At 38.7% G+C, this 121,896-nt stretch overlaps 3 protein-coding genes and 1 long non-coding RNA gene across 7 annotated transcripts; 2 read left to right on the top strand and 2 right to left on the bottom strand.

Moving 5' to 3' along the window:
* The first annotated feature begins 34,053 nt into the window (after positions 1-34,053).
* Positions 34,054-40,511, top strand: nkx2-5 (NK2 homeobox 5). Its single transcript, NM_001123419.1, is given in 3 exon segments — positions 34,054-34,411; positions 38,529-39,712; positions 40,134-40,511. Coding segments are annotated over 2 exon segments (903 nt in total). The 5' UTR covers positions 34,054-34,116; the 3' UTR covers positions 39,137-39,712; positions 40,134-40,511.
* Positions 40,512-74,804: 34,293 nt separating this feature from the next.
* bnip1 (BCL2/adenovirus E1B 19kDa interacting protein 1) lies at positions 74,805-82,900 on the bottom strand. 2 transcript variants are annotated; one of them, XM_031898091.1, is made up of 6 exons: positions 82,441-82,707; positions 81,431-81,523; positions 79,934-80,025; positions 79,084-79,185; positions 78,512-78,630; positions 74,805-77,119 (listed from the first exon to the last, which is right to left on the bottom strand). In XM_031898091.1, exons 1-6 carry the CDS (start codon positions 82,468-82,470, stop codon positions 76,926-76,928), a joined length of 630 nt encoding a protein of 209 aa, XP_031753951.1. In that variant the 5' UTR covers positions 82,471-82,707; the 3' UTR covers positions 74,805-76,925.
* A 1,657-nt stretch (positions 82,901-84,557) lies between these two features.
* LOC116409719 lies at positions 84,558-90,665 on the top strand. The gene is made up of 2 exons (XR_004221955.1): positions 84,558-84,983; positions 85,360-90,665. It is a non-coding gene; the product is annotated as an uncharacterized LOC116409719 (long non-coding RNA).
* A 3,187-nt stretch (positions 90,666-93,852) lies between these two features.
* crebrf (CREB3 regulatory factor) lies at positions 93,853-121,644 on the bottom strand. Of its 3 annotated transcripts, none has more exons than XM_002936709.5 (9): positions 121,464-121,642; positions 112,274-112,469; positions 110,067-110,192; positions 108,256-109,360; positions 101,689-101,883; positions 100,491-100,680; positions 98,419-98,492; positions 97,304-97,426; positions 93,853-96,899 (listed from the first exon to the last, which is right to left on the bottom strand). In XM_002936709.5, exons 2-9 carry the CDS (start codon positions 112,385-112,387, stop codon positions 96,784-96,786), a joined length of 2,043 nt encoding a protein of 680 aa, XP_002936755.1. In that variant the 5' UTR covers positions 112,388-112,469; positions 121,464-121,642; the 3' UTR covers positions 93,853-96,783. The 3 variants fall into 3 exon arrangements, with proteins under 3 accessions (XP_002936755.1, XP_012815254.1, XP_012815257.1); XM_012959800.3 differs by lacking the exon at positions 121,464-121,642 and adding an exon at positions 118,432-118,666; XM_012959803.3 differs by lacking the exons at positions 93,853-96,899; positions 97,304-97,426; positions 98,419-98,492; positions 100,491-100,680; positions 101,689-101,883 and having other exon boundaries at positions 108,248-109,360; positions 121,464-121,644.
* Positions 121,645-121,896: the final 252 nt, after the last annotated feature.

Genomic DNA, 121,896 nt, shown 5'->3' on the forward strand with positions numbered 1-121,896 from the left:
TACGGCAGGCAGGCCAAGCAACGACAGCAGTAAGGGAGTTATTCACTTCTAGTGGGGTGACAACTTACTTTTTCTCATTAATATAGAAAGTTATATCCTGAGCCTTGCATAGAACTACCCTGCAGTTTTCAAAAGAAGCGAAGTGAAGAAGAAATAAAAGATTAGGAGACTTTGGCACAGAGTAAACAATTAAATCAGCAAATTGTGGTGAGAATTAGACAAGGTGATGTTATACTTTTCCTTTAACCCAGACTTAATACAGGCACATTTCTGTTCAAATACTTATCAGTTTGTAGAAGTGAATAACTGCAAGGCTTGACACAAACAGGTCATAAATAATTATAACTGAAAAGACACGTCGGACAAGATTTAATACAATGCTGCAGTTTTATGGGTTGTACTATACATCATTTTCTTATTATTATGTATAGTCCTTACAGCACACAAAGAGACAGTCCCATACAGACAGCACCATGTTCTTCCTATGTCCCCACAGCAGCAGCTCTAAACGCAGAAAGGCCAGGAAGGGGCTGGCACATATAGGACTCATAATTGTCAAACTTTTGGTCAGGTTATGGGCACCTGCTGCAAACATTTTAGAGAATAAAAATTAATTTCACCCTTAATGAAAACTCATGAGTCATCCTGGCATGGCATATAAATCTCAAATTTATAAGAATCATGGCATTAAACATCTACAACAAAACAGTGGCATACAATTAATATAGTACACAAACTCCTGTAGTTGAAGGTTCATATAAATACTGGAGCACTGACCTATGGTATTGTCAATAGAGGCATTGACTTCACAGTGCAGCTAATCACTACATAATATAAATAATAATCACATAATAAAATAAGAGCCTTATTGGGCCATCAGCAATGACTGCATGGTGGACCCCCACCCCTGTCTTTTCCCTCCTTCCAAAGCTGGAACTGATGTATCTCATAAATAGGTCCAGACCCAGAGACTGTGAAACCTCTGTGTGTGCCCTAGCATAAATGAAATAAAAGGAGCAAAGTTATCAAGGTCTCTGTAATAGAAACTAATTGCCCTGCTTAAGGCAAATGCAAGCCATTATCAACTGGAAACATAAAGCAACTGCTATAATTTCCCCAATTAGCTCTACCTTGGTTATGCCTTGTACACTTTTATCAGATATACTACTGGTTATTTTATAGGAAAATAACAGCAGGAGCTGAGCTTTGGCAAGGCACTAACAAGCCTTAATAAAACCATTTATAAGGATGGCCATTTGCAATTAGGAATACTATTAGGAATAAAAATTGGATTTGTAATGTATCCAGTAAAAGAGACACTTTTTCTTTACAAGACATAGACATATAATCACAATTTTAGTTCCAATAAAGTAACTTCAAGTTGCAGATTTACATCCGCCTGGATTAAACTACTCCGCTGACATATTCCTCAGTGACATATAACACATTTCCTGACAACCCAGTAGTATTGCAAACGTGATTCAGGCGCAATTAACCGTTTAGTTACAATAAAGGCAATAATAAGAATCCGGAATGGTAACTTCCTATAAGCAGCAGAATATATCACTGACGGTTTAATCGATTTTTTCCTTTCTAGATATATAGATGACTTTTTTGTGAACGAAATTTGTTTCACAACTAACCACCTTGTGTTCTGGCAGTCCTGCTGAAGTGGCTAATGATTCTGAATTCTATCTTTTATTTATTAACTGTTTCTTTTAGCATGTTTTCCGTATTATTATTTTCGGCATTTTTTATTCGTACCCGATTTATTTCAGTACTGAAAACAATTTATTATAAAATTAAAATTCGAAATGTAATTTCGTTTGGTAACCATGTAGCAAAAGATTAATGTGAGCTGCGCAAAAGTAATTCATTTAAGAACATGCCAGTGTTTTGAATTTTGTTTTAATGGATATTGGACAGCTTTCTATTTAATATGTTTTCGTCTTAGTTTACTCCTAAACCGAGAATAGTTCCTTATTTTTCGTTATTAATCATTTACTGAAACGAATATATCAAATATTCCAGAATTAATTTAGCCCGTTTTCGATTAAACTATAATTTGTAGACGGTTAAATGCTGCAGTTAATGGTATTTAGTATTACATGAAATCGGAACCAAACTAAATAAACGGCGTTTAGTGATTACTTTTTTAAAAAGAACTGTATTATATTACTATTAGATTTTATGTTTTTGATACATTGAGAAAAGTGAAAATCTGAAAGTGTGGAACAACTGGATGATATAAATGTTACTTGTACGCTGCACCCTGCCTCCCTATATATTGCCTTTCTGATAGCCGAGCGATCTGATTTAAGCAGGCAGCTCCTGCGCAGGCGGAATGCACATAACAAGTGCTAATGCTATTGCGACTAGAGCGCTAATGATAGTGATCAATGGGCTATAGGAAGCGTGGCACAATTTTATTTCTGTATGGGTTAGAGGCGTTACTGTTGTATATTTCTAAGAGCCAGCCAGACACCCACTTCAGATGATGGTAGTTTGAAGAGCTTTATGTCAGACAAGGCTTTTGCCTCCAAAATATTCTATGTGTGTGTATATGTATGTCACTGTGTGTGTGTGTGTGTGTGTGTGTAGTAGAGAATTTTTAGTGTGTACATATACTGAGGTGTGAGAGAGAGAATGTCACTGTGTGTGTGGGGGGGGAGGGAATATGTCAGTGTATATTTATACTGTGTGGTTGTCAGTACACACATAGGTATATATTTATATACACATATATGTGTGTGTGAGAGCGCATATAGGGTATATACTGTATGTATGTGTATATAATATATATATATATATGGTATATATTGTATTGTATGTGTGTGAGTTTGTGCTTGATATGTGTGTGAGATACAGTGTATATCATTGTATAGGAGGGTGGGTACACATTCCAGTGTGCGTTTGTGTAGGTATGTACTGTGTATATGTCTGTGTGTGACTGAGCCTGTGACATTACTTCATGGATTCTTTGTTTCCAGGTTCATATTTAGTGTGACATAGGGATTTGCTTGACATGTATAACTATGAAAATGTCCTCCTACATTCCACAATATAAGAACATTAGAAGTCACCTACAAGTTCTTCTATGACCTTCACTGAAGCACTTAACCAGCACCTCATATCTTTATATGATCATAAGACTCCTTGGTGATTTCTAAAATAGTATATTATATAACAAGGTATTTCGGTGGGTAGCACTTCTTCCTTGCAGTGCTGGGGTCCTGAATTCAGTCCCAGCCGGGGCACTTGGTTTGGGTCATAGGTTCTATCTAGCTGCAAGCAGTTTATATGTTCTTCCTGTACCTGTGTGGGTTTCCTCTGGGTTCTCTAGTTTCCTCCCACACCAAGTTAACTGGCTATTGACTAAATTGACCATAGTGTGTGTGAATTTTCAGGGACCTCTGGGGCAAGGACTGATGTGAATGATATATAATCTCCGTAAAGTGCCAAGGAAATGTGTCAGAGCTATATAAATAACAGGAAAAAAATAATAGGGGGGTACATTATTCACTATGCATTGTGTATTTGTGTGTGTACAAGTTATGTGCATTGAACTCATGGAAACAGAAAGCTGAATTCCTGTCCTGCAGTCAGGATGTGCTTGTTCCCCTTTAAGAGATCTGACGCTAGCTTAGAGGTATTAGTTTTCCTATAATGTGGAAAGAGAAGCTGCAGCTCAGGAAGAAGTCTGAATAGGGAGTCACTTCATCAAAGGAGTCCCAGCTCATTAGGAGCTGCTATGTTTGTATATACAGTAGGTGTTGTGCTTGTTGTCTCCTGCAGGCCCGGCCATTAGCTAAATTATCCTTGAGAAAGGGTGTTAATACCATGGGAGGTTCAAGTGGCATTTGGAGTGAAACAAAAAGAATAGGGAAAAAAGTAGCAAGAGAGTATGAATCTGGGTTGAACTACAACTTACAGAATTCAATAAGAAAGGGGAAAGCTGGGAACTGTAGTTCATATGTTACTGAAGAATAAAATAAATATATTTTTAGGCTATTATTAGGTTATTCATACTTCAAAAGGCCACTATACCATATTTTTTAAATTTCCCCTATAAAACTGTCTAATGGGAACATTAAACTTTATTTAACTGTATTTAATTTTTAATATAAGAGAAGTATCCTAACTTTTCTTTATTTTTAATTCTACAGTTTTGTTCTGCAGTAGTCATTGTCCTATTTACCCTACTAACCAGGCAGAGGGGTGAACGTCAGACTAGAAGATGAATAGGAAGAGAAAAGGTAGAATTAAAAGGCAAATAGCTATAAAAACTTGTTACTTGCTCAACAAACCAAATAGCCGACTGCCTCATTGGAGACCAGTCTTTTCTATAAATGATCATATTTCCAGACTGCAGTGTTTGGGGACCATGCAGAACAGGGTTCAAATGCAAAAAAACAGGTCCATTGCCCTGAATTTTAGCAGAACTGTGTTCCCCTCCATAAATACAGCCTTCATGGGGCCCGCGACAAATCTCCCTGTTCGCGGGCGACTAATCTCCCTGAATTGCCATCCCACCGGCGACAATGTAAGTCGACGGTGGGATGGCACATGCTGCGCAGGCGATTTTGACAAATTGGCGAAGTTGCCTCGCGAGGCATTTTCAGTGATTTGCCAAAATCGCGCCGCCACATGTGCCATCCCACCGGCGACTTACATTGTCGCCAGTGGGATGGCAACTGATGGCAACTCAGGGAGATTAGTCGCCGGCGGACAGGGAGATTTGTCGCGGGCGACTAATCTCCCCGTGTGCCAGAGCCCTTATGCAACTTCTATGCCTCTTACCCCTATATGTAATAAAAGGCACTACGTTTGCCCAGGAGCAGTACAAATAGCAACCAATAAGATTGTTTGCTTTTAAGCAGGTGACCAGTAAATGCTTCCTACTGATTGGTTGCTATGGGTTGTTGCTCCTGGGCAAACGTAGTGCCTTTTATTACATAATCCCTTTAGTGCTCTAGCCAAATATCGGTCCATTTGTTAGCTACAGGACAATATCTGCAACTGCCTGTAACTGCAAGGATATTTTTAATTTAAAAAATAGGTACAATGCCTTTAAGACCGCAGTGAAATAAAAGCCAGTATCTAAAGATGTGCAAAGGACCCCTACCCATATTATTAGTATGCCGAGTAACTAAATGAATAGTATGGTACACATGGGATGCATTATTAATTTCTTACAGTACTGTGTGCACCTTGTTGGACTAAAAATGTCACATGACCACATCTACTAAATCAAAAAAGGGAAAATACATATAGACAACAACAAGAGATCCTCTGCACTCACCCATTATAAATATATAAAGTACATTAAGACATTCTGTGCCTTTTGCTTAAAGGGGAGGGCATTTCTCGGTAGCTTAATACACAGAATGTCTTAATGTTCTTTATATAATGATAATGGGTGAGTGCAGAGGATTTCTTGTTGTTGTCCACATCTAATAAATACCATTATGCCATGTCCCACAAGTGGTGTGAGAAACCAATGTCAATGGCAACCTTATAATGCCCTAGAGAGTTTGCCTGCCCTGTTTGTAATGAGTTTTGTATTTATTTTTGTATGAAGTTGGCGTGCAAAGAGAAGTGTCATCATCCTCCTAAACATTCTTGGTGTGTCACCAGGGGGCTTAGCTGTGAGCATCCATGTCAGGGAAGGTAGCCTCATGGCTATATGGAGTGGAATCAGCAGTGCTGACTGTAGGCACACGCCTCTGTGTTTGCGCAATGCTGCTGATCACTCAAGAGAGGTGTCCATCTGTTACATTATCTCCATATACTGTATAATGCATAAGATGGACACAAGCTCTGGACCCCTGTAAGAACTCCCCAGCACCCACCTACTTCAGTACTTTATGATCTCCTTAACCTTTCCACCATCCAGCGCAACATTCTTTTATATACACTGTGTAAAACGTGTGTGCAGACATGGGTGATGTGTGAGGACCAATCAGTCAATGACGGTCAATGACCCCCCAGTGTCCCTCTGTGGACTTTTAAGACTTGAGCCAGATAAAATGGTGTAACCTACTGTGCCTCCAAAGTCAAATCTTTTTAAGACCCCCAAAACCTTTATAAGATGTTTTGTTCAACATGCATGTACTGATACTGTATGTTATGTAAAGCCCATATGTGGGCCTGAGAGTTGTCTGTCTCAATGCGTGTGGCCCAGCCAGGCACTGGACTTCTGTAATACTATCACAAATAAAATCAGTCAAAGTGTAAAATTACTAACATCCACATTTTCATGGCTTGTGACGAAGTGTTGCTTGAGAGTGTGTCGGGGCCAGTGCTGCAGAGTTAGGTTTAGGGAATCCATACATATTTTCTGGTATTTCTTCTTGACTGTCCATAACTAGATAAATAGTTCCACATAGGACTTGCTAAGGGCGAATCCCATTTATAAAATGCAGAGAAGAGTGTATGCTTGCATCTCAGCTAATTGGTTCCTTCATAAAATAAGTATACCCCCTTGTCTTTTTTGAGATGCTTTATTTAAAGGTTACTGCTTTTCAAGTCAAGCAAGCATTCTGCAGTTTTTCTGATAATCTGGTCTTTAGACAGCCATTTAAATGGAGAAGGTAACATCAATATAGCTGCTCTAAATAATTAAAAGCAAAATATGCAAATGAACAAGGATGCCTGTGCTGTTGGTTTTTGATTGACAGTCAGCAGGCCAGCCAATAGGATTAGTCCAATTTGTCCATAAACATTTTCAAATGCCACTCTATGGCCACTTTATAATATGACTAAAATTATAGATGGGATTATCCACAGTGGGGACAATGCAGTCACATCGAGGCTCTAAAGCATTTTTGGGAAGGTTATTGAGTTTACAAAAGGGCTGAGAGGGTTGAGGTCTGAAATACAAATTGCACACTGACTTCTTTCAATCTGGACCCACCCATACAAACATGATGTAAAAATGGCAACTCTGGACAGAATACTGCTGCTTTTTTCTATGGGTTTCTCCAACTGGTATGGAATCCAGAACATTGGTCATGTGCACAGACCTTTTGTATTTTATGGTCAGTTTCAGGCTGATACTGTATCATGTATATGATCTCAGGTGATTTCACAAAAGTTGTTTAGTCGAAGGGTAACACTAGAACAACCAATTACCCATTTTGGCCAATGGATGCAGCCATTGGTCATCCAGAACTGCTCAGGCTCGTACCCAGCTAATCAGTGCCATATCTAGAAGTAAACGACTCCAAAACAAATTCTATTTACAGCTCCCTAATTTCCATATCCCCTTGGCCTGCTATATCTATTTCCCCACCACCCCAGCACTAATATATAACTGATTGTCACTTTGTTTTCATTAAAATGTTAATTCCCCCAAACTGCTGGCTTTCCATTAAAGCAGAAGTAAATTGTAGGGAGTGGAAAGTGTGGGCTGAGAGAGGTTTGGGAAGGAATAGAAGAATGCACAAGCAGCACTATGTGACTCTAATGCATGTGGCGTCTCCTCTTGGAAGGGACAGTGCCACAGACGGGAGATAAAATACCAGTGCAGATCTCACTCTGTCACACTGATAAGTGATAAACTCGCACTACAAAACAGGATGGGGGGAAGGGGAGGAAGAGACCAATTTACAAACGACCTCCACTTTTTTTTTTTTTGTTAAACTGTGCATGAAATTATGCAGAAAATAATTGAGTTGGGCATAGATGCTAGTTTTCAAGATGGGGAGGGGAGTTGTATATCAGGCTGTGTCACTTTATCTCTCCGTGCATGGGGATCAGAGTCTGCTCGCTCAGTCTATCTGCAGGGACTAGTTTCTATTTTAGACACCACTGTCAGACTTTGCTGAGGAAATGTCAAATGTGAAATACTACTACTGGGCCTTGCTAGTATTTCCATCCCTGTGTACAGCTCCTGTGGAACATTATATATTTTTGTAAGGTACAGAGGTACATGTGAGAAAACATAGGCTGTCACAGACCCCTGGGCCAAAGAGACGGATGTACAAGTGGATATTTATGGTATGGCCAGCTTTCTATTGTTCCCTTCGTTCAGGCCAACAATCATACATTCAGGACAGCAGGTGCATCTTTTTTATCTGCTAATGTACAATTCACTGGCCAATATGGGGCACTGGCAGACAAAATTTTTAAACCTGCCCAAATGTTGAACTAAGTAATACCCATGGTACACAGGAACATCTGGCTAGCATACATATACTGTAAATCATAAGAAACATCTCATACAATTTTATTGGTATGTGTAACATAATATATTGGGGTTCAGTTAATACCAGTATGCTTCCTCACTATAAGCAAAACATGGACATGGACCATTTCCTAAGCAAAATGTCAGTGTCTGGACAGCTGCCTTCATTGGTATCTGATCATGCTTAGCCATAGGAAAAACTGCAGTTAAGTTATATACTACTATGGAGCGTAAAGGCAGGGCCGTCACAATGCAGAGAAGCTTTGCAAGGACAAGCTCCACTAACCACCAGTGTATTAAAAAAACTTATGGTAAATTCCACTGCCCCCAATGAACTGACTGACTTATTAGCACACTGATTATTCCTTGTAACTATTTATATGAACTGATTATTATAGAGTAATATCAGCTGTTTAAATTGGCATCTATTTACTAAATTATATCAGTGTCTTCAACATGTCCTTTCCACTAGTGGGAATGACTGGTTATTGGGCCCCACAGCAACATCATTGGGCTCCTACGTTTACACAATTTATGCAACAAAAAACTCAATTTACTTTCAAAGAAACTTGCGTACCTTATTTATAAATTCCACTGATCCCCCAATTAAACTACTGACTTATTAGCACTTCCATTATTTTGACTATTTTTTAGGAACTACTACTGACTAGTTATTGGACCCCACAGCAATATCATTGGGCACCTAAACTTTATATTTACTTTACAGTTTACTTAATAAGCAGAGGCAGGTAGGTGGGAAGAGATTCAACTCCACTGACCCCCTATTAACTGGATGACTTTATTACTAATCAATGGAGCTCTTTATATAAACTGGTTATTATAGAGTAAAATCAGCTGTTTATATTGCATACACAAGGGGCGTGGACAAATTTTTGTACTACACACTTGTGTTCATGGGGGGCTTCCCATATAAATAACATTAAGGCTATGGCTCAAGTGACCCTTGCATCTAAAGTTCTTGAGCTGTACAAACTTGGTACCTAAGAGCTACACACACAAATATATCAGCGTGGTTGTGTTGCATCAATGCTTTCTGCACAGTGACTTGAAGTGTGTTTGTGTGATTTAATTATTCAGTGATGTTTTTAGGGGTTCTACCAGCAAATGACTAACTTGGCCTGTTGCTTACTGGCTGATTGGAATTATTGGCAACACTGAAGAGCGATGTGTTTCTCACAGCTACACACCTTTTAGAGTAATATTCAGAAATAATAGTGCTGATGGGGCAAGCCTTAGCTACTTAATACTTACATTCAAAATCTTTTCATAGGCCCTCAATGCAATAAGCCCACATATGAAGTGTTTGGTTTAGCCGCCACTGCTGTTAGTGTTCCTGCACCTCAACACAATGGGCAATGCTATACCAAGTATACCAAGAAAACTACTTAGATATGCCCAGCTCATTTATTTATAATCAATAACCTATAGCAGCCAAAAACATTTACTTGCAGTTAATCACTAACTGGTTGCTGTGGATTTTAGCCGTGGTGAAAAATTTGCCCATTATTAGTAAATGAGCCCAATGACATCCTAACCAAACCTACAGCGAAACTACTGTTAGTACAGGGATTAAGCTGGCAACTTTTTATCAGGACCTTCCAGCATTAGTAAAGTCATCTTGTCCCAGTTGGGCTAGACAATGTTATGAAGAAGTAAACCAACTCTTTCCTATCCGAGGCAGTACATTAAATATTTCTGTTCTTTTTCCTGTTTGTAAAATGCTAACCAACTGTAAGAGAATTCTGGGTGGGCTGTTGTCTCTGTTGGGGGCCCCTCACTCACCCTAACTACCAACTTCCATTATCACTGTAGATCACACAAGGTCAACTCAAAAGCCAAATAAATGCAAGCATAGTTATGGCTTTGTTTAGAACAATGTATATTTATTTATATGGCCCTTACAAAACAGACCATTGCAGACAGAAGGTCTCTTATTTACAAAGACACATATCCATCCAGATACAGAAGGGAAATCATAACAAATAATGTACATTCAAACACATTCATATAAAGCTGGAGATAGGCACAGACACAAACACTCATACTGTACATATATAGTCATATAGGGAGTCCTTGGTCAGCATTAAAAATGTTAAAGATGATTATCCTATTTCCATCAGTCCCTGCCCTAGAGGAGCTTACAGCCTAAGGTCCCTATTGCACACACACACCCACACACACACCAGAAGGGAAATGGCTAAGAGGATGAATACAGTGGTTGTAATAAACAGAAGTTGCCTATAGATTTGGAAATATATTAAAGACCTCAGGTGACATTAATGCCTTGTAATTGGTCACTGACTCTCTGGGTCTTATCCATGGCTTGCTTTTATCCATATTAGTTTCCCGTCTTTACTTTCCCACTGCTGATCTGAGTAATAAGGACGTGTGCTGTTGTGACAAAGTAAATTTAATATATCTCTTATATCTCGTTTCCACCCCTCCTCCATACCCCTCATGTCTCCATGTGTCCTAATAATGGGCAGCCTGCTGCAGGGTGACACTGAATGCTGATAGGGACCGGAGGCCCGACAGGGGATATTTAAAAGGCAGACTTTTTATCTCCCTTGGAAAATGTTGTGTGGACAGACAAGGATCAGGCTTGCGCTGCATTTCAAAAACTCAAATCTTTGGTTCCACTTTTAAACACAGCACCGCAGACCGTGCTCTTATCTGCTCCATTTCAAGTGGGATCTATCACAGCATTTTCCTCAACTACTTTTCCAAGTTAATTAATTGTGTTTTTTTAATGTCACTTGAAAAAAAATGTAAAAGAATATATTTGTTATATTTTTTACCAAAATCCACCAAAAATACTAAACTTGGTTTGCAGTAAACAAAAAAAGCCAGGAAACAAGCGATTATAAAGTTCATTCTGCCATTCAAATATGCTTCTCAAAGAGTCTCCATATGAGAACAGTCATCTTTATTTGAGTGCTGCTTCCTTATCAACTTCAGTCTTTTTCAGATATGAAAGAATTATTAACCAATTTATTGCATACAGTGTAAACACCAGTATTCTTTCCCCAGAAAGAAATGAGACAACTGTAACAAAAATGGCCCAACAGTTTTGTGCTTTATTTGGTCTTATATGGGCAATACATAAATGCAAAATAAGCAGTAATATATTTGTCAGTCTTTACTATCCCAGTGGAAATAGGCCAGGTTGGTTCAATATGAACATTCAAGCAGGCCTGGTCTTGGATTCAAAATAGGCTCTGGCACTTACACAGAGGCCCAAACAGCCTCTCACCAGCCCAAAAAAAGTGTCTATGGCATCTTACAGCAGCCCCTCTGGCATTTGCCAGAATCCACATATTGCCAGTCCAGGCCTGCCCTCAAGTGAGTGGCCAATTTGAACAGAGTCCACTGCAGGTCATTTTGTCCAAAGAGGGGAACGTGTGTCTTTGTCAATGAGCCATGTTGCAGTTTCCCCTGAGATTGAAGGATCAGCTGTACTGATGCTTTTAGAGGTCAACACATGTATAGATAATAAAGCAGCCTAGCCAAAGATTGACCAAATTCTACAAACTATTGGTGCATATGTGGAGGTCTAAAGGCTTTAGGATCCATTCAAAATCACCTCATGAAAAGAACCAAAGCACCAAAAATGGTCTATAGCAGGACCTTTTTCCCATCTATTTGAAGGGAAACATAATTTCAAGACAGACAGGTGGGTCTTTCTCAAGAATTCTGACGTCTGCATTCCTGAGCAATATCTGTCTAACGCACTAGTGGGTTTCCAATTCAAGTGAATCAGAGAAGAAAACAACACAATTCACCCCAAAAGGACAAAAACCTGTGTGCCATGGGCCTAAAATTTAAGGTTTTTTAAACTGAACCAAAAAAGGTAAGATATTGTGCAATGATAATACATGTGTGATATAAGCATATAACAGTGACTCAACTTTTACCTTACCACTGTGATAAACCACTTGCTTGTAATTCCAAGACAAGTTTAGAAAGAGCTCTAAAGTCCACTGTAGTGTACCTAACACAAAACACTCCGCTCCACTTCACTTACACTAGTTATAATGGATCTCCAGTCTCCTTGGTTGGGCTCAAGCTGCTCATTATAATCCATCCCCTATCTCAGGGTCACCAAACCCTCTTCAATACACTTAATTCCATCTCTGCTCTAGAGCTCCAACAAGCATTTACTTTGTGTAGCCTCTTTTGCACAGTCACCACATTGGAATATTCTTGTTGCTCACTGAGGACATCCCAAGACACTTATAGCACTGTAACCCTTTCTACATGGAGTTCGGGGTAGTTATATCCTCCTTCCTAACATAGGACCATTAAATACAGTATCAATTGTGACAAAAAAAGAAAACAAAGGATATAGATGCGTGTAGTGAGTGACTAGAGTTATAAAAGTCATTTTTGGCCCCTACACTTTGAAATAAGGCATCTTCAAATTAACAGCGTGAATGAATGTCACTTTTTAGTAGCTGCATATGTACAATAACAGACTTGACTGTATATCATCTACTTGTTAACTTTTACTGTCCATGGATAAAAGATCATCAATATACTCTTCTCTAATATTTTCTTTTGCTAGAAATGTTGCAGAATAACACTGAGTAGTTTTATATTAGATATCTACGGCCAGGAACACATGGGCAATGCTGAAAGAGGAGTAATTCACAAAGAAGCAGAGCTGAACAGTATTTAGAAGAATACATGGTGGGTGTAGATGGAGGGGACAAACGAACTCTGGTAACTGGTAATATCCAAGTTAAGCTGGCCATACACACACCGATGATATTGTACGAAAACCTCATTTCGTACGATATGCAGTGCGTGTATGGCGACTCAGTGAGGTGACCGAGGTGATCGCAGCAGGCTGCAGATATCGGTCGACTTGCCAATCAGGCGGGTTAAAATATTTTGATCGGGCACCATTGAAGGCGCATGAGCAAAATATAGCTTTCAGGGCTGAATTGGCAGAAGGAGGTAGAAATCCTATTGTTTCCACCTCCATATCTGACGATTCAGCCCTGAACTTCTGTGAAGGGTGGGAACAATATTTTGCACAAAAGATCGAAAATCGTTCTTTAGACTTGGATATAACCAGTTACCAGAGTTCATTTGTGCAATCAGATGCAAATTCACAGCACCAACATATGCATTAATACTGTACATAAAGATACATGACAAGTGATGTACAAGCTAACAATACAGTAGGGTACAGTCCACAAGGGTAAAGAAATATAATTATTTACCTAGCCTTTGGCTAGTTACGGAGTTCTTTGTTGTGGCTTTTCCCCAGGGATAAATGAGGGTTGTACGGGAAAACTGCAGATTTGCTGCCACTTACTGCACTAGGGGGCACAGCCCAGCATATTCATGAGTTGTTGAATGTACTGCCCCTGGCCTCAACAAGCTTTATACCCATACCTTTCTTAAGGCTTATCATATTAAGTTAATGAGTAAATGCTGCCATCTTGGCTACTTCTCTTGTCCTAAACCATTACCATATTGGAACATTTACTGTTCTCAATATAAAGCCCCTTCTACAGACCATACAAAATTATTGCCTATTGTTTTAATCTTGAAAAAATGTAAAGTTTTTGATATTTTGTGAGCTAAACAGGGCAAACAGGGAAACTAAAGCTACACCATGTTTGGCAATTCAAAGTAATTTGATTACCAGTGTATAACCCCCTCCCTTCCCCTTTTATTGTGACTGTTTTGTTAGCAAGAGACTATTATATAGGAGGATTATCTATAAACTAGTAATCAAATAATCTACATCACAAGGGCCAAACATGGAGCCTTGGTTCCCACATAGACTAGTGGCACACAGAGAGATTAGTAGTCTGTGATAAATCTTCACTATTGCAGGCAGCTTCCCACCAGCAAGAATGTGAATCGCTGGTGGAATGGCATACACATCACTTTGGTTTTCCAAAGCCACCCAAAGTTTCCCCGTGTGCAACCAGTCTTAGGACACTGGCACACCAGGAGATTATCTCCGCTGCCACCATCGGCTAATCTTAATGCAAAAGGTTTTCCACCAGCAATAAAGAAAACCACTGGTGGAAAAACATACGCAGTTGCTTTGTGACAATACTAAGGTTGACTTTAGGAAAATGAAGCGCTGGTGTGCCAGTACCATTAAACTTAAGAATTAACAAAATCTACAGATTTTTGGTAATTAATCCTTATTGGAGGCAAACCAATCCTATTGGTTTTAATTATTGTTCAAATGATTTTTCATTAAATTTAAAGTATACCCTAGGTCCCAAGCATTCTGCAAAATTGGTCCAATATCTGTACTTTAGTTTCATTTTATTCATATAATATGAAAATATTTTATTAAAAAAAAGTCATTTTCATTGCTATACTTTCAACAGTACCCACATGTCTGAGTGCGAAAATGATCTCTGTCCATAACTAATGTGCAATTTAACCCTGGACTTCACCGTGACGCAATTATAGGATTCATAATTGAACAGGAAAACAGATGCCATGATCACTAAGATGGCTCATAATTATCCAGTTTAATGTTTCTCTTGTGTGAAAATGTGTTGGGATAGATGGTGGATATATGTTTTAAAAGATGAGATTAAGGCACAAGCAGCTGTGCCAATCAGGCTAAATATATCATTATTTTGTGTGCAAATTGTGTGCACATTGTGCCATGCTCCAAATGGGGGAGCCTTGGGATGCCCAATTTATACCTACACAGAGGCACACTGGGGGAATTTGATATATACACAAGCAACCTGGCATGACTTTAGATTTGTTTGTTTCTGTCTTCCTGCAAAGAGCTGGGCTCTCTAAATACTAAAAATGAATACTTGCTGGGGTGTTTTGTGTTTTATTGATAGCAGTCAAGTGAAGCATTTTTTGGACAGTGAAATTATTTTAATTGTTTCATTGAATAGCTCTGTGAAGGAAAGGCCCAGTTGTACAGGTACAATATATCAGAAGAGCCTTTCATCAATTCAATTACACTGAAATTTAGCTTGCCTTACTGAGTGTTTCTCATTAAGCAGAAGCAGCAAAACCTGAAAGATGTCAGATTCCCACTCCTCTCCAAACCTCCCCAATTTATTGCTGTACATAAGGACACATTTATTTTATAAAATCAGCAAAAACATTGCTTTCTGACGATTTGATTTGTGCAACTTGCAAACTGTAAATTTTTAGATCAACTTCAATTATGATAAACACTATAATAATGATAGAGAATTGATACTGCAGGCACAGGATTTATTATCCCAAATGCTAGGGACCAAGGGTTTTTTGTATAACTTGGATCACCATGTTGCTATAGGATTGGGCTTAGCTCTAAAAAGAACTGCATACAGCTGAATAGAATATCTCATACAGCCTTCCCACAACTCCCTTCCCACGACTCCCTTCCCACTGAACGTAAAGTAAAGTAACAAATCAGCAAAGCAGTAATGCTAATGAAAGCAAAGTTCCTATGGGCTACTCAATTTTGTGAAACCTTTTGGTGTTTCTTGAATTACTTCTGTGAAAAGATATGTAATGCTAGAAACCAGTTGTGATATTTATGCAACTATTTAGTCAAAGCATCAGCAGCATATTTGCATGTATCAAGATATCCTTTTTGATAGAGCATTGTGGAAACACTAGGGGGCCATTTACTAACTGTCAGGTTTTTTTTTCTGATTCAGATTTTTAGAGATGCACTATGCAACAAAACAGCTAAAAATATAAATCCGACAATTCACCAGCTAAAACTTGCCGAGATCATGTAGAAGTCATGTAGCCTTCCCTGGAGGATCCTTCTTTTGCTTCGAAAGTTTAGAGGTTTCAGGTTTTCGACATTTGTTTTTTATGCAACAATTTGAAAAGTCTCAGTTTTCATGCGACAAGTTGAAAAATTCTGACTTTTTCAGTTGAGACATTTTAGTAAATTGAATAAATTTGTGGAAAAGAGTTTATTTAAATTTTACAACTAAAAAAATTAGAAATATTAGGGTTTTAGTAAATCTGCCTCCATGTATTGTGAACAATTTTCTCTTTAATATAGATTCTAAAATTAGTGGTAATTTGAGATTTGTTTAATAATTTGATTGAATACAATTTTATTATATATTTTGATAAGGATTTCAATAGAATTTCTTAAATTCAAAAAAATAATCTTAAATTAGTGGTTTAACTTTAAATTCACTTTAAAAGGGAAATGTAATAAAAAAAAGCAATTGATATGTAAAATTGCATTTTGGTGAATGTTTAGCGCTGCTCGCAATGTAATACTGTTCACTAAACATTTATTATATTGCTTTTCATTAAAAAGTTTTATACACTTTGCAGTCACTATCTTACTGATGCATGAAAGGCAAAGGGATTTTATATAAGTATGTTATGTAAAAGTATATGTATGTATGTATGTATAGCTTTATTTATAAAGCGCCACAAGGGTACGCAGCGCTGTACAATCTTACAAAATACAAAATTACTCACAGGGAGGACAAGTGATAAATATATATAAATGCACAGGGAATAAGTGCCATGAGGTATGAGACACAGTAGGAAGGAGGTCCCTGCTCCGTAGAGCTTACAATCTAAGTGTATAAGTATGTTATAGAATGTCCTTTTCCTATTTCTACCAACTTTGCTACTGGCCTTTACTATGTTTATTTTTTTTTTATAGTTTTTTTAGTTATTTGCCTTCTTTTTTTTGCAAAAAAAGAATTAGAATAGCAATATCTACACTGGCATACTTTTTCTATGTTTCCTTGGTGGCTAAAGTTCATACTACATAATATACAGGAATGGCATCCCCATACCTATATTGCCTGGGGATAGACAGACTCAGATTTAAGCAAGACAATCTAATTTGGCTTATTTAATGTCTAAATAATTTTTAGCAGACTTAAGGTATGGAGACCCAAATAATGGAAAGATCCCTAATCCAGAACACCCCAGGTTCTGAGCGTGCTAGATAATACATCCTATACCTGTTCTTTTTGTCTAAAGCACAATAACTACCTTTTAGCAATTCCAGTCCAAAAACTCCTTTGTAGGAGTGATTATAACTATATATATATGTATGTATGTATAAATATATATATATTTAAAATTCTATAAAAAACTATTTCTTATAATTCTCATGTACTCAATCAATTTATGGTAGATTTAAACAAGATATGTCTATAGGTCCAATTATGGATTTTCCAGAAAAAATCATAGACCTGTTTAGGTTTATTCTGCACTTATAGAATGTCCTACTTCTATCCTTTGTTCTTCATTTTTTATTTTTGTTGTTGATTACTTGCCTTTCTCTTTCCAGCTTTCAAATAGGGGTCACTGACCCAAGCAACCAAACAACTGGTTCTCTGTGAGGCTACAATTTTATTTTGATTGATACTTTTTATTCCTTATCTTTCTATTCAGTCCCTCTCTTTTCATATTCCTATCTCTTGTGCAAACCACTGCCTGGTTGCTAAGGTAAACAAGACCATAGCAACTAGATAGCTGCTGAAATTTCAAACTAAAGAGCTGCTGATCAAAAAGCTGAATAACTTAAAATCCACAAAAAAATAAAAAATTAAGACCAATTGCAAATCAGAATTTCAATACCTATGTCAAACTAAAAGTTAATTTAACTGTAAACAACCCATTTACGGCATTGTTTCCAAACCAAAAAAATGGAATATGAATAGGAGGGGGACTGAATAGAAAGATAAGGAATAAAAAGTAACAATTACAATAAAATTGTAAGCTGACAAAGCAGTAGTTATTTTGGCTGCTGGGGTAAGTGACCCACATTTGAAAGCTGGAAAGATGTAGAAGACAAAGGCAAACAATTCAAAAACTATAAAATATGTATTTAAAAAAATGAAGACCAAATGCAAAGTTGCTAAAAATAGAATATTCTATAACATACTAAAAGTAAACTTAAAGGTGAACCACCCCTTTACCGGAATTTTCATTGAAATGGCTCAATTGTCACCCAAAAATTATTAGTATTATTAGTACATTTTCACCTTTGCAACTATATCATGCACATTGCACTGAAGCTGGTAAGTTAGCTGTGAGAGCCAAAATCAAAAGTCAGTTTAATGTGGCCACGAAATTCAAAAGTGTTTGCTTCAGAGTTATTTTGTGCATATTTTTGTATTAATATCAGACATTGATAGCATTTCTACTAATACTTTATTGGACTGACATAAGAGGACTTCTCATGATACTTGTGGGATGGTGGGTGCTTTGGTCACAGAGGGGCATTTTCTAGATTTTCTAGACCACACAAGACTCCCCTCACAAAGTCATATTAGACAAGCTGTAACAAGTGTAAAACTGACAGCTGCAAAAAATTCCTCTGCTTCTGAAAATCAAAATGTGCTAGTATAAATAGACATTGAGAAACGCGATGATGGTTATAAAGAGTTAGCACAATTAAGTCACTGCATGACACTATGCGCAATGCTTATTTATACCAATGAACGACATGCACATTCACAAGCACTAACACATGACGTTTTCTAATAATATGACTTCACAAAAGTGGCTGCAATAGTCAGGTTGATAAAGGTGATTATCTTTATATAGAACTACTAATAGTATACAGAACCCTTCATGCAGGTATTTTGATAGTGCCCTTGCACTTCGGAGCTTACAATTTAGAGCTTACAAGTTTTGTGCCTGAGGGGTACAGTGATTAAGTGACAAGGCCTGAAGGAAATGATACAGAAGCTACCACTAGCCATCAAGCCACATCCTAGTCTTTTCTCCAGTTACTGCCATAGCCAGGTCTGTATTGGGATTCAAAATAGGCCCTGGAATTTTAAGTGCACTGAGGCCCAAGTAGCCGCCCACCAGCCCACTAAATAGTGACTGTCTATGGCATATTACTGCAGATTAAAGGTCCCCATACACGGGCCGACTATAGCTGCCGATATCGGTCCCTTGGACCGATTCGGCAGCTAATCGGCCCGTGTATGGGGAGAGCAGAGCGGCCTGGCCGACCGATATCTGGCCTGAAATTGGCCAGATCTCGATCGGCCAGGTTAGAAAATCCGGTCGCATCGGGGACCGCATCGGCTTGTTGATGCGGTCCCCGATCCGACTGCCCCATTGCCGCCCACATAATCCGATCGTTTGGCCCCAGGGCCAAACGATCGGATTATTTTTTTTTTTACCTAAATGCTCCCCGATATCGCCCACCCGTAGGTGGGGATATCAGGGGAAGATCCGCTCGCTTGGCGACATCTGCTCGTGTACGGCCACCTTAAAGTGAATAAAAAAAAATGCTCCCCGATATTGCCCATCCGTAGGTGGGGATATCGGGGGAAGATCCGCTCGCTTGGCGACATCTGCTCGTGTATGGCCACCTTAAAGTAAAAAAAAATAAATAATCCGATCGTTTGGCCCTGGGGCCAAACGATCGGATTATGTGGGCGGCAATGGGGCAGTCGGATCGGGGACCGCATCAACGAGCCGATGCGGTCCCCGATCCGACCGGATTTTCTAACCTGGCCGATCGAGATCTGGCCAATTTCAGGCCAGATATCGGTCGGCCAGGCCGCTCTGCTCTCCCCATACACGGGCCGATTAGCTGCCGAATCGGTCCAAGGGACCGATATCGGCAACTATAGTCGGCCCGTGTATGGGGACCTTAACAGTCTGTGCCTGCCAATGGCACACAGAGCAATATGGATGAAAGTGTTTTATTTGGGAATCAAGGGGCACTGAGATTACATGCAATTTTCTTATGATGTAGAGTTGAAAATTGTGTAAAAATCACTCATGATGTCTTTGGGAGACAATTCCCCTAGGAAACAATTAATAGTTATTTTGGGCATTTCAAAACAATGAGTTTAGTATAAAAACATGGCAAGCATAAATACAACAATACTGTATCTATTATATATTAAGATTGTTTTTTAATAAATTGTTGAAACAGGCGCCTTGTAACAAACCTGATGTAATAAGAAAATAAACCTGGACATACTCAAAGCTCTTAACCTACACTGTATATTGTCATCTGTTGATCCTGCGCAGTGAAAAAACAAGAAATATTTTAGGTGCCCTCACTTTGTTTTGTTCATAGTCCTTTAACAATAAACTGCACTGTTGTTAAAAAGTAGGGTAATTTTTAACCAATAGAATAATCGATTTGAATTTTTAAATCAGCTGTAAGCTCTGTGGTGCTCCATGATAAGTTTTTTTCTATTAGTGCAGGTAATATAAAGTGCTTAAGGACGCAGACATTCTTGTCTATAGCATGAAGCTTTGAGTGCAAAGCTGTGCCTCGACTTTTCTCCTGCTTTTATCTGTACTGACAGGCACAGTGTCAGCCTGTGGAAAGACACAAGGAGAAGTATTGGGGCTTAAATGTATCGTTTGGGGTTTTCATACCAAAATCTGCTCTTTATATCTGCACACTGGCCAAGACCATGCCTGTCAGCGCATGGACACGCAGGAGCAGATGGAGGCTCTCTACCTGTTCCCTGCTTGCAGAAAAAAGGCAAGCGCAAAAAAGTCAAGGCACAGCTCTGTGCGCCATTAGCCTAAGACATCTTGGCAAAATCTTGGTAAAGAATCTGGTATATAGAAGAAACACTTACAAACTGTGCACACATGTTCATGCAGTAAACTGACCAAAGATTATTTACCAATAAACAAAGGTAAGTGTTCCAAATATATGCCATAAGCTTTTATACTGGATAGATTACCCAAGTATGGCACTTAGGGGGTCTAAAATACAATTGCCATTTACTTTCAGATTCAATCTAGTCTGCTGCTAAAGCTTGGCACACACAAAGAAATGCAATGTGACCCTGCCCAAACTTGAGTCAGGGATTTATTTACCTTGAACAGCCTCTTTCTGCATCTTTTGTTCCCCAACTACTCATAAACAGGTACCCTCTATGACTTGAGACTGCCTGCATTTAACTACATGTTACACTGTTATGGAAATTCAGATCCTGGAGGTCATTTGAGGTGGAAAGGTGAAGTTTATTTGACACAGGCTCAATGGATTCTGTCCCAGGATACAGTCAGAATGGGAGAAAGCAAAGACAAGGAGGGATTTTTATACCCTCTTACAAGAGCATACAAAAGCACATTGTACCAAAACTCTGTAACTGTAGGACTGTACAAGCAAGACTTCGAGAAGGAACAGGAGTTACCTTGGAGGAGCACTTGCAGGTGTGGCTCCACAGCAGTAAAACAGTACCTGGTAACTCATAAGAACTGCTCTGAAGCTTTAGGCCAATGTACAGGCAGCGTATAACCACAGATTCATGCTACCGCAGGCAGCTGACTGCTTGTAAATGCCTTTCCACCAGCAACATTTTAGAGCAGCTAGTCGCCTACTGTAACAAAGATCAATCATGGGCAACTAACTCACATTTGACTTATTCACACTGGTGCCGGAATGAAGAGTTAACATTAAAATGCTTCAGGAAATCATTCATGGGCAACTTGAAAATGTATTGAAACTGCACTTACCACTCAAGGGGGGGGCATGAATTTGTGGGTATGCCTGTACAGATTCCACCATTACAATATGTACACTAACAGAGATGGTGAAGAGGGCAGGTAAAGTTCAAATTAAAATGGAGGAGCAAAATGGCAATATTTTGTTTTGGCTGATTATTTTGAGTGGCAGGTCTACTCATATAAAGGATGAGTTTCGGATATAAAAGGCATGACTTTTTTGATCAGAACCCTCTTTGCCTTTTGTATCTGTTATTGGTTATTGAATGCAGTTTGTATGTTTAATATATACACCCATTTATTGCACGGAATATGTTGACATTTAATAAAGGTATGTTAAAGGATAAGAAAGGGGCCTAAAATCTGGCTTTTGTACTGAGCATGCTAACCCGGCCTTGGATCTTCAGCAAAGACCAGGGCCACTATAAGGCACCTAGCAGCCATGGAAAAGACTTAAATGGTGGGCCCCAGCTCTATGAAATTTGTGATACAGCAACCCTCGAGCACATGAAATTCAATATAGTAAGGCAGGCAGCGAAGAAATGGTAGGCATTATCCCCAGGTGTGCTGCCCTGGACCAACAGCCCTGGGAGCAGATAAATGACAAAATAGTGAGGCAACAAGAAAAATATATGGCTATGGGTGGATATATATATATATATATATAGATTTATATATATAGAAATATATCTATCACTATCTATTAACAGTTCTTAAAAATCTAGAGTTGCTTTGCCATTTGAGTCTAATTGGGAACCCCACAACAACACCTCTAAATCAGATAGTCCAGGCTAAACTGCCTATGTAGGCTACTAAGGATCAAGTTTTATTTCCATGAAATTAAGCTTGCATTAAACTTTTGTTTTCATAATAGTTCCCCTTGATCTTTAAGGTGACTTCTGTTTTAAAGTAAAGGGTTAATCTGGAGGACCTGATTAATCATCAAAATATTACATTTCAGGCAACCCCTCTATTACAGTGGTCCCCAACATTTTTTGCACCATGGACTGGTTTCAAGCAAGACAATTTTTCCGAGGACTGGGTTGGGGGGGCACAACTAGTGCATAGTATATAATTTGATTATTACATATATAATGTAAGTGTAATTATTACATTTTATATTATGCACTTTATTTTTATTGTTATTAATATTATTACGTGATAAAATATAATACAGCTCACCATAATACAAAATCAGTGGGAGACCTGAGCTTGTTTCCCTGCAGCGAGATGGGCCCAGGTTTAGCACAGGCGGCCCGGTTCAGCACAGCCCGGTGGTTGCGGACCCCAGCTCTATTAGACCAGTCCCACAATGGCCCTTCCATCAGTCAGTTGATCTGGTTCTCACCCCAAAGGTCAGCATTCCCACTGTAGTGATCCAATCGTTTGGCCTGAGGAGCATATGCTGTGCATGTATGATGGGATATGAGGAAACCAATATCCGCAAAGGCCTTGGACATCAGTTGTCTCGTCAATCAAGTGGGACAGATCATTTTGATCAGACACCCGAGCAAAGGCAAGTGTTAAGCACTAATCATCAGATGGGGGTAGAATTCTTTTGTTTCTACCTGCATATCTGACGACTCAGCTATGAACGTTTGTGGAGGGTACAAATGATCTTTTCTGCGACCAATAGTTGCAGGAAAGATCATAATTGTAATGTGTATGGCCACCATTAGAAGCAAAGTCACACATTTGTTTTCTTAGGGGCCCAATGACCAAATATTGAACCACAAAGTTAAGCTCAAACTTCCACTGACATTAACGAAAGAGAACTAAACCCTACAGATAAATCTATTTCGGTCCTTGGTTTTCCTCTTCCAGGACAAGTTTCCGACCTAAAGACAGGCATTAGCACTGCAGACAGCTTCTCTCATTAAGCTGTATTTGTGCTTTCAGGATAATACACAAGTGGGGGATACCCGATCCTTTCTTACACGTATTCTCTATTCTCTTGGAACAATGGAGTCCTGGAGAATGTATCAGGATTTGCTTGTTTCCACAAGAGATAAAGACAAGAATAGAAGGGACATATCATTCTGTCTGAGTGTGGAGCAATGGAGTATCTGGGAGCTGCTGTATCAGTCTCCCGAGGGAAATACAGCCCTTGGAATTTCTTTAGGTAACAGTCTAAGTGCCAAATAGTTATTTCCTTATTACATGATTAGAATATGTATTTATTTTCCAGGAAGAAATCATTGCCTTTTTATCCTTTCTATGTATGCTGATAGATAAAGATAGGCCCTGGCATTTCAAGTACACAGAGGCCCAAACAGTCCCCCACCAGCCCAATAAATAGTGACTGTCTATGGCATCTTACACCAGCACCTCTGGCATTTGCCAGAAACCACAAACTGTCAGTCTGGGGTGGAGCCAGTCACAAACAGCCACATCCACTGGTTTGGTGAGGCCAACCAGGTCTCCACCACATTTGGCTATCCAGGGGATATCAAGCAATAAACAAGAATATAGATAAGGTTGGTATGGCAAGCAAATTGAACAATAGTGGCATTATTAAACTTTATGAGCTATTTGCCAAGCAGACACTAACTTGCATCTATGTTGGTGCATCACACTCAAGCTGCAATGGTCGCAACTTAGCAGGTACCCACAATTACACTGTAATCATGCATTGTGGGTAAAATATGGTGATATGTGCCTGAAAATTAGCCTTTGCACCTTGAGACACATTTAAAAATGGGGGTTAGGCTGATGTCACATGGCATTTTTACACCATCTTTTTAAAAACCTTCTTTTGTGGATTAATTACACCAACACTGCATTTACATTGAAATTCATTTGGATCAGCCAAATGACAGACACATTTCCAGTGGGTGTAAAAACACCAAAAAAATGCAGGGGCTGGAGGGTAAAGACACACAGAGCTACTTAGTAGCTGCTACTTGTCATGGCTACTAAGACTGAAGGCCCACAGAGTAAGTTAGACGCCCACGATAGATGTCTGCAACTGCCAGCAACTAACCACTCCAGAGATCTATCTTTGGCAACTAACTCACTCCGTAGGCCATCAGCCTTAATGCCAGAAAATACCCTGCCATAGACAATACTGAGAATTGCCTCTGCTAAAACACACGTAGAGACGATTATTAGTAAATAATCAGCATTGTCTATTTTTGTAGCCATAACAAGTAGTTGCTACTAGTAGCTCTGTGTGTCTTCATTTTAACTTATTATGAGTATTGACTGCAATGCAAAAGCAGTGGTAGCTACCACACATGGCTAGAATACACTGTGTTACCAACATAACACCAGCAATTCACAGGAGAACTGTGCCATTATGGGGAGCAAAACCTCATCATTAGTGGTGCCCTGTGTCATTACATGTATGTGATTATAGCGTAATGACCCAGTGCATCATGAGGAACAAGAAGTTACCGATAATCACAAAAAAATCAGATTGAATCTGCTTGTGTTTATGCATTAGCATAATTATGCTGCTGAGAGGATTAGCCTTAAGCTGCCATACACGCACCGATAATAACCTCGTTTCGTACGATATTCGGTGCATGTATGGCAAGTCGGCGAGACAGATATCGCAGGAGGCTGCTGATATCGGTCGACTCGCCGATCGGGTGGGTTAAAAGATTTTGATCGGGCGCCATAGAAGGCGCCTGAGCAAAATCTGCCTTCAGAGCTGAATCGACAGAAGGAGGTAGAAATCCTATTGTTTCTACCTCCTTATCTGCCTGTTTCAGCCCTGAACGTTAGTGGCCGATTGGAACGATCTTTCGTGCGACCGATGCGACGTGTGTGGCCACCATTAGGATCCTGATGCAGCTGCTACACAGTGCTAAATAGAGGACACTGTCTCAGACCAGTGGGCCGCTCTTTATTTTTCATCCTTTCCTATTATCTCTAGTTTTGTTTCTATTTTCCTTGCCTTTCTATCTGTTCTTTTTACTTTTTCTCATCAACTGTTTTGTACAAGAAGATACAGTATGGCCAAATGGCTGGATAGCAAAGGGCACTGATTCCTGGGTCTGCCTAGAGTTTTCCTGGTACCCTGGTGGGCCAGTTTGATAATGCTGCTGATCCAATGGTAGTTCTGCCACTGATGCAATTGAACTAGTTTGACAAGAACATGTAGAATGAGTATTCAGGGGCACAGTGGGTAACACTGGGTTTATTTACAGCAAGGGCAACTATGTGGGTTCTATGATTAGTGACTTGTAAAGGGTTATAAAGGGTGCAGCAGTCATACTCACCTAATCCTTTTTTACACTGTACCTGGAATACAATACAGTTCTGTGTAATGTCACAGTAGGCCAAGCATTTTGGAGCTTTACTCTATTTCCATTCCTGGTCAGTTGTGCATTGGTTTGGGTATCACCAAGCAGACAGAAAAATCTTTCAGTGCAGTATGACTGCCCCAGCAAAGCTTTGGCTTCAGCCATATAAGGCTTTTCTTTGGAGACAAATAAAGCACAAAGCAAGGATGCATTTTTCAGATGATGGCCCCACAAGAGCATGTGCTGCCATTTTAAGCTCTCAGTCACCTCTTCTCTCTGTGTTTCTTTAAACAGTACAATATCCAAGGTCACAAAGTATAACTTACCAACCCACAGCCTTAACACTGGGGAACATACTGCAGTCTCAGTGGCCCCTGCCATTGCACTGAAAAATATCACAAAATATAAAAAGTTTCCCAACAGTACAGGAGGATGGGATTCCATAGTACAATCATAACTAGAATTTTCCCTTCAAAGTGGCTACCCTGAATCAGTGGGATTTCCGGGGAATTCTGGCAGGTCCAGGTTGACAATCTGTGGGTTCTGGCAAATGCCAGAGGGGCTGCTGTAAGATACCATAGACAGTCACTATTTATTGGGCTGGTTGGGGCAGTTTGGGCCTCTGTGTACTTAGAATGCCAGGATCTATTTTGACTCCCAGTCCAGACCTGAATAGAAGGAGTTTTGTTCCACAGAGACAAGGTGGAGAATCCTGCTCATCTAGCAGTCAGGAGCACCCTGGGTCTGCTGCCACCTATGCCATCCCCCCCCCATCCCTAACCCTGTGTTTACCTCCAGCTGGCGGGCCAGAGCAAGTGGGTGCATTCACAATTGCTATGCCTATACTAATAAAGTGAATTTGCGGTTAAAAAGCAGAAATTATTTCCTTAAACTTGCTACAAGCTGCCATTGTAAAGTGCTGCCCATTGTAAAAACTTTAAAAAAATGTACGTATTTGTACCTTTGAACAATTTCCATTGGGCATTGCTCTTTTGGCAACATTGTGACTGTAACTTTGTAGCAGGAATGGGTGCAGTTGTTTTCAGTTAAGGTGCCTACAGATGAAATCTATTTCTGAAAGCAACAACTTTGCATCCATTTTGCTGCTGTTGGTATCAGAGATTTCAATCTAAAATTAGCTTGGTGCTAAAACTATTGTCCTCTGGACAAAAATCAATGCATAATATATAGTAAAGTAGTGTTGTGGTGATCTAAGAAAGGTGGAGAATAAGTGCTGTACAGAGAATGGTGTGAGAGGCTGATCAGTGGGGGGAAGAGAGACTAAAATACCATGATACAAACAGTTGCTGTACACTGCTTTGCACTACAGTTAGGGGCCCATTTACTAAACAATTTTAAGACAAATTTGTATTTTTTCCAAATTATAGAACATCTCAGAATGTATTGCAAGATTTCTGTAAAATTCCACTAGTTTTTTATAGTTTTTGGTAAATTTCCACGAAAAAATTGTATTTTTCACAAAGAATATGAACATTTCAGAATTCGTTAACGCTTTGGCTTCAAAGCCAAAACTCTTTTCGTGGCGTTTACGAACTTTTCATGACTTTCAGAGCGTAATTGCAAAACTTTCGTATGAACGAAAAAAGCATTGTCGAGACATTAATCGTAGTTACTTCGAATTTATACCATATGGAGTTTCAAGGCCAGTAAAAAATGCATTTTAGTAAATGTGCCCCCTACTGTTGTTACACTTTATGACTATTCAGTGTGATGCAAGGAGGCTGTGCAGTGTGGCACAGGGAGACCGGCCAATGTAGTGTGAGGAAACTGATCAGAATGGTATGAGGTGGCTAATTACTGAGGTGTAAAGATGCCAGTGAATGTGGAGTACACATTAGTAGGAAGAATAATGAGTGGGGTGTATAGAGTCCGTGGGCAGTGTGGGGCGAGGTGATCAGTGGGGCTTAGGTGTGATGTACAGTAATAGATCAATACTGGTGCTGAATGGCCCAAGTACACCAAAGGGCAACAGTTGCTCATTTTTTTTAAGTTAACATTGACATTTATAAAAAATGAGAAAATAACATCCTATTTACTAACAAAAAAGATCCCATCTGTCATTATCTGTGTTAGAATACTAGTAGCACAATTGTTATTACCACCAAAATGTAGAATGACTGGTGCCCACAATACATCAGAGTATACTGAGTACCAAAATATACACAATTAAGCAGAATCATATTGGACAGGGGGCATTATTATTACACATGCATATATAATAAAATTGCTTATGTGTTTGTGCTCACATGATCTCTGCTACTCCTATTATTAAAATGCAGGTTTTCGTTATAATGCACCATCTGACCAAACATATTTCTTTGGTGTTGATATCACTTAAAAGCCAGCATTTTTGCTTAAATGTGTATAAGTGGTGCAATTACACTAATTATTGTTATTATTATAGGCTCAAGCAACAACACCCAAAACTTTCAGTAGTAATTATTTTAAGTTGCCCACACACATACCTACAGATAGAAATATGTGGAAAAGGTCATTTTACTGTTATACATTTACTATAACAAATGTGTTATCAACATGAGATTTAAATATGAGGTGACCTGCAATGCATTATGGGAACCTAAAGTTAAAAGACAAAACATGTTTTTATCAAAAAGGGGTTAATGGTTACATACCAATGCACAGATAAATGTAAATATACTGTATACTCATAAGGGTGCGCAATTATAGCTGCCTCCCTTTTAAAGGGGAGCTCTACTTTTAAGATAACTTTTAGTATGTTATAGACATGCCAAATCATAACAACTTTTCAGTTGGTCTTCATTATTTATTTTTATAGTTTTTTTGTTTTTTTTATTACTTGCCTTGTTCTTCTTTTTCCAACTTTCAAATGGGGGTCACTGAACCCCGCAGGCAAAAACTATTGTTCAGTGAGGCTACAGTTTTATTATTATTATTATTATTGTAACTTTTTATTACTTATTTTTCTATTCAGGCCCTCTCCTATTCATATACCAGTCTCTCATTCAAACCACTCCCTGGTTACTAAGGTAATTTGAACCCTAGCAACCAGATAACTGCTGAATTTCCTTACTGGAGAGCTTCCGAAATAATAAATAAAAAAAAAATGAAGACCAATTACAAATTGTTTTAGAATATTATTCTCTTCGTCATACTAAAAGTTAACTCAAAGGTAAAAAAAAAAAGGTAAAAAAAATATTAATTAAAACCAATTTTTCTATGTAATAACAGGTGTGACCTGCCTTTAGATTTAGATGTCAACATAACCTGAAAAGACAAGTTTTTGGCTTAGTGAAAAGAGTACAAATAACACTTTTGAAGGTAATCTCCACCCAAAGATACTAACACCTAAAAACTGAGAGTTTTTATCCTAGAGATATTTAGATGCTAAACAAGCAGCAAAAGGGGATTTTGGCCTGGCTGTCAGGCAGCTGAATGAGTTTATTATGCTGCCATTAGTGGGAGAGTGCAGGGAGCTGACTAAATAAGTGTAGTAATAAGTGTAGCTGCCAGTAGTAGCGGCAGAAGTTGCAGGGAGTAAGTGGGCTGGGCAGGAATGAGGGGTCTGTATGGCAGCTCCCTATGTCTCCCCGGCCCAGGGAGGAAGCCTGACTCCCAGCGGATCATGTCAGGGAGACACAGAGCAGGCCCCTCACTGTTTGCTTTTTCACCCATTATTGCCCTAGCGCAGCTCCTCTGTTGATATAGCAAATCCGAAAAAGTGGCAATGTTCATTTGTCAGGGGCTCAGCCTGGGACCCCCACCCGGGGGGAATCTATATACACAAGGCAAAGCTCTCAGACGAGCCCCTCCATTTGTTTCCCAGTACAGTACTGAGAGGGACGCGTTGTTGAAGATAAAATCGCGGATAAAGCTGCCTGTCTCCATCGTGCGTCTGTGATTGCATTAATGACATTCCAAATCGCAGGGAAGCTTATCTTTGCCTTTATCCCTCTACCTGTAAGTGCAGCCTCATAGATAATCAGATAAATAGTCTGCTTCCTCTGCTCGGCCGGGGTCACACCAGGCTGCAGCCTGCGACTATTATTTATTCCCTATTAGCTGACTTCTTATATTAACCCCCTCACTCCGGGCTTACTGTGTTGCGTACAGTTATTTATGCGCGACTTCCTGGCTACAATCGCTGCAGCGCTCTGCTACTGGCAACGGCAGCGATATTATTACTATGAATTACATCTGCGTCAGCTAGGAGCAACTGCAGCCATTTAGCCTGTACATAATAACGCTCATTCCAGCACACTGTAAGGAGATGATCTATATAGAAATCTATATTTTAGTCATCTTTAGTCAGACGGGGTCTATTATTTATCTATTATTGAGTACTTATTTGTATATTATGTATAATATGTTTAATATGTGCTTACTGGTGTTATTCATTGGCTACGGTAATGTTTTCCGTTCATTTTTATATATGGAGAATGATAGCGGACGAGTTGTGACAGATATACACAGTGTAAAGGTGTGACTATATTATTGAAACAAATGTTATCATTTTAGTTATTTAGTAATTTGTTTTTATGTCTATGTTATTCTTTAGAGATCTTTCCAGCCCAATGGGAGAATGTCGCAGTAAAAGTAACAATTCGAAGTAAATGTACACACGGACTAGGTAGCGAATAATACAGACGCCTGGATTCTTTTCCTTCCATTTTTCTTTCGAGAATGATCTCTTTATTATATATATAAATTTTTTTTTATTTTTTTTTTAGGTTGATAAATGGTAATTTAGTCAAGGTTATGATGTAAATGATCAGTGTATGTAATGTATCCTTATAAATGATTGTATGATATTTATTATATTATAATTTTGTTATAATGAAAATGTGAATAAACTAAAACAGATGTGATTTTTCCTTTTTCCTTTTCGTTTCCATTTTTTTTCTTTAACACACACACAGGTTTAAAATGTGTCTATAGAAAATGAATATTTAAACAGAACAAATCTTGCTGATAAAGATATATATGTTTGTAGATAAGTAGGTTAGTACATTGAAACAAGTATTATACTCAGTGGGCAAGTGTGGGAATGGTGGGGATATAAAGCATAATAAATCAGTTTTCTGTATTGTAATATCGGTATTACTTTCTTAGTTCGATTTGTTGGTAGGACTGTGACAATTAACTGTAAGCATAATAGATTAAGTTTGTTTCCTATGAAAAGTATCCGATAATGATGTCTTTATTTTAGAATTAATAATGTTATAATGACTTTTCCATAGTTGGGTGCATTTACACAGATCTGCACGGTATTTCAGAGATGTCCCTTGATCACAGAGCTTACAGTTTATCTGGAGGAGGTTTGGGGATAGGGCAATTAGGCTGGTGTGAATTACCCCAGGTCAGTCCCTCACAAGTGCAGACTATATGGCTGTGTCAATAGAAATGCTGGATATATTAGAGAGCAATTTGTCAAATCTTTCCTCTGTGCATTGCAGCACGTCAGTCAAGGTCACCTCCAGTGAAGGGTCTTTTGCTAATACTTTTATTGGGATTATGGGCACAGGGTTGTTGGGCCATAAAACCAAAAGATTTTGAAATAATTGAACAACCGTTACACAAATAAAGGGATTATCAATGAATTAGCAGCCTACATGGATTTTAAGGCAGGAGTTTGCAGGTAGAGAAGTGCGAAGCCTCCTCCCCATTAAATAACCATATTTCAGGCGTCTGTCCGCACCAGTCTTTTAAAGTGTCAGCTTTAGCCATGACAGGGAACCTGACTGACTAAGAGTTACCACAGGGCATTATCAGCCATTTTAGCCAAGAATTTTAATTGAAACGGATGTTGCCACTTTACAGGATGGCCAGCCTGAGATAAAACCCAGTTTGTAGGCTGCTATATCCAAACCCTCTAGAAAAGGGGCCTGCGGGACTACTGACTGGTGAGGGGACTGCTGTGGGGGGAATGGAATAGGCTCCTGGAGCATTTTATAGAAGCTGGGACTGGCTGTGCAAGGAATGGGTAGAAAGGAATATGCCAGAAAGAGGGACTATGGGTCTGAATGAGGGGGCGAGTGCAGGAGCGGGTAAGCTGCTACTCCTTAATAATAGAAATGAAATTGGCTTTTACCCATTAATTCTAAAATTGGTTCTGTTCAGATAAATGTAAGGTCCAATTGTAAGCCCTGGCGCACAGTTTTATTCTTTCTTAGTATCATTTTAACTTTAGCGCTAATCAGCCCGGATACAGATGCAAGAAAAAACTCGCTATGCCGCAAATCCGAAGCGCCTCCAGAAAGTGACACCCAGTGTATGGTGGCAATTGGCAAACTGGCTTTTGTCTCCAGAGCTTTCTGATACCCTTCCAGCACAAACCAGGTCTATTCCATTCCAATTCTACCATCAACTCTACCATCAATGGGTTGGCACTTATCTTGTCTTCATGGGCCATCTTGCCCTCAGATCCTTGCTTTATTCCTGTGTATATTCCATGTATATTCAGCAGGTGGAGGATTCCCTGCCAGCCAGGTGTAGTTGTGTTACAGTAAGATTCCCTGCCAGCCAGGTGTAGTTGTGTTACAGTCAGATTCCCTGCCAGCCAGGTGTAGTTGTGTTACAGTCAGATTCCCTGCCAGCCAGGTGTAGTTGTGTTACAGTCAGATTCCCTGCCAGCCAGGTGTAGTTGTGTTACAGTCAGATTCCCTGCCAGCCAGGTGTAGTTGTGTTACAGTCAGATTCCCTGCCAGCCAGGTGTAGTTGTGTTACAGTCAGATTCCCTGCCAGCCAGGTGTAGTTGTGTTACAGTCAGATTCCCTGCCAGCCAGGTGTAGTTGTGTTACAGTCAGATTCCCTGCACAGCCATCCAGTAAATATGCTGGGGCCAATAGCGGTCTCTGCAGACTCATGTAGCGGATCAATTGCTGTTAATATCATTATAATCATGTAATTGTTCTTTTAAAACACGACAATATTATTATAATGATAGTAGAATAGGATCTGAATTTATTGTAGGAGTTGTTTCCCTGTAGAGTTGAGCTCCAGAGAACAGGTTAACCTTGCTCAAATAACTTGTTACAGTTAAAGTAAAACATAATCGAAACAAAGGAAGAGAAAGACAATCACATATGGTCAGTAAACTTCCCTACAATTTACAATAGTTTATGCATTTCAGCCGGACTTTATGAATCTCATCAAAAAAAGATCTCCGCCCAAAATCTGTGTTTTGCATTTTAGACGACAATACAGTTTAGGCAACTTTCAAATATGCAAACTAAAAAACCCATTATATCAAACGTTATTTGTAAATACAGTTGTTACTGAAATCTATCCAACCACTAATATTCTCTGCGCTACTGGCTCTGAATCCTGAAACGATGCAGCAGAAGCCAGCTAATTAAATACCTGGTGTAGAACCCACTTCTGCTACATTTTCAGGACTAAAAGTGCAGAAAGGAAAATACAAATACTGCTTTTAACTATTCTTTCTATAGAAATGGTATTACTCGCCAACACAAACTGCGACTTGTTGATATTTAATTGTTTGCGACTCCATCGCTACTGCAACCTGGAGCAACCTGTTTCCCAATATTATGCTCGGAAAAACTAGTATTTTGGTGATATTCAGTCGTCCTGCGGCTCAGCCTGGAATGCTCTCTCGCCAATGAATGGAAAAATCAAAACGTAAAACGCCTTCTATTCTATTTAACGGGCAATGACTGTAAATGTCCTTATTTTCTCCAATGATGCAGTGTATCCTGTATAACTTCTGATCAGCGCTCATTACGCCTATTATTTGGGTTCGGCTAAATGAAAGCCAAATCAGAGCAAATGTTTACATTTTCTCATTCAAGAGGCAAAATGAAGCTGTAAACATAAGTTTAAAAAAAAAGTGAATATGAGCTGGATTTCTGCTGAAAGAAAATATTTAGTGGAAGTTAAAATAACAAAGTGCATAATAGTAGTTGCTTTAAATCAGCTGCTGTTTTTCCCTGCTATGTCTATATTAGGTGACACCGTTGTGGGGATTTCTGCGTCACAAGTGTAGCTTTAGCCAATAGGGAGAGGGAACTGCGCCTGGGGAACTGACTAACCCCTCCTCACTAACCTTATGGAGAGGGATCTATAACCATCCCCTGCACTTTCTGGGAGAAGGCTAAACGCTGGAATGAGATGGCTCTTCTTTGAAAAGCCCTGGGATCCAATCTGTCTCTCTATAAGTCTGGGGAGGTTACATGACTTTGTTTGGGGGGTTTACCTGGTGCCACCATGTTTGCCAGCCCTGTGACTTCCACTCCATTCTCTGTAAAGGACATTTTGAACTTGGAGCAACACCAGAGTGGACTGTCTCCAATGGACATCACTTCCAGGCTGGAGAACTCGTCCTGCATGCTATCCACCTTTAAACAGGAGCCCTACCCAGGGACCCCATGCCTCTCTGAACTCACTGAGGAACTTGCCCAGAGAGACTCCTCTAAGGGCCCCTCACCTTTTCCCGGATCGTTCTTTGTTAAGAATTATTTGGAAATGGACTCCTCTAAAGACCCCAAAGATGACAAGAAAGGTAAAACTGAAATGTTGGTTTCTAGCCAAGAGTGATCCACCAGAAACATAGGAATTATGGGGCAATGACAAGGGAGGGAGACTAAAATGAAAGATTGTTTCCAGTTTGTGCGATTTTGAATAGGTTTTTGATTTCCTAAATATTATTTGCAACCTGAGATGGATAGGGTTAAGCCCAGATTCCCTGCAGTTCAGGGATATGAAAGCATTTATGTCACAAGGAGGAGAGCTCAAAGAGAAAGTACAATTTTTGGTCAATATCCTTAGACAGTTCTGCCTCCATTATGGAGATTTCTCCTGTGTTTATCTTTGCAAAACCGCAGGAATCCATAAACTCGCTCATTTTTAACCCCTTGCTTCCCATTGCATTCCAGCCACATACAGTGCAATGCAAATTGCCTTTCTGGATAAAATCTTGGCAGCTAAGTGCTGGCCATTGGCTGATATTTACTCTAGCAGTGCCATTGTTCCTTTATCTTATCTAAGATCCATTTATTAGCAACAATAATGAATCCTCATTGCATCCTTCTGTCTAAGAGGCTCTTATCTTAATTTCTGTTGACAAACTGCAAGGATTTCTGGGTTATTTCTGAAATACTTTTGCTACAGTAAGGAAAGAGGCAGGTACAGTGCATTAGTGAAACTAATAAGAATCTGCCTTAAATCCTGGGCTAGATACAAGGAATGTGGGCAAATTAATAGGCTAGTGTAAATATATTCTTATTTAGAAAACTATTATTGAAAAATAAAGATATAGGGAGAAACAAAAAAAAAAATAGGAAGAAAGAAAGGAAAAGAGATTAAAGCTTTTACACTGGAAGTCAGCAAAATTCACTGTACTTGCCCATATATTATTTGAAAGTAAAATCGGGCAAAATAATCAAATTAAAATAGAAAGTAAAATCTGGCTTTAGTGCAGAGGTAAAAGCCACATTAAACAAGACCAACAAAACAAAGTTCCCAATGATCCCTTCTTCTAGAAAATGTACAATTAAAACCACAAGAAATCATCACGCATAGTTCCTACATTATGTATTTATAATTAAAATGAATGTGCTTTTTAAAATATATAAATTTAAAAATATATTACGTTTGTTCTATTTATGCACACATGTATATATATATATATATTATAGTTATGATGGTATTTGCTGGGATCTGTATATCTGCTTACATCTGTATTTGTGCCTGTTTTACTCATTTGTAACAGTGTTTCCCAGTAAGAAAAAACAATGCTAATGGCAGGGGCAGGCATTTCTTGTATTTTTATTATTTATCACAAGTTCTCACTCCCAGCAGTCTCAGAAATATAGTAAATCACTAGGCACTTTAATAAAGGTGAAGCAGTAACTTTCCACATCCTTTCCCCAAAATGCCCCATATATTTTTTTTTCATTTTTTTTTTTGTGTGTAACATTTCTTTTTCTGAAGTATTAAAAGGAAGGGAGAGACAGAGCCTGTTTTACTTTATCTTATTAGTTCTTTTACATTTAGAATTAATTAGACTAGTGATATATATTAATTAATAGATTACAGTTTCTATTTTATACTATAATATACAGAATTAACAGATATAGGAGTAAAAGTCCTTAAAAACAAGGTAGCAAAAACTATTATTCAACTAAAAATACTGGCTTTATTTATGTTTATAGTTTACACTGGGAGATACAATTGCTAATGCCTAAACACATAATGGGTATCATAATATATAACTGAAATATGAACTTTATGAAAGAAAGTGAAAATGTGTAGTCATTTTACATTGCACAAAACATAGTTATATATAAATAGATATACTGTATATGTATGTATGTGTGCTATGATGGCAATAAAATACATTTAACAAGTCTAAACTGGCATCATTGCTTTGGATAGTATCACTTGAAATGCTAGTTCTATAGCTTGACAAATAAAGAGATACTATAATAATAAAAACACCAATGCTGGGCTTCACTAAAATGAGACATTTGAGATCATTACTTGATATTAATGTTTCTTAAAAATTAGATAATATCAGTGAATTTACTAAGAAATAATACCCATAATGCTTTTTCTCATTCTCAGTGGCAATTATGATTATTATTTGCCTTTTGTAATTTACAGTACCAGCGGTGCATTGTGGGTAAAACAAAGCATCATGGGTGCCAAACCATAAAACTAAAAAAAATGCTATGCACATATGCATATATAAAAATTTAGTTGAGTGTGTTTGTTTGCAATGATGTCTACATCCCAAATACTATTTCAGTTCTGATTTAATATTTAAAAAAAAAAAATTTTGGTCCCGATTTTATGTTCCTTAAAAAGGAAATAAACTTCTCTTTAAGAAATACTGACTCCTTGAAAGCATCAATGCCATATGTCCATTCCAGTGGTAATAACCCCTATAATGAAATACAGTTATGGGACCTGTTATCCAAAATGCTTGGGACCTTGGGGTTTCCTGTAATTTGGATGACCATACTTTGTTTAGTAAAAAATCATTTAAACATTAATAAACCCAATAGGATTGTTTTGCCTCCAATAAGGATTAATTATATCTTAATTGGGATCAAGTACATGTACTGTTTTATTATTAGAGAGAAAGAAAATAATTTTTAAAAATGTAAATTACTTGATTAAAGTGTACTCTATGAGAGATGGCCTTCCCGTAATATCTGGATAATGAGTTTCCGGCTAAAGCATCTCATACCTGTACTGAATTAAAATGACCTATACCCACACTGTATTGTGGGCACCAAAACAGAACGTTAAAAATGTAATTTTATTTAAATGGACATTAGTAGTCTCATACATCCATAAAGATATATATGAGCATCTGTTCAATGATCTCCCCTATTAATAAAATGCAGCTTTTCTTTATAACACGTGGGCCCAGATTTCCCAAATACTGGAAAGAATTGCCACTTGTTTATTAATGAAAACTGGGAGAAACACTCGGGCTGTTCTGATCAGGCATCAGATTGTTGTGTTAACGGCTCTGATTCCAAAGTATCAAAGAATTGAGAAAAACAGGGTTTTAAAATATATTAACACCAAAATATAATGTCAGGTCATGTCTAGTGCTATATAGGGAAAGTGTAAGCTACTTTTGCATGTGTGTGTATAGGTGTTTCTGTATGTGTAAGGGGTTCATATGTGTATTGAATTTACCCGCCAAATTAAATCACAGTTATAACAGGAATTATTAGCACTGGATATAAAAGGAAAATATGGCCTGAACACATTTGTGTATAGTTCCTTAGAGAATACCTAGTTATTATCTAATTTTTAAGGAATGGTAAAATTATTGTTATTCTGAATGCTGTTTTACTTAAAAAATGTTTTTAAATTCTGAGTGCTAATGATATCACTATGTAGCATTTTATCTAATCTAGCTATATTAACATCAAAAAAGATTCTGTGAATTGTACGTTACTAACGTAGAGATTAGTATTGACAGTCCTGCTTGACGGAAAAGCAGTAAACCGCACCACTCATTAGGGAATCAGTTCCAGTTATTCCAGAAATAACACTACTGCAGTTTTACCTTCCTTTGCATTGTTAAAGTTAGAAAAGGTTTACTGAGTGATCATAGTTCATACTAGGCTTTACTGAATCTGGACCTAAGCATGTTATAGATGGTAGCAGTATATAAGAAGATTACATGCGGTGTTCATTCAAGGATCTATCCATCTATCTATCTATCTATCTATCTATCTATCTATCTATCTATCTATCTAGCATCTATCTATCTATCTATCTATCTATCTATCTATCTATCTATCTATCTATCTATCTATCTATCTATCTATCTATCATCTATATCTATCTATCTATCTATCTATCTATCTATCTATCTATTTCTTATTCTAACAGTTAGTTGTATGGGATCAGTTTAAACATGGCCACCTTTTCTGAAGCTGTTCTGACAACCAAATCACTCATGGTAGTGCCTATAAATATAGTGGCAAAAAACTGAAAAAAATGCAACTTATTTTCTATGAGCAAAATGAAATGAAAGAGTGGAAAAATCAAGTGGGAAAAACACTTATGATCAAACATTATATATTTTAGGTTGGGTGAAAACATTATGTGATGCTATTACTGATTGTTCATTATCATTTCAATTCCCCCAGATATCTGCCCCCTGCAAAAAACATTGGAACATGACAAGAGAGAAGCTGAAGACCCAGAAAGACCAAGGCAAAGGAAGAGAAGGAAGCCCCGGGTTCTATTCTCCCAAGCCCAGGTGTATGAGCTAGAGAGAAGGTTCAAGCAGCAGAAGTATCTGTCAGCCCCAGAGAGGGACCATTTAGCCAATGTCCTGAAGCTCACCTCCACACAGGTGAAAATTTGGTTCCAAAACAGAAGGTACAAATGCAAACGGCAGAGGCAAGATCAGACTCTGGAGATGGTCGGGCTACCACCGCCAAGAAGGATAGCTGTACCAGTTCTGGTGAGAGATGGGAAGCCTTGCTTGGGAGAGTCTTCACCTTACAATTCCCCTTATAATGTCAGTATCAACCCATACAGTTACAACACTTACCCTGCCTACTCCAACTACAGTAACCCTGCTTGTAGCGGAAGTTATAATTGCAGTTACTCTTCCATGCCTAGCATGCAGCCCACATCAGCTGGTAATAACTTTATGAATTTCAGCGTGGGGGACTTGAACACAGTGCAGACTCCAATCCAACAGGCTAGTGGTGTATCTGCACTTCATCATGGCATACGGGCTTGGTAGACTGTGGCCTAGAACCTTTATCAGAGCACTCAACAAAAAGGTGGCATTGACTGCAAGGACTGGAAATGGGTTGCAGGGATTTGTGGGGAGCAAAAATGTTCTGCACTCAATCAGTGCTAGATGTGTGGCCCATTAGAGCTACAGTTGGGTGTGTGTGGATAATATGCAACATGCCACGCTCAGATATCTGCTGAAGCACTGATGCAATATTCAGACACTTCTAATCCAGTTATTTCATGTAGTGTTCAGTTTTAGCAGCACCAAGGTATTTACAGGTTATCCAAGTGTGTGTGTCTATGTATTAATCCCTTTGCTGCAGGATCCCAGAGTCGCCCTGAAGATACAAAGCAGCATGCTAAAGACAATGGTTTGAATATTAAACTTATACGGAAAACTGTAAAGCCTCCAAATTCAATGGTATTTGCAAAATTAGACAGAAAATACATCTCATGTGCAGCCGGGAAATATTCATACTGATTTATTACTTATTAATGAAAGTGGAAACAAATGTGTTCTCATTGTTGCAGCCCACTCATTGCTATGTTTGTAGATAGCCCTACCCCAGACTGTGTTTCCTTAAAGGAACAGTAACACCAAAAAATAAAAGTGTCTAAAAGTAACTAAAATATAATGTGCTGCTGCCCTGCACTGGTAAAAGTTGTGTGTTTACTTCAGAAAGTCTACTATAATTTATATAAATAAGCTACTATGTAGCCATGGAGGCAGCCATTCAAAGGAGAAAAGGCACAGGCGCATAGCAGATAACAGATAAAACACTATTGTATTCTACAGAGCTTATCTGTTATCTGCTTTGTAACCTGTGCCTTTTCTCCTTTTTTCCAGCTTTAATGGCTGCCCCCAGGGCTGCACAGCAGCTTATTATATAAATTATAGTAGTGTTACTGTAGCAAATACACCAGTTTTACCAGTGCAGGGCAACAGTGCATTATATTTTTATTACTTTAAAGCTCTTTCATTTTTTGGTGTTACTGTTCCTTTAACCCCATAACTACCCAATAATTATACTTTTTTGTCACCCGAAAACTTTTAGAAAAAGCAATGCCAAATTATTATTATTATTTTTTAATTTAAAAGCTGTACATGTACAGCTCCTGGAAAACAGTTTTATTTATTAAGTTCAACAGATATGAAATATCCCTGCATCTGAGGTACGTGCCTTATACAGCAGGCTGAGAAACTATACCCACAGAGTAAAGCGGACTTGGACATTTTGTACTATATTGTGTAACTTTAAAAGGCATGTAAAGCTCAACAAACTGTGTTGTTTTTTTCCTTCTTTGTTGTTTTGTTTTTATGCAACCAAAATGTTGTCAGACTACAGATCTAAGATAAATGTAATAAATCTGCTCACCAAGTTTGTTGAATATGATTTACCCAATGTACAAAATGAGCTGCAAAATGCACAGTGTAGGGATGGACCAGACTGAACAATGGTAAAAGCTAATGTATTATTAGAGTCAATTGAGGAATGCTTTGGAGCAAGTGATTGGTTAGAGCAGTGATCCCCAACCAGTGGTTCGTGAGCAACATGTTGCTCACCAACCCTTTGGAAGTTGCTCCCGGTAGCATCAAAAGTAGGTGCTTATTTTTACATTTCTGGCTGGGAGGCAAGTGGGGATTGCATAAAACCCAGTGTAAAGCCAAACAGAGCCTTCTATAGGCTGCCAGTCCACATAGTGGCTACCAAATAGCCATTTATAGCTCTAATTTTCACCCCCATAGGAACTTTTTCTATGCTTGTGTTGCTCCCCAACACTTTTCCCATTTGAATGTGGCTCACGGGTATAAAAGGTTGGGGATCCCTGGGTTAGAGTGTAGCAAAACTTGCACCATGAGCCTTATCTGCCGTCATAATTAATCATATTTTAATTTAGAGTGAAAGGTAATGCAGGGAGATTTTTTTGAAGTTGTCACTGTATTGCACGTCAGATCAATTTACCTTGTTTGCATATGCTAACTAGTGAATTAGGCCGGCTAAAACTGGTGTATGTCTATCAAGATTAAGTACAAGAATTCATTTCATACTAATTGTCACCAGCACTGATTAAGAACTTAATGTGACTTGGGGACTCCTGCTAATTTAGATACATGGTAGAAGATTCCATCTTCTGATGATCCATATGTATTTATAGGGGTTGTTCACCTTCGAGTAAACTTTTAGTATGTTATAGAATGAGCAATTCTTAGCAACTTTTCAACTGGTCTTCATTTGTTTTAGTTTTAAAATGATTTGCCTTCTTCTGCTGATTCTTCCCAGCTTTTAAATGGGGGACACTGACCCAGCAGACCATAAACTGTTTCTCCATGAGGCTACAATTGTATTGTTCATTTACATAGTAACATAGTAAGTTAGGTTGAAAAAAGACATACGTCCATCAAGTTCAACCATAATGCCTATATATAACCTTCCTAACTGCTGCTTCCTAACTGATCCAGAGGAAGGCAAAAACCCCATCTGAAGCTTCTCTAATTTGCCGCAGAGGGGGAAAAAATTCCTTCCCAACTCCAAGATGGCAATCAGACCATCGGATAATACTTATCTTTCTATTCAGCCCCTCTCCTATCCAAACCCTTGCAACCAGATAGCTGCTGAAAATTCCAAGCTAAAGAGCAGCTGAACAAAAAGCTAAATTATTACAAAATAACAAATGAGTCCCTGAAGTCCCTGGGGTGTCAGTCCCATAGACCTGGGTCCTATGCTGTCAGTATGTACAGACAATAAGAGCTGACAGTCTTCTTTGTAAAGCACAGCATGTCAGTTACTTTGATTTTATGAACTTCTTTTGGGGGAGCAATGTATTTTGAGTTGAAACACATTCGGGACATTGTAATTGAATTGCATTGGGGATTGTGTGTACTGGCTATTTTTTTTATAATAATGGCACATTATCAATTTCACCAATAATGTTAGCTACCTTTTGGCATAAAAGTAGCCTAATACTGGCCCTTCATACTGTATTTTACCAACTGTGGATCATGAGCGATATGACTTTATCTGTGGAAAATTATTATTGCACTTCATTGGCTGTAAAGTGCAGTCCTACAAAAACCTATTGAGATAGGGCTGCATCATCCTTTCCCATTGAGATTTACAAACTTGCACAAAAGATACCTGGTCATTTTTTGCCAGATATTGATTAAGCAGGCAGTCAGGGGCCCAGTATATTGGTCCATCTCTGTCCGCCTAGCCTTAGATTTTGGTTTTTAGAACCCAAGATTTGTTGAACTAACTGCCTGTCTCCTCTCAGTTATTCTCTTCCATAGAAGGGAGTTTGAAGGCTTATTGGGGACCTTCTTTTAACAGAATGCAGACCCATTTTTGTATCCTGACCAATTGGTTTTGCTAAAAGTTTGGAGGACCCTAAAAAATGATTTTGCTCTGGGGCACAGGGTGACTTCCTGTTCAGCCCCTGAATCCCTGCCATATTACATATGTAATGGAAATTATATTTTTACTGCATAAAATAATTTTTGGCAGAGATTCATGTAATAAAAAGTTCTATTTTATTGTATTGCCAAGATACACAGACCTGAGGGCTTCAAAAATTGTAAATTGCAATGCATTTATTAGGGAATATAAAATAAACATAATGGTTTTCCAAACCCTGCATACATTTGTTTTGGCTCTTAAAATAAGTCACGTATCCACATACACAAACTATTTGGAAAACTAAGGCTATAGTTGCAATTAGCGTAACCTGAGTTTGTACTTAAGAAGTATAAATGCAAGTAGCTGCTCATATAGGGCTTGTGCTCTCGGCAGGTTTCCTTCTGACTCAACATCTCAGGAAGTCCAAGCAGTAGGATCACAGTTGCATCTATTCACTCTATGGCAGCTGAAGCTGAGTAATTGCTTCTGATACTGCCCTGGAGAGGGATACAACCAGTATGGACAATTTGTGGGTTCGTCTAAAAATGAGCTAGATCTTATCAGAAACTGCACTTAACCCATTGCACTTGTGGTCGTAATAACTCCCAATTCACTAAACTTTTTTGCTCCCCAACCCCTTGGATGTTGCTCCCAGTGGCCTCAAAGCAGGTGCTTATTTTTGAATTCCTGACTTGGAGGCAAGTCAGTCCATATTGGACATATAGTTCATGTAGGCTGCCAATCCATATAGAGGCATCTCAGGAAGAATTAATTATGCTTGCTTTGCTCCGCATCTCTTTTTATAACTGGTGGGTAAACAAGGTTGGTAACCTCCGATGTAGAGCATATTTATATTAATGTATGCCAGGGGCAAATATACTGTACTGTGCAATATTAAAGGGGCATTGTGCAAAACAAGTACAAGTATGTATTAAGAAATATATGTATATATACATATGCACACAGTTAAAGGATGGATTTTTGCTTCTAAGTTCCCTACTGGAGCCTTTAGATATAATTTAACCAGAGGCATTTCTGAATTTCTGAAGCTGCTGTCTCCACAGAAGGGCTATGGCAACTCCCATCCTTGCTGATAAGCAGGATTGGACTGAATCACCTGGTTTGTACCAGCAATAATTTCCATATGCCTTTTCTTATACCCATCATAGGTCTACATGACAGCTATTATGTTTAGAGCTATTATATAAAAGTGTTGTGAGAGTGGGACCTCAATGCCAGGCTCCCTGGTGGGCCCCTGATATAATGACATTGGCAGATAAATACCGCTGTCTTGCGGCTATGCTGGTGCCATTTTCCAAAAATAAGGTAGATATCTCTTCCCACCATGAACTGGCTAAATATAAATTCTCCCAATCTCACATTATCTCCCTGTTACTGACAGGCGCAAATCCATTCACAGAAAGAAGGTTCACAGCAAATCCCTGTAAATCTGTCACTGAATCCAATCAATTATGTGTATTTGCTTGGAAACAGTCAAATAATATGTTTGTATAAATACATGACAAATACATGTAAAAAGCATTTTTTCCACAAGTAACGAAAATGTTATTTTAAGCAACTTTCTAAAATTCATTAATGAAACATGTTCAGTGGTTTTAAAGTCACTTGTGAATTTAATTGTTATTAGGAGGAGAAGTTGTTTATCCCTCTCTGTTCCCTTGCTGTGACTACTGAAACAATGTATTAGGACAGAATTCTCCTCCAGGTATTCTTTGCTATATTTTTATTTCAGAAACAGAAGGGCAGACAATATAAGCAGCTGAACAAATGCTGCTTTTAATAGCAATTACATTTACAAACAACTTTAAAACTAATGAATAAATGAATATTGGAAAGTTATAATTACATTTTCTTCCATTTCTTCTTCTTGGGGACCTGTGTACAAGTGTTATGGCCAGAACTAGCATTGCCAATTACTCACTAAAAATAATGTTTGATGCCAGTGTGGCACTGGGGTCTGCTATAGGCAGTGCATTTCCTATTCATATAAAGTAATCTTCCATCTTCCATGTTCTCCTTCTGAGCAAAGAGACATCAAATGGCTGAAGGTGATCTCCAAGAGGTTTTTGGTTATGCATTCTGGGTATAAATGGCCATGGTTGAGGGTGCCATATAATTACCTGGATTTGGTTGCCAGGAGGTCTATAGTCTATAGGACTCTCCAGATTGATAAGTTCTAGAGAGCTCTAACAATGGTGATTTTTATTTATTTTTGAATGAGGATATTCCCTGTATTAAGGCAATGAGACTCATTTAGTGCATTCCTTTTCTTCAAATACACATTCATATATGTAAAAAACCAGAATCACCCAATAATGAAAGGACTTGTGTTCATATAAAACACATATATTACAAACTGTGTGTTTGCTCTAACATAGTTATAGAAATAAGCTGTTATGTAGATATGGGGCAGTTATTCACATTGCAATATGACTACAGGGTACATTTACATCAACATTTAGTAGTTAACTAGAGACAAATGGGGTTAAATATGTGTCTCTTTATAGAACTATAGAACAAAAACCTCTGTCATGTAATATAGGGCAAAAAAGCTTTAAATGTAATTTGTATTTAATTTATAGCATTAGTTGTTCTTTAAATGGGAGCTGCCGTGCTGCATTCCTCAGCTTATCAGTGTTCCATAGACCTCAGCAAAATGGAATGGTATAGGACTGTGGACATAAATGTATGGCGCTCTAACTATCTACATCAGATACATCAGCTGAGGCAAGTAATATCGCTGGCTCCACCATAACGTATTAAACAGCAATTATGTAAGAGAAGTTTTCTGTGCACACAGCGGACACATTAGTGTTTGTTTAAATAAAAATGTGAAATAAACCATTTAAGTAGCCATTCATTGCTAACATTAAAAAGCAAAATAGTTCTATCCTGCTGGCTTCTCTTTATGTGCCTATAGCTGCCTGCATTTCTCACCCTATCATTTGTCTCGCTCTTGGAACCGACATGAACAAATTATATAACCATGGACACTTATTTACAAGTCTCACCAAATATTTTGCTTGGTGATAGGGTTAATTACATGTGAATTACATGCAAAGTCCCAAAGCTCTGACCTATAAGGGGCCCCTCTGACCCTTTAGCTAAACAAAGAATAATGTATGTTTGGACTATGGGTCATTTCCCTACAGATTCCATTAAAATGTCAGCAATACATAAAAACACTTTGTTGTAATAGCACAGCAGTAATGCAGTAGCTTCCTCCAGTATATAGAGTGAGGGACATTGCCATACCTTTAGGGAATCTATTAGAAACTGCTCTGTTTATCAAGACCTAATGAATAGTTGCCCCAATTTTTTAACAGCTATTAGAGTGGGGGATTCACTGAGCTATTCTGAATGAAAGCAAGACAGATTTGTAGTAGTTTTATTTAAAAGCTTTATATAAGAAGGCTGGAAAAAGTCCAAATTTCAACTGCAATTCAGCATTTTTTTGTTACCTACAATGCAACCCCCCATAATTGTGGGCCTGCACTGAATTGTATCCACTGCAAACAATGCAACAAAAGGGGTGAAATTAGTGTTTTTGGTAAATCTTGCGCAAATTTCAGCACATGCATTTGTGATGAAATTGTGTCATTTACACCGGGCAGTGTTAATAACAGCGTTAGCGTCTATTTTGAATCAGTTGCCACTAAGGAAACAATGACATTACCGGCATCCCCATTCTGGGAAGGCTGTCAGAGAGGTACTGTAGGGGGCGGGGGCAGTCACAGGTATTGATCATTATGACACAGGGGCCCAAAAATGTCTATAACTATTGTGCCAGGCAATAAAAATGGGTTTATGATGGCAGGCTCTCTGTCTTGTCAGAGTGCTGCAGGTTAAGTTGGGAAGTTTAGCAGCATTATGAGCTTTATCTGCTTATTCACCCTGGTGCGTGGCCCATGAGTGTGGGGCCCTATTGACATTGACATTGGGTTATGTTTAAAGGTATAAGTCCATCCCATCGATGCCAGATGCCTACTATAAGAAGCCTTCTGTAGGACTGCTTAGGTCACGGTTCAGCCCTGCGGTACATCCCAGTGTAGATTTTTACATAGCACAGAAAATGAGATTATGCCATCCCACATAATGTGGTCAACAGACTTGCTTGTGTAAAGTAAGCTTCTAATTCAGGCATGCCACCTAACTTGTTAATAAGCTTTCTGTATTAACCAGCTCAAATAATCAGCAAAATCAGCATTTGCACCATATTTACTTTCCTGTTTTTCCTATGCATAAAGAAACTAAGTATTCTGTGATTTGCCTAATTCACACATAATTGGCCCATTACTAGTGCTCTGTAACTAATCTGAATCATTAGCTACCCCTGACCCTGAAAAACTGGCTTGTTGACAATATGACAATATGATTGGGACACATTCCTGTGCTGTAGTTGGCCATTAACAGGTTAATGTAGAAAACACCTCTGCAGGGAAACTGGAACTGGAAATAATGGCACGTGCAGAAAATGCAATAGCAATATATGCCTGTACTAAAGTACTGCTATAAATTAAATGCACTGCCGGATGGAGTACCAACTGTATAGAAGATACCTGCAGTCTATCAGCATATTTTTGATTTAGGCACAATCAAAAGCCCAGTGGGGTAATAGAGTAGCTAACTCACCCAGCCCCCCCCCCCCCCCATGCATCATCCCTACCTACACTAAACCCCGCCCACTTCCTAGCATGGTGGCACAATGGTAAAATGCTACATGAGTAACTGTTGCCTTGCAGCACTAGGGTTCTAGGTTTGAATAAAGTCAGGGCAATATCTGCAAGGAGTGTATATGATCTCCCTGTGTCTGTGTGGGTTTCTTCTGGGGACTTAGGTTTCCTCCCACACTCCAAAAACATATAAGTAGGTTAAATAGCTTCTTATATAATTGACCACATTGTATTTGAGTGTGATAGGAATGTTATATTCTCAGCTCTACTGGTGCAAAGAATTATGTATAATCTCTGTGAGAGTGATTCACAATATTTTGGTGCCATATAAATAAATAATAACACCAGCACCAGCAATGGGGACAAAAGGGGTTTTCCAAACTAACTAGCAAAACACAGGCTGAATAACACCTAAACTGACACCTTCAAAATTGACTCTCGGTATGTTATTTAAAGGCGCAGTTCAGTCTCTGGCAAAAAAAATCCCTTCCGTTTCTAGCGGCCAACAATCAGATCGTACAGTGGGGTCTACAGACCCATACAAGGAGCACATCAGTGCACCGATATGGCCCATGTCCAATAAGATTATCAGCTCTGCCCCACTGATAAATGTTAAAAATATGGGCAGGTATTAGTTGGGCAAGCCCCTCAGTAGAACCCAAAACATTTCTGTAGGGACTTTATTGGCCTGTGTATGGCCATTAATTAATTTAATAATGTGGGATTGACTATGTGTGCATTTTGGTCATGAAACATAGTTTTGACTATAGGTTTTAATGTCCTTAAATTGTGGCTGTAATGTATCAGGGGTCATGTAACAACACAGAGCAATATAAATAATACTGCTAGAAACTTTTATAAATGAAGATAATTATTTACTTTATTTAGCTGGTTGTGTGGTTGATAGCTAAAATAGGGATCATATTGATAATATACCATAGAGAGCCACAATCGTTCCTTTCTGCACTTGCCATATTTCTCCATAGTGTTGGTGCTGCCATATCAATCCACACTCACCAGCACACCCTGGCCTTTCCACTCTGTTCCACCTGGTGCACAGAACTTTTAGAGACGTCGGTACTCTCCACCACGATCCAAAATAGCACAAAATACCGGCACAACAGGATTTGTTTTAGCGGGATAAACCCTGCTGATTTTTATAGTAGCAAACCATGTAACGTTTCGGGGGCACGCCCCTTCGTCATATCATCAGCCTACAGTTCCTCTGTAGAGGCTACTATAAGCCCTGCTGCTACAAGCCCTGCGGCACTGCTTCACAAGACATAAATAGATCATACATTCCCTACACTACTGTTGTACGTTGTTGTACTGTTGCACGTTCCCTTTATGTGAGGGGCTAGGGTAGTCACCCCTAGCTTGGCCCTCCCTAGAGACTACTCTGCTAAGAGCCCTTAAGCAATCATATAGTTTTATAAAGAATGCACAGGAACTGACAGCCAACTGCAACAATAAAGCTTTGTCCATACGGCTACGCGGGAAGTTAAATTCCTACTATGAGGTAAACAATTATGTCAAACTGGGATTAGACATACAAACTGTAACATGTACAGTCTGCCATTAAAATGTCCAATTAGCAGTACTTAGTCATACATTTCTCCCTGCAATAAATGCAAGCTAATTTATCATATTCTATAAATACTAACCGAAATTGGGAAAGGATATAGCACATGATAATAATCTTGTATAAATTATTGGCTCTCTGTTACTCTTAGAGTGTAGCTAAATAGCACACAGAACTTCATCTATTTTGTTGCCTGCAATGAATATGTCTATATAATGTATAATATAAATATATTATATATTATATAGTATATAAGATGTATAAGATGTATTTTTTATATATATATATATACAATTTATTTATGTATTTATTCTTCATCTGTACTATGGGATACGACACGGCAACATACACTTTTCATTGCAATGTTGCTCTATCCAAGGTTGGGCCATTTTCCAGCCCCAGAGCCCATAGAGGTCTCTTTGTTGAGAGGACTATTATGTTCTACTATACTAAACCTTTGTGAGTTGTCCACAGCTTGGTTCTACCTTTTGGCCAACCAGCTTTGGTGCAAGAGCAACACAGTTTGTTCAGCAATGTTATTTTGGGCAATGACTAAATTGCAGTTGGCCGAACTACAAATTCCAGAACCCACCAACGACCAATGAAAACATCAAACAATTATTACACAAAATATGTGCTTTGTTTTTCAAATATTGTTTTTCTTTATGTGGGCCCCTCTAATGCTGGGGTTCCTGTACAAATGCCCTTTATGGTGTGCCTGAAAAATGGCCCATATTTCAGTCCAAGGCAGAAAACAGCAGTTTTGTGTGTGTGTTTTTATACTAAAGACTTTTTTCATCAGTGGTCAGTTTCCTGGAGGATTGAGAAGCTCTGTATAGAAGGGGAACACATAAAACCACAATGTTTTTCACTATGATCAAACTCCTAGCACAAGAGCGGGAGAACTCTGGAAAAAAAAATCTTTAATGAATGGAAGTATGAGGGGCTGTCAGGGATCACAATCACATTTGCAGATATATATGCACTAACCAGACCAAACATTTCTGTTACAAACCTCCAGTGGCACCAGCTCACTAAAACATGGTATATACTAACATTTGTACTGATTATTCACTAGGAATAAAAGGGCAGTTATCCTGTGATAATGCTGCCTATTTACTATTATTGCCATGTATTGAATGTAAAAAAAAATGTTGCCATGTTTAGGCAGCAAAACCACCTTTACTACTATCTAGAATATGTTTTTTTTTAATTACAGGATTAAAAGGACATTTGTTTAAAATTATAATTTCAAACAAAGTTTTAATACGAATATATATTTAAGTAGGTTGAGCATTACAATTTCTTTGTGGCAATGACACTATTTATCAATCTCAGAGATTTAGGGGCAGATTTATGAAAATTTGAGTTTAGAGCTTAATATATAAAAACTCACCCACGTTCTTTTCATTCCTAAGCGTATTTATCAATTGGTGAGTTCTAACTTTCACCCTTCAATAAATACCCTTCTAAAAATCCCATAGGAATGAATAGAGTGTGGTGAGCTTTTATGTATTAAGCTCTAAATTTACATTTTCATAAATCTGCCCCTAAAAGGGATATTGCACCTTAAAAACTAAAATAACCAAAATAATAACTAAAATAATACCCAATCTTTGTAAGTGTGAATATTTATTTATTGCAGTGTTTGCTCTCCCTTTGTTTTCTATTACTGTATTGTGCTGTACATACATAATATAAGTATGCCTATATAAATACAAATATACATATGTACAAGGTCTAGGCACTATGAGAGGAGCATTTTACTTATGCTTATATATACACAGTGCATTATGACTATTAATAACCTTTAATAATATTAATCTTACATCAGGTTTCAGCAACATGTAATATGGCTTGGGTACCAGCAACGCACTTTTTTACCCACAATGCATTGCATGCATCACTCACTTGAAATCATGATTGTAATAAATGTTCATGCTTTTGAAATGACAAAAACATTGTGAAACAAATCATATTTTAAAATTGCTGTTTGAAAATATGAAGAATGTGCCTTTAGTGAAATTCGTGTCATATGTATGTTACATGCAAATACGTATGGGACCAGATATCCAGAATGCTCAGGACCTGTTTTTTTGCGGTGTTTTGCGGATAAGGGGCCTTTCAGTATTTTGTATATCCAATTGTCAAGTCTGCTAAAAATCATCAAATAAACCCAATATGATTGTTTTGCCTCCAATAAGGATTAATTATATCTTAGTTGGGATACAGTGCAAGGTACTGTTTTATTATTACAGAGAAAAGGGGAACATTTAACATTTGAATTATTTGATTGAAATTGAGTCTGTAGGAGATGGCCTTCCTGTAATTCGGTTCAGTCTGGATAAGGGGTTGCTGGACAACAGATCCAATTCCTGTACAGGTATAGGACCCATTATCCAGAATGCTCGGGACCAAGGGTATTCTGGATAAGGGGTCTTTCTGTAATTTGGATCTTCATACCTTAAGTCTATTAAAAAATCAATAAAACATTAATTAAACTAAATTAAATTTTGCATCCAGTAAGGATTAATTATATCTTAGTTTGGATCAAATACAAAGCACTATTTTATTTTTACAGAGAAAAAAGAAATCAATTTTTAAAATCTGAATTATTTGCTTATAATGGAGTCTATGGGAGACAGACTTTCCGTAATTCGGAGCTTTCTGGATATCGGGTTTCCGGATAAGGGATCCCATACCTGTACTGAGTTTATATCTCTAATATTTGTTCATTAGTAATTAGAGCACATTTTAATCAGCCACGGTCATCTTGTGCATGACGCATTTCAGGAGCACAGAAGACCTATTATTATTATTATTATATATTTGTCAGAACCGGTAAGGCATCTGTTATTGGATTACAGGAAGACTACTATAGACTTCATTTTAATCAAATCATTTTTAAAACTGATTCCCTTTTTCTGTAATAATAAAACAGTAGCATGTACTTAATCCCAGCTAATATTAAAATATTTATTGTTATTGGAGGCTAAACAAACCTATTTGGTTTATGTAATGTTTAAATTAATTTCTATTAGACGTAAGGTATAGTGATCTAAGTTATGAAAAGATCCCTTATCCAAAAAAAAAACAGGTCCTGAGCATTCTGGCCTAATATGTTCTATCCTTCATACACATGAATTCTTGTTTTCCTTCCTTCCTTGAGTAAGGAGCAATGGGTTCTATGGGGACGTCTCTACCAGAAATCCCAACCAAAGTGCCGTATCTTGATGAACAATTCCAAGCACTTCAGCTAATTAACATTGAATGGTCCCTTTAACCAACCTCCAAAGAACGCCTGTTTTTTTCTAACTGTGAATAGGAATTAGGGGCACAAAAAATATCTTCCTAACAGTGTTTTTAATGAATGTATCACAAGTAGGCTAAGGAACCGGCAGAGCAAAGCTGCTGGTAATTGAGGATTTTTGGCTGAAGAAAAATTCCCAGGAGCTAAGTGAAGAAGAGCAGGGGATTCATCCAGGATAAAAAGGCACTGGCTTTAATTACCCTTAGTATTACAGTAGTCACTATCAAATGTCAATTATTGGAGTGAGAAACAACAAACATTGTAATTCACATACAGTCAAAACATCCTCTAAGTGTTTGAGATGCTATCAGTTGTTGATAAGGCAATTAGAGAGTCCTGTAGCAGCTCCTTGGCCTTCTATCTGTCCCATCAGTAAACAAAGAAGGAGACAGCATGGCTGTGGCCCTGGGACACAGGATGAGAAGCCGTCAGGAGAGCTGCAGCTTCTTCCTGTCACTTCCAGCAGCCCCAAAGACAGAGGTCTGTAACACCTTCCTCACCAGAGGGATTGCCAGCATTCTGGGGAGGCGGACAGCAGTGTCTTTAAAGGAGTGCAATTAGAAGAAACTGATCAGGGCAATGCAGAACTGCTGTAACTTGAAACTATAGAAAATGGAAATAGTAGGGCAAAATGCCCACAGTAGATAGTATAGTCTTTAGGTTTTACAGCAATAACATTGTGTTGCCCAATCTGTGAAGTACTAATCTCAGCAGCCTTTAGCTGTAGGGGTGCTGGGAGTTATAGTTGAGAAAAGCTGAAAAGCCATAAACTGTACAGCTCTACTGTATAAGTAATTGGGGGTACCCAAAAGTCTACTTCTGCCAGGGCCCCATGACTAGAGAGCCCAGGAAATGAATGGGCTTTTCTACTGCAGATGAATTCCTTATATCTGAGATACATAACTGACTCAAAGGAAAGCTAAAGTACATCTGGCTCACACATGTATAAATATTTATTTCGTTGTTTTTGTGGCCTGACTGGGCCAAGTATATTTAAAACTTGTTACCTATTAAATGGGCCCAGTTTCCCTTGGCACTGGCAAAATGCTACAGTAATGTCAACTTTTTTTTATGTACAGACCACGAATCACCTTTAGCATAACAGAAACCTATTTCATTTATTTCCATTAATTGCTACTTAAGAATTGCCAATTAAAAACATATTCAAATATACTGATTTAATTATCTTTACATTTATCAGAATGTGTGGAGCTGCCATACTGTATCAGTGTAAATTACAACAGCAATGGCTTTACAGAGTGAAACTTCTGAATAAAGCTTCTTTCCATGTGCTGTGATCTGTATTTATACACTAACTGCCCCTTTAAAAACAGGGGCATGTACACAAGTAGCTTGGCTTGAGTGGTTTAAGCTACAGAGGTGGGTTGGGAACAAGCAAAGGCTTGGGCTGTGCATTTCAGTTGACAAAACAAGTTGGAATAGATCAGTCTTGGCTTAAAATAACAGAGATGTGCTTTTCTCAAGCAGTTTGCTGGGCTGTTTATAGGAAGGGCTGCTCTCTGCTTGGGCAGGTCAATTACTTGGAGCCTGACCCTAAGTGCCCCGGCCTGACACAGTTTAGTTAATGTATGAAGTGCAATGATTTCATGTAAAACAGTAGCAGTGTAGGAAACAGTGGCTGAAATATTTTGGTCTGGGCACTTGTATTAGCAGTAATTAAGGGACAGCCCAGTAGTGCTGCATATGGGGGGGTTTTAGTCATTTTTTTTCAATGTATTTTGCACTGTTTGCACCTATTGTTTACCAGTGTGGTGTATCTTGAGAGATAGATGCCAAGGCACAGACCATGGATTACACTGACCACACACATTATAGCAATGTGATTGGGGGCTAATTTGTGAATTTGGCTGTAATTCGAGGATGCTTGTACTGGGGAAAAAATGCAACACTGTGTAAATAAAAAACAACAACCTCGATTTCAGACAGAATTTTTAACTTTGCATTTGCTTTGCAAATGAGCCATAAGGTGTCTAGGTATCCCTGTATTAGCTATTACAGGTATAGGACCCCTTATCCGGAAACCCATTATCTAGAAAGTTCCGAATTACGAAAGGACCATCTCCCATAGACTCCATTATAAGCAAATAATTCTAATTTTTAAAACTGATTTCCTTTTTGTCTGTATTAATAAAACAGTACCTTGTACTTGATCCCAACTAAAATGTAATTAATCTTTATTGGAGGCAAACAATTCTATTGGGTTTATTACATTACATTACATTAACATTTATTTATAAAGCGCCAACATATTCTGCAGCACTGTACAATAAGTGGATTTCATACATTGGACATACAGAGTAACACATAAAGCAATCAATATCCGATACAAGAGGTGAAGAGGGCCCTGCCCAAAAGAGCTTACAATCTACAAGGAGAAAGGGTTGAGACACAAGGTGTGGGAATGGGCATGACCAGAGTTGTGAGAGGTTTATTCAATATTTAAATGATTTTTTAGCAGACTTAAGGTATGGAGATCCAAATTACAGAAAGATCCCTTATCCGGAAAACCCCAAACTCCCGAGCATTCTGGATAACAGGTCCCATACCTGTATTAGCTTCTTTTATTACACTAAGTGCTTCTGAAGGTAATGTTCATCATTCACATCAGTCCCTGCCCCAATGGAGTTTAAAGTCTAAGGTCCCTACCTTGGGTACAATAAGGTTAATTGCATGAGGGGCCATGTATTCTGCCTTTATGGTTGAAGAGACAAATGGCCCCTAAGGCAGTGATCCATCCCTGCACCACCATCATTCTGAACAGAACTTGTTCATATTTAATTAAGGAAAAAAGATATTCAAACTGTAAAATGACTAGCAACTGATTAAACGACTAGGTACATACTCTCTCAGTGTATTTTCTGGCAGAGGAAGAATGCTGCCTGTCAGTGGGGAAAAACGAACAGAAAGAAATTATTCTTCACAGCTTCACAAATTCATAGAAGAAGCCAACAAAGAAGTATTTTCCTATCCAAAGGAATGCCTTTTAATAGATTTGCCCCTGGTTTTTCTTTTGTATCATTGTCCCTATACTTCTATGCTATGAATTATATCAGTAGGATACTGGGTGTTGTAGTTTAACACTATATAAAGGTACCTGTTCTATATACCTGATTATCCTGCCCACAACAAGCAACTCAAATTTGTTGTTTTTTTTTGTTATCAAGCTCTTGAATTCCCACCAGCAGAAACAAATATACAAACATGTGAAAGTACAAGGAATGTGTAACGTTAATAAATAGTTTTATTATGCACAACAATTAAACCCATTGTAGCACAACTGTACTTTTGGCTAAGGTTGCAAATGATCCCTAGATCTAGCTAAGCACCTCCTGATCTGCATTTTGGAGCCAGAGGGTAGGTGAGGTACATATAGAAGCAACGTAAGGCAAGGCTTTTAGCAGTGGCTCTGGGTTCTAGAGTAACTAGAGGGCCCTCAGCCATGCAGTTTGTATGTTAGGGAATTTCATTGCCAGTCAGTCCTCCAGCAGCTCTTGCTGAACTACAAATCCAAGCAGCTGTTGGCAGCCATTGGTGTTGTGAACAGTTGGGAATTTTAGTTAAACCACTACTGGTATCACCAGAGCAAACAGTACATACCATTACACTTCTTACTGTTTTGGCAAGAAACATGTTGCTAAATTATTGGCATGTTCATTACCTACCACCCATGTATTATAAGGGTGTATTATTGCAATTACACAGAGTTCTGTGTGATAAGGCACCAGCCCTATGACATTGTAGTGTAAACGTTGGTCTCTATTGTATTCTTATGTATCTTTAGTAGCTTTTTTTCATATTTTTAGTAAAACAAAACTCTCATATTACTCCAATATCTTTCTGTACTTAACTTGGTGGCATGAGAAATAGTCATGTTCCAGAGCGCTGCCTAGTGGCACAAGTGAAAGCTGCACCATTGCCTGACACAAAGCCCACAGATAAAGTGCTCCAGTTGCTGTGAGGTTTCATAGCAAGAAATATTTGGAAATTCTTTTTTTTTTTTTTTTTTTTATTTTGTTCCCCAGCCAAAGAGTCCATTTAAAGGAAGTCCCAACTCATACTATACTTATGTCATCATTTCAGCAGCTTAATCTCCTGAAGGCGAGGACATTCCTTAACCCCTTTTGGGAAAAAAGGCCTCTGGTCTCTGATTTAAACATTGATGGTTAAGATTTATTCTTGATGAAAAAAGCAAATACGTTTGCTAAAGTACACATATCAGCAAGTTAAACCTGTACATAACTTTACCGAGTACTGTGAGTCCAGACTGCACTAATAGGAATACAGTCACATAAAGACATAATCTAGGCATGCATTCTCTATACACATATACAGGTATAGGATCCCTTATCCGGAAACCCGATATCCAGAAAGCTCCGAATTACGGAAAGCCTGTCTCCCATAGACTCCATTATAAGCAAATAATTCAGATTTTAAAAATTGATTTTCTTTTTCTCTGTAAAAATAAAACAGTGCTTTGTATTTGATCCAAACTAAGATATAATTAATCCTTACTGGATGCAAAATAATCTTATTGAGTTTAATTAATGTTTTATTGATTTTTTAATAGACTTAAGGTATGAAGATCCAAATTACGGAAAGACCCCTTATCCGGAATACCCTTGGTCCCGAGCATTCTGGATAATGGGTCCTATACCTGTATATGATAGCAGAGATGCAGTTTTCTATGGCATTTCCCAGTTACCTATCAGAAATACTGTAGGAAAATGTCAGGAAGTGATAATTCAAAACATTGTTTCTCCCAACTTGTAAATAAAAGGAGTAAATAAGTATATACTTAGTTCTGCTATGAGGGTAATGTTTTGATACCACACAGTATGCATCTTGCATTATACTGTATAATGCTTGCCATTTGGGGCACCTTTATTTCATAATGGGATAGTTTATCTCTAAGTTAATTCTTAGGATGTTATGGAACAGCCAGCAACTTTTCAATTGATCTTCATTTTTTTAATAGTTTTTGTAATTATTTGTCTTTTTCTTTTGACTCTTTCTAGCTTTTAAATGGGGGTCACTGACCCCAGCAGACAAAAAACGATTGCTCTGTGAAGCTACAATGTTATTGTTACTTTTTATTATTTATCTTTTTATTCAGCCCCTCTCCTATTCATATTCCAGGCTCTCATTCAAACCACAGCATGGTTTATATGGTAATTTGGACCCTAGCAACCAGATATCTGCAGAACTTCCAAACTGTGGATTTGCTAAACAATAAACTAAATAATTTAAAAACCACAAATAATAAAAACTGAAGATCAACTGCAAATTGTCCTAGAATATCACTCTCTACATCATACTGAAAGTTAATTTTAAGGTAAACAACCCCTTTAATGATTAAAAAATATACATACTTTTTTTGCAGCAGTTAAATGAAACTTATCATAAGCCATTAAATAAGACTTGCACTTGACTTTTGTTGACCACAAACAATATGTAATACATGTATGGGATCTGTTATCCGGAAACCCATTATCCAGAAAGCTTCTAATTATTGAAAGGTCTTCTCCCATAGACTCCATTTTAATCAAGTTAATTTTAAAATGTATTTCCATGTGTTTCTCTGTACTTGATCCCAACTAAGATATAATTAATCCATACTGGCAGCAAAACAATCATATTTTTTTACAAAGTCCCAGGTCCCAAGCATAACAGATCCCATACCTGTATTGTCTACTCAATTTTAAGGTTGTTAGAATACATGGCAAGGCCCAGAAACCCCAAAATGTGAATATGCTTTACATGTGTACATCGATTTATTTTTTATGACTGCGAATATCATTTACTCTTGCATAGCAGCACTAAAAATGCATACATATTATTCTGCATCTATTACAGTATTGGGCCAACCTTCCCACAGGCACCCCCATGGCAGCTTGTAGGGTGGTAGGGCCCAGGCTCAGTTTTTGCACTAGGACCAGTGGTCCCCGAGTCACTGAGAGTTTCTGAATCAAACACAAAGATTTTTCATAGGGTAACAGTGTATTATATATAAATGCTTACATTGCACTTACATTGCATATTATTTTTGCTATTACTGGTCCTTCAGTTTTATTGATATAAGTTGCCTGTTGCCACCTTGTTTGAACTTGACATCATGAAAAAACTTTCACTCCAGTCTTAGAACATAGATTTTTAAATAGGAAGCCAGAACAGCTGACTAAGGGTTTGGGTTCAATGTGATACAGATAAGTTTAGTGTTCAACTGCTTTTTTCATACAAAAATCCTATTCTCTAGGAATGCCAGCTAACTCATTACTCAAGATAAGAAGAGTTGAGTCAAACCAAGTTTTTTATTCCTTGACTTCCCAGAGCCCTCTGACAACTTTAGTTCATTAGGGGGGTTATTCTAAAAGGTGAATTAAAGTCAAATTGGGGCTAGAAAGATTAATTAGTGTTAGATGCTCTTTAAAAAGGTACAGTGAGCAGCCAACCAGTGATGAAACCTTACCCTTCTCTTTAAAGTATCTACATGATGTCAATGCACCCAGTAAGGGCAGAGTTAACGCTTCACATGATCACGTGGTAAAATTAGGGTGCAGTAGATTAGTATTGAGTGAAGTAACCATATATACAGTATATGATTTACTATAGAGCTTATGCTAATAAACAGTAAAAAGAAATTGCTGCTCTATTGCTGTCCTCTGCATAATCACTGTTGGAAGAAAACAAATTCACAATAGTAAAAGAACCATCTTTATTTGTGTAGATGTCAACACTGATAATCATTTCCAAGGCTGATGAAACTAGCTCTAAAAGTGGATCAGAGGCTTCTGGGTCTATCTACATGATAAGCCTGCCAGCTATTATTATTAAATCCTGTGTGTGGCCTCTGCTTTCTAAGTGCAGTGACTGAGGGATCAGTTGGAGATTTTGAAAAACCAGGGAGTTGCCTAGGTAACATATGTGCATGTAATTCTGACATTTAAAGAAAAAATAAAATGGTAAATAGACAAAGGTGTATTACTGAGTAGCTACACATACAGACAGGCCCGGATTTGTGGAAAGGCCACAAAGGCCTGGGCCTAGGGCGGCACAAGTTTAGGGGCGGCATGCCGCCCCGCCGCAACAGAATTTTTAAATTTGGCTCCCATATGGAGCAGTCGGGACCTCTCCCCACTGCTCCGTATGGGAGTTTAAATGTGCGATTGCGCATGCGCACTCAGGGGGAGAGAGCGCCGCACGATTGCGCATGCGCACTCGTGGGGGGGGCGGGGCGGGGGCAGTCTCGGGGCGCCGCAAAGTTAAATCCGGCCCTGCATACAGAGCTTTTACTTTGACCCCAAAATGTATGAAAAACAGCATCCTGGAATGTCAATCAATCTTTACATTTTGAATACAGTCTTTACAGATCATGCCAAACCAAATTGTCCAGTCCAAAAGTGGTGGAGTGGCAACCCCACCTTTTGTACCTCCAGAATCAACATGGATTCCCAGCTGGGGTCCTGTTGGCATCACTACAGTGCAGCCTGAATTAACCATGTCTTTGCCAGTAGTCACTCATTCCAGATATGCCAGGACACTGTTAACATCTAAGAAGCACTTTGCATGCCAGGCCTACTTGTTCTTTCTCCTTTATTGGGCCAGTTCTTTCTTGATTTTAACTTAATCCCAGGCTTCTGAAAGAATCTAAGACCACACACAGCTGTGGAGTCAGAATACAACTGCTGGAGTTGGGGGACTGTGACAGAATTGTCCACACTTAACCACTGGCGGCTGAATGGCAGCCCAGAATAATTGACTAGAAATAGAACTGTTGCACTAAAGCCAAATCTTTGCTATGGAAGCTTTGCCTACCCATCCTCACAAGCTCAAGTAGGTAAACTGGTCTCCGATTTAATATCAGAACCCAAAATTGCTCCCTTCTGCTAAAATGCCTGTGTGAAAGGGCCTAGAATATTATAAAAAGACATTATGTTAGATGGGAGGAATGTCATTTGGGGCTAAACAGATTGAATGTCAGCACCTTTGAAAACCACTAGGTACATTTTTTGTTGCCATTGGTCATGCCCCATGGAATGCTGAAATCTGATTGGCCAGATAGAATGGGGGCCAACTGTGGGCTGAAAACTAGGTCGCTGACCTTCTGCCAGATATGATGAGTGTCTCTGAAAGGTTTTGTTGCATTCTGTGTCCAAATAAACAAACTGTAGTAGCACTGCAGCTGGGGTTACAGGGGCCCCTTAGATATGTAGGTTCATTGCACGTGGGGACCCTGTGTTTTTTTTTAACCAAAAGTACACGGCATTTGGTCATACAAACAAACTTTCTTCTTTATATATATATATATATATATATATAATATTGTGGGACCTGTTATCCAGAATGCTCAGGACCTGGGGTTTTCTAGATAAGAGGTCCTTTCATAATTTAGATCTCTATACTAAAAAGTAATTTAAAAATTAAATAAGCCCTATAAGATTGTGTTGCCTCCAAATAAGAATTAATTAGCTACGATTAAGTACAAGGTTTTAGTTTATTATTACAAAGAAAAAGGAAATACATTATAAAATATTGCAATTATTTGGTTAAAGTAGAGTCTAAGGGAGATGGCCTTCCAATAATTCAGAGCTTTCTGGATAACAGGTTTCTGGATAATGGATCCTAGACCTGTACTTGAATTGTATCACCACACATTTACTTGACATATAAACAATAAAACACACAAGCTAATATTCGTTTATAAACTTTTTGGAAAAAGATGGTGTGGAGCAGTGCTGCCCTACATGTACATGCTGGTGTGCCGGATTAAATTACAATGAATGAATTACAGTGAAGTCTATGGAACCCGTGAGCAGACCAGTGACTATAAAAATCCTTTGGAGGGCCACATTAGTCCCGTGGGCCTCCGGTTGGACAGCCCTGGTGTAGAACAATTTAGCAGCTCCTTAGATCATTTGATGTTATGGTGAGCTACCTCGTATTGCAGCAAACACACACTCCCATAGCAAGCTGCAGATGACTCCTTACATTATTAGTACAGGAAATGATTAATTAGGAGGTCAATGTTAATGGGAAACCACCTGTAGTATAGCGGCTTGTGCTGTCAGTTCCATCAACATGTTCCAGTGCTGCCGGCCTGGGATGAAACAGAAGCCCATCAGGGCTATGTCCTGTACTTTAGCTACACAGAGGAACAGCTGTGCTGAAGAAGCTGCAACTCTTTGAAGGCTGAAGGCCTCGCCATCTGGAACTATGGAACAGGGCAGGTGGGACTGAGCAAAGAAAGTAGTTTCTAATTGTCTATAAATGAAGTACCGAATCAAAAATTAAAAAGCTATGATGGGTGATTTGATTGTTTCCATTTACTTTGAGAACTCTGGCCCAGAATGTAAGAAGTGTAAGAATTATTTTCTTGAGAATTTTGTCTTAAAAATGCCCATTCGCAATCATGTTTGATGCAGGTTACACATTCCCATACAGCGACAGTAGACTAATCAGACTATCAAACTCAGGCATGAAAGTTGCACTATATCTTGATGGGGTACAGCTTGAGAACATTTAATAGAAATGAATGAACATGATTTCTGGGCACCCTGGCAACCAGGCCCGGATTTGTGGAGAGGCCACAAAGGCCCGGGCCTAGGGCGGCAGAAGTTTAGGGGCGGCATGCCGCCCCGCCGCAAGAACATTTTTTAATTTTGCTCCCATACGGAGCAGTCGGGACCTCTCCCCACTGCTCCGTATGGGAGTTAAAAAGAGCGTTCGCGCATGCGCATGGGGGACTCCCACAGGGGCGGCCTCGGGGCGCACCAAAGACAAATCCGGCCCTGCTGGCAACCAGTCATTCTGAGCAGATGCTGGGGCCCAGTAAGGACAGGTGACAAACTATACTATACCCATGTATAACCTTTGATGCTCCACCCCAAATTGCCAAGTTTTCTGCTCATAAGGCTCATTGCTCCCCAATATTTACACTGACTGCAATTTATTACAGGGGTGCAAGATTTTCTCTGGAGAGTGAATGGAGCACAAGCAACTTTCATCTGCCATGCAGGAGCCAACACATAGGTTGTGCCCCTAAGGTTTATGGAGATGCTTCATGTTTTAATGTAACTTTGAATAAAGTATTTTTTACTTTTAAACTTCATGACCCAGGTGGAGATCCTTGAGTGCCTATATGCCCATAGTGCTATCAAGCGCTATTAATTAGGTGCTCTATGGGGCATTTGTGGCATAAGTTTCATTAGCCTCCTATATCTCCTTCTCTTGGAAGGGCATTGTGCACAGTTACAAATGGGTGCAAACATGCAGAGCACTATTGCCTTGCTCCAGGGGCCGACCCAAATTCAGTATATATTGCACTTTATTCCATTGGCCACTACATTTGTATTAAATCTGGGTGTAAATCATGCTGCTAACACATTCCTTTGCTTTTCTTTAAATTATCCTTAAGGAAACATAAATCCTTCAGAAACAAAACCAAAACCAGGGGCATAAATGGCTGAAAATTGATTGTGGTCAAATTATAATGCAGAAAGAGACTGGGCCAAACCACTTGCTGGTACCTGAATGTGTTAGCAGTCTATTCAAAATTTCCTGCTATAAAAAACCCTCATACATTGTATTAGTATGGCCCATCCTTTCCTTTGTGAAAGGGTATCAGTGTCTTGGTCCTTACGGAGGCAGAAGTACTCAAAGAGCTAATTATCAAAAACAAAATGACTTCCCGTGTATTTTAGGAAGTAATATTAGCATTCAAGGCTTTATCACTTTGACACTTGACCTTGTTGGAGGGAAGGGACAATGCTGTGGCTAACAGAAGGTTATTTTGACCTTAGAAAAGCAATTTCTATTGTGCAGACAGTCTGATCCTATACCAGGCACGTTTCTGAGGTGGAAAGCCTGCTTGGGCGAGACAGGATGATTAATGGTTGTTGGTGAGAGGTCAAGTTTATGTTGATCTGCAGGTGTCAGAATTTCATTGATCTCATACTGAAAGGGAGCAGAGAAAAGGATGTGCGGGGGACCCCGTGGGGAAAAGGGAATTAGCGGCAGCTGACTCCATGCTGAGAGTAAACAGATTAGTAGCTGCTCAGAGTTGGTGCCCTGCGCAATAACAGGTGCCACAGCTGTTGCGGAGCAGCAGCACAATCTGTGCACAGACCAAGGGGCCGATTCTACTTATCTTGTCTACTTTACTGCACGCTATGTCTCATAGGAAAAGAAGATGTTTCCTTCAAACCAGACTAGTGTGGACAAATAGTGTGGACCCAAAATTATTACCTATAAATACACATTTAAGCTTTTATTGAGCAACAGTCCCAGTGATTAGGAGCAATACCTCTTGCTGCTGTCACTGAAAAACAACCCAAGAAGCAATTAAAATGTTCCAGGCACTGATTTTGGAAAAAAGTGAGTTGTCAGTGTTTGCTTAGGTGTGTATGCACAGTATGCAGAGGCAGAAACTGTTTTGTGCTTTTAAATTCAGCTATTCACTCTGCTATGCATTTGCAGTAGAGAAGATCCAGGAACAAGAATGGTGATAAGGTGCTTCTACAGGAGTATCCCAGGCCTGTGCAGTTTTCAGCAAACAGGAGCATCAGCCAGGGGATTTATGTAAGTGATTATAATGACTGGAAGGTACCTAAAATGTTGCGCCCCCCCCCCCTCCCCAGTCATTTTTCTTCTCCTTTAAATGGAAAAAATAAGACAATGAAGGAGATACAAAGGTTGTCAGAAAATCTTCAAATATTGCTGCAGTCTCACCAAGTTACATCCAAGTTTGCTCACAACCTACCTTCCTTCTGTCCAGCCCCACCCTGTCATGGCTAGAAAATGTGTGTGTGTGTTTTAATGGCCATATCCCATCCCAGTGCAGCTGCCTGTGTCCTATACAGACATAACAGTATTATCCAATTTTAAAAGCCAGTCTCAGAAATTTCACAGAAATACATCAGATTACATCCCTGATCACCTAGGCCAGTGATCCCCAACCAGTGGCTCAGGAGCAACATGTTGCTCCCCAACCCCTTGGATGTTGCTCCCAGTGGCCTCAAAGCAGGTGCTTATTTTTGATTTTCTTGTTTGGAGGCAAGTTTTGGTTGCATAAAACCCCAGTATAATGCTAGACAGGGCCTTCTGTAGGCTGCCAGTCCACATTGGGGCTATTAAATAGCCAATTATTGCTCTTATTGGCACCCACAGGAACCATTTTCATGCTTGTGTTGCTCACCAATGCTTTTTCCCCCATTTGAATGTGGCTCGTGGGTATAAAAGGTTGGGGATCCCTGACCTAGGCCCACTTTTATAAACAGGATCTAAATTTTAGGGATGCACCGAATCCAGGATTTATTTCAGGATTTATTTCAGGATTTGGGCCCTTTTCAGCTGTGAACCAAACCTTGCCAAACCAATCCTTAAAATCACACGACGTTTGGTTACATAAACACAGCAGTAAAAAATGTTTAAGGGCACGCTACACATGCTCTTCTATTAAACCATTCAGTGAATCCCTACTAAATTGTACCTGTAGTTTGCTTATTGGATGCCACAGAGAGCATCTGACACTGAGAAGGAAGGAAGTTGTTGCTTTAAACAATCACTGGAACAGAAGCTATCTGACTCCATCAACTGAAAAGAATAATTAAACATTTATGTAAAATTGCTTAGGGTCTTATTCTAAGCATTTTATTTACATACATTTTTTTTTAGTTTTCTATTTAAATTTTAGGGCAATGGCACACGGGGAGATTAGTGGTACACAGGGCAACTAATTACACCGATATGCCATCCCACCGGCAAGAATTTAAATCGGTGGTGGGATGGTATACGCATTGCTTCGCGTTCCTTGCGAGGCAACTTTGGGCGACTGAAGTAATGTGTACAGGAACGTTCCAGCAGGTGGTGCTGCTGTTACAAAATTAATTATATAGGCAGAAAAAACTTAAATACCTCTGAAAAATAATAATAATTCATGTAAATTTCAAAAGTGCTTAGAAAAGCACACTGAACAAAGTTACAGTTATTTTTATGAAGTGAATAAATATTTTGTATATTCAGTATTTCAGTCCTGAGAGAGAGGTCACTGAGAAAGTAGAACCACCTGCGTAAGGCTGTTTTATATTGAACAACATCAGATATATCTCAGGTTCCAGGTAAAAGCAAAACAAAAACAAAACCTGCTAGATAGTCTACCACACCTCACTATGCTAAGCAACACTGTTTATGAACATTCTGTCAACCATCTGCTTCTTCTATAATTGAAGCTCTTTAATATTAGCGAATAAATTGGCCAGACATAAGCGAAGACCATGTTTTGTAAAGGCGGCAGCCATTCAACCTGAAATAGGGACCTTAAACTAAACTGCACAGGTAGAATACAATGCATTTAGTTCTTACACAAGTTATACAAGTGTAGGGAATCACTGAGGTCTTTATAATGCATGGAACTTCTTCTACCTAATTATTATTGCTGATCATTATAATGCATAATGTATTTTCTAGCCAGGATCAAATTAAAAACACACAATGCATGTTATTCCATTTGTTTTCATAATGCATTGTCTAGCCAAGCATACCAGTAACCACAACCAATGTAAGCCCTGATAATCGTGATTATAAAATAAAACATCTTCTAGACATGTCTTTCTAATGCCTGCTTTGATTATTATGATTTCATAATGCATTGCCTAGCCAGGTGTAGCTGTACAACAGGCCTACTCTTCGATAGGGTCTGCCACCTATCGTGGCCATAAGGGAAAGACAAGGGCACAAGCGCGTGCATGGGGGTTAAAAAGGGGTGTGCTGGGTTTGCTGTTCAAAGAAGTTAATGACTGAAGTGGGGGGCCCTGGGGTGGCAGCCTGTTGGGCCCCACACCGACTCCGACACTGCCCAGTGTACAACTAGAAACAAATGTCTGTGATTATAAAGTGTACACAGTATTCCAAATTTCTAAAGCCACAAACCCTTTGCAGGGGATAAAATAGGCCATCCTGCCTAATGCTGCAAAATAGCATTAGTAAATAGGAAAGAGTTCAAACCATTTCTGCTGTGCCACATAAGATATTCTATCTCCCTGCCTTGTGTGTGCTGATTCCAACAAAGGCGCCCTTTCCAGCCAGCCTGCCCTTCGCCTCTTTATCTGGCATCAAGGAGACACATGTAGAATTATCAGGAGCTATGGATCACAGAAGCCAAGTATCACTCAGATCCAGCCGCCCCTGCTGCCAAATGAGACCTGCTTGGAACAGACAAACGCTACATCAGCAATCACAAGCACCTCCATGTCAGCTAAAGGCAGGACATGCCACGCCATGTAAAATGCAAGGAATTTCTTTCAAATTCATTCTGCAAACGTGTGAGCCACATGCATTCATTATAATAAGAAACTTGGAGCAAACAAAAGACCCTTTAAGCAACCCACAAACAGTCCTACAAATGATGGGTGTTATGCCCAACTAAATACTTAGATTCAGGAAAGCAAACATATAAACATTATTTGCTTTTGCCAGTCTATATGATTTACATGGCCCAACTATAAAAAGTTTAATAACATGGTGAAGAAGAGATATTAAATGGCATTGGATTTGTAGACAAATATAAATAAATGTTGGGAATTTGAGCTGAACTGTATGCACATAATCATGACACAAGCTTCATCTTTATCTTTTCTTATTCTAATCAGCCCTGATCTAATCTCCATCACCTTTTTCCTTGTTCTAATGGCAAGGCCTCCGTTAAAGGAGCGGGCCAGTTTCCCATGTCCCAAAACCATAATTAACGTTAAGTACAGGACAGCTCTCTCACATTATTTCCTGGGAGTCAGACAAATAACTTTCCATATGTCTTTATTGTCTCGGAAGTCTCATCCATCACTGGGAAATTTTCTTTGAAGACTGTAGGGTGCAGCTGCCCTAATTCCTGACCAGACCAAAGACGCTGACTGGTACTTCTGTATCGTGTTGACGTGGAGGCAGCCATCTTAATAATGGCAGGTTCTTGTGAAGTCCCCGACTGTGAGCAGCAGCTGAGCTGCATCTGTCGTGAGTACACCAGGAACAATTCAGAAATGATGATGGTACATTCAGCTACTTTAAAGGATAGTCTCTCACCGGGACAGCTAATTAAAGTATTTAGCTTCCTTATTGTGATTAAATTCCTATTTAGCATCATAGATCTTTCACAGAGAACAAACGGGATCCAGAGAGACTGGCGATCTGCAAGTTCAGGGGATATATTATTTTACTTAGTGCAAGACATTCATTAATGGCTATTCCTCATCTGAAGTGGCAGTGTTCAATGTTATATATATACAGGTATCGGATCCCTTATCCGGAAACCCATTATCCAGAAAGCTCCGAATTACGGAAAGCCCGTCTCCCATAGACTCCATTTTAATCAAATAATTCAGAATTTTAAAACTGATTTCCTTTTTCTCTGTAGTAATAAAACAGTACCTTGTAATTGATCCCAACTAAGATATAAATAATCCTTATTGGATCCAAAACAATCCTATTGGGTTTAATTAATGTTTTATTGATTTTTTTGTAGACTTAAGGTATGGAGATCCAAATTACGGAAAGACCCCTTATCCGGAATACCCTTGGTCCCGAGCATTCTGGATAACAGGTCCTATACCTGTATTATATATAGATTCTCCGTACAACAAAATCATTCAATCCACCACCCACTCTTACAAAGGATCTGTATTGCATACATGTACATACAGCTAATTGCATTTTATTTTGGATTTTGCTGGTTCTTTTATACTCCTACAGATAGAGACAGTAGAACCATGCCAATTAATGCTGGTCATACACGTTCTTCCGACGAACGTTCGGATATGGATCCTTCGTTTAAGTGCAATGATCTAAAACTAACATTCAGACTGAAATTATAGGATAAAGCCCTACAAATACAAATAGGAGGATGTTCTGAACATGAAATAGTTGGCAGACACCATCATATGAAAGTGACTTCCATTGTAGGTCCCCCAATATATTGTCTGATACACAATATGTGCTCAGATTTTATCATTATCTGACCAAAATTCTCTAACCTGACCAACTGACTAAATGACTGATGGCCATGGTACAAACATTATCGGGACAATAATTCTGAGCCCACACACGGTCCAAAAATTATACAAAACCATTTTATCAGTACGTGCATGGCCAGCTTAAGTGTGCTTGATGCATGCTCTGAGGTCCTGATAAGATCCCTATTACTTCCCCTTTCATAAGGAGGACTTTCCCTTCACCAAGTGTACCCTGGGAATGTTTTTTAGTCAGTACACCAATGAGCCTCCTTATGATCGTGGGTGACCATACATGGGGTGATCCAGTGTCTGACAGAATGGTCCTTGAGCCGAACAGGTTACTGCACAGGTATTGTTACATTTATACAGATCGAAACTGCACCATGCACTGGCAGATATGGTGCATCAGCAGATAACATTTTCCAACCTGCCCAATCAACTGATCCTTGGTACAAAAATATCTGTCAATATAATCTGCCCAACATGCACCTAACAATTACCTTATAAAATGAATTCAATAAGTTCATATATGACAATCTTTAAACCTGGGAGTTCAAATTTTCAAATTAACAGCTCTTTAAAAATGCCATTATTCTGTATGACACAAAGCTAGTGATGCTTTTGGTGAGACCAAACTTTAATAATGTACATTTAGGGGCTGATTTACTAACCCACGAATCCGACCCGAATTGGAAAAGTTCCGACTTGAAAACGAACATTTTGCGACTTTTTCGTATGTTTTGCGATTTTTTCGGATTCTTTACGAATTTTTCGTTACCAATACGATTTTTGCGTAAAAACGCGAGTTTTTCGTAGCCATTACGAAAGTTGCGTAAAAAGTTGCGCTTTTTTCGTAGCGTTAAAACTTACGCGAAAAGTTGCGCATTTTTCGTAGCGTTAAAACTTAAAAGGTGCAAAGTTATCTGACCAAAATTCTCTAACCTGACCAACTGACTAAATGACTGATGGCCATGGTACAAACATTATCGGGACAATAATTCTGAGCCCACACACGGTCCAAAAATTATACGAAACCATTTTATCAGTACGTGCATGGCCAGCTTAAGTGTGCTTGATGCATGCTCTGAGGTCCTGATAAGATCCCTATTACTTCCCCTTTCATAAGGAGGACTTTCCCTTCACCAAGTGTACCCTGGGAATGTAAGGACGTAAGTTTTAACGCTACGAAAAAAGCGCAACTTTTTGCGCAAGTTTTAACGCTACGAAAAATCGCCAGATTTTACGCAACTTTCATAATGGCTACGAAAAACTCGCGTTTTTACGCAAAAATCGTATTGGTAACGAAAAATTCGTAAAGAATCCGAAAAAATCGCAAAAAATACGAAAAAATCGCAAAATACCGATCATTACGAAAAAAACGCAATCGGACTCATTTCGACCCGTTCGTGGGTAAGTAAATCAGCCCCCTAGTAATGTGCCACCTAGGGGTAAAAGGGTCTTTTCATTGCTCATTTCATCTGACTACACATTACATTTTAATTGCCAGGTAAGACCTGAGTATCTGGTGCCATGGTAGCTTGATGGGAAAGGGAGCTACCTAAATGGGCACAAGGATTTCTAGGCTCAGTGCCCCCAGCAGTAGGTAATATTAGGCACTTGAAAAGGATTCTACATACAGGTCTTGTAGTCTAGATATTTTAGTAGTGTGGATAGAAATGCAAATGCTTTTATCCTTAATAAAATAAATTAATGGTTTTTTTTAATGAGCAGCATGGTAGTACAACTGTTAGCACTTCTGCCTTTGAGCACTTGAGTTGTAATTTCAATTCCAGCCAGGTCATTACCTGCAAGGAGTTTGTATGTTCTCCCTGTGCTTGCGTGGGTTTCCTCTCAAGCTCCACAAACAGGTTATTAAAACTGACCTTAGTGTAATAGGGGCCCTAGAATGCTCCACTGGTACAGGGACTAATATAAATCATGTATAATCTCTCTAAACCACTGTGAAATATGTTGATGATATATAATATATCACGTGGCACTAATACAGCCACTTTTGTAGCACACAGAAAACTGCAGTGGCCCACTCATAATCTGTGTATGCAGTGTCTGAAAAACACACACAAAAGATACTACTTATATTTATATACATACAGTATATATATATAGTAGAATGCCTTTTGGCCATACAAAGTAATATCTTATTAACTACCTACATGTTACAGGTACTCTTGTTTTACTCCGCAAGAAAAATCTATATAAATTGCAGTGTCCTATTTAGAAACCAAACCAGACCAGAAAAAACAGATCTGTACAAATAAAAAGACTGGGCAAAGTAAGTCAAATTCTCCAATTATTTTTGCTGGTTCTATAATTTCAATAAATTCATCCCATTTCAGACCGGTAACTAGATTTCAGTAACACTGTTTCAATTAAATTTCCTTTCTGATGTAAAAAAAAAAAACATTGTTTTGATGGTAAACTTTTACTTTTATGTAAAATGTTGAAATATGCCAATATCACACCTTGTAAGTTTTATAATTTGAGGTTAAAAGGAGATAACAGAGAATTTAGATTTAAGAAAAAGCATAAATCTTATTTTTATGCGTAAAATCATCCCAATAAAATCCTAATCCCAAGTGTGACCCGAGAAATGTGTCCCACATGTTAAGCTAAATACGGCTTGATGCACATAGAAAAGTCCCCAAAAGCGACTTTGATTTATCAGAGTTTAGAACATAATACAGGTATAGGACCCGTTATCCAGAATGCTCGGGACCAAGGGTATTCCGGATAAGGGGTCTTTCCGTAATTTGGATCTCAATACCTTAAGTCTACTAAAAAATCAATAAAACATTAATTAAACCCAATAGGATTGTTTTGCATCCAATAAGGATTATTTATATGTTAATTGGGATCCATTACAAGGTACTGTTTTATTTCTACATAGAAAACGGAAATCTGTTTTAAAATTCTGAATTATTTGCTTATAATGGAGTCTATGGGAGACAGGCTTTCCGTAATTCGGAGCTTTCTGGATAACGGGTTTCCGGATAAGGGGTCCGATACCTGTACATATAAACTCACGTTTTATTCATTTGTATAGAATTTTTAGTAGCATATTGGTGAGTTAGAATTCACCATATGATATGAATATGCTGCTAAAAATCACATAGGAATGAATAGAATGTGAGTTTTTATATATTAAGCTCAAACTCACATTTCGATAAATCTGCCCCAAGAGTCAGAGAATAACCATCCCAAAGCCCACATGATCCGATTCTTTTAGCCAATTTAGAAGTCACTAAAGATTTCCTGTGAAAAAAAAACTTCTGCAGCAGAATTCTGCATTGAAATTTGTTTTTAAAAAGTGCAAACATAGTTGTAGATTTCTGTTATTCTAATGGAATATATATTTCCACTGAATAGCCTTTTTTGCAGGCTACATAGCATGGAGAAGATATCCCAATAGAAATCTCAAATTAACTCTGTTTTGCATTAAAATATAATTTACATTAATGTGTTCATGTAGATTCTGCCAAGATTCTGCAGTTTTTTACTGTTTAGAACTGCTGTGGGGTATCAGTTTCTGTTATCACTAGAAAAAATAAGTGACTGAGTCTGGCAAATCTTTCATGAGGCCAATGAAGATCAATGTTGATTGGCTGTGCTGCCACAAACCATGTTACTTTATGATGGATCAGTTCCCTGAAACTGCCTGTCTTCAAACTGCCAGACTGTTGGGCCAATGTTGGGCCTCATCCATCCCACAGCTAATGTCATTTACAATGACCTCCTGTGTATAGGTTTAAGTGAAAAAAACTAATTGCATTTAATCCTTGGCTTCAAATAACTTCCAAAGATTTTGTTCTTCACTTTGCAGCTGTTCCCAGGCCATCAGCAATGCTGCATTAGGATACGTCTGTGCATCCAATGCATCAGGAAATATTCCCCTGTAGCGGAAGTGTCTGATGAAAGATACTACTTATGGCCATAGGCTGTGATTTGAGAGAAAATCAAACTGCTAGAAATACTATATGTTAGTCCAGCACATTAACTATATTCAAAATAGACTTTGGAGCATTCTATTTCAGATGACAGACCACAGCTATATCATTGCTAGTTTGTGCCATTTAAATCCTGTTATCTTACATAAATGGGTATACACCTTTAAGGTAACTTTAGTATGTTATAGAATGACCCACCCTTAGCAACTTTTTAACTGTTGTTTATTTTTTTTATAGTTTCTAAGTTATTTGCTATCCTCTTCTGAGTCTTTCTCAAAGTCTTTGAGAAAGGCTGCGGATGCAGCCGAAACGTTAGATGTTGATTTGAATAAACACCTCTACACTTTTGATAAGACCTGCGAGTGCGGACTCTCTCTACAGCTATTTTTTCCAACCTTGGTGGGACTGCACCCAGGCTACTTTGAACCTACTGATACGTGAGTGCCTGTCCATATGCATTATACTATATATATATATATATATATATATATATATATATAGCATGAAATAATCCATGGCCGGCACACCCTTAAAATTCAAAAAAAAATTTGTTATTGAGAACTCATTGTTTAAAAACCAACGTTTCGGTCCTCATTAGGACCTTGATAAAGGTCCTAATGAGGACTGAAACGTTGGTTTTTAAACAATGAGTTTTCAATAAAAAAAATTTTTTGAATTTTAAGGGTGTGCCGGCCATGGATTATTTCATGCTAAATACTCAGATTTTGGCTGTGCACCCCACAGAATACTAAAGCCTTGGAGTGCAGACACCATATATATATATAATACATCCTGCAGCTACTGTACAACACCTCAGGCATGCTCTATGTCAGTGCTGTCCAACTGGCGGCCCGCGGGCCGACCCCCCTCTGTGTGGCCCCCCACCTGTCTGGCTGCTTTGATGACTTACCTTTGAGTAAGCTTTAAATGGTATCAGTACTGAGATTAACTGCCCCCCCTGCATGGTTCTCACCTCAGATTCAGGCTGTAATCAGGCTGTATTGTTTAAATATGTAATCCCCTGTACTGTTCACACCTTTTAATCTCTGCATTGTTCACCCCCTGTAGTGTTCACACCTCAGGCTCAGGCTGTAATCACTCCCATTGTTCACTTCTTCACACCTCAGACATAGGTACTGTAGGCAGAGTATGGCACATACAGCCAGCATAGGGCAGGTAGAATATGGCACACACAGGCAGCATATGTCAGAGAGGGTATGGTACACACAGGAAGGGTAGTGCAGGCAGAGTATGGCACACACAGTCAGGGTAGGGCAGGCAGAGTATGGCACAAACAGGCAGGGTAGGGCAGGCAGAGTATGACACACAGAGGCAGCATAGGGAAGGCAGAGTATGGCACACACAGGCAGGGTAGGGCAGGCAGAGTATGGCACACACAGACAGCATAGGACAGGCAGAGTGCTGCCTGTGTGTGCCATACTCTGCTTGCCCTATGCTGCTTGTGGGAGGTGAACCTGGCAGGGGTTTTTTGTGGGAGTTTGTTAGCAGTTGGATGGTCCCTAAGGTGTGTAATTATGTACTGGGGGTTGCTCTGCTATCCACAGGGGAGGAGGAGGCGGCATATGGAATTATATATGTATATCTTAATATGACATAATTCTTTCACATATGAATGATGGTTGATATCCCCACAGTAAGGACCAAGCATTTGGGATTTTGCTGTGCTACCACCATTGTGATAAAATAGGTGTGGTTTGAAGTGGGTGTGGTTTCAAAAAGGGGAGTGGTCAAAACTGGCTTCCATTAGTGGCCCTCCACCATGTACGCTAGAGAAATTCCGGCCCTCGACACCGTAGAAGTTGTACAGCACTGCTCTATGTCATACAATGCCATAATGCCTAGTCTGGCAACTGTCTCCCCTGATTCTTATGATGTTATAATAATGCATTGCTTAGCTAGGGTTACCAAAATAACCACCAGTGCAAACCCTGACAAATATGTTATTGTACATGCTCTAGCTATATCTTGCACTACAACACTGTTGGTCTGTTGGACTGAACCCTCTAGGGCCCACCAGAAAATCTGACATTGAGGCTGCACAACAATTAGATGTAGACAGTACTAAATGTAATAGGTTTCTTTAGAATCTCTCAGGGAAATATGGAAGCACTAATAGAAATTGACCTTAGTTGATCCAGGCCACTTAATTTGCAAACAGAGGGCAATGTACATTTTGCAGTGTAATATTCTGTTAGTTTTTACACTGGAATTTTAATTGTGCATAGTGCACTTTTAAGGCAAGCTCTTTTGGTACAAAGATAACAAATTTTTCAGTAAAATGTTTTATTACATACAATGCACAGTGGTGAAAAATGTAAAATTTGCAATATTTTTTCACTGACAGGTGCGGTCGCAAAACAGTTTCCGGGTTCACAACAGCTATATTAAATTATATTCCCCCCCCCCCCCATAAATACTCAATTGAATGAGTGCAGTTACAAGTGGCAACCAATTTAGCAATTTGCTTTTATTTTTTTACCAACCAAAACTAAGAGCTGAACATTGCAATGGGTTACTGCACTGGTGCAATTTAAAAACCTAGGTTAGAAAAAAGCATATTTTGGATTAAAGGGCAAATTTTCTCCTAAAGCAGGAATATTTGTATATCCCTCATGTTTGGATGTAGGAAGAATAAATCTCAGAAACCAGTCGGTTAGTGGGTGTAGTAGGAAATAACACAAACACAGAATATCATAAATATAATTTATTAAAGAAGACAAAAACTTATTCCTGTCCTCCTGCCAGCTGACATGACATTAGTTAAATGGTAATCACATAAAATATCATGAGAATTAAAGGAAATTGAAAGTTCCATGAGAGAATTGGTCCATGTAGACACAGGAAGTCTGATCTCTGTGCCGTTGCCTTCTGTACAAGGGACAGCTAGTAATAGCCTCAGCCCCCACATGGTTTCCTCCACACAGCACAATGGAATTAATGGCTTGCAATGACAAGCACATATTATATGTTAGTGCTATAAACTGAGCAGCCTTCCTGCTACCGGAAGCTATAACCCCATCTTCTCTGGCTTTCAGGGTGAAGGGGGATTCCATGCAGTAGAATAGCCACAAGTTTGACACTCATTATCTGTTAAAAATAACTCATGACAAAAACCATATAAACGTTTAGTCTGCATGATGGCCATACTGCTTCTTACAGATATATAGCAGTTTATGTGCATCTTTATTTAACTGGATGAAAAGCAGACATTTTATAGAGAGACACTAACTTACAATACAATATGGCTGGACAAAAAAGTTGCCTTCAGTTGTGAGATACTACAAGTCACCTGAAATGGCTGTGTTAAAGGAGCACAGTATTATTGTACATTTTCAACAATATTCCACTCCTGACATTCCACCCCCTGAAGAAATTACATGTTGTAAGGTACCACTGTAGCTGTAGACTGAAGTAAACACTGGAGGAAAGTGAGGTTATTTATACAAATTGCAAAAAAAGTCATTTGCAGTTGTCCTGCATAAGTACAGTTAGTCTATATCTTAATTATTAAAAGACCAGATGATCTACATCCCTGTGATTTCTGCTTTGCTTTCTTGCAGGGGTCATTTACAAAGTGCAGGACAAGGTACAAAGTGTCTAAAACAGGCGCAATCCACCATGTTAATTTTCGCACTTGTACACAGTGCTTTTCTGAATAGCTGAAAGTCTCTGTTCTCCAGAATAGAGAGTAAATCTCAGCATGATATTGTGCCCAGCTACCTTCTGTCCTCCATATTTATATTTATTATGTATAACCAATTATAGGGTTCATTCAAATTATTTTCTTACACAAGATTTACAGCTAGAACTACCACTGACCCCAGAGTCCTCTGCTGTCCTGTCTTTGGGCAAATGTCCCTCTCACTGATGATGTTTTTACATCAGTGATGGCAGGAAAGAAGCTGACTTGACCACCCTTGACCTAGATGGTGGCTGAGTCCTGGTTATTGGACTGAAACAATTGCCTCAAAATCTTATTGGGCTTAACAAGCTATTGTTTGGGAATGCTGAATAATTCTGTCAGGCAAGAACCACAAAAGGCTGTACATGCCTGCTACACTGCTACTGTTTATATATCTGATTCGGAACTCTCCATCTCTGATGTCAAAGGATGAGGCAGTGAGGTGCGAGTCTATAAATGCTAGTGCCAAAGGAATCATGCCAGAACAGGACTGGCTGGGGGAGGCAGTCCTGCATATAGTTCTACCCACTACATTGCTGGCCCGAACCCACCCATGAACCCATGGGTCATGTGGACTTTGGGCTGGCCTGCACACCTCTAATGTAGTCCTCATCAACAGGTCGCCCATTAGTAGCCAAAAGATCAAAACAACAACAAAGCCCATCAAACTGTGCAAACGTCTGCATTTGGGTAATTTTGCTTGTGCATGGTCAGTTTTAGCCTAAGACTGTAACCAAAAAGCACCAGTCTACAGTAAATGATCATTTGTTTCAGTGATGACTTACATCAGTACATAAGACTATCATAAAATCCATTGTATGGCAACTTACATGAATGGAACACAAACGTCAGGTCCAGTACCACAGTCTAAAGCAGGGATGTTCAGCCTTTGTTTCTTCTGCTGTTGTCAATCTACAGCTCCCAGAATTCCCTAACAGTTTAACCAATAATAAACCTACAAATAATTTAACTTTGTGCACCATTTTAAACAGATTAGAGCTGACACAGTCTTAGTTACTAGTTCCAGAGTATTCTGTATAGTTCAGTTAGCTGATGGCAATCTTTAAGGCCAGTGGTCCTCGCCAGATGGGCATCCAAATCCTCTGAAGTAAGAAACCCACACAGTGACTAGAATGGAAGCAGCCTTTTTTTCAAGATGTACAGTACAGTTGCTAAGAATAAGGCCAAGGCCAGAAAAATGAGCAGCTTGTCAGTGAGCTCACGCCGGTTGTACTTAGTGATAAGTTTACGCCCAAGTTGTATAGTCCCTGACATGGATTTGAACTCTTCATTGGCTTCCTGGATGGTCCGTGATGACGTGGCTATTGGGAAAATATACAGAGCATGTGACAATCTTGCAAAACCTGTCTGTTTCTATACCTGTTCCTACTGTCTCCCAGGAATTTATAACCCCATCTTTGTGCTTTAGGGTAATGGCACGCAAGGTGTTTTGCTCACTACAATCCCCTCAGGTAGAACCTTAATTTTGTCATTCTCCAGACTAGGAATCCTGCTGCCTGTGGAACACTAGTCATTATCAATAGATAATGCTGCTTTCTCTATATAACATTTGCAGATGAAATCCCATTAAGTATAATGGGAAGTATTGGACTGGTTTCAGGTATTACAATTGCTGCAGTTCTTCCTTAGAAATAAGAATTGTACAAACTTCCATGAGCCAGTATAATTAAGTGCTCTGTAACTATCTTATGTATTTGCAAAGAAGCTAATATTTCCTTCTCTCTCATCCTGTCAGCTTCTCCATACAGACCTCTTCATTTACAGTACTATTTATGTAAAGAAATGATAACATAATTAAACTTGCATTTTTACTTACATTATTTATTAATTTCTAACTATTATGACTTACTCTAACTCTGTTCTATTTAATTATGTTAAAAAGGACAACAATCTTCTTTATAAAAAAAATGTAATTACCATGTTCACTGATGCAATAGTGGGGGTTGTCCTCCCTTCAGACTGCTGCTGGTATTAGATCTGGAGCTTAGAGTTTGGAGGTGAGAGTGTATTAGGGGTTAGGGCCAGGGATCTGTGTGTTGTGATAGTTTAACAGAGGAGGTATGGCTGCAGATGGATTGCATGGTGATTGGATGTAACTGTTTGTGGGTCACGTTTCCTGGAATGAAACTTTGCCCATACAAAGGGAATGCTTTTAGTTTTGCAATTTACCTTATTACTCAGTTTTAACCTCAATAAATCTCCTTTTCTAGCTGAATCACTTCTATGTCAATTATGCTTATAAATGACTATAATTATTCAATTAAATCAGAGTGAAAACAACATTTTTTTTCCATTGATGCAGTGTTTTCTGTTTCAGCCATTATGTCACACAGATCTTAGTCCCACCAGTGTCAGATTGTCTTTCCCTGATTGGTTCTCCAATACAAGAAACTGGATAAGGGGTGAGAGTTGCAACAACTGAAATAAACACTGGACCACCAATAGAAAAAAATGAAAGAATTATAACAATATACCATCAGTACCTCTCTCAATATCTTGAACTGCATTCCTTCATTTGTGTATTGGGAGCACAATGAACTGTGTGTGTTTGTCAGAGTTTGGTGTTAGCCACAATTGAGGAAAGGGTGAGGAACTTTAGGAGCAGCACTCCATCCTTACTAATAAGACAATTTTCAAGTCTGGGGTAAAAGTGCATTTATGGGCACTGAAACGTGCATACAGATCCTCCATACCTAGTGTCTGCATGGTTACTTCACTCTGCCCCACTTGCTGTGCCATCATTCGACTGATACCCATCAGGCTCTCGGTGATGTTGCTCGTTGACTGTGCCAGGTTTTCCTTTGCTACTTTTCTGTTGGGAACAGATTGAGTTGGCTACAACTTGTATCACATTTAGATGCAGTACAAGTTATACTAACTGAATGCGCAAAGAGTGACCGGTAAACAAATGCGTCGAAATTTCCTGATTTTGAGAATTCATAATAAGATTCAGTTTGAAATTGATAGATACTGAGTTAAAGTATTTTCTAAAAATAAATTCTTGTTGTTTTGTTTTTGCGTTTAAGACTTTCAGAAACTTCATAAACACTATAGTAATTGGCATTTCTCTATTCCAGAGCTTTTGAGGTTTTCTGGAAAATCCCATACAAGCAACAGTGACCAGGGAAGGGATTAACAAGGGTTAATGAAAGAAAGGGTGAAATGGCTATGTGGTCTGTAGCAGTCTAAACTGTCTTCAAAATCAACACCCTAGAAGCAGTTTCTATAGACTTGCAGAATGACCCTCTTAACAAAAACACTGTACCTCTGCCTTGTAGGGTCTCCTCCATCGAGCAGTTCATCCTTCTCTGCATTATCTATTGCTTGCTTGCATGAAAGGTTTGCCTTTCGCCACACAGTCTGGTTGCTGAAATCAACATCACAATGGATGAAAAGCAGTTGTTAATTTTGCTTAAGAAAAATTAAAATGCACACACAATCAAATATGAAAGGCATAAGATTTGGCAGAGTTTACAAGAGCAACCTCATATAAGGCAGATATGGTAGATGATTGAAATTATACACTGGTTGTATTATTATAATGATCTAAAAGATTATTTTTAAAAGATAGGTTGAATTATTTTCACCTGTAACAAATTCCAGCACCACCTCCCTATTTGTAAGAAGCATTAAAATAGGGCCACTAGTCATTCATACTAGTTACCGAGAAAGGGGTGCAAAGTTCAGAGTCAGCACAACATGGTCAAGGTGCTGAAGGTAGGCATGGGGTTGTTCCCCATGATGTTGGGTCTCTGACAAAGATTCCCAGCCTTAATTAGCACAGCAAAATACCACAAAGCCACCTTTCACTAAAGTAGAACTGTGTGTAGTACTGGTCACTGACCAACAATTCCCTTGGGGAGCTTAGAATTCACCCAGCAACATGTGGGCTAATGGGAAAGCAGAGAGAGAGTATGTCTCAGCCAAAACATGTATGAGCAACTGCAGGACAGCTTTGTAGGACAACTACAGAGCAATATTGATTAACCTTGTGTTGTAAACATATTGAGAGGCAAGCAAGAAAAGTTCTTCACCTGTTTTATATAACATTTATTTATTAAGCTATGGGGCCATTTTTCGCACAGCTCAAGATGTAAGCAGCAGACCATACACACCTTAACATCTGTTTCTTGTGGCACTCCATCTCCTTCAGCAATGCTTGCTTGTCAGATTCCTTATCCTGCTCCTTAGCCAACTGTTCAAAATCCTTTTCCAAAATAACAAAGAAGTATATCACCAATTATAGGTTTAGAAAACTATTACCTGGATGACTTTAAAGGTGATCACTTTTGGTGATGAGCAATGATTCATGCAAAAATGTTTTTTTTTTTTTGTAAATCCAAGCAAGTAAACAAGTACTGTAATCCATCAAGACAAATGACTATAAAATTGTGCAAAGTACTCTTAGAACTACTTTTAATTATTTTTATTTTAGTTTTAAAGAGATTAGCTGTTTTGAAATGGCTAATACAGGGATCCCCAACCTATCTTACTCATGAGCCACAGTCGAATGTAAAAAGACTTGGAGAGCAACACAAGCACCATAAAAGTTAACGGAGGTGCCAAATAAGGGCTGTGATTGGCTATTAGGGAGCCTCTATGCAGTCTATCAGCTTACAGGGGCTTTATTTGGTAGGAAATCTTGTTTTTATTCAACCAAAACTTGCCCCCAAGTCAGGAATTCAAAAATAACTACCTGGTTTGGGGGCACTGAGAGCAACATCCAAGGGGTTGGGGAGCAACATGTTGCCCCCGAGCCACTGGTTGGGGATCACTGGGCTAATATAACATATTTGAAACAACAGCGCCACCTGCTGGATATTTCAGCTGGCTGGCTACTGTGACTGGCTACTGTTGGCTAAAAATGAATTGCCTGAGATAAGAAACATTTTGTAATGATGCTCTGCTTAGAAAGTGGAGTCTCTGGTGTTTCTGTGATCAGTTCTAGGGAGAGCAACACCTTAAAATGTTTCTTTTCTCAGGAAATTCATTTTTAGCCACTTTTAGCCCATTGGCCTAAAATAATCAGCACTTCAAATAACTTCTAATAACTGAGAAAGTAGAAAAAATGTACTTTGCAAAAGTGCTTAGAAAAAAACTCTGAGCGAATAATATGCTTTGCTTTGAGGGCTCCCAATATTATGGGCCAGTGATTCCCAAACAGTGGTTCATGAGCAACATGTTGCTCCCCAAACAATTGGATGTTGCTCCCAGTGGCCTCAAAGCAAGGGCTTATTTTTAAATTCCTGGCTTGGTAGCAAGTTTGGGTTGCATAAAAACCCAATATAATGCCAAACAAAGCCTCTGTAGGCTGCCAGTCCACATAGGGGCTACCAAATAGCCTATTATAGCCATTATTTGGCACCCCAGGAACATTTTTCATGCTTGTGTTGCCAATTCTTTTTACATTTGAGTGTGTCTCACGGGTAAAAAAGGTTGGGGATCCCTGTTATAGGCAGTAAATGGACTTTTAATGTTTTAAAATATAGTTTAATCATAGGGCAGAGGCCCCAATTACTTATTATCAACCTCTCTTGTGGTTAAGAATTTCTAATTACCTAGCCAGTTTTTCCCTCAAAAATGCAATGTCTTTACTAAATTACACAATGTACCTGTATTCTCAGCCTCAGCAGGTGGAATTTTTCCTTGACTTGAGCATTGAAATCATTTAGGGTGCTTAGAGGACCAGGGCATTCTCTGATGTCCTATAAAAGACAAATCATTTTAAAACGTCTACATACAATACAGAAGAGCTAGGGGGATAAGGATCCAATGAGAAAGTACCATCTGCTGTGCTGTTCCCAAACTGAAATGACATAGTGGCACATGAGATGCCTAGCAAACGTCATTAAAAAATGACAGTTAATATGCTGGTAGTAACCACCAGCCTCCAGCCAAGGATAAAGTTGGGTTGTAAGTGGGTGTAGTCAAGGCATAATAAATTGTGGTTGGGTGTGCAAAAAGCCCAGATTGGCAATCTGTGGATTCTGGCAAATGCCAGAGGGGCTGCTGTAAGAAGCCATAGACAGACACTGTTTGGGACATTGTGTACTTGAAGTGCCAGGGCCTATTTTGAATCCCAGGCTTGGTGTGCCATAAGTGTGACCAAAATCACTTGGATTCAGTTCTCTTGAGGTATCAGCTTTAGGAAGTTATTCTATACAAAGATATTACTGGTGACAAAGACTTGATTACTGGGTGCTGATATTTTGACATTTTGGTTAAGATATACTAACATTCACTGGCTAACTAGCATACAGATATCCAGATGGCCTGCTGTATGGTTACAGCTACTTCTGGCTCTGCAAGCATGGAGGCGAAGGTGGTGGTCACTATGTGGCCGAGGGTGTAAGTGGCTCTCACCCCAACATGTGAGGGCCCGGAAAAGTCTTTTGCTTGGAAGCCTGACCTTATTTTATGCCACTGGTAACAACTAATGTCAGTGTTAATTCTGGTTCATAATGGCCCAGATGACAGAAGGGTTAAACTTGAGGGTTAAACTTGAGGCCCCCTGCTAACTCAGTAGTATAGAGCCTATGAGTACTGATAGCAGCACTGCTCATTAGCTGGGAAAGCATTATAGCTATTTCAGTTATCAGCCAGTTAAATGTATTATACCTACATAACTGTTAGGGTGCAGTACATGGAACATGTAGCAGGAAGCCCATGTAATAATTTAGGAAAATAAAACTGCCAGGCTCTGTTAACCAAACCATACAGTAGGCTGTGACCGTAGGGAACTATCAGTACATGCCGGTAACGCTACACCAGTCCGCATTCAAACATAAACCATTGAGTTTGGAGTCTTCGGAACTGGTACGTAAGCTCGGCCTGCCGCTAGGTGGCGTTGCATAGGGAATATTACAAACTCGGACCCTTAATGGTAAGCTGAATTCCCTACTGCCTCCTGCATGTAGAAAGTCAGTATTATTAATGGCGATCACCCCTTCAGCACCCCACTGCGTTACCTGGATCAGCGCTTTGATCTCCAGGTCATATTTAACGATTTCCTGGTGACAAATTCGGACGTGGACATCCTGCGAATCTGCCATCGCGACAGGCTTAACAACGGTGCGCGGAATGGGACAAAATACCATGCACCGATGACTCTGACTAAGACAAAAATAAACCTTTGCGCCATCTGCTGTATGGAGAGGTAATTTCTTTGCTCGTATGGACAGCGATGAGGGGGCACAGAGACATCTAGAGGTGCTTTTGGGAAAACGCACACAATAAGAAACGTTCTGCTCAGTTCAAAGGGGTGTTAGGGTGAAGACACACTGAGCTACTAGTAGCAGCTACTTGTCACGGCTACAGAAATAGACAATGCTGATCATTTACTGTTAATTGTCTCTATGTGGCAGAGGTAATTCTCAGTATTGTCTATGTCAGGGTATTTTCTGGCGTTTAGTAGCTGTGACAATTAGCTGCTACTAAGTAGCTCTGTGTGTCTTCACCCTTAAAGCAAGTGAACAGTCAACTTCAAATGTAAACAGGCTTAGACTGGACTATGGGGTTTCCTGCTGAATGACATTAGAGACCCTTTTTTGCTGTACATAAACACAGAATATGTTGGAGCTTTATAAATGCTTGTTAATAATAAAAATAATAGATATTTCGGGGTATGAGTGGAAAGGGTACAGTACAGTAAGGGCAGCAGTATGTGGCTGTGGAAAGGAGAACTATAGGAGGCTTTGCATGAGCCCATGGTACTTCAGTGATCTATAGTTACAACCCTCAGCTCCCACCAGTGGTTCAGATAAGGGAGGACAGAATTTTGGTGGTTGTTTTTCTGCAACATCTGGGGCTCAGAATATTACCTGTCCCGAACCTATCATCTATTTTACTCCCTTTTGAGAGGGATGTTTCTGGGGCTGAAAGCTGCACATCTGGGCACAAACATGACTGGCCAACTTTCTGCATTTTTTCATTACAAAAATACCCCTAGTAACCAATCAGATAATTAATTTTAAAGACCAGAAAAGTAAATGCTGCTTGATGATTCACTGCTGTATTATTCTAAAACTGAAGAAAGTTATTCTTGGCACAAGTAAATTAAATAATGTTGGGGTTATTTTGTATGGTTCCCAACCCACCTCTTATCGCTTCTGCCCTGCCATGCAGTACTTTACCTTTTCCTCTTCCCCCGGTGCTCCTTTGTTTAAAATAATTGCCTGGTTAGTCTATAATTTTCCTTGTGACTATCTTAAAGGAACAGTTCAGTGTAAAAATGAAAATGGAGTGGGCAGATGTCTAACATAATAGCCAGAACAGCTCTAAGCTGTTAGCAATCAATAACCAATCAGTGACCTGAGTGGGCCATATAGGACATAACTGTTCAGTTAATTTGCATTTGAATCTGACCTGCCTGCTCACAAACTAACTGAACAGTTATGTCCTATGTGGGCCCCCCTAAAGTCACTGACTAACTAAGAGGTTAGACAGCTGAAAGCAGGAAGTCAGGTTCTGGCTATTATGTTAGACATATGCTTACTCCAGCCTTTATAGATTACATTTTTGCCTAATTATATTGGAAATATTTTATATTTTGCACAGTCTATTTTTCCCAGTTTAATTTTTACACTGAACTATTCCTATAACAGTGTTCATACCCACATATGTATTAAAAGGCACAACTTTTTTCCTGTAGCAGTAACCTATAGCAACCAATAAGATGTTTGCTTTTAAACAGCTGACCAGTGCATCTACCTGCTGATTGGTTGCTATGAGTTACTGATCCTGGGCAAACATAGTGCATTTTATGATTATGACTTTTTAGTGACTTGCTGCCCTTGGCTTGGCATCACATTCCAGAGTCTATTAAGTGTGGGAGGGGGCAAATGCCTGTGCTGTTTTGTCTCTGTTGGACTGTTTATTGTACCTGTGCCAATCCAGGGCATCACTTACCTAGGAGCACTGCGAAGGTGGTGCTGCAGCAGGTGAAAGAAAGCTACCCATCCAGGGTCAGTGTTAGCAAATAATTCTGTAAAGGAATACGTAGAGGTAGAGTCTTTAAGGCAGGGGCGTGTCCAACGCGTCGGACCTTTTTGACACTAGGGAGGACCCGTACTTTGGGATTCGGCTCGTACCGGTGACGTCACCGGAGGAAGGAGAACGGCGTCCAGCCGCTTCAAGGAGCCTGTTCCTCCCTTTGTCTATACCCGAGTAAGTTCCCGGCCGGGACAAGGGGCTTCTTTATTTCTGTGCATTAAGTTCGTGTGGGACTAACTCTCCACAAGGCTATATACCTAATCTGTAGAAGTGTCTTGTGTAGCACTTGCACTTTCCTGGGATACTTTATACTGATACGTATGCTTATACTCTTTGCTAAGTGGGGTGTGTGTATCGGTCTGAAGGGAGTACTATAAGTAGTGCTGCCCTCTCCACTAAGTGAGGGGCCCGTTAGGGGTTAGACCCCTCCGGTGTTATCATTATTTATTTGGATGTTTGGATATCATGTAACATTTATTCCTACTTAACTTTGCTGTATATCTAATTGATTGTTCCCTACATGCTTTTTAATATAGGTTTTCCTCCCCAGGTTTCTCCAATTTATATGATTTATCCTCTAATGAATTAAGAATTTTGTGCTGATTTCATCCTCTAATGAATTAAGAATTTTGATTGGATTCATTCTAGCAATTTTACTATTTCATCTATTGTTTTTAATTGAACCTATGATTGGTGCTTTATTATTCTATGTATTAGAATTGTTTCCTATTTTATGTATATTGATTGTTCTGTGTATATATTGATAAATTGTAATTTTTAATTTATTGATTCACTGTGCAATAAATATCGATTGGTTGATTTTATTTCACTTGGTGGTTTGTTTGAGCGCCAACTCTTTTAGAGTAATATTTGTGCACTTTGGGATTAGTTTGGAGGAGGGCAGCTAATCAACACACCTAGTTCACATTGATTTAATTGATAATATAGAGATCACTCTTTACCACGTTTAAATATTTTTTTTTTTTCCCTCTTCACTTTCACTTATACGGTTCTCCTTCTACTTATCCTTAAGCGCAGACAAGGTTTATTCATATATATTGCTGTTAAAGTACTGACAGTCGTATAGGATGGGACGGAGCAGGCAAAGACTAAGTTAGGGAGATTAGCCAACAATCAGGAGGTCCAGAGATCAAACCCCAGAAGAGCCTAACAGTCAGACTGGAAAGAAGACTTTGTGAATAGTCCCACATGTATAAAGGTATCGGTGCTGATTTATTAAATATCAAATTAGGTCATCCATGGGGAGTCACTGCTCTTAAATTCCTGTCAGTGCTTAACAACCTGACACTTTTATCAAGGAAAACGAGTATAGCATTTCCTCAGAGTGTGTTTGATTGCTGTGAGTAGTCAAAGACCGTTGTATTCTATTCTTATAAGGGCTTAGCAGCAGTGCTGTTGCTGGGATGCACTAATTTCATTAATATTAAATGCATGAAGTCTAGTCAGACTTTCTAGAAGCAGCAGTGCTGTTGCTGGGCTTCACCGATTTTATTAACATTAAATACATTAAGTCTAGTCAGACATTATAGAAGCACCCCTTTTTCATAAGATCTGCTAGCCTTACATTGGAGGAAAAAAAGGAGAATGGGCCAAAGTCCTACCCTAGTTTTGGGGTTTTTTGATGAAGAGGTGCTAGATTTGTCCAGCTCTAGTAATCAATAGCAACCACTAAGATGTTTGTGAAGGCTACCTGTTGATTAGTTGCAAAAGATTACTAAACCAAAAGCAAACTTTGCACAGATTCAGCTCTTTCACATGCTTTGGTTTTGCCCCTCACCCCCTTTAAGCTGCAGTAGCAAGTCCTAGTAGCAGAGTCCTGCCTCCTTTCAGGAGTCATCACAGGAGGGAGCAGAACAGGTGGAATGGGGCTACACAGCTTGGGGATGTGTCCAACAATCAATCAGTTTCAGATCTGTGGAGATTCCAAAGAAATAAAACATAGAGGAAGCCCCAAATGACATTCTAATGTCCCAGAGGGCCATGTGAGTTAGTGATGGTAGCCGTATCTATTTTCATACACCACACTGGCACAAGGTAAATAAAAAATGCTAGGTTTATGTATATATGCTCTCATTTTTTCTGTTATGGAACTATATTTGCCCTCTATTTCCCCTTCTTCTTTCTGTACCCCCTCTACAACGTTCTTGATAAAAACAAATAAAAATTGAATTGAAAAAAAATGCTTATACACAGTCTTTGTGAAGAGACAAACAACTTTATTAAATAATGGCAAACAGCAGAACGGAAACAGACTGAAGAAGCAATGTGGAAATGACAATGTAATTTACAGTATTCTCACAGCTGTTGCATTACACTCTCTCCGGATTCTGTCCCAGCACAAACAGAAATGCATCCTCATTTTATTATTATATAGGCAGAATATCATCAAACTGAGGTTAAAAGATTTGTAGACTGTGCATGCACATTTTAAACACACTGTGTTCTATTATACAGGACCTAGCAAATACAGTCATTAACCCCTGGCAGCGTATGATGAGTTCTTAAGTTCTGGAAGTCAAAAGAACTGATACCCTGGTCACCCAACTCAGATACACTGATGGAGCACTGTTCTCTGGCGCAGGAGAGGAGCCAAATCCCTTCAGTATAGAAAGTCATTCCTGGAGAAAATGATCTTATTGAACTGATACAGTTCTGACCATATGCAAACAGGTAGGCTGAACAAAAATGGAGTCGCAGAGTGACGCACCTCAGTGATTTTATGGTTCATAACCAAAGTAATTTGTTGGTAACACAGCTAATATAATTAAGGAATGACAGAATCAAATAAATGGTTAAGTCAGTTAACATTACACTGCTTCCCCTTGAATTAAAAAAAAAGAGATTCTAATGATGATTTTAAAGCAGCAGTTTTTGTTTGGGGATCAGGAATACAAACACAGTGAAATATGAAGCAATAACTAGGTTGACTATGTATTTCTTATAGTCTAAAGTGCCTTTTGCTGAAAGACTAAGTGCAAAGTTATTATTGGTTACTGACATAAAACGGATTGCCTGTTCATACTGGTTGCCAAGATAACCCATAGCAGCAATAAGCCAAAGCATGCACGGTCCAAATGATATCTCCTTCTGTACTGCAATTGTATAAACCAGCTCCATGTCATTAAAGGGTAACCTGCTCAACTAGCTACAGTACAAAGGATCATTGGCAATTTCAATACTAGGTGTGGACCTAATTCAATGGCATGAAGTTGGGTTGTGGAATAGTTCTAAATGGTGGGTAAAGCACTGAGCAGATTGTGGACACTTTTTACATGCTTTGGAGGTGGCTAATGTAACAATGTACAGATAGTACCAAATAACAGATCCACAGCTTGGCTTAATAGAAACCTGGACTAGTGGGTATAAGTATTTCAGACAGAGGACAGCAGTGTCATTCATACTGTACTTTAACACTGAAGCTCTAGCAATGCTCTATAAGATTTTGAGTAGGTAAAATCTGCTTTGAAATGTTTTTGTGCTTCTACATCTGTCCACTAGATTTCAAATGAGATTTTATAAAATGGCTGATCACAAACACAGTGCAAACATACTTCTCTTATCCCTGAAAACACACTCTGCTTCTTGTATTCTCCATGCCTTTTGCTGGAGATAAGCTCCACTGCAGGAAATGGAAGCCCCACTAGGGCCACTCCATACAATTTATTTTTTTTAATTTTAAAACATACAGCATTGCATTTCTTCCTGAATGGTCCAAAATACAGGAGCTTTGTAGAAGCCCCACTTCTGAATGTACAAGTAAGGCACAGTTATAAAAGCCACATCACACAGACAAGAGTTACACCAACACAACAGTGTGTGTCTCTAGAGGGCACAATGACTTAAAGCCTTATGACAGGGTTTATAAGACCTTTACAACAACACATCTTACAGCAGAATCCATTTAGTAAATGGTAATACTGGATTAATAAGTCCAATTGCCTCAGTTTGACATTTGTTTTTGGTATAAAGGTTAGGCCTCAAATACAGAAATTACCACAGTATTAGCTGTACATTTAAATGACAGACCCCACCAAGTATTATAAGGACAGAATATTAACTGGTCCTTAAAAATAAAACCCTTTTAAGGGAACACATACCTTATAAGTAAGGGTTTGCACTGATTTCAATATCCCCTCAGTCAGTTACATAGAGCATATATTATTGTGCATAGAATATTCCTTTTTTTGTACATTTTTGGAAGCAGTCATCCTGCTTTCTTGGCTAAGGCCCAACTGCTCTGCTTCCCCAACCACCAGCCCACTGACCACCCCTCCTGCTGACACACAGCTTCTCTGAAATGCTATATTGCTCCACACCAAAAAGGGAGCAGCACTGGGAGCTATTTAAATTTCCTGCCCAGTCCACTGTCTGGCTTCCATGTTTGCTACAAGAAATAGGGAGTCCTGCTGCAGTTGCAGGCCAACAAACCAGAGTGTTCTGGCAGCCTGCCACCTCTAACAACTTGCTAACCTAGGACACGGCTTATGGCCTTCCCACAAAGTCCGAACCACATAGTCCTGTCATTGTTATCAATTTTCTCTGTTAAGCCAATAACTGTCTTAATTATGAATCAAAAGGTAATTTCCTTCCAGGATTGCGCTTACCAAAAAAGGAATGTTCTGTGCACACAACAGACTGTGCCAACACAACATACTGTCTATTTAAGGAAATGCTTTTTTATAGACAAGTTGCATTTTCCCTTTTAACTGCAAAGCAACAGCTTAACAATCTCAATGTGAAGATCTGCATGAGTGTTCCACCATTCTCTATGGTTGCTCAACCCAGCCTTGATTGGTGTAGGCATGATGAGCAATATTTAACAAATATTACAAACAAGACAAAGTATAACATTGGATGTAAAACACTGGGACATACAACCCCAGGCTACAAGAACCTTAAATTGGATACTCATGCATCTAGCTGGGGATTGTTTTTTCAAAAACAAAATAAAGCAAATGCTATGGAGAAACCTATATATGTTTTTTCTCATACATTTAAAATATTTTTATGAGAGCAAGAACATATATACCGAATACATTTACATTTTCTTATATAAATTTATATGTTTTAATGACAAAAGAGAAAGCAGATTACTGGCATCGAAGTACGATCTAGACCGTGTTTTATTTATTTATTTTTTTTGTTGCTTTTTTGTTTGTTTTTTTTTTTTAAATACCACAGAGTCTCCTGGTTAAACTGTAAAGCAGCACAACTTTCCTTTGTCACTGTCTTATAGTGAGGAGGGTGCAAGGTGGCTCCTGGTGTTTGGGCCAGACTCAGAGAGTGTCCTAATACAATGTCCCAGAAGTGGGAAAGGTCTACAAATCATATTGGTCCTGGAGGAAACAAATAAGTTGGATACTGCTTGAGTTGCTTAGCGTGAACTGAATTTTGCTAAAGATCATTTTGAGCAAAACTGGTTTTTAGCTTAACACCTAGTTGCATTTTGCATTTAATAGTTGAAGTTTTTAAGGTCAAAAATGTTCTCCACTGTCCTTTGTTGCATCTTCTTTAATGCAACATCTTCAGTAGTATAATCCTATTAATTGTATTTTGTTTAAAATCAAATGGCATTAAAAAATGAGTGAATGTGTGATACATTTTGGAGCAAAAATCCAGCCAATCATGTTTAGATTTCAGGACCTGTAGAAAAGGACTATATGACCAACACTGCCTGACCATGTCCCTGAACATGAAGTCAAATCAACAACTGTGTGAGTCAATTCAAACCTGAGGCTTAGCTTCCTTCTGTATCTTACTGACAGCTTGAATTTCTATTCCGATCAAGTATTGCTGCAGTATACAGAGCAGTCCAGATTTAGCAGCAAATGGCAGGGATAATAACAAAATATATATAAGAATGCACGTAAAACAAAACACAAAACGTTTCTTTTCCAAAGTGCTAATCTGAGATATACATATAAATATGTAAAATATAAAGTGTCAGTTTCTAGAAAGTGAACATATTCCATTGAACTCCTGCATCTTAAAAGTGTCTGCAATAGCAATGCAGGTCTCACTAAAGGCAGAAGAGTTAATATTTGAAATAGTTAAAGGGATTAATAAAAGAGAGTCACTAGCTCCTGCAAAATGCACCCTGGATGTAGCATTCTAGCCAGTGCTACAGCACAGAGGCAACATGTTCATACTGCATCACCACTAGCACAGAGGCTTAGGGCAAGGCTCCATTATTAACAAAATCTCTGCTATTCACAGTAGCTTGGGAGTTGTTCTTATCAGCACTGTGAGAGCCCTTGGTCTACAAGACTGGCTGTTGGTTGGGTCTAGCAAAGACATTGTGTGGTACAGATAATGAAATAGTGCAGCAAGTTGGGATGTGTTGCCCAGTACTGGCCATTCAATGCTGTGAGAACAGACCGACAAAGCAGCACAACAATAACTTTCCAAGAGTGGCCAATAAAAATGCATGCAGCTAACTCCCTTAATGTTCATTATTCTCCGCCTATGCATATGCACACAAGAGAATGGAATTTGTCCTCATGCCTAGTGGCAAATAGGCTGTTTGCCTGTATTTGGTATTTCTTCCATCAGGAAAAAAATGCTAAGACAAAATGCCTTAAAGGGATATTTTGCCTTTAAGTTAAATGTTTTAATATGGTATAGAATGCCCTATTTCTAGCAACTTTGCAATTGGTCTTCATTATTTATTTTTATACTTTTTAATCTACCTTTCAGATGGGGGTTACTGAACCCAGCAGGCAAACATATTTAGCTCTCTGAGGCTACATTTTTATTGTTACTTTATATTACTTATCTTCCTTTTCAGTTCTTCACTTATTTATATTTCAGTCTCTCATTGAAATCACTGCTTGGTTGCTAGGTTAAATAAGCTATATATAAATATAAATAACCTAGCAAGCAGATAGCTTCTGAAATACCATACTGAAGAGCTGCTGAACAAAAAGCTTAATTTACACAAAAATAAAAAATGAATACCAATTGTCTCAGAATATCAATATCTACATCATACTAAAAGCTGTCTCTGAGAAATTTATGACAAACATATGTTATATTTGATGTCAGTGGAGGTGGGACGAGGCGGGGCCATGATTTGTGGGGCAGGGAAAAGGTAGGGCCATGGCATCAAGGGGGCAGGATGTTACCGAGTTCTGCCCCATTTTCCTAATTACGGAAACTGGGCAGGAGGTTTTGACCGGGGCAGCCCTTCCGAAAACCGGGCTGGCAACCCTATATATACCCCACATTGCAGCCCCACAAGCTCTACCCACACCGAAATGAAATAAGTTGTATTGTACATTGTGTTGAAGGGATTCTGCTCTTCATATGTGTAGATAAACAGCTAATATTAGCGATACAAACATATCTCAGCAAATGTTATACTCCGGCTCCATTTACAAGCTGTGGGAGCATGTTGTACATGGCAAGCTGCCTTGGCTAGGGAAAAGAACGGAGTGAACACTTAAGCAGGCAGCGTTTGAGGCTGTACTGGCAGCTTGCTCATCAAAGAGAGACTGGAGTGTCACACCTGCATGGGACATGTTTGTGTTCTACATAACATATTCTTGGAGCACCTGAGAAATGTTGCCCTTTAATATCCCCATGCTCTGCATGCCTGAATGTTTTAGGCTATATATACCATGTGGGTCTGTCATATTTCGCCTCACTGTGTTCTTTGGAAGGGCATTTTTTACTAAAAATAATCTATCTTCAAGGCTGCACTAAATCAGGCTGTCCCTATACACATTTTGCTGCAGCTACTTTACAGTCCCTTCTGCAACCAAAGAGTGTATCTTATCCACAACACATCAGTGGCTATCTAGCTGTTGTTCTACTGTAAATCCCTTAATCCTCAGGCAGCAGTTGTTTAGGAACAACTGACGAGACACTGGCTTGTCATCCAATAGCCAGCCAGAGGACCAGAAATATCTTGCCAAGGGTAGCAGTCTAGAATGGAAAGCTAGATGTATACATATGATGTTTTCATTTGCCATAGAAGAAACGTCTTAATTAGACTGTATAGCCACTGGAAAACTGGCTTGTATTAACAAATATCCTGAGTTTTACAAGCTTTTTTATCAATTTGTGCTTTAAAGGAGAGCAGAGCATGACTAGAAGTGTACACAAACATAGGCAGGAAGGCTTATATTACTTAACATGCTGCTGCTGTTGATGGAGTGTTATATAATATAGCCCTATGTTCATTAAAGCAGATGTGGCTTCAGGCTTGAGGATTTGCTGGAAGTTGCACTGTATCAATAGGATAGTGTGCATTACCAAAAAATGGCTTGAATGATTATTATAGCAGTAAAGAGTTTAGGAATACAGTACAATGGAGGACTCTCTCGCATGTCATTGTAGTAATTGTGTTTGGCATAAGAATTATTTGCTAGCAAAATATGCCGTAAAACCACATTGTCAAAACTGCGTGGAAAACAGAAGACTGAGATAGCAGAGTAAGACTAGAGACTGAAAGGAAAATATCCATTCTCAAAATCTTGTTAGACAAAGGACTTGAGAAAGGGAAGCAAAACCAGGTGATAATAAGGCACTCCAAAGCCCTTGCCCACTCTGTTATTTTCCATTTAAGTAAGAAGTTTTATGAAGAAAGGTTAGGCCTTTCCCTTAAAATATTAAATGTAAGAGTGCAAAAAAGCAACGATCCCCTCCCCAGGAAAAAAAACAATTCCCAGAAAAACAACAACAATACAAAAACATGCCTGAACATAGCAGCAACTGAAGAGCAATCCTAAATAGGAAACTTCAGTTTGTGGGCCAAAGGCTTCAATACAATATAATGCACATTCTTGCATCCCAAGAACCTGACAATAGCTCCATCTTTGAGCAGGAGAGTGACATCATATCCCTTTGCGCAACCTCTGCCTTTAATGATATTGTTCAGTATCAGACAGACACAAAGTAGTTTCTCTCTGCATCTGGCCATGGGGAACAGACAATCAGCAAAGTCAGGACAACTAAAGGACCAAACGTATTACTACGTCATACGGCCATTAGACATTTTTTTTTTTTTTAATTTTTTTTCCTTTTGAGACATAACACTGAATAAACATGTGGCTAAGTATCTTGCCACTCTGCTTTAAAGAGATTAATAGCAAGGACACATACAAAAAGGCAATTTAATTCTGTACCCTATTCAGCACCACTACAGCATAGACAGCAAATTATTTTATCCTGCATCTAGGAAAAGTGTTTTGTGCACTACAAAGCCAAGCCAATAATAAAGTATACTGAATTATTTCAGACAGTAATGATCAGCCAGGTATACATATGAGACTTCTCAGAGCAGGGATCATACCTTACAACTGATATAGAACTTAAACCTCCCAGTGTTCCACCTGTAATCTCAGGTATCGGAAAGCCACTGGGAGTTACCAAATTGTGTTTTTATAACATAGATCGTGGAGTCATAGTAACAGGACATATTTTCATTGTGAATATGACATTAGAGACCAAGGTGTCTTAGGCAATGTGGATTATTACAAATCTAGGATGAAGGAAACATAGGCAACACAATTCTTTACATCTTACATCTACTCAGTTGTACTGTATCCTGTATATGGATGTACGTTATATAGCTGAAATGTTTGTATCTAAGAAATATCCACAGCATCCTTAGTAAGGATTTAATCAGCAGATTCATCCCATTCTTAAAATGGTAAGGCACTGGTAAGGGAGCAATCTTTTTTTTGGCATGACATTTAGTGAAATGCCTTATGATGCTTTTATATAGTCCACTTTAAAAGATAAAAGGCAACAAAAAAAGTTATGTATTATAAATACAGAATCCCTTTTCCATCAGTCAGATCTGAATTGAATGGGACAAAGAGGTGGAGGAAGCAAGGACAAGTGAAAGCAAGATTGCCATATTTTCCTGGGTTTGGAGTGAAATTGCACCCAACTACCAAAACATTTGGCTACCAGGACACTGAATAAAGGATCCCATACCTGGGATGTATTGATCAATATCAATGGCAGTATTTTTTTTACTATTATGAAACTATTAACTATTATGAAACTAAATCAAAATATAACTTAGATCAAAATAGAAATAAAGTGGTAAAATTACCTGGTTGAAAACACTTTTAAGTTAACAGGAGTTTAAGGTAAGTGAGTAAAGGTATTTTCATTTTCAACTCTCAAATTTTCCGATTTAGATTCAGATTTAATAAACAGAATTACTAAATGCAGGATAAAACAAATTCACCTCTATCAAAAACATAAAGTAAAATCAAGTCACTAACATCTGAAGAAGCAATTCTTGCAGAACTGGTACAAAAATATAAAATCTATATATTTTTTTGTTTTTATTTTTTCCTGTTTTTTTTTTTGTATTGTAACTATTCTTTTTTAAATTATGTCATGCTTTGAATGATCAAGGAAATAAAAATTGGCAAAGTACTGGAATTTTATAGAACTCTCTCTATATATATCCATGTGCACATTACAATAGCAAAAATATAGATATATTTATATATATATTTTTATAATTCACAGGGTGCCAAAGGGCCAAGGAATAAATCAGATTCTGGAAGTTTTAGTTTAACTATTTCAGTGAAATGTAGCAGCTCTACCTACTCTCCAAACATCTGAAAATCAATATATATTAAAAAAAAAATTATATATATATATATTTATACACATATCACAAAGGTATTAAAGCCTTTGTTTATCTACAAAGGAAAAACAAATATTTCTCAGCTGTAGATACAAGACTGTGACTGCACCCTCCATATTTATTTATATATAAGCCTATAAATTGGACCACTACTTAAGAAAAGATAATATTCACAGTTCGGCATTCCTCAATGGGATTCCGCTGACCTCAAAGTTTTCTTTAATATATATATATAGATATATATGTTTTAAATTGTTTACATTCGTTACAGTATCTTAGAAGCTGTGCAAAACTTTACTTTGACTGGCAGTCTGCCACCTTAACGTGTTTGTCTTTGGTACAAAATAAAAAATTATAACAACAATCAAAGTAATGTGCAATTTTTTGTTTCTGTCTGTTACGGTTAAGGTACCAAGGAAAAAAAAAAGAAAGATAGAAGAAGAAGTCTTATGGTTTAAGTTCAAGAGCCACCATTTGAGTAGGTTTTTTTTTTTTCTCTTTTCTATTTTTTTTTTTTTTTTTTTAAATCATTTTTGTCTTTGTCTTCCTGTTTGTTTCTATACAGTTCACAGACTCTGTGGCACATATTTACATTTTCAACATATTCCTATGTACATTCAGGGAAAAGGGAAGTCACGATAAGTATTGACATTTGAGTTTAACCCCATATTATGTACTATGTCATAAGTATCTACATACTAAGGTTAGTACAAGTTTTATGGGGTTTTTTTTTTAATTCACTTTAAAGCATACAAAACAGCCTAGATGGCCTTAAGCTTCAGAAGTGTCTTCTTACTCTGCAAATTACAAGGCACAAAGATTTTATACAAAGTTTCACGTGTTAAAAGTGCATATGTGTATACATACAATGTATATATAAACACACACACTATACTCTGAGCACAAAAGAGTGTTTATGTCTTAAAATTCTGCAGAAATTCACTGACTTTGTGTTACTCTTTTTGTTCTCAGGGTACACACTGCCTAATTTTGGCATTAACTCAAAACTTTATGAAGTTATAAGAAATTGTAGTTGCTTAGCCTAAAACAAACTTAATTTTAACTTCAATATATATATATATATATATATATATATATATATAGAACTTATGACAAAAAAGTAGAGCAACTAACAAAACAACTATTTCTGTGATGAAGCAATGTCTCGTGCATTGGGTTCTCTCCACATATATTTTTACTTTTGAAGGTGTTCTAAGAATCTGGTTCCATAAAATAAAAAAATATACAGGCAGAATGACATGCAAAATATGAAATTTACACTGGAGAGTGCAGAACATGGGAGAACAACACATCAGTAGTGGCTGTACAGAGAGGCTATCACACCTTTGAAGTTGGTATACGTAATCCCACAAGGCCACCAGTTGCATCACCATCTGAGGTTTTCTCCAAAACCTGGTTTACAAACTCAGAGGTCTGTCCAGCTACTGGTGAACCTGAAATAAAAAGAAAAGTGAGAAACGTTAAAATGTAATTTATAAAAGCATAAGTGAAGCAGTTGAAATTTCACAAAATCTGCTCTACTTACTTATAACGGCACACAAGTCATTTTTTTTCAGTTATACAACAACATACATATATTATAATTAGCTGTCCAAAGCAGTAGTCACGTGTAAAAATATGGTTATGATTTAGTCCGAAGAATTTGGCCAAAACCAAATCTTACATAAACCGCAAAACTAGTATCCCTGCTTGTAAAACAATAATTTTTAGTATAAAACTTAAAATGAAATAAATCATATCACCTCATTAAAATCAGTCTATTTTACTAAAGCGAGATTGGAAAGTAAAAACAACAATCTTATAGGAAAGGGTGAAAGCAGCAGCACAAAACCTGTACCTATTGTATCTTTAATCATGGCATCTAGTTTCTGCCCCATGCTAGCTGACCATTCTTCACATGGAATCTGGATCCGGTTCATGATTTCTTGTTTTATTGAATTGATCACAAACAGCAAGTTATCTGAAAAGGAAAAACTAGAATAAGTATATTTCTCTTGGTGGTGGTAGAGTTTATACACTACCTAGGGATTTTGAGTAATATCTTATATACATCTATAGATTATATCTAACAGTTGAGCTACTGCAAATAAAATATTTCCTAGAAACCACAGAGCTAGTTTGTATAATAAAGGTTTACATCCTATGTGTGTAAATGACCTTTGACTTCTGTTTATTAGTAGGGATGCACCGAACCCACTTTTTTGGGTTCGGCCGAACTCCCGAACCCACCCTGACGGATTCGGCCGAATCCCGAACCAAATCCGAATTAGCATATACTAATTAGGATTGGGAAGGTTCAAAATTTGCATCAAGATTTTTTCCACCTAAAATGTAACCCTTTTCGAATGCTAATTAGCATATGCTAATTTATGCTAATTGTGATTAGATTCAGCCAGGACCGTGGATTCGGCCGAAATCGAATCCATCAAAAAAAGACTGGATTCGGCACGAATCCCAAACCGAATCAGGGATTCGGTGCATCCCTATTTATTAGCAATTAAAAAATAGCCATTACAGGCATTTGATTCATTACGTGGAAGCCCATTTTCCAAAAAGCTCCGAATTATGTAAAGGCCATCTCCCATATAGACTCCATTTTAATCAAATAATTCAAAATTTTAAAAATGATTTTATTTCCTCTTTAATAATAAGACAATATCTTGCACTTAAACTCAACTAAGATACAAGTTATCCTTTTCGGAGGCTAAATAATCCTATTGAATTAATGTTTAAATGATTTTTTAGCAACTTAAGGTATGAAGATCCAAATTATGAAAAGATCCCTTATCCTGAAAACACCCAGGTCCAGAGTATTCTGCATAACAGGTCCCATACTTGTACTATTAACCAGCACTAATCAGAAGAGCATAAAAATTTCAACAGAAAAAATTAAAATGGGATATTTCTCTACTGCTCTCACCTACAATTGAACAAAGGAATTAGAACACTTACCATACTCAGTATTTAGGCCCCACAATTTTACTTTGTTTGCTTCATACTGAGCCTTCTTCTTAAGCCGACATGCTCTGTGTTAACAAGAAATAAGTGGAAAGATATATCACTTTTTTCCCAGCAGAGTACTGAAAAACCAACTAACTTCATGCAATTGAATTATTATTAAGCTTATCATCAACCAGGTCGCTACGTGGCTCCTTAGCCAACCACATCCACCAACTGTACACACCTCTTGTACTGCACCTCACTATCTAATAGATTCAAAACATGATAACTGGATTTTATGTGAGCCTTGCTTTACATTGAAAAATGTATCTAGATGCAGAGGATTTATTTTCAAATATAATAAAATATGTAATCTGCAAAAAGATTACAGAGGCTGCAGATTTTAGTTGGTTCAGTTTACATGTATTAAATGAAAGTTATTTTAAATTCATGCAGGTTATTCATAAAAGAACACTTGTAGTTTCATATGTTTTGTGACCGTGTTGGAGAGGGAAGGGCTTAATCATATAATAATAAAAATGCACACAAATGATCTACACTAGTTGGCTGCGTAGCCTTGACCTTCAACAGAATTCATCCCAAATCAGCTCCATGGGGATAAGATTATCATTTGCAGATTTCCTTCATATAAGTTGCTTGGCAGAGGGTATGGCAGGGTGATGAAGAATACAGTTGTAGCTCATTTGAGTCAAGAATTCCAGCAACTCCAAGTAGGTCTCCAATTCAGGAACTAGCAAACCCCCCAAACCAGCCTTTTACGGTCAAAGTTCTTCCCTGTTTCTTTAAGCTGTTTTCAGACTAATGACACATGGGGTGGATTCTCAGCCTGTGGTTGTTGTGCCTGCACCCAAAGCCATTACGTCAGGCCAGGTTCAGGAGGAATTGGGCGTGAAACTGCTTGCGTATGCCGATTAGCAACAAATTCTGCTTAGTGTGCCTGCACCCAGGCCAACACAATGCCTCTTGGTGCAGGGACAACAATCAGAATTTTGAAGCGTAGGGGCTGATTCTTGGCCTATCCACAGCCCAAGAATCTGCTCCATGTGACATTAGCCTAACCCACAGTTCTCACTTGATATATGCATATTCCAAAATAAAAGATTATATTTAAAAATGTTAATATCCCCCTTTAGTAAAATACAAAGAGAAGTCACTAAGAAGTTTCATGACCATATAAAGCACAGGGCTGAAGGCCAAGTGCTTTTATACAGGTCATGTAACTTTGAGGTAACTTCTACTATTCTCATATTTTACAGTAGGGTGTACATTATTTTAATACACAAGCTTCATCGAGTCATGTAACACTAAGCACCGTTTACAAGGATATAATTTACAGGATATTCATGGTTATTAAGTATAATATAAAAATAAAATATAACTTTATTTCTCCATTCCATAAACAGGATATATAGAAAAGATGGGAAATACAGGTCCATAAAAAGGGAATCTTATGCAAATACAGCCCATTTCTCCTGGTTTCTGTAAAGATGATGTTGTGAGGTTTAGGCCATAGTGGAGCAGGACGGCCAAAAAAATAGCCAGACGAAAGCAATGGTTGAACTGATGGGAGTAACACTAATCCCCATTCCTTTCGTTTGTCATGGCTACAAAATGCCATACGGATACTGAGAATTACCTCTGCTAAAAAACTCAAATTGCATAATCATTCAAAGATGCTTTTGTATTTAGCATTTTAGCAGTGTTTTAGCAGAGATATTTTCTGGAGTTCTGCAGCCAAGACAAATGTGCCATGTGTCACTGTCCTTAAAATCAGTAAAATCAGAGGTATGGCAGCTTTGATCTTTTTCAACCCCAATTGTTTTTGCCCATATCATTTAACAAAACACAATAAGTAACACACAATAGCAACCTCCTGTAAATTATGTTATTTAGAATATGCAAATATTTGTGTTGCTTCCCTAAGTCTTTTGCTCTTGTATGTCATTTAGCTAGCAACATTTACTTTTTCATACATATTTGCAAAAGAAAATAGAGGTATATACAGATTCAGACTTTCACCCTAAACACGCAACCATAATTATTTACATTTGTTCCTGTTTTACCTGGAAGCAAGCTTATTCTTCTCTTTGCGGGACCGTGGCCTAGCAGTAAGAGGAAGTTCTGATACAGGTGTTAGGTCACTGATCACCTTGTTCAGTTTGCGCAGCTCTCCACCAATCTGCAGAAGCTTTCTTGGGTTTGGAGTTAGGTCCTCCACATCTGTCCTGCGAGACTTCTTCACAGTGTACTTGCCTGTTCACAGAATATATGAGTATTCATACATTTTAAGTGCCGTTTATTTGCAGCACCAATACCTTACTGTCCATTATTTATGTGATGTACTTTGACATTGGTGATTGCTGGACTAGAACTTGAACTAGGTCACACAACCAGCATTTCATCACTAGAACAGAACATTTAATAAAAGGAATAAGCATATGCAGGATGCTGGAGCTTTGAGATCTCCCTCTGGCTTATCATTTTGTTAGAATTAGAGTAAAGGGGAATATGAGATACATAAACCCATATCTGTAAACCCATTATCTAAAAATATCTTATTTTTTTAATGATTCTGTTTTTCTCTGTAATAATAAAACAGTACTTTGTAATGAAGGTATCTAAGCTGCATGAATTTATATTGGTGGAAAAACAATCTTATTGGATGTAAAGGAGAAGGAAAGTTACTGAGGCATTTTATTGACAATAGTTGCCTGCAGCAGTAGGAGATTAGTCGCCTGTGGTAGAATAGATTTATTGTGATCGACCAAACTCCCTGTAAAGTATTAGCCTTAAAATATGATGATCCGAATTACGAGATCCAAACATTTAGGATAATAGATCCCATACCTGTACACGAGAACAGTTTGCACACAAGTAATTATTTAATAAAAAAGCACTGACTAATTACAAACTTTCTCACCACAGTCTACAACAGTGGTTCCCAAAATGTTAGGCCTAGATCAGTGGTGGTGGGGCCCAAAACTTAAGGAGAATGCCTAATTGCTTTAGATCCTTACATACTTAGATACCTAGATACATTGAGGAGTTCAATGAATCAAATAGGGTGGAATTTTGGGATGAACTCAGTATTTGCTGTCTAATTAATTGTTGTGGTTACTGTTGTTTCTATATATTTGTGCCAATGAGGGTGAGGCTCCTGACCAAAAACTTTTACCTTTTGAACCAAAAAATATATATCTCTGGTCTACAATATAATTATTATCTTCCAAATATTTAACGGATGTTGTCAACAATCAATACCATGGTGCAGTCCGTTCTTCTGATACATATTGCTTGGAAGAGTATCTCTGTTCCATTCTGAGGGTCTCAATGTTCCTTCCTGCTGCGATGGTAGCAGTTGCTCACTATATTCCCAAAAGTATCTCCGCTTTCCTCTCTTTCGTGATGAAATGGCTGTGATTCCCTTTAGATCTTCTACTGAATCATTTTCATATCCTAAATTTAAAACAATATCTTTACCTTGGGTTTCATGACAACTTACAAAATAAATGTGATGAATAATAATTTGTGGCATTTATACACTATTCATTATGGAAACACCAGTCAGTTGATATAATAGCAACTGCATAACAAATATTTTCTTAATGCTGTATAGATATTAACAAGTTTTGCCTAATTTAATAAGCAGGATTTGGCATGATAACCTGTGCGTTGAATCCTCTGACACATTAGGGGGAAACACCTTTTATTAAGTGTTCTAAATAACCATTAATATATAACTGCTATTGTCAGGTCCCAGTGGTGGCCAATAAAAGGGCATGTATAATGAAGCAGTGGAATTCTCAACGAATCAGATAAAAGTGAGTGTACCACCAGACCAGGGATAATTTGACACAGTTGGCCAGCTTGAATATCTTACAATATATAAACAAACAATCTCTGGTTTGTTTATAAAGGAGGGATTATTTAGTAGCATAATGCACAGAATGTCTTAAAGGAACAGTAACACCAAAAAATGAAAGTGTATAAAAATAATTAATATATTATATACTATTGCTCTGCACTGGTAAAAGTTGTGTGTTTTCTTCCTAAACACTACTGCAGTTTATATAAATACCCTGCGGTGTAGCCATGGGGGCAGCCATTTAAATTGAAAAAAGGAGAAAAGGCACAGGTTACTAAGCAGATAACAGATAAGTAGCAGATTCCCATTGTATTCTACACAGTTTATCTGTTATCTTCTTATGTAACCTGTGCCTTTTCTCCTTTTTTCTATTTAAATGGCTGCCCCCATGGCCTCACAGCAGCTATTTCTATTAACTACAGTAGTCTTTCTGAAGCAAACACGCAATTTTTACCAGTGCAGGGCAACGGTACATTATATTTTAATTATTTTAAAACATTTTTATTTTTTAGTGTTACTGTTCCTTTAAATGTTCGATATATATAATGGGCAAGTACAGAGGGCCTCTTGTTTCTTTCTAAATCAATTTTGTGGTCACAGTCTCACTGCAACTTTAAACATAAAGGAAAAATCTAATAATATATTTTACATAAAGGGGCTGTTGAAATACAGTTGCAAATTCAATACACTAATTATCTTCTTTGAAGATTAGGCTGTGAGACTCTTAAAGGAACAGTAACACCAAAAAATTCAAGTGTATGAAAGAAATTTCAATATAATGTACTACTGCCCTGCACTGGTACAACTGGTGTTTTGCCTCAGAAACACTACTATGGTTTATATAAAGAATGCAGCTATGTAGCCATGGGGGCAGCCATTCAAAGGAGAAAAGGCACAGGCACTTAGCAGATAACAGATAAAACACTATTGTATTCTACAGAGCTTATCAGTTATCTGCTATGTAACCTGTGCCTTTTCTACTTTTTTTCCAGCTTGAATGGCTGCCCCTGGGGCTACACAGAAGCTTATTATATATAAACTATAGTAGGGTTTCTGTAGCACAGTGCTGTCCAACTGGCGGCCCGCGGGCCGCATGCGGCCCTCGACCCCCCTCGGTGTGGCCCCCCACCTGTCTGGCTGCTTTGATGGCTTAACATTATGTTAGCCTTAAATGGCATCAGTACTGAGATTAACTGGCCCCCTGCATGGTTCTCACCTCAGATTCAGGATGCAATCCCTCTGTATTGTTTAAATATGTAATCCCCTGTACTGTTCACACCTTTTAATCTCTGTATTGTTCACCCCCTGCAGTGTTCACACCTCAGGCTCAGGCTGTAATCACCCCAATTGTTCACCTCTTCACACCTCAGACATTGTATATACTGCCTGGCCTATGCTGCCTGTGTATAGGCAGCATAGGGTAGGCAGAGTATGTCACATAGGTAGCATAGGGCAGGGAGGGTATGGCACCCACAGGAAGCATATTACAGGCAGAGTATAGCACACACAGGCAGCATAGGCACACACAGGCAAAACTCTGCCTGTCCTATGCTGCCTGTGTGTGCTATACTCTGTCTACCCTATGCTGCCTGTGGGAGGTGAACCTGGCAGGGGTTTGTTCTGGGAGTTTGTTAGCAGTTGGAAATGGCCATTAAATGGTCCCTAAGATGTGTAATTATATGCTGGGGGTTGCTGTTCTATCCACAGGGGAGGAGGAGGCATATGGATTTAAGGGTGTATCTTAATATGACATAATATAATTCTTTAACATATGAATGATGGTTGATATCAGCGACCATTGTGATAAAATGGGTGTGGTTTGAAGTGGGTGTGGTTTAAAATGGGGGAATGGCCAAAACTGGCTTCCATTAGTGGCCCTCCACCATGTATGTGAGAGAAATTCCGGCCCTCGGCACCGCAGAAGTTGGACAGCACTGCTGTAGCAAACACACAACTTTTACCAGTGCAGGGTAACAGTACATTATATTTCATTTACTTTAAAACTCTTTAATTTTTTGGTGTTACTGTTCCTTTAATATGGAAGTGCTGTATACACAAACTCACACACCAGCACTACATAACAAGACACAGACTCACACTATTCTTTGTTCGGAAGAGGAGACTGCTTTATTTACACTTTAAAACCAGGATAATAAACAAATTTAAAACAAAGTAATCAAAAGCAACAATGTCTGGAAATAAATCATATTTGCAACTCTGTGTGTCTATGGTCATCCAATCCCTTTAGATGGCCATACACTGGACAATCCTCTTTAGTGTCTGCAAGTCAAAGAGATGGCCATAAGAGTGGCAATACACTTATATAATATGCTTACCACTGTTCCATTCATTTAGGCTGTCATTTGCCAGATGAAAAGTTCAAGCATGACAGATCATCTGCTATCCAACAAAACCAACATAAAAGCTCATAAAGCTGGTATAGTCTGCTTTAAGATACCTAAGTACACCTGGATACCCAAAAGATGTTAGTTTCATAGTTTTATACGAGTGCAGTGGTTTTTTTTCTGTAGGTTCTACCACACGAGAACACTTGATCTAACACAGCTCATTTTGCTCTATTGTGCTTTTAACGACGGGTCCACTGAACACATGAGACACAAGATGAAGAGACATTCCATCAGTGGGATCTGGTAACTTGTTACCATGCAGTGGAACCCATATAAAAGACTGCACATGAAAATGCAAGAATAAACACCGATGTGTAAGGCCCCTTAACCCTTTAAGTGCCACAGGACGTAGAATTTACGTCCTGTGTATAAAAGTACCTAAGTACCGAATACCCCTGTTTATATTAATGTATTCTACTGTACAGTGCTGCGTACATAAGTAGCGCTTTATAAATAAAGATATACATACATACATACATACATACATATAAGTGCCACAGGACATAGATTCTACGTTCTGCTGCACTTCCAGGTTCGGTCTTTTATACTAATACACACTTTTACTTACACTTTACACACACACATACATTTTTGGGGGGGTTGAGGGTTTCACACATTCACAACACTTACAGCACCCACACTTACTTGCACACACACACGCACACAAAACACATTTTACCTAGTGTACACACACACTTACACACTTACGTAATTTTGTAATTTTTATCGCATCGTTTTTATTCTTGCCTGAAAAAAATATTTTATTGCCATTGCAGATAGCGTATTCGCTAACTGCACTGTGCAATACCTTTTGTGTATTATTTTGGTGTTTCTACTACATTTTCTGTGATTTTGGTGCATTTTTGGGTATTTTATTGCATTTTTAGCCATTTTATTGCATTTTCAGTTATGCATAATTGTTGTTTGCTTGACTTTGTCTGTTAAACTTATTTGCCCAAGCCAAAATACTCAAATAGTTATTGTGACCACAGATATTATTAGGCAAAAAAAATATATATATTTTAGTGATTTTTTTTTATTTTTATCAATTTTATTGCATTTCACACTGTTCTTTTTTACTTGTACATGTTATTTGCACATGGACAATTTGTCTGCTGTATTTCAATTTGGCATCCTCTGTACCCCACATAGTTTGATAAATCTATGCATATAGGGCATCAAACTGTTCAGTAGACCCCTGGCGTTCATATTTAGAATGTTTTATGTTGATATGGTACAAAATGTGGGGGTACATAATGGGGTAAAATGCAAGTTTCGTGACAATTTTCAGAAATGTCATAAAAACCCTTCTGTTTAGCATAGCTTTGTAGTTTGGTAGTTTGCAGTAGAAAGATGTATTTACCCATTTTTGTTTTTTCAGAATATGTACTTTCGGAAAATGTATAGTTTTATAGGGTCTCCGTACTGTTAGGGGGTCTTATGGCACATAATGCACATGTCGGTAGCTTATATTGCAGCATATACACTTTGTATGCACTAACTTCCTTTTGGGGTCTCTAAATGCCAGATACATCGTTGATCCTATGCACAATGGGCATCAAACTGTTCAGTGGACCCCTGGCTTTCATATTTAGGATGTGTTTTCTTGGTACCTAATGTTATGTGGGAGATAAGGTGCTTGAAATTGGAAGGTTTGATGCGATTTTCAGGTATTTCATCAAAACCGGCAATTTTGGGAAAGCATTGCCACTCTGTAGTTTGGAGTAGAAAGACATGGGTGCCCATTTTGAATTTGCCTGAATGTGTACTTTCCAAAAATATATGGTTTTGGGGGGTCAATGTATTTTTTTGTGTTTTTACCTACTGCAGAAAATGCAGTAAACGTGTTGAATTTTCAGAAGCTAAAGAGATCTCTGAGGCAAGTTCTATGCACTAACTTCCTTATGGGGTCTCTAAATGCCAGATACATCGGTGATCCTATGCACAATGGGCTACAAACTGTTCAGTGGACCCCTGGCTTTCATATTTAGGATGTGTTTTCTTGGTACCTAATGTTATCTGGGAGATAAGGTGCTTGAAAGTGGAAGATTTGATGTGATTTTCAGGTATTTCAGCAAAACCGGCAAATTTGGGAAAGCATTGCGACTCTCTAGTTTGGAGTAGAAAGACATGGGTACAAATTCTGAATTAACCCGAATGTGTACTTTACAAAAATATATGGTTTTGGTGGGTCAGTGTATTTTTTTGTGTTTTTACCCCACAGAAAATGCAGTCAGCGTGTTGAATTTTCAGTAGCTAAAGAGATCTCCGGGGCAATTTGTATGTACTAAGTTCCTTATGGGGTCTCTAAATTCCAGATACATTGGTGATCCTATCACAATGGGCATCAAACTGTTCAGTGGACCCTTGCCTTTCATACTTAAGATGTATTTTCTTGGTACCTAATGTTATGTGGGAAATGTGTGAAAGTGGAAGATTTGAGGCGATTTTTTAGAATTTTCATAATTTTTTTTATAGATACTGTTAAATTCAGTAAAGCATTGCTGTTTGGTACTTAGGATTGGAAGACATAGTTACCCAGTTTGGATTCGTCAGAATGTGTACTTTTCAAAAATATTTGGTTTACTTGGGTAAACCTAATGTTCCAGGATTTTTGGCTTTGGAATGTAAAGTATGCCGTATTCTGCTGTAACGCTTTGAAAATTTAGTAATTTACTGCTGGGAGTTTTTGATCTATAGAAGTCAGAAATCTCCATAAAACTATACATATCAGGTATTGGCACGTTCGGGAGACATGTGGCTTTCCAAATCAGTTGAATTTTTGTCAATAAAATAAAATATGTTTCCGGTATAAATCCCTATATCATTAAAAATAGCATTTTTTCCTTTTTTTTTTTATTTCAAGCTCTAAATATTGTTCCAGAAGTGGAAATACACAAAAACTCAGGCAGATTTGGAAAGCTCAGGTTTTGAAAAAAACAATATATAGTTTGCCTACCTAAACTTAACCCTTCCCCCAGTAAAAGCCCCTAAATTGAAAGAGCACAGAATGTTTACAAAACGTCTGGCACTGAGGGGAACCAAAATATCAAATTCCGCTGGCACTTAAAGGGTTAAACATTATACACTATAGTCTGGATACCCTCTTTTTCTATTTGCCATATGTCCTAAATGCATGTGCATAGCTCAAAGACCTTCTATATATAATACATATATATACAATTTATAATCTTCCTATTTAATACAACAAATATTTTAAAGATATTTTTTCTTTTAAAAAATTATTTCTGGAATAAAAACTTATATATGATCCTAAGCCAACTTGTACGTTTCCTTTTTTTTTTAATTTTGGTGCATAGTTATGTGTGAAACCATGAGTATAGAAAAAGGTGGCATTGTTCTTACTTCATTTACATTTGTTATTATGTATACTGCACACAGTAGCCCTCAGATGATATATTTTCATATAACTAGGTGTTATTATATTAATCTAAAATCTAGAGCCCGTTATTTCTCTCTTTATAAAATATTAGGAATTATATGAAATTATCACAAAATACTTAACAAGCAAATAGTTTCAGCTAAATTAAATACCTGGTTCAGAAAAAGTATCACTGATATCATCTTTATCATCTTCATAGTCTTCCTCCTCCTCCTCCTCCTCTTCCTCCTCCTCCTCCTCTTCTTCTTCCTCATTCTCAGATAGCTCATGCTCACTACCAAATCCCTCATCATGATCTTCTTCATCTAATTCAGCTTCCTCCTCTTCTTCTTCCTCCTGCTGCTGAGAGATCTCGCTCTTTACTGTAGGTTCTGTTAGGCCTTCTGATACAAAAAGTGAATAGTTGTGCTCTTCTTTCTTTTGTGAAGGATCAGAGACAGAAGCTCCAGCAGAAGTATTTCCATCTCCAGGACCAATTGTTATAAGCGCAGGTGCTGGACAAAAAAGTTTTTGAGTTTCCTTGAAAGGCAGGATTCCATAGTTTTTACGGCCTATGGGTGGCTCCCCTATCGCCTTTTCCTGCTTCTTTGCCAAGGCACCACAAAAACATGTGTTCTCCTTTGCAGCATCAGCGGCAACCATAGTGGTTGTTGGCCGACAAGGAAGTACCGAACTGATTTTTACCTTGGCCTTTTTCACATAGTCCTTACACCCCCCATGGAGGTTAATTTTTTCTTCACATGAAACATTTGTTTTTACTGCCATCTGGATGCTTGCAACAGACTTGGTAGCCTTTTGAGAGCAGTCAGCTAATGGCACCTCAGTATGTGAAGTCTTTGATGAGCACACTGGGGCAGTTACTCTTACTGCTGTCACTTTCTTTCCTGGTACATATGAAGTCTTAGTGCCTAGGAAGCTGTCTGTATAGTAAAGGGAATCAGCGACTGACTGGGAGTCTTCACTATTAAGCTGAGCAAGCGTGGGCGTTTTGCTGATCACCTCCTCATCCTGATATGGACTGGAGAAATCATCAAGACCTAGATAATCCACCTCTTTAGTTCCCCAAATATCACAGCTCGTGAGCTTTGTGTATTTGGTCAGGTCCTCACAGTAGGTATCCCACTGCTCCCAATTTGAAGTCACAGGTGGACTGCTTTCAAGGACATCTGTAAATGACTCTAAGTTTTCAAAATCTTTGCCATCTTCTAGCATTAGGAAGTTTTCAGTTGGGCTCTGTTGATAGCCTAATTCTTGATCCTAAAAGGAAGCAAAGATAGTACTGAACAGCATCAAGACATTTAAGTGTCCAGTATATTACATCAAAACATGAAGAATGGATGGAGAATATTTACATTGTATACTAGCACTGAAGCCTTAGAATAAAAATCACTGGAAAAGAGGAGTACAGTGTTCTAAATGGAGTTAAGTTAACGTTTATCTTTTAAAACTAAAACCTTGCATTCTGTACAAGCTGCCATTTTGGTACATAATACTAAAGCACTATGTATTACAATCACTTTATATTTTCCTACTAAATATAGTAGTACAAAAACAGATGTAAATTTGATTTTTGGTTTACATATACGATTATAATTAGAGTGAGATTTAGAGTAAGTGTTTATTTGCTGTCCTGTATAGTTCTTACAATCCATGTAGAGTTTTGATGTGCATGGTGATGTTACCCTAAACAAATGCTGAGCCTTAAAATAAAGTTTGAAAGTAGCAAAAAAAAAAAAAATCTGCACATTTTGAGCCCAAAACTGATCAAAAGGAGCCCTAGCTATACCTAGCCTTAGACTGTTGCAACTGTTGCAATATTAACTGAGCCAGAGAATTGCTAGGAATTTTTATACAATTTCAATGCTTTGTTATGAAAAACAATAGTAGATGACCCCCCCTAGCCTTCTGAACAAGTTAAAAATTAGATTTTAAAAATTCTGTGTATATCTGCAGACTTACTTACCAGTTCATACATAAACATTGGATCTGAGCTGTTTGCTAGGAGGTCTGTGCTCATTAATGTTTGCTCAGGAAATGTGGGGCTCCGAAAGGCATCCCCAAAAGGAGGATCCATTCCACTGACACTGGGCTGTATGATACATAAACAGCAAAAACAGAAGTGAAATATAGAAAATGATAACCAGTCTGGTTCTGATAATGTTAACATCTTTCCCTTTATGATGGTGCAGAAAATTTCTTATTGCAAGAAAGGCTGGTTCATTAGCTTCATGGTGACATGAAGGGATTTGGTATCTTTAGGTATTTGTCAGTCCAGTAACTAGAAGTTACTAGGCCAGACAAAAATCCCACCCATACTTACTAGTTGGGGAAGATATCTGCTGCAACACTTTCCCTGCAGTTGTCTTTGATCTTGGCATATTACGTGTTACCAGACAACAAGCATTAAGGAATATCAAAGATGAAACTGAAAACGAAATCTACAGTGCTAGCAGGCAAGTATCTGATATATATAGTTAAGTTGGGTTGAAAAAAGACCAAAGTCTATCAAGTTCACCCCCGCCAAGTGAACCCTTTGCACACACAAACCTACACTGACCCATTTATGCACTCACAAACATAAACTATATAAACCAACATCAATACTAATTGTAGATTTTAGTATCATAATAGCCTTGGATATTATACTTGTTCAAGAAATTATCCAAGCCCTTCTTAAAGGCATTAACAGAATGTGGCATTTAATTAATTAAAAAGATATTTAGAATCTGCATTAGCCATGCTCCATTCTACCAATGTAGTAGATCTACTATTTAGATTGTAAGCTCTATTTATCAATGCCCTCTTAATTTCTTCTACTGTTACTGGTTTTTGTATGCAATCTGTATGTTCTGTATATGTTCAGTCTCCTAGAAACACCAGGTCCCAAACATTCTGGATAATAGATCCCATACCTGTATACTCATTTATTGTACAGCACTGTGCAATATGTGCACGGGATAATAAGAACAAATACATTTGGCACCTGGGGTTTTCTGGATAAGGGATCTTCCTGTACTCCACTGAGCTTTAAAGAGCTGCAGGGGATGATTTATTAAAAATGTAGACATTATTCATTTAATCCTGCAGGATTCCCACATGAAACTTAAACTTTAACTTATGTTTAATCAGTCACTGAATCTTGCAAACATGTATATGATTTATACAAATCGAAACTGAATCCTGGATGTGGTAGTTAGCTAATTAGAAGTCCAAAAATATAAACTGTTGAGTTCATTTGGGGAGGACAATATTATTAAATAATATCAGTGCACACATGTGGGACTGAGTTCCTGCTACTCATTTTTATTGGAAGGCAACACTTTGAGTGGGTCCCTGCAAGTCCTGTGAGTGTAAACCATCATTATTGGATGGTACAGTGTTATTAATAAATTGTGCACAAGCCGTCTGCAATTTGTAAATTACAATTTACATTTAAATACTTTAAGTTTTAATGCTTTAAAGTTGCATATTTAGCCGTGGCCTTAACAGCAAACTCCTTCAAAAGTCAAATTTAATTTGCCATCACTGGAGAGATTTGCTCCAGTGAAGTTGCTATGGGAAAGGCAAAATAATATAAATAATATCAAGTAGTAATCTGAAACAGCAAACCTTCCCTGAAAACACATAATACTATACATGTGTATATATATATATATATATATATATATATATATATATATATATATATATATATATGGTATTAGCAATGGTAGGAAGGCATGCAGAGGACCTGGAGCATAGAGGCAGGGACACCACATCTTCATGCGAAACACAGGTTTATTTAGGGCCAATTCTTCCCAACAGAAACATAAACAGTTCAGGGTTGTGATATGTCCCTCCTTCAGGGCTCTCTCCTTCCAGGGTTACTTCCACACTCTGGAACACTCAGGCTTCACATTAAGCCTTGCTGACTCCTCTCAGAACTCATCTGTCTGGTCATGACTCCCTCTGCTTCTTGCAGTGGCAGGAGGCACCCCCAGCTCACTGAGTCAAGAACCAACTTCAACTCTCTTACCCTGTGTAATCACACAGCCCTTTTATTGGCTGCTCATCTGCAGCCTAATCAGGCAGCTCCCTACAGCTGGCCAACTGAAAATACTATATATATATATGTGTGTGTGTGTGTAAATATGTGTGTGTATATATATAACTATATAATACTTAACTTACCTGAGGCATCTCAAAGCCCAGATTTTCAGGACTTAATCCTAAATACTTTCTCTGCTGTCCCACAGACCTCTTTTGCAGCTTTTCCGTGCTATCAATGACAAAAGAACTATACATGCAGCGGAGTGCTGCTATTCCCCAGTTAGGGGGGAAATGGAGTTACACTCTCTTCATGCAATGGGAATTTCATAGGCAGCACCTGAATGATAGAGAAAAAAAAATGTAAAGTTTGAAATGTTTATACTTTATTTGGTGATAGGGTGCTTTATAAATAAGTAAAGCTATTTTAAATTGACAATTTATACAATTTATAAAGAGGGTTAACATTTAATATGTCATATATATTCACCACTTCGATATTTGATAAATTAGACCCTTGTTTTTTTTGTAACTCCTTACAGGAAAAGAGCACATTAAATCACATTCTGAGACAGATTGCTTAATGTGGCTTTCTTGTATTTGATTATATCTAGTATTGGAATTTGGATGCCAGAGTGGAGAACAAAACAGGGCCGGAGTTGAAAGATCAGTAAAAAAAAAAAATATTCAAATCAATTTTATTCTACATCAATACCAATCACCAGATAGTAAGCTAAATCTAACTGTAGTGGAGTGGCTCAGTGGTAAATCATCTAGCAGAAGTTAAGAAACAACATTGCACGGAGATGCCAGTGTTAACGGGTATAATAAAATGTGAAAGTTTTGAAAACCCTGATTAATTGAATCCATCGATAATATGAAAATCAAAAAAACAAATACTTAAAAATACTTAAACTACTGGACTAATGTTTGGTGTAAGTGGAAGTTATTTCTCAAAAACCTAATAAGCAATTTTTTAAGCAAGTTTTTAAGTTTCTTGACTGCACCAGGCACTTGTAGGCAATTCACACTGAAATTAAATGGCAGAAGACTAGGGGGCACATTTACTAATCAACGAACGCCCGAAAAGCGTCCAAATTCGTTTTTTTCGTAATGATTGGTATTTTGCGATTTTTTCGTAAATTGTCACGACTTTTTCGTAGCCGTTACGACTTTTTCGTAAATTGTTGCGACTTTTTCATAGCGTTATGACTTTTTTGTAGCCGTCGCGCCGAGTACGAAAGTTTCGGATTCATTCAAGCTTCAGTATCGTGACTTTCCTTGGGCCAGGTTGGAGCTGCAGAGTGCCATTGAGTCCTATGGGAGGCTTCCAAAATCATGCAAAGTCTGAAAGTTTTGCCCGCCGTTTACGAGCGCTCAATACGAAAAAGTCGTGACAATTCGCGCAAGTCGTAATGGCTACGAAAAAGTTGCGACAATTTACGAAAAAGTCGTAACGGCGATGAAAAAAATCACAAAAAATACGAAAAAGTTGCAAAATGTTCATTTCCAATCCGAATTTTTCCCATTCGGATTTGGATTTGTGGATTAGTAAATGTGCACCTAGGAGTGCTGGGCACCCCCACACACAGAGCTACAAAGGGCTTTGAGCACAAAACACTTAGGGGCTGATTTACTAACCCACGAATCCGACCCGAATTGGAAAAGTTCCGACTTGAAAACGAATATTTTGCGACTTTTTCGTATGTTTTGCGATTTTTTCGGATTCTGTACGAATTTTTCGGATCCAATACGATTTTTGCGTAAAAACGCGAGTTTTTCGTATCCATTACGAAAGTTGCGTAAAAAGTTGCGCATTTTGCGTAGCGTTAAAACTTACGCGAAAAATGCGCAACTTTTCGCGTAAGTTTTAACGCTACGCAAAATGCGCAACTTTTTACGCAACTTTCGTAATGGATAGGAAAACTCGCGTTTTTACGCAAAAATCGTATTGGATCCGAAAAATTCGTAAAGAATCCGCAAAACATACGAAAAAATCGCAAAGTACCGATCATTACGAAAAAAACGCAATCGGACTCCATTCGACCCGTTCGTGGGTAAGTAAATCAGCCCCTTAGGGGCACATTCATCAAAGTACAAGTTTGAATCTCGAAATGGGTAAAATTCAGATTAAATATGATCATTTCTGGTGATTGGAAATGCCACGAAAATGCTTACGAAAAAATCATAATAGTCACGATAATATCGTAATGACGTTCCGAAAGTCACAAAATTTTTGTATCCGAACAATCGTAAACAGCAGGAAAACCTTTCTGACTCTGATCCTTCTGTGCATGTTTTTGAAGCCTCCCATAGGACTCAATGGCACTCTGCAACTCCAACCTGGCCCAAGGAAAGTCTCCCATAGGGCTCAATGGCACTCTGCAGCTCCAACCTGGCCCAAGGAAAGTCTCCCATAGGGCTCAATGGCACTCTGCAGCTCCAACCTGGCCCAAGGAAAGTCTCCCATAGGGCTCAATGGCACTCTGCAGCTCCAACCCGGCCCAAGGAAAGTCTCCCATATGGCTCAATGGCACTCTGCAGCTCCAACCTGGCCCAAGGAAAGTCTCCCATATGGCTCAATGGCACTCTGCAGCTCCAACCTGGCCCAAGCAAAGTCTCCCATAGGGCTCAATGGCACTCTGCAGCTCCAACCTGGCCCAAGGAAAGTCTCCCATAGGGCTCAATGGCACTCTGCAGCTCCAACCTGGCCCAATGAAAGTCTCCCATATGGCTCAATGGCACTCTGCAGCTCCAACCTGGCCCAAGGAAAGTCTCCCATAGGGCTCAATGGCACTCTGCAGCTCCAACCTGGCCTAAGGAAAGCCTCCCATAGGACTCAATGGCACTCTGCAGCTCCAACCTGGCCCAAGGAAAGTCACAATAACGAAGCTTTAATGAATCGGAAACTTTCGTACTCGTTGCAACAAATACGATTTTGTTGCGTAAAATTTGTCACAGAGTATGAAAAAATTAATGAAAAAAATCACAGAAAATACACACAGTTCTATAAATTAGAAAAAATACGAATTTGATAAATGTGCCCCTCAGAATCACCCTGTGTGCTGTTACCTTAAAAGATATGCTATCCTAGTTTAAGACCGAAATTCAACATATGTTTGTGTGATCTGCAACTAATTGAGACACCATGAACCAAAGGGTTGTTAAACAGGGCATCAATTTTTTCAATTTGTCTCAAAAGTAATTCTGAGCTCTGTGTTGGTATCCCGTATTTATGAGATCTATATTTGTAGAAACTACTTTTCCAAGAGCATTTCCCCCATTTCATGTATCCCACATGTACCAACATGCATTTGTGGGTACCACTCCAAGATAATTTATTTATGTTACTTCATGCAATGGTAAGCATTACAATAGCAGATTAATTTCACTACTGGTAAATAGAAACTAGAATAACCTTAGGCTGATGTTACTTGGAAAGATGCTATATGTATCTGCCTAGCATTAGATTTGTTTTCACAATGGAACCATATATTACATAGTTACATAGGGTCGAAAAAAAGACCAGAGTTCATCAAGTTCAACCCTTGCAAACCCATGCTGGCACAAACTTAAGGTGGCCATACACGTGGCGATCTGACGATGTTTTGTGCGACCATCGGTCGCACGAAACATCGTCAGATGTGCCACACACCATTCAGGGCTGAATCGGCAGGTAAGGAGGTAGAAACAATAGGATTTCAACCTCCTTCTGCCGATTCAGCTCTGAAGGGAGAATTTTGGTCAGGCGCCTTCTATGGCGCCTGATCAAAATTTTCAAACTTGTCCGATCGGCGAGTCGTCCGATATCGGCAGCTTCCTGCGATATCGGTCGACTCGCCGACATGCCATACACGCACCGATTATCGTAGGAAACGAGGTTTCGTACGATAATATCGGTGCGTGTATGGCCACCTTTAGCCCTGTGATCGCCAAACCTCTTCACTTAATTTTTCAGGATTCATTGAGGTCTGGCATGGTGCAGAGAGATTGGCAAATTGCTAATGTGGTGCCATTATTCAAAAAGGGATCCTGTTCTCAGCCTGAAAACTATAGGCCTGTTAGTCTGACATCAGTGATAAGAAAGCTTTTGGATGGGGTAATAAGGAATAGGATTCTTGAATACATTTTAAATCACCATACTCTAAAGGTGGCCATACACGCACCGATAATATCGTACGAAACCTCGTTTCGTACGATATTCGGTGCGTGTATGGTATGTCGGCGAGTCGACCGATATCGCAGGAAGCTGCTGATATCGGCCGACTCGCCGATCGGACCAGTTGGAAAAGTTTGATCGGGCGCCATAGAAGGCGCCTGATCAAAATCTCCCTTCAGAGCTGAATCGGCAGAAGGAGGTAGAAATCCTATTGTTTCTACCTCCTTACCTGCCGATTCAGCCCTGAATGGTGTGTGGCGGATCTTACGATGTTTCGTGCGACCGATGGTCGTACGAAACATCGTCGGATCGCCACGTGTATGGCCACCTTAAGCTCGTTTAATACCTGGGATGATTACCATCTGGCCCTGGACCTTTGTTTACGATTACATGTTCAAGTCTCTTTTGAATTTCCTCCTGAGTGACCCATGCAACAGTAGTTATATTACAAGAATTTGGTCTTTTAAAAAGGGAAGCCTTGATTAGCTGGCTCAGTTGTGCAGACAGATGGAAAATAACAGTTCAAACGTTCTGCTTTTTCCCTGTTCACATCAACAACTGACCCCCTTGTGATAATAAGGGTCCCACCCCTTCTAGCTTTATTTTTTTTACTATTTACATAATAATTTTGGATTCCTTTTACTCCTAGCTGCAATACCCCTTTCCATCTCTATTTTAGCTTGCCTGATAGCTTTTTTTTGAATATTTGCTTCCCTGTACCTGATGAAAGTTTCTGCTGTCTCAGCTAACCAACCTTGATATAACACTTTTAATCGGCCATAAAGGTTTTGCTTTGCAATGCCTTTCCTTGCTTACAAGGGGAATATACTTACCTGTATACTTGCTAAGCAATACTTTTTTAGTGCAAAATATACTAATATCTCCATTTAAACTGTAGCTACAAATCCCTGACATATTTGAAAGCGTTGAGCAGTTTACCTCCTGTGCTATTTAAGACAGTGCTGTAAAACCTTTTACAAGTTGTAGGCAAATTATTTCTCAAACTTCATTAAGGGCCATGTTATAAAAAATAATAAAAAGATACTGTCACATAAATAATAAGTAAGTAAGTCTTATTCTATGAGACAGAACCTTAATCACTGCAAGGTACTTAGCAACATGTGTAAAAATTCTAACAATACTAACAGAACAAAACTGAAGGTGATTTGGTGTTATTATTATTATTAACATGTATTTATAAAGCACTGAATTACAAGGTTGAATTATTTGCCTTTGCAAGTTAAAACAGGAATTATGTTTTAACGTTGGAAGGGCCATAAGCTTGATACCTATGAAAATACAGTTTAAAAGAGGTAGCTGACCTTAAAATAAACTTTTAGTATTATACAGACAGCATTATCTAGGGCAGTTTGCAATTGCGGCTAATGTTGTATTCTTTGTGGTTTCTGAAATATTTTCATTTTTTGATCTTCACTGACAGGACTGGACTTTTAACAGATATCTGGTTGCTATGTCTAGAATCCTATCAACCAGATGAATTGAAAATCAGAACAGAACATCAATAGAAGAGGGTTTGAATGGTAAAAGGAAAAATTACAAATAATATTAAAATTAAACCATCACCATCAATTTCATTTTATGGTTTGGTAAGTGACCCAACAACCAGATATCAAATTTAGCTGAAGTTATTTTGTGGTCTGCACTAAAAAAAATATATTGTCAATGTTGTCACAGTATTCCTGCAAGAAGCTAGAAACCCCATACAATATGATAGCTCTTAAAGAATGATAGCTCTCAAAAACACACATTACTCTCAATGAGGCAACGTGTCATTGATAGAATACTATCAATTTTCAACTTGGTTCATTTTCATACAGCTTTTAACCACAGGAAGTGAACAAACTACGCTATTCTGTAAGCAAACACCTGACCCCTCACTGCTGTACGGCCCGAGTCAACATGGCCTCCCCGCATGCACAGAAACCCTGCCAACCGCGCATCGCGATCACCTATTGGCCGGCTAAGCAGCAAGCCTCCTTCCAATTGGTGAAGGAGATGCCACTCAACAAGGCGCTCCCGCCTTCACCCAGCAAAGCTGCCGTGAGCAAACGTGTAAACATTCCCCAGGCTGCCATTCAGAGCCCGGAATGGGGGTGAGAGAGAAAACGATGATCAGTCGCACCTGCCTTCCCTTTAGCATTATCGATGAATGTACTTTCCCTGCACTACAGACATTGTCCAGTCGCGCTGCCTTTTCCGTTCTTGCTAAGCTACAACTCCCAGAGAGTCATATGGGTGTCTACTAATGTATCCTGCCACATGAACAATGGAAAGTCCCAGCTGGAAAAACATTGATCTCGAGTAAAAGGAGATAAAGGCGCTTATGTAAACCATAAGCAGTCCCCTCCCTTATGTGCGCACACCCCCTAGTCATGCACAGTACAGGAGATCCCTCTACCCAGGGACACACCCCCTTGCCTACTGTAAACAAGCTCTCGGTTAGGTGTGAGGGGGGACACATCCAATGCGTTGCTTCTGAAAGGCAATAAAATAGCGGGCGCTGAAGCTGCTTTAATACGGGGAAGAGTGGTGATGCAGCTTTTATTTTGGTGGGGCTACAGGGGTTGGTACACTAAAACGTTGAACCACAGTATCCATCATTCCCAGAAATCACAGGCTAGTGGCAAGTCGGCGTTTTATGGGCCACAAAATTGAAATCCCTGAACTAGGAGAGGCTGTAAAATAAAAAAAAAATTGCCTATAGGGTAATATTTAGCAACTGATCAACACTGCACTTGGCATCATCCTCAGCAGATAAAAATTGATATGTAGGGACCCAGATGGGTAATAATCGCAAGATATGCATGGACAATAAAGCAAAGTATAAGCAAATCGTGCTTCCGCAGGTTATACTTTCACCAAAAGAGAAGGAAAAGAAAGATACAAAGTTGCAAAGCACAAGCAAGTCTGCACCTTGGTTTGTAAACACAACAATGTTGCCAAAAGGTCTAAGGAAAGAACAGATTGAGTTCCATGCAGATACAGGAGGATGCAGAGCTAGTTTCCCAAGTCACGTGGTCAGGCTGAACGCATTCCCACCAACTGCCTATTAGTACAGTATGCAGCCATTAACCTGCAAGTCCCGGGCTAGTCCACAAAATGCAGTCCAGTTGTAAATAGTTTACAGAATGCGGCATAATTGGTCCCACTAGATCACAAACTAAACGCACTGTATGGGAGATTATGGGCCCCTTGAATTGAATGTGAATTGCTTACTATAGCAACTGAATACAGTGGTTTACAGCCACACTGATTATGTGTATAGTGATTTGATCGGTCTGGCAGCAGTCTGATTGGGTATGGGCACATGGTGGGTGGGGTAAGAGTCGCAGCATACCATAACACTGGCACGACACAACGATGCCAGACCAGTCCACCAGTTGAACTCTCATTCCCTTCAATGTTATTGCCCCTCTATGGGGGTGCAAAATATAATCATGCGACTAATCAAATCCTCCTCCTATTAAACATTTTTTAATCTAATAACAAGCAAACCGAATCATAGCAGATTGGCAAATAATCTTGTGAGGGTCGGTCTCATTTTCAAACTGAAAGTAATACAATTTACAATAGTGATACAAAGTATTAATTTATCCAAATAAAATAATTATCTTTCTAATGAGTCATTCATATATACACCGCTTGCCATCTCATACATAATCAGCAATGTATTAGCTGCCCGTGTTATATTCTGCTCTTTTTTTTATATAAACACATTAATCCTCTAATACAAAGAAACATAAACTGTGGTCAGTAACGGTGCCAGGCAGCATCACATACATCCCACCAGCAAGCCAAGCTCCACATTCCTTTCATGGAATGTAACATCATGTCAGTTCCACGTGTCCCAGCTGCAGATCTGCCGGTGTTTACATACACCCCCCCCCCCCCCATACATACATACATACATACATACACACACACGCTTATCATGGGCAATGGCAGCTTTCCAGATCAATCTAGAAGTTTCTCTCTCCTATATCATTGTTGGCTGAATATCCTGGGTAAGCAAATATAGGCAGATGTACTAGCCACAGTGTTACTTGTATGCTTGCTTGTCACTGCCCGACATTTACGATGCCCGTTTAAGCGACTCGGGACAAAAACAGAGGATCTCAGCAAATCGATGCACTCAATCTGCACAGTGAAAGCCAAACAAGAGAAGCAGTGGGGCAGCACGCTTAGATGTTTATTTCCCATGACCACCACGCCCCCCTAGAAAGCTTTCCCCCAGGCAAGTGTCACTCCCTGCATTGGATACACTAGTCATTCGCATATGGTGAACGCTTGATCGCTGATATTCCCCATGACATTATGGATCCCTTACAGAGAAGACGGCCTGAAAAACAAGCCCCAGTGGCCAGATTAGGTTTACAAGTCATCAGACTCAGAGAAGTACAGGGAAGTGTAAAGGGTAATTCCTGCTGTAAAACGTAATGTGTTTTTCTATTGGCACAAGGCTCTTGCAGTGCCACCATCGCTCCAATGATGAGCAGATGCCATCTGTATCTTTCCCCTGCTCCGTTTCACTGCAGTTAAATATCATTCGTAACTGGCACAGCAAATTCCCATAGACTCCCTCAATGCCCTTCCTCTCAACCCTCCTATCTGCCCCACGCCCCTTCCATTCATCCCTACAATCCGCCACACCCTCCTTCCAGTCACCCCTCTATTCCCGGGCATACATCTCAGCGCCCCCCTATTAGATTCGCCGTACCATTTAGCCTCAGTGTCACTCTATGTACCCTCCTGTCACTTCCATTACCCCCCACACTGCTCATACTTACCCCACCCCTATATGTCACCCCTGCCATCACCATATCCGCCTTAACAATTGCCTACTTAACACCCCTTACACTCACTATTTCTGCTTGGAACATAAACTAAAACACCCTTCCTATATTCTTACCTTGCACGCCCATTCACTTTGCCCTCTTATGTGGCACACACCCCATTGCTTTCATCCTTCTCGTCCCTTCTCACGCCCCCTTCTATCCATCATACATACTTGGCTGGCACCGCTACTTACCCCTCTGACCTGGGGATCTACTTTCCCTTGCCCCTCTTGTAATACTTGGCACACCCCCTTCCACTCACCCTTCTTACCTGGCACACCCCCTTCCCTGGTACCCCTCACATGACACCTCCCCTTACCTGGCAGCAGAGAATTAATACTTCCGTTGTTGCTAGAGGTCGCAGTCCGTGTGCCTTTTTCTTGCCCCTGGGGGTTTCTCACCCTCCCTGCTGCTGACGGCCATAACCCTGCACAGACTCCATGCTTTCTGGTTTGTTTTGTTTATTTCCTTCCTGACGGGTTCCCGGAAAGCGCGTGACTCCCCCCTCCCACGTGACTCAACGTTGGACCAATCGGGCTAGCCTGGTACCCGAGAACATCCAATCAGAATACTGCTGGCAGGGGTGGACATAAGGAGGAAGGAGGGATTGGGAGCTTTATTTCTTTAATAGGTGGAAAGAAAAATGAAACAGAATGTTAGGTTTTATATGTGGGGTGTCTGATTATGGTTCTAACCTTGCTGCATTCGGTTGCTGCTGTTCATCATGGTAACCTGGGGTGTAGGAGGCAGCC

Source organism: Xenopus tropicalis, chromosome 3 (genome assembly GCF_000004195.4).
Source record: "Xenopus tropicalis strain Nigerian chromosome 3, UCB_Xtro_10.0, whole genome shotgun sequence".
Classification (NCBI taxonomy): Eukaryota; Metazoa; Chordata; class Amphibia; order Anura; family Pipidae; genus Xenopus; species Xenopus tropicalis.

Coding starts and splice junctions, on each gene's coding strand:
- crebrf (XM_002936709.5), bottom strand. CDS start 112,387: ATGTATAGTTCTTTTGTCATTGATAGCACGGAAAAGCTGCAAAAGAGG. Junction 110,193..112,273: donor TGGGCTTTGAGATGCCTCAG/GTAAGTTAAGTA, acceptor TGTATCATACAG/CCCAGTGTCAGTGGAATGGA. Junction 100,681..101,688: donor GAAGAACGGACTGCACCATG/GTATTGATTGTT, acceptor TTCTGTGAACAG/GCAAGTACACTGTGAAGAAG.
- bnip1 (XM_031898091.1), bottom strand. CDS start 82,470: ATGTTCCATGTACTGCACCCTAACAGTTAT. Junction 81,524..82,440: donor TACTGCACCCTAACAGTTAT/GTAGGTATAATA, acceptor TGTCTTTTATAG/GACATCAGAGAATGCCCTGG. Junction 78,631..79,083: donor GGAGACCCTACAAGGCAGAG/GTACAGTGTTTT, acceptor TGTTCCCAACAG/AAAAGTAGCAAAGGAAAACC.